General features: G+C 44.8%; 2 protein-coding genes across 2 annotated transcripts in view; both read left to right on the forward strand.

Annotated features, from left to right (window-relative positions):
* Nucleotides 1–26415: 26415 nt before the first annotated feature.
* On the forward strand, nucleotides 26416–117142 carry LOC149442179 (integrator complex subunit 14-like). The gene is made up of 9 exons (XM_089656410.1): nucleotides 26416–26501; nucleotides 35597–35715; nucleotides 35916–36058; nucleotides 40193–40285; nucleotides 40361–40503; nucleotides 43767–43902; nucleotides 98587–98705; nucleotides 108005–108070; nucleotides 115549–117142. Exons 1-9 carry the CDS (start codon nucleotides 26448–26450, stop codon nucleotides 115798–115800), a joined length of 1125 nt encoding a protein of 374 aa, XP_089512536.1. The 5' UTR covers nucleotides 26416–26447; the 3' UTR covers nucleotides 115801–117142.
* Nucleotides 117143–140842: 23700 nt separating this feature from the next.
* LOC149442180 (integrator complex subunit 14-like) overlaps nucleotides 140843–144179 on the forward strand; it is a 114501-nt gene continuing 111164 nt past the window's right edge. The window contains exon 1 of the mRNA XM_089656401.1: nucleotides 140843–140941. Within this exon, the coding sequence (XP_089512527.1) occupies nucleotides 140843–140941 (99 nt within the window). The remainder of the gene's footprint in view (nucleotides 140942–144179) is intronic.

Below are 144179 nucleotides of genomic sequence, written 5' to 3' on the forward strand. Positions count from 1 at the left end.
CTGCAGCTCACCTATGTACCCTGTCTGCAACTCACTTGTCAATTTATCTCTGCAACACCTGACTGCAGCTCACCTTTGCACATCCCCCCTCCACTGCCCTCATAGGGTTAGCTAACTTTGCAAAGCACGGCTGTCAGCAGCTGGCCCCTCTCTATAGTAGCTCCCATTTTGGGTTCTATCTTCCCACACAGTGCACCAAGCGCACTCACTCACCACTCCGCCTCTTCCCCACTGGCTGGTGATCACCCTTGGGGCATCGGTTTCCATGCATTAGGCTGCAGGACGAGTTGTCCCACCCCGTCCCTAAACACACTGCACACTGTGCCCACAGATATCTATTCCTTCCCTGTCCCACAGTGAGTACAGAGGTAGGGAGGTGTCAGGAATGGACTCAGCACTGGTGGTGGGACTCACCTGCCGTGTGGGCTGCAGTACCAGGGCTGACCAGCGGGTGCTCTCAGCAGCCAGAAGCTCACTTCTGCAATCAGCCAAACCTGGGGCTGATTGCAGAAGGTGTATTTAAGGCATGACCAGGCCTGTGATCTGGGCCTTGGTGTATGTTTTCCCATGAGCCCCTGTACCTAGTATCTTGTGTTCCTGCTTCGTTGCTGACCCGGCTTGATCCTGACCTCTGCTGACCGTCTCCTGTTGAACCCCTGGCTTGCCTGACCATCCTTCTGTCTGATCCCCTGTACCACGCTGCCCGTGAGTTACTGAACCCAGCTTGTGACCCTGACCATTCTCTGCCTGCTCCTTTGGTACCTTGCTGCCCGCACGTTGCTGACCTGGCCCGTCTGACCATGCTAACTACTCTGCCATCCATCCATCGTGCACGGATCCAGCCGTCCCTGCTCACACCTTCTGCCTCTTCACATCAGGCTTTCTACCTGCACATACCTCTGGTGGATCCCTCTACCACTAGCAGGTGTACTCAGGGGCTGCGACCTGGTTCCTGTCTGCTCCAAGTCCATCCCCACCATCAGGGGCCCTGGTGAATAAGCAGACTGGGACTTAGACTCAGCGCCCTGGGGAATCCTGTCCTGAGGACCGCTAGAGGTACCACCAAACGGACATTACAGAACCCTACGGCCGGCCTGACCACTCCACCTCTCCAGCCCTGACTACGCCTGTGTTCCTGCACCTACTAAGATTAGTGGAAGGTTGGTTTGTTCTCTGTGCGTTTATATATGTATGTATGTGTATATATATATATATATATGTATATGTATATATATATATATATATATATATATATATATATCTGGGTGGCTAATAATAAACTGTATTATTATACTATACCTGAAGCTGGCGTTTACCTGTGTCAGTCCACACCTTTCTGGTCATTCCTAGATTCCTGACAGGAGGTTCTGTGGGAGCAGATGGTGCTGTCACTTATAAAAGGAACTGTCACTTGCAAACACAAAATCCGCGCTTCTGTGTTGTTTAAGAGACAGTAGATATTGGTGTGCATAGGGCCAGTGTCAGAGGTGGCAGAATGGCGTTCCGCCATGTTCCAGCTGAAAAAAAGCTCTGATCACAACTAGGTCTTATTTTCGGGGTAGGACTTATACTTTCACTATTCCCAAAATTAGTACTAGGTCTTATTTTTGGGGCAGGTCTTATTTTCGGGGAAACAGGGTAGCATACAAAAAATCCCAGGCAGTGTAGTGGACAGGACTTAAAGCGATACTAAATGTTAATTTTTTTTTTCCCCATAAAATAATAAATATGTTATACATACTGTGACGGAAGCGTAAGCAGGACAGAACACACAGAGGATGGAGAACACGCAAAGCTTTATTGAGACAACAAAATGACAGTCATTCAATGGGGAAATGGCAGGAAGGGTGATTTGTGTGCAAACTAGGGACTATTCCCGGCACGAGTGGTCTGGCCAATAGGGGGTGGGGACAGCGAGGAGGGGATAAGATACTTGTAGTCCAGCACCAAGGGCAAAAGAAGAGTCTCTGTGGTGGATGGTAATCCCACAAAGGGCAAGGGTCATCACAGGAACAGTTCGGGTAAAACAGGGACCGTCCCAGAAGCAGTTTAGGTAAAACAGGGGAAAGCATGTGTCCACGGATCCGACAGGGTGTCTGGTCCCCCAGGGATAAGGCTTGTGTGGTGTTCCCCTCTCTTTGGACTGAGGTCTTCGGCAGCAGGTGAACAATCTTTTCCCCTCTCTTTGGACTGGCGTCTTCGGCAGCAGGCGAACAATCTCCCCCCTAGGCTAAGGTCTCCGGCGACAGGCAGGCAATCCACCCCTGCACTGGGGTCTTGGGCAGCAGGCAGGCGATCTATCTCTGGGCTAGGGTCTCGAGCAACAGGCAGACCATCTCCCCCCTAGGCTTGGAGGGTCCCAGGCAGAGCCTGGTCATGAGGGTCCCGCGTCAGCTAGGCTCCCTCCGTGACTGCAAAGCAAACTGGGGTCTCGGGCAACAGGCGGCAACCTACCCCTAGACAGGGGTCTCGGGCAACAGGCGGGCAACCTACCCCTGGGCAGGGGTCTCGGGCAACAGGTGGAAACCTACCCCTGGACAGGGGTCTCAGGCAACAGGCAGGTGATCTCCCCCCTAGGCTTGGGGGGTCCCAGACAGAGCCTGGTCATGAGTTTCCCGCCTCAGCTGGGCTCCCTCCGTGACTGCACAGCGGACTGGGGTCTTGGGCAACAGGCGGCAACCTACCCCTGGGCAGGGGTCTCAGGCAACAGGTGGCAACCTACCCCTGGACAGGGGTCTCGGGCAACAGACGGCAACCTACCCCTGGGCAGGGGCCTCGGGCAACAGGTGGCAACCTACCCCTGGACAGGGGTCTCGGACAAAAGGCGGGCAACCTACCCCTGGGCAGGGGTCATGGGCAACAGGCAAGCAATCTGCCCCTGGTCTGGGGGGTCTCAGTTAGCTGGCAGGCAGTTTCCCTTCAGCTTGGGGTCTCAGGTAGGGGCAGACGATCTTCCCCCTAGGCTTGGGGGGGTCCCAGGCAGAGCCTGGGCCACTAGAGTCGAGCCACAGCTAGACCTCTTAGTGGCTGCACAGCAGAATGGCTCTTCAGGAGAGACCAGCACTGATCTTTTAAACCCCCTGAGCAGGGCCAGAGGTGGAGGGGGGTCATTAGCAAGGACTGCCTTAATTGAGTTTCGGGACATTTTGGATGACAATGGAGAGAACGGACAGGAACAGGAATACAGTAATTGAATTTGTAGCTGTAAACAGGAGGACAGTGGGGCGGATATTATATTTAGGCAAAAGACTGGTTGGACAGGATGGACAAGGAAACACAATAATTGAATTTGCAGCTGTAAACAAGATAACAGTGGGGAGAATACATTAATACAAAAGTAAGGCACTAATTAGGGATGTAGGACATCTGGGCACAAGACAGGATGGACAAGGAAACACAATAATTGGATTTGTAGCTGTAAACGGGATAACAATGAGGAGGATACACTAATTGAATTTGGAACCTTTTGTGGAGGGGGCGCGTTAATTACAGCTAGGGGCCTTTTGCACACAGGAGTTCAATACTAATTGGAGGATGCACTTCCTCTAGATACAAGGGATTAATGAGGGAATTAATAATTGGGGACATTAATGAGAGGGTTAAGCAGGAATTAATAATTGGCCGAGCCCCTATACCGTGACACATACCTGCTGTGTGCAGTGGTTTTGCACAGAGCAGCCTGGATCCTGCTCTTCTGGCGTCCCCCGCAGGCTCTCCAGGCTTCTCTTTTCTGTTTGGTGCCCCCACAGCAAGCAGCTTGCTATGGGGTCACTCGCTGCTCGTGTGTCCATTCACACACAAAGCTGTGGCTTGGCCACACCCCCCCCTCTCCTCATTGGATGACTGACCATGATTGACAGCAGCGGGAGCCAACGAAAAGGCAGAAACTCAAGACAGCAAAGGCTGTTATGCACATTGCTGGACCGTGATGGGGCTCAGGTAACTATTGAGGGGGGTGGGGGCACTGCTGCAAACAGAAGGTGTTTTTACCTTTATGCAAAGAATGCATAAAGGTAAAAAATCTAGAGCCTTTACAACCATTTTAATCACTTCTAGCCAACTTTACACATATATGCAGCCTCAGAAGTGGGTCTTTATCCATGAGGCTGCATATATGCGTACCTATTTTTGTTCTTGCAGCGTGTTTCTCGGGTCTGTTACTAACAATTGGGATCTGGGACTCCCAGTTCCCAGTCACCTGAATGCTGTGATAAACTCTGATTGGCTATCACAGTGATAAGTCACTGTGTTTTTTTCTCCTCTTTCTTTGCAGTGGACAAAAATTGTCAACCAACAAAAGTGTGTAAAAAAAAAAGAAAAAAGAAAAAAAGAAAAGAAAAAACAGAAAAAAATAATCAAATCAGGGTTTGAGCAAGGTCAGTGCCAGGGTAATGTAAAGGTAAAGTAAGGGTCAAAGGTCAGGTCAGTATATTTTGGGTAGAATTAAAAAAAACATTTTTTAGTTAATGTCATTGTTTTTAGGTAGGATAAACAAAAGAAAAATTGTGCACCATTGTTTCTGGGCCCTACTACGGGTACAAACAACAAATCACAAACACATATATGGCATCACTACACTTATCCGGAACAGCAGAATTTTTTTAAGGTTGTTCTTTGGTGGTAAGTCATTGTAATAGCAAGAAATACCCAGCTAAATTTAAAAAAAAACTTTTTTTTACTATTTTGGCCCAGTTTTCCTTTCAATAAAAAAAAAACAAAAAACAGGAAATATTCTTTAACATTTGCAACCAACAGATAGCCAAATGTGTCCGGAAAAAAACAAGTTATAATCCAACTAGGTATCCACGGTAGCTGCAATGATATGTACAGTTTTACTAACACAGGTCAAAGTTGCAAAATTGTGTTCAGGCATTAACATTTGCTTTACCCTCCATCAGAAATGGGTTAAAACATAAGCCATGGCATATGATGTGCAACAATCAATACTAAGTAATGTACAACATGGTGTATAGTGCAGCAATCAGGACTACAGTATGTAACCTACAACATAGCACATACAGTTCAGCAGTTGGGACTACAGTTGCAAGAAAAAGTATGTGAACCCCTTGGGATTACGTGGAGTTTTGCATGAATTGGGCATAAAATGTGCTCTGAACATCATCTAAGTCACAACAATAGAAGAACACAGTCTGCTGAACATAATACTACACAAACATTAGATGTTGCCATGGTTTAATTGCACATAACATGTAAACATTCACAGTGCAGGGAGGAAAAAGTATGTGAACCTTTGGACTTAATAACTGGTTGACCCTCCTTTGGCAGCAATAACCTCAACCAAACGTTTCCTGTAGTTGCAGATCAGACCTGCACAACAATCTGGAGTAATTCTGGACCACTCCTCTTCACAAAACTGTTTCAGTGTAGCAATATTCTTGGGATGTCTGGTGTGAATCGCTCTCTTAAGGTCATGCCACAGCATCTCAATCGGGTTGAGGTCAGGACTCTGACTGGGCCACTCCAGAAGGCGTATTCTGTGCTGTTGCAGCCATTGTTTTGTTGAATTACTTGTATGCTTTGGGTCATTGTCCTGTTGCATCACCCATCCTCTGCGGAGCTTCAGTTGGCAGACAGATGGTTGTACGTTTTCCTGCAAAATGTCTTGATAAACTCTGGAATTCATTTTCCCATCAATGACAACAATCCGTCCAGGCCCTGAGGCAGCAAAGCAGCCCCAAACCATGATGCTCCCTCCGCCATGTTTTACAGTGGGGATGAGGTTTTGATGTTGGTGTGCTGTGCCTTTTTTTCTCCACACATAGTGTTGTGTGTTCTTCCCAAACAGCTCAATCTTGGTTTCATCTGTCCACAGTATATTTTGCCAGTAGTGCTGTGGAACATCCAGGTGCTCTTTTGCAAACTTCAAACGTGCTGCAATATTCTTTTTGGACAGCAATGGCTTCCTCCTTGGTGTCCTCCCATGAACTCCATTCTTGTTTAATGTTTTCCTTATTGTAGATGTGTCAACAAAAATGTTAGCATGTGCCAGAGATTTCTGTAGGTCTTTAGCTGACACTCTGGGATTCTTCTTTACCTCATGCAGCATTCTGCGCTGTGCTCTTGCAGTCATTTTTACAGGACGACCACGCCAAGGGAGAGTAGCAACAGTGCTAAACTTTCTCCATTTGTAGACAGTCTGTCTTACCGTGGACACATGAACATCAAGGCTTTTGGAGATACTTTTGTAACCCTTTCCAGCTTCATGCAAGTCAACAATTCTTGATCGTAGGTCTTCTGAGAGCTCTTTTCTGCGAGGCATGGTTCACATCAGACAGTGCTTCTTGAAACCAGTAAACCCAAAACAGGTGTGTGTTTTTTAAGGGCAGGACAGCTGTCAGCAACACATCCAATATCATCACACTGATTGGAGTCAAGGTTGGCTCACTTCTGGCTCCAATTAGCTCTGGGAGAAGTCATTAAGCTAGGGCCTCACATACTTTTTCCTCCCTGCACTGTGAATGTTTACATGTTATGTGCAATTAAACCATGGCAACATCTAATGTTTGTGTAGTATTATGTTCAGAAGACTGTGTTCTTCTATTGTTGTGACTTAGATGACGTTCAGAGCACATTTTATGCCCAATTCATGCAAAACTCCACGTAATCCCAAGGGGTTCACATACTTTTTCTTGCAACTGTAGGTAATGTAAAACATGGTGTATGAAGTGCAGGAGTCAGGAATTGGTAGCCTAAAACATAGCATATATGGTGCAGCTGCCAGGACTATGTAATAGATACCAAAATGTATAGAATACAGGGGTCAGGATTATGCAACATACAACAAAGAATTTTTTCCCTTATACATCGGTGCTCTTCAGTCAGTGTCTCTAATTACAGTTCATTGGCCTGTGGCCCTTTTATTGGTGGTCATTACCCATGTCGATGGTAGTGTTTTGTACCCCCTTGTTGCTGGTCAGTGGGAGCATAATGGTTTACTTACCTAAGAAAAGCTGCACAGCTCCTATACAACCACCTCCCAAATCTCAGGTCTTCATGTTGTTTCAAGAGTCAGAGGGACATGTTCTGCTAGAGCTCTAGCTAGACCTGGGGCACTGGGCAAAAGACGTCTATGCTTTACAGCCATACAATAAATTGTAGCTCAAGAGCCAATTTCAGCTATTTCAGGTGTTCTAAAAGTGGTTCTAAAGCCTTAAAAGAGAAGTATGGGATTTTATTTTTTCAAATCCTATTTACCTAGGTAGATGCAGCACCGGTCTGATGCTGCTTCTGTCCCCCGCCAGCTCTAAGTGTGAGAACTCAGCTATCACATGACTGCTAATTGCTGAGTTCTCACAGCCACTCTAGTAGAGAGTGGTACAAGTCATCGCTGGAGGAGGAGGGAGCAGCTGGCTCAGGCTCTCAGTGCCAGTGTCATCGCTGGAGGAGGAGGGAGCGGCTGGATCAGGCTCTCAGTGCCAGTGCCAGTGTCATCACTGCTGGAGGAGGAGGGAGCGGCTGGCTCAGGCTCTCAGTGCCAGTGTCATCGCTGGAGGAGGAGGGAGCTGCTGGATCAGGCTCTCAGTGCCAGTGTCATCGCTGGAGGAGGAGGGAGCGGCTGGCTCAGGCTCTCAGTGCCAGTGTCATCGCTGGAGGAGGAGGGAGCTGCTGGATCAGGCTCTCAGTGCCAGTGCCAGTGTCATTGCTGCTGGAGGAGGAGGGAGCAGCTGGCTCAGGCTCTCAGTGCCAGTGCCATCGCTGGAGGGGGAGGGAGTGGCTGGCTCAGGCTCGCAGTGCCAGTGTCATCGCTGGAGGAGGAGGGAGCTGCTGGATCAGGCTCTCAGTGCCAGTGTCATCACTGCTGGAGGAGGAGGGAGCGGCTGGCTCAGACTCTCAGTGCCAGTGCCATCGCTGGAGGGGGAGGGAGTGGCTGGCTCAGGCTCGCAGTGGATCAGGATCTTTCCCCAGCCTGGACTGGCTGAGTGATGTCAGCTAACAGCTGGCTTCAGCCCGCTGTCAGCTGAAAATGGATCACAGGAGTGTAGAACAAACTGCACTCCTGTGGTCCACAGGAGAAGTAGAGCATAAAGAGCTTTGGCTGTACTTCTCCTTTAAGGTTTTTTACCTTAATGCGTTATATATGCAGTAAAGTGAAAAGCCTTCTGTGCTGCAGTTCCAGCCCCCACCCCTTTTTCTAACCTGAGCACGATCCGATCCAGTGATGTGAATCAAATGCTGTGACATGAGACCAGGGGGCAGGGGCCGAGCCACCCAGTCTATGTCAATAGACGCAAACAGGGCGGCTCAGAAGTGAGCATCTTTCTGTGGGGTCACCTGCCGAGGATAAGGAGCCTGGAGCGCCAGTGGGGGACCACAGAAGAGGAGGATCGAGGCTGCTCTGTGCAAAAGCATTGCACGGAGCCAGTAAGTAAAGACACATTTGTTATTTCATTTAAAAAAACGAAGGTTTAATAACACTTTAACCATCACTGTTGTTCAGAGTGAATGCACCATCTTCACACAATGTACAAACTCCAAAAAACAACCTTTTTATAAGACTGGAGATACATTGTGCAGAATTCTAATACAAGGTGTGGGGCGAGGAATCTGTGACAGTACAATCTGCATACTTCCTATTTTACATACAAAAACTCTGAGCATATTTCCCTTCAGACTTCATATGATATAAACTCTGTATTCTGGAAACCAATGATCTGTTTGTACTGTATATCAGTCCTGACACATCAAGATGGTCCCTCTGCCATATCTGCTGTGTCCTTTATCTTTATACAAAAGGTACAGAAAATTTATGATCACTGGATGATTGTTTTAAAATCCTTTTATTTTACCAGTCCTTATCTTTTTGTAACAATATTAGAATCTATATGGTTTAATTACAGCTAATTATAATTCTTCTTTGTCTCCCAAGCCTCTTATGGAGAGATTGTGATGACGCAGACTCCAAAATATATCTCAGTGTCTCCAGGAGAGAAAGTTCAGATAAACTGTAATCAAGTTCTGATGTCACTTACTCAGATGGTGACAGTCTAATATATTGGTTCCAAAAGAAAGCTGATCAACCCCCAAGCCATCTTATCTATCACGCAACCAACTGCCATTCTGGGGTCCCAGACAGGTTAAGTGGCAGTAGATCTGGATCTCACTCTTACAAATCAATGGAGCTCTGGCAGAAGATGAAGCCGAGCATTACTGTATGCAGAGCAAGAGCTTCCCTCTCACACAGTGATACAGAGCCGTATTAAAACCTCCTTTTATATAGTTAGTGTATCTGAGTCTACATAGACAAGACATGATTTTATTATTACCATAAATATGTAATTAGTTTAAAAGAAGAAAAAAAAAGAAGCATCTCCTATTTTTAAATCACACAGCTTCAGAACAAACCAACTAATGTACTATCATATGCTGTATATAATGTGTTACACAATAGCAAACTGCAGAAAAACATTTTTGATAAAACATCAGACAGGGATTTACTAGTTACTTTCTTTCTCTTGACATTTTTTGGAAATAATTATTTTAGGAAATAATTTGTTGTGTTTGTTTTTCAGTGTTCATATTTTATTTCACTGAACTTAGTCACAGAATTGAACTGCACATGAAATTATCATTTTACTTTCCAGCACTGCTGGGATTATGGCTGGGATGGTTCCACCTCATCTAACCTCCTGTACCTTGATGTTGGTTACTCAGTATGATGGTTGACCTCAATGACCAAACAAAAAAGACAGAGAAGGTGGAAGAGGGTGGAACTTACCATCAACTCCAGGAGATGAAGCTTTTACTTGTGTTTTAGGCTGCATTCACAACTAGGCATTCTGAGAATGTGCACAAAAATGTGTCATGTTGATGCACACCATATGTGTGCTTTCTCACTTTGCGCATAGGGCAGCCCCTTAATTCAGTGGGCTGCCCTACATATGACAAATGTGTCAAAATAGCTAATGTAGCTTTTGCACATTGATCTTAGCACTTTTTTAAACTGTTTTCAAAGCACTCAGGTGTGAATGGAGCCTTGGGATATGCACAAAGGAATACAGACCTATGGACGCCTGCATTTAACACCTTTGGTTACCTTAGCTTACATTACTTGATTACTGGTATACTTTAAATCACTCTAGAGAATAAATCCTGCGCTATGGTACGTTTTTGTATTCTAATAAGCAGCAGCCTCTACCCCAATTACAAATATCAAAAAAAGATATAACTTAATGGAAAATGCATATGTTGGTGCGGTGCTACAATACACCTCCTTCCATGGTGATCATATTTATCTACAATGCAAGTATGAATACCAATGTGCAAATTATTCAAAACCAATCTGGTACTACAGTGAACTCCCCTACTAGTATTATCACTGCTACACAATGCAATATATTATCTGTGCAATTATAAAGAAATCTTCTTTCCCATACATGCATAATTCAGTGCTTACGGCATAACAAAAATTCATATAATTATGTGCAACATAAAAAAGTCCGTAAAAGTGCCAAAAAAGTGCCTAGGTGCTTATTGCTGAAATTAAAGTGTAGCTTCCACTCCGTTGTCTGTGTTCCTTTGCTTCCCTTTTGAACACCGCACTCACCATCCATCCATGACCCCTTATGTACTAAGCAGGTCAAAAAGCGCTCAGGGATTTCTCCTCTAGGTCTTTAAATACTCCTTATAGGTGTACAATAGATGCATGCAACAGAACTTTTCAGTATGGCCAGGGCGCTCCTGAAAATCCAAAAGAATGTAGCACTACCCCCTTGGGCATTTGCTGAGTTATGGGTCCCCCTAAAGCTCTGCACAGCCAGGTAACACACTTTGCATTCTGAGACAGTAAACAGTCCTTGAGCTTGGTTTTGAGCTTTTATTAGGAGTTTTAGAACTTGAATGGGGTTGAGGGGTGTATGGGATGCCCAAGGAAACAGTAAACGTGAGGACAAACTCCTTAGCAACTGTGTACAAGTCTGTAGACAAAATGTCTCTCCTTTGAAGAGCTCTCCATCCCTTCTGGTGTACTTCCTTTGACTTCAGCTGAATGCTCCTCTTCACCCAGCTGCCTGAGGGTATTCCCTGGGCAAGGGGAATGGGTCATCCCATGCAGAAAAATGGAGAGGAAAAGAAAGAAACTTGGAGGGGGGATATGTACAAATAAATTCTTGTAGAAAAATATAAAAATATATGCAATGTACATATTTACATGAGAAACATATATACATCCTGACTAAAGCTGCCTAAAGCTAACAGCAGGAAAATAAACAAAAACACCACATAAAATATATATATATATATATATATATACAGTATATATATATATATATATATATATAGGTGCATTTGAAAATGAAACTTCTCCTCCTGGAGCGAAGCTCTTCATCAGCAACAAAAATGTTTCCTTTTCTTAACCTCCCTGGCGGTATGATTATTTTAAATTTTTGGTGCTGAAAGCGGTACCATTATTTTGCATGGAAATATGTAGTTTTTTTATTGTAGGCTGTAATTTTTAGGAATAACTCACTGAAATCTGTCCGAACAAGAGTCTAATAAACATCCCGGGTATGATAAAACTTGAAACACAAAATCATAAATTATTATTTAATAAATAATCATAAAAAATAATAATAATATAATAATAATACATTTAATTCAATAATATATTCAAACCAAAAACACTGAAATTTGAAATAGAGCGCCAAGTTTGCATATCACTGAGCAAAGTCATAAAATCGTTTTCAGTGTCTGATGCCGAATTTCCCCACGAATCATTATCACTCAATTCTGCAAGTGGTTCTAATTTACTATCGCTGTTCTCTAGCCGGTCTAAAACCGCTTTTGACCTAAAGGGACACTTTTTGGACGCCATGGACTTTTCTAAGTTTCCAGGCAGAAAGAACAGTCAAAATGCAGGCAGGGCACAGGACAAAGCACTCGGGACAAAATGTATGTGAAATGGTTTGAAACAGCAATGTTTTACTATGTGAAATTCGTTTTAAAAAAAAAAATGACATTTTTAAAAAATGTCAAATTTGCCGCCAGTTCCAGCACCCGACGTCACAGGGACCGGAACGCGGAAGCCGGATGCCGGCATCGGCCGGAGGAGCTACACTCGGGAATACTGCCAAGGAGGTTAAGCAGGAGAAGACAGCTGTCTGGGGAATACCTGCAGAACAGTGGGAAGAAACAAGCAAAGAACAACATAGCCCTGACTCTGGCTAACTAACTAAAACTTGGAAACTGTAAGGCACTTCAGCAAAGCTTTGAGAATGTCTTTTTTTTTGTTAAAAAAGTCTTTAAGAAAAACTCAAGGAGGAGCTCCTTCTGGTGAAAAGGTGAGGCTAAGTCCTGCGATTCAGCATGCAAGGTCCATGGGGCTGCTCTACAGAATGTGACTGCCACTGAATTTGCAGGACACTAACATCTTGTGTTGGTTTTAACATCCTGCAGCTGACATTACAGCAAGGGTGTTACATACTTTCAATACAGTGGGGAAAAAAAATATTTGATCGAATGCATGATTTTGTACATTTGTCCACTTACAAAGAAATGAAGGGTCTATAATTTTTATCTTTGGTGCATTTTAAATGATAGAGACAGAATATCAACCAAAAAAAACAGAAAAAACACAATATATAAATGTTATAAATTGAGTTGCAGTTCAGTGAGTAAAATAAGTATTTGATCACCTACCCAAACAACAATAATTCTGGCTCCCACAGACTGGCTCATGTGGTACACAGATTAGTCCTGTCAATTTAAGAAGGCGCTCCTAACGATAGCTTGTTATGTGTATAAAAGACACCTGTCCACAGAATCTTTTTCTTCCATTCAAACCTCACCGCCATGGGCAGGACCAAAGAGCTGTCAAAAGACGTCAAAATGTGGATTAGCAAAAAATAGCATAATTCTCTGTTAAGGAGTACTAAAGTCCCCTTGGTGTACCTCCTCAGACCCTGGATGAATCTTCCTCCTCACCCAGCTGCAATGAGGGTATCCCTGGGCAAGATGTCCCAAGCGCTGGCAATCAAGCAGTCCTGGATGAGAATCATTTGTGTATTGCACCTTACCGCTCTCCCCCCTTATCTGGCCTAGAGGGTGTAGAAGCACCCACACTGTCCTGTCCTGTTAGCTTGGTGGGTCAAAGCTGCTTTCAGGCATTTCACTGGGCTCCTCCCAGCATACAAGTTGTCCTCCCTAGGAGATGGTGGAACACTGGAGATCCTTCTGTCCAGCAACCAGCCTGTAGGTAGGCCCCCATCCCTGGGGCCCCTCTCAGGCTCCACACTCCAGCCTTCCTCTCAATCCATCATCCACTCCCCAGGCTCTGCCACATTTAAGGGTTGTCCTTGGTCCCCATGCCCGGCCTCCTGCCAGGGGATTGGCCAAAGTCCCTTAAACATGCAGATCCAGGCCTCCTTTCCACCTCCACCTCTCTTACAGAACATTCTCCTGAGTTTCTGGCTCCAGAAGCCCTGACATGTAGAGCCTCCCAGCCTGTCCTGAGGAGAACCCACTACCTCACTCCCAGGCTGCTACCCAGCCTCTGGCTATCAATACAATAAACTTAGCTATTTAGAGGGTCCTCCACATTATTTGTTCCTTTTGATTGCTTTTTCTTGAGAAGAATCTGTATCCTACATATCACATCTATTTGCTGAGTGACTTAAAGCGGAGTTCCACCCAAAAGTGGAAGCTCCACTTATCTGCCTCCCCCCCCCCATTGTTACATTTTGCACCTTTTGGGGGGGAGTGTCTACCTGGTTTTGACGGATACCTGCTCCCATTTCCGGCTGAGTTCGCAATGGCCCATTCTCAAAGCGCAGTGCGCTTTGCACATGCCAGTTTCCCTTAGTCAAGATGGTGGCACCAGCACCCAACAGCTGATTGAAGAATCGGCTTGGGGTAAGGATACTGCTGGATCCCTGGACAGGTAAGTGCCCTGATATTAAAAATCAGCAGCTACAGTACTTGTAGCTGCTGACTTAATTTCTTAATTTTTTATTTTGGGGGGGGGGGGCGGAACTCCGCTTTAAAGCGGAAATAGCTAAAGAGAACCTGAGCCCACCTGCTATACTGTATACACTGCACAGTCTTTCTACCCACAAAATAGATATTTTTCTGTCACAAGCAGATATTTCACAGACACACGTAAACCTCAGGAGAAAATGATTTTTTTTTTTAGGAGACCATTCTAATGTTTGCTTTGTACACACTAAGTTTCACTGAAACTATTGGAGTCAATACAACAACCAAAAACTGTTCATACAATGAATACTTTGTTCAGTAAATGTATTTAAAGTTCAACATTGCATATAAAGTGCAGGGGTCAAAAATATGCAATATCCAACATAGGGTATAGAGTGCAGGTGTCAGGACTATACAATAAACCAATAGCCTATGCAGTGGACAGGAGACTAAAAAAATACAACATGGCATATGGTGTGCAACAGTCAGTATTAAGTGGCATACAACAAGGAATATAGTGCAGCAATCAGGACTATGCAACAGACAACACAGTGTATAGAATACAGGGATCAAGATTATGCCACATACAAAGTGCAAGAATCAGGACTATGAAATGCAGTAGTTGGATATAAGTGCCCCTTACACTGGTGATCAGTGGTCTGTATCCGTTATTACAATGGTGTTCAGTGCCCCTTAATACATTGGTGTTCTTCAGTAAGTGTCTACAGTATGCATTTAATTGGTTTGTGACCCTATTATTGGTGGTAATTACCCCTGTCGTTGGTAGTTAGTGGTTTGTACCTTGTTTACTGCTGGACAGTGGGAGCTGAATTGTTCACTTAGATGAGGCAAGCTGCACAGGTCCTATGAGTCCACCTCAACAACGCCCGGGTCTTGTGGTGGGTGACAGCCTGGAACTATACAGGCAGCATTGGACTAGAAATGACGGCTTGGCACTGTACAAACTGCACCACAGTTAGTGTTGGACTTTCCAATTAGTGGATATGGCTAGGTCAAGCTGACAGCTAAGCTTATCAAATAGGTGATGCTTCTTTTTTTTTTTAATTAATACAATTTGTAATAATACAATCATGTCTTGTCTGTAGACTCAGATACACCAACTATATAAAAGAGGAAGGAGGTTTTTGTACGGCGTTGTATCACTGTGTGAGCGGGAAGCTCTTGTCCTGCATACAGTAATACTCGGCTTCATCTTCTGCCAGAGCCCCATTGATTGTAAGAGTGAAATAATCATGCGGAGTTCCAGATCTACTGCCACTGAATCTGTCCGGGACTCCAGACTGGCGATTGGTTGCATAATAAATAAGACATTTTGGGGGTTGATCAGCTTTCTTTTGGAACCAATATATTAGACTGTCACCATCTGGGTGAGTAACATCAGAACTTGATTTACAGTTTATCTGAACTTTCTCTCCTGGAGACGCTGAGATATGTTTTGGAGTCTGCGCCATCACAATCTCTCCATAAGAGGCTTGGGAGACAAGAAGAATTTTAATTAGCTGCAATTAAAACATAGAAATATTATGAGATTCTAACATTGTTACAAAAAGATGGGGATTGGTAAAATAAAGAAGGGATTTTAGAACAATCATCCAGAGATCATACATTTTCTGTACCTTTTCCATATACAAAATATTCTATGATTCTAATATTGTTACAAAAAGATAAGGACTGGTAAAATAAAAGGATTTTTAAAGAAATCATTCAGTGATCATACATTTTCTGTACCTTTTGCATAAAGATAAAGGACACAGAGCAGATATGGCAGAGGGACCATCTTGATGTGTCAGGACTGTCACACAAACAGATCATTGGTTTCCAGAATACGGAGTTTATATCATATGAAGTCTAAAGGGAAATAAGCTCAGAGTTCCTGTATGTAAAATAGGAAGTATGCAAATTGTACTGTCACAGATTCCTCGCCCCACACCTTGTATTAGAATTCTGCACAATGTCTCTCCAGTCTTATAAAAAGGGTGTTTTTTGTAGTTTGTACATATCATGAAGATGGTGCATTTATGCAGAACAACAGTGGTGTTTAAAGTGGTTCTAAAGGCTCAAGGTTTTTTACCTTCATGTATTCTATGCATGAAGGTAAAAAACCTTCTCTGTGCAGCAGCCCCGCCTAATACTCACCTAAGCCGCCTCTTGATTCAACAATGTGCACTGTTCCTTACTATCACGGGACTCACTATTCTGATTGGCTGAGACAGAAGCAGGAGCCAGTGGCTCCCACTGCTGCCAATCACAGCCAGTGAGCCAATGAGAAATGAGAGGGGGCAGGGTCGAGCCGTGGCTCTGTGTGTGAATGGACGCACGGAGCAGTGGGTGTCCTCATGGCAAGCTGCTTGCTGCAGGGGCACCTGACAGGAGGGAGGGGCCAGGAGTGTTGGCAGAAGACCCAAGAAGAGGAGGATCTGGGTTGTTCTGTGCAAAACCACTGCACACAGCAGGTAAGTATAGACATGTTTGTTATTTTTTCTTTAAGAAAAAATAAGCCTTTAGAATCACTTTAAGTACACCCTAGTCTCTGGTGAACCAGGTTAAATATGTTCTTGAGCTACAATTTATTGTATGGCTGTAAAACATAAGTGCCATTGGACCCAGGTACCTGAGGCACATACCTTGGATCTCCTACCCAGTGCCCTGGGTCTAGCTAGGCCTCTAGCAGAGCATGTCAAACTATCAGAATGGCATGCCCATATTGGACATTGTCCAAAATGTCTTGGCATGCTGACACCTTAAGAGTTCCCTTCACTGGAACTAGGGGGTCAAGCCCAACCCCTGAAAAACAACCCCACTCCATAATCCTCCCTCCACCAAACTTTACACTTGGCACAGTGCAGTTAGGCAAGTACCGTTCTTTTGGCAACTGCCAAACCCAGACACATGGGATTTCCAGACAGAGAAGCGTGATTGGTCACTCAAGAGAACACGTCTCCACAGCTCTAGAGTCCAGTGGCGGCGTGCTTTACACCACGGCATCCAATGCTTTGCATTGCACTTGGTGATGTAAGGCTTCACTTCATGGCTGTGTTGCTGTTGTTCCCAGTTGCTTTTCACAAAGTGGAAGCAACTGGGAAAAACAGCAACTCAAACTCAAACAATTTAGCAGCAACCATAAAGGCCATGAAGTGGTACTAACTTATAGATGCCTGCATTTCACACCTTTGGTAAGTGTAGCTAATATTACTTGATTACAGGTCAGGGACGGACTTACAACTCATGGGGCCCCCGGGCAATAGGTGATCATGGGGCCTCTGTGTCCTTGCCCACTCTCACAGCACACCCAAAAAAGCCTATAAAAAAGATAACAGGGGCATTTCATGGGGCCCCATACTGACCCCGTGCCCTCGGGCAGTGCCCGAGTGCTCGAATGGTCAGTCCGCCACTGTTACAGGTATATCTTAAGTCATATGTTCGTACCTACTTGTGGTGTGATCGATAAGATTTACTCTTCAACAATTTGAGGATATCACATCAATGAAAGATGGTATCTTCGTACCTTTAAATGGACAATTAATTATTACTAAAATAATTTCAAAACAGAAAAAAAAGAACATAAGGAAACAAATTATTAAAAAAATATACAATTAAGAAGTAAAATAAATGGAATCCTAATTCTTTAACAAATGAAAGCAAAGAAAATCAAAAGGAAGATGAAAATGAAATATAAAATTGTTAAAAATAAATAAATAAATTTAGAACATACAGTAAATAAATAAATGTCTTGCGGTTAAGACTTAATACTTCAACATTTTCTAAGAGCATTAGAAATCACAGATACTTTATGATTCTCAAATGCAGAAAACATTGTTGTCATAAAGGCCCCAAAGCCAAAAACTAATAATTGAAATTAAATTATGCATTTTATACACTTTCCTAAAATGACAACTCCTAAAACATTTTAATAATACATTTTGGTTACTGTAACTAAAAGTGGTATTAAAACTTCATTTTTAGGTCTAAGTAGCAAAACAAACCGTAAATGATGGCCTTAGAATTATTGCTCTCACTCTGTAGTGGTTGGTGATATAATCGCCATTGTTGTAAGTAGATGACTCCAACAAATATGTTTACATTGATACATACATGGGGGCAGGGGGGGGGGGCTCTAAATGTGTATAAGGGGTTCAAGAGCTTGGGGGTAAGGTTTACACTTTAAAATCATGTTAAGCTAAATCCCTCAACTTTGTAACAAATGCCAAACAGCAGCAAAACATTATTCATAGCAGAGCATGTGATATCCTTTAAGGCTGGGCCCACACCTAGCATTTCCTGAATGGGCATTTTTGTGAACTTTTTAATGTATTTTTCATGAGTTCACACTACACGCACATTTTAATGGGTTGTCCTATGCATGACAAATGGGCCAACACAGTTCATGTACTTTTTTGAGCATTAAGCTTCACGTGTTTTATAAAAGCACTTTTGCATGCGTTCACAAAGGGCTCAGGTGTGAATGCAGCCTAAGCGCAATACCACGCTGTATTGTCTACAAGGTTAAAAAAAAGTCAACTTCAAATACACAGAGGCATTTTTTAACCCAGAAACAAAGATAAATTAGAGACACAAAACAGAAATATTACAAAGACATGCTTGCGCATCATCAGACTGTTTGCCAATCCCAGAGGACGCCATTTTTGGAGAAACGCATGTTGGGCAGAGCTTTCTGTGACGTTACCTTGTTCTGGCCGGAGGTCTGACACCGCGGGGATTTTAAATGTTTACACTGCCTTTATGCACCTTATCTATGTAAGTGCAATACTTGAATAGATTTTTTGCTTGTTTATTGAGTCATTTTCTTCTTCTGTTTTGGGCCTTTCCTTGCATGATGTGGAGAGCTGTTTGATGTGATAGATTCATTTAAGTGGACCTGCAGTCGTCCATTCATCTTATATTCATCCTCCTTGATAAAGCTAACTAGGATGTCAGTGTGGATCTGAACGCCATCTGCTCGTTTGATCTCATGATTGGAGATCAAAGTGTCTGGTAAGAGGCTGATTTTTTTCTTTTGTGTCAAGCATTTGTGGACATCTATGCACTTTCCGTTGGAGGATTCCTTTAGCACACAGCACTGTTATTGGATTTCGGGAATTTTAATTATTTAACATATGAATGTGGACTTATATAATTTCAATTAATTTATGCAAATTTTTAATGTAGCAGTATTTATTTGATTTATTATTGTTTATGGTTTTTTAGTGTACAGCGCACTCATTTTTTATATGCTTGTACATTATGTAAGCCATTTTAGTTGGCTGCATTTGAAAAAGAAGATATGAGGCATCTTTGATCTAGAAATAAAATGTACTTTGTATTATTTGTTGGGCTGGCAGTGGTGAATGTTCCTCGTGATTGTAAGCCGACCTGGTTCTTGGGCTACGTCAGGCAGTATGGACAGGGTCACTCGCACTGCACATGAGGGTAACTTTTTTGCGTGGGGTGCCCTCATCAATACCCGGGACCAAGCAATGACTGTAGTCATGTCAAAAGTCTAATATTAAGGCAGTTCCCTGACTTGGAGATGATCCATGACTGTGTGCAGCAAAATGTGTGTGTGCTGCCTTGTATTACACAAGGCATTCTTTAGCATTCAGCAGTGTCTGTCCCCTTTAAGGCCAGGACTTCCTGTTTGTTAACTTGGGAGGAAGTGACCTCATCTCTTCAGACTGAAGAAATTCTACAATGCAAGTACATGTGGGATGCTGTTCCCTCTTCATATATGGGCTTGATTAGACCCCCAAAGTCTGTAAGTACCCCTCCTATGTACTGAGGAATGTTGTGCATATTGCTAGGTAGTTAGATATGTACTCATGTCTGTTTATTCTGTTTGTATTTCAGTTTTACCACATTTATTCACGCGCATTCACATTCATTCATTCTCATTATGTCACATGTTATCAGTAAAAGATCATCGGTTATCAATCATCGACTCTTTACTGTGTGGACATCAAAGGTTATACTGCCTGTAATCCTCTGTAACCCTTTCATAACTGCAGAGAAGGCAGGACAGTAAAAAGACTTACACGGTTACTTCAGAGCACATTGTGTGAAAAATCTACAGCAGGCCCCACAACACAGAGGAGACTCTTAACTGTTGGTGCAGCAGCACGTGTGTGTGAAATCCCCACAGCACAGCCAGTCTAGGCATAGCAAAGTGAAACTAACTCAGATATGAAAGATATCACTAAATTAACCCTTCCTAAAATCTCATGCAAACAGGAAGAAAATATGCACAGTACGCTGGAAACTAGGTCACAATGCAGCACGCCGAGAACTTATAACAAATCGGATCTGTCGTCATCCAAAGCAGAAACCGCCAGATCTAAGCGTTCAAGTTCCAGGCATTCAAACGTCACAGATCTATCGTCAATCAGTGCTGGGGCAGCCAGGAGTAAGCATACAAGTTCCAGACATTCTAGTGTCACAAACTTGTCTTCAGTCAGCGCTATCGCCGCCAGGGCACAAGCCAAGGCCGAGGCCGCATGCGCCATGGCCTCCTATGCCATACAGGAAGCAGAGCTTATGAAAGAGCAAGGCTACCTAGATGAAGAGCAGCAGAAGAGACAAGCCGAAGGGGAAGCTGAAATAAAAAAGAGACAAGCCGAAGGGGAAGCTGAAATGAAAAGGAGAGAAGCAGAAACGCTTAGGAGAAAGGCAGAAGTACAAGCCTCTTTACACATACTCCAGCAACAGAAAATAGCTGCAGCAGCCATAGCTGAAGCCGAAGTTCTCGCGAGAGCTGCAGATATTCAGTTTGTAGAGAGCGATGTACTGGAAACCCCGATAACACCTTTCAGTACATTCCAACGCACCCATGAGTACGTGCAATCACAAGCAACCCTGTACCCTGATAAACAGCCTAGTGACGCACCGAAACCATCAAGGACCCAGTTGGGAACAGATAGCTTTGATGTTACGCATCACTACAAGACTGAACCTGAACCGTCACGTGATAAGTCAACCAATCACGGGCTCAGATACCAAACCGCCAACACGCTAAGAAACCAAGTAGATGGCGATATAACCTCTCCTCGTGCAAGACCAGATCTAGACTACAATAGAGGAGAGCAACCATCTGACCAAAATAGACTTAGTCAAATACCTCAACGAACCCATCAGTCACTATCAGCCAGTAGTCCCGCGTTTGTACCCAGAACAAACGCACCTGACACAGCAAGGGTTACAGACGTGTCGAAATACCTGATGCGCCGTGAGATGGTGAGCACTGGTCTCTTGAAGTTTGACGATTGTCCTGAAAACTACTGGGCCTGGATCATCCTTCCTAAGCAGCACCCAAAACTTAGAGCTGACAGACAGAGAGAAGCTCGACCTACTCGCCAAATACCTAGGACCAGAGTCCTCAGAGCAGGCCAAAAGAATCAGGTCAGTGCATGTCCATGATGCAACAGCAGGACTTGCGATGGTCTGGCAGAGAATGGAAGACTGCTATGGGTCACCTGAAGTAATTGAAGAAGCACTTTTAAAGAAAATTGAAACTTGCCCGAAAATGACAAACAAAGACAATCAGAAGTTGAGAGAGCTCGGAGACCTACTCCTAGAGATAGAAGCAGCAAAGACTAGTGGAACTCTGCCAGGTCTCTTATACTTAGACACAGCACGTGGAGTAGAGCCCATAATCGAGAAGCTCCCTTTCAACCTGCAAGAAAGGTGGGTCTCTCAAGCATCCAGATACAAGAAAGACTATCGAGTTGCATTTCCACCATTTGTCTTCCTTGCTGAATTCGTTGTAGACCAAGCTAAGACACGCAATGACCCAAGCTTCGCCTTCCTGAACAAGAGAGTTGCAAGCTCCCCAAGGACAGAGAAGCAGCCGCCAGTACACTACAAAGAACGCAGAGCAACAGTGTCTGTGCGGAAGACAGAAGTCCCGCCTGAGGCTGCAGCCAATCAGGAAGACAACACAAGCAAAGAAGTTGAGGATCCAGACAAACAGTGCCCAATACACAACAAGCCTCATGCACTAAGAAAATGTCGCAGTTTCAGAAGTAAGACATTAGAGGAGCGCAAGGCTTACCTTAAAGACAATCACATTTGTTTCAGATGCTGCGCCTCAATGCAACATCTTGCAAAAGACTGTAAGAGAGAAATACGGTGCACAGAATGCAACAATGACCGACATCTGTCAGCACTGCACCCAGGACCACCACCATGGAGATCAGAAGTTCCAGCAACTCAAGAAGATCATGGTGGGGAGCAAAAAGAAAGTGCAACAACAGCGATAACTTCAAAGTGTACTGAGATCTGTACAGAACCAGGACTCTCTAGATCATGCTCCAAGATATGCTTAGTCAAAGTGTATCCCAACGGTCTCAGAGAAAAGGCAGTGAAGATGTATACAGTCCTAGACGAACAAAGCAACAGGTCTCTAGCAAAGACAGAGTTCTTCGACCTCTTCGGTGACAAAGGAAGTTCAACTCCATACACCTTGAAGACATGTTCTGGAGTTATAGAGACATCAGGGAGAAGAGCAAACAACTACACCATCGAGTCATTAGATGGAAAGACGCAGCTGACTCTTCCTACCCTCATAGAATGTGACATGATACCAGATGACAGGTCAGAGATTCCCACACCTGAAGCGGCACGTCACTACCCTCATCTCGTGCGAATAGCAGACAAGATCCCAACACTCAACCCAGATGCTGCAATCGTCCTTCTACTAGGAAGAGACACACTGAGAGTGCACAAGGTCAGAGAACAATACAATGGGCCGCACAATGCACCATTTGCTCAACGTCTTGATCTTGGATGGGTTATCGTTGGAAATGTATGTCTGGACGGACTTCACAAACCCGCAAAGGTGAATGTCTACAGAACAAATCTGCTGCAGAACGGTCGCACATCATGTCTTTGCCCATGTAACAACAGCATGCAGATTAAAGAGAAACTATCTAACCCAACACATCCCCAGAACATCCAGAGGTTCCTGGAAGATACAGCCTCAGCTGAAGATTCAGATCAGCTAGGCCACAAAGTGTTTGAGAGAACTCAAGATGATGACAAACTAGCACCATCTGTTGAAGATAACCTCTTCCTTGAGATCATGGACAGAGAAGTCTTCAAAGACAAAGCAGGCAGTTGGGTAGCCCCACTACCATTCCGTACACCACGGCATCGTCTTCCCAACAACAGAGTGCAAGCAGAGAAACGCCTTGCGCTATTGCAGCGCACTCTTGAAAGAAAGCCAGACATGAAAGAACACTTCCAAGAATTCATGCGGAAAATCTTTGACAAAGATCAAGCTGAAAAAGCACCAGCACTGCATGAAACACAAGAACGCTGGTACTTGCCAATATTCGGAGTGTACCATCCTCAAAAACCAGGTCAGATACGTGTAGTATTTGATTCCAGTGCAAAGCATGAAGGTATTTCCCTTAATGATGTACTTCTCAGCGGACCAGACCTGAACAACACACTTCTTGGAGTCCTTATCAGATTCCGAAGAGAACTTGTTGCAGTAACAGCAGATGTACAGCAGATGTTCTACTGTTTCCTTGTCCGTGAAGACCACAGAGACTACCTGAGGTTCCTATGGTATGAAGACAACGACCTCAACAAAGGTATCATAGAGTATAGGATGAAAGTACATGTGTTTGGGAACAGTCCCTCACCAGCTGTCGCTATCTATAACTTGAGACGAGCAGCGCAGCAAGGTGACAGACACAACCCCGAAGCCAAACAATTTGTTATGAAAAACTTTTATGTAGATGATGGACTTGATTCCTTCTCCAGTACTGGAGAAGCCATTGACATTTTGAAAAGCACTAGAGACTTGCTAGCAGACTCTAACATAAGACTGCACAAAGTGGCTTCCAACAACAGCAAAGTAATGGAAGCATTCCCAGCAGAAGACCGTGCAAAAGACCTTAAAGACCTAGATCTAGGTACAGATTCACCACCCCTTCAAAGAAGCTTAGGGCTTAGTTGGGACTTGAAAACTGACAGCTTCACCTTCCGAGTATCCAGGGAAGAGAAGCCTTTCACAAAGCGAGGTGTCTTGTCTACGGTCAACAGTCTTTACGATCCCTTGGGGTTTGTAGCACCCATCACCATGCAAGGCAAAGCTCTTTTGAGAGAGATTACAACTGAGCTAGAACAAAGTGATTGGGACACACCTCTACCTGAAAAGAAAGAAATGCAGTGGAAGTTGTGGAAAGACTCTTTGCTGGAGCTTGAGCGACTTAGCATCCAAAGACCATACGTCTCTGTTTCTTTGTCTGTTACAAAACGAAGAGAGATACACGTGTTTTCAGATGCATCCACCGTGGCTATAGCAGCTGTAGCCTACCTTAGAGTCATAGACACTCAGGGACAAAGCCATGCAGGATTCATCTTGGGAAAGTCTAAACTGGCTCCAAGACCTGCTCACACGGTCCCACGCTTAGAACTTTGTGCTGCTGTCCCAGCTGTGGAGATAGCAGACTTACTCATTGCAGAACTGGACATTGAGATCCATGCAGTGAACTTCTACACAGACAGCAAGATTGTTTTAGGTTATATCCATAACGCTTCAAGAAGATTCTACACATACGTGTCAAACAGAGTAACACGTATCAGAGGGTGTACAAGTCCAGAACAGTGGCATCACATCAGTACAGACAAGAACCCTGCTGATCATGGGAATAGACTGGTACCAGCTGCTGTCCTCAAACAGACTAACTGGTTCACAGGTCCATCCTTCTTGACTGGACCAGAAACTGAAGAGACTGATCAGAAAGGAACTTTTCAGCTTGTAGAACCAGACCAAGACAAAGAGGTAAGACCTCTAGTTGCAGTTTACAAGACTCTAACCACCAGAGAAGGTCTTGGCTCATGTAGGTTCGAGAGGTTTTCCAGCTGGAAGTCACTCATCCGTGCCATAGGGAAACTCATCTGCTTGGCCAGGTCCTTCAGCAAAACAGCCAGTGTTGACCAGGGTAACAATGACTATCTTGAGCGAGCCAATGTCACCATTATCAGATGTGTTCAGCAGGAAGCCTTCAAGGAAGAAATTCAATGTCTTCTCAAGAAAGAAGACCTTTCTAAACACAGCCCACTCAAAAAGTTGAACCCTGTCCTTGATGAAGATGGAGTGATGAGACTTGGAGGTCGTCTACCCGCAGCTGATATGACTATTCTAGAAAAACATCCCTTTGTCATACCCAAGAATCATCACGTTGCCGTTCTTCTGACAAGACACCACCACGAGCAAGTTGCACATCAAGGTCGCCACCTCACTGAAGGAGCAGTCCGTTCAGCTGGATTGTGGATCCTAGGAGGTAAAAGACTAGTCTCCAGTATGATTAACAAATGTGTAACTTGCAAGAAAATCAGAGGAAAGCTTGAAGTCCAGAAGATGTCAGACTTACCTCCAGACAGGCTGGCTTCAGACCCTCCATTCACAAATGTAGGCCTGGACGTTTTTGGTCCTTGGAACATTTCTTCTCGCAAGACCAGAGGAGGCAGTGCAGAGAGCAAACGCTGGGTTGTTCTTTTCTCGTGTATGAGTACCAGAGCAGTTCACATTGAGGTAATTGAGTCTCTATCTACCTCAAGCTTCATCAATGCCTTGAGAAGATTTTTCTCCATTCGAGGACCAGCAAAACAGATTAGTTCTGACTGTGGCACAAACTTTATTGGAGCCTGCAAGGAATTGAAGATCCTTGCAACAGACTCAGAGACAAGTAACTATCTTCAAAACCAAAGATGCACTTGGATCTTCAATCCTCCTCATGCCTCACATATGGGAGGAGCTTGGGAGAGGATGATTGGAGTAGCTCGCCGCATTCTAGATGCAATGCTTCTAAAGATTGGATCTACTCGTCTCACACACGAAGTCCTAACCACGCTGATGGCTGAAGTCATGGCTATCATGAACACCAGACCTTTGGTCCCAGTGTCTACTGACCCAGAGATGCCAACCGTCTTAACACCAGCAACGTTGCTGACCCAGAAGATGGAGATGGTGACAGCTCCCAACGGGGACTTTGATCTTAAAGACTTGTACACCAAGCAATGGAAACAAGTTCAAAGCCTTGCCGATATCTTCTGGAAGAGATGGAGACAGGAGTACCTGATGACCCTTCAACCACGCAACAAATGGCAAGCCGACAAGCCCAACTTACAAGTTGGAGATGTTGTTCTACTAAAAGACTCTCAGGCCCACAGGAACGAGTGGCCAATTGGACTCATTGTGGGGACTGATGCTAGTAGTGATAGCAGAGTCAGGAAAGTAGAGGTCAGAGTAGTAAAACAGGGCACCCCTAAGGTGTACCTTAGACCCATCACGGAAGACGTTTTACTCCTTCCAGGAGTTTAATAGTGGCATATCATTATTATGCCAGGTGGGGAGTGTGCTGCCTTGTATTACACAAGGCATTCTTTAGCATTCAGCAGTGTCTGTCCCCTTTAAGGCCAGGACTTCCTGTTTTCTAACTTGGGAGGAAGTGACCTCATCTCTTCAGACTGAAGAAATTCTACAATGCAAGTACATGTGGGATGCTGTTCCCTCTTCATATATGGGCTTGATTAGACCCCCAAAGTCTGTAAGTACCCCTCCTATGTACTGAGGAATGTTGTGCATATTGCTAGGTAGTTAGATATGTACTCATGTCTGTTTATTCTGTTTGTATTTCAGTTTTACCACATTTATTCACGCGCATTCTCATTATGTCACATGTTATCAGTAAAAGATCATCGGTTATCAATCATCGACTCTTTACTGTGTGGACATCAAAGGTTATACTGCCTGTAATCCTCTGTAACCCTTTCATAACTGCAGAGAAGGCAGGACAGTGTGCCTTAACAGATGTTGCATTAAGAGGGAAGCACTAAGGCCTGCGTTTGCTCCATCAGTCCAGCATACCTCTGTTACCTCCTAGTTATGCCCAATAACAGAATGGGGCCGTATTGAGCACATAGTGTGGACCTCATGTGTGCTCAATGTTAAATTCTTTCTTCACGTACCGTGTGGCATTGTCATGAATAATGCTGGTCTGCTCCCAGTTATACTGTAGCGTCCTACCCCTTAGTATTTAACTTACCCTGGTTCTTTCTGATACTCCAAAACCATCACGCACCCTTTGAATAACTTCAGACCAGGCTTAAAACAGGTAATGTAACTATTACTGATGAAACTTGGCAGTACAGTTCAATGTAAACAATTTGATTTCAATGTGAACAATTCTATTTGCCCAACACTAACTACATTTTTTTTGGCTGCCCAGGGAGTCCATGCAGGCAAAGTCCATTGCTGGTGATCTTCTGGAACCCTAGTGTCTGTAGCAGACTGGAAGGTGCAGCGTTCTCTCCTACAAATCGAGTCTAGGTGAGAAAATTGACATCTTCGGGTGGACTGCAGGTCTCAGCAGTCCCCCTCTGTGACGGGCGTGGCGTCAGACCCTAGCCCTCCTCACCATCTTGGGACAGAAGGATAAGCCAATCTAAAACCGCGCTTCCATTTGCATAACAATGCCACTCTCAGCTGCACCCTGCGCAAAGATTTTCCAGCTCACTGGACCACAATCTATGACCCCTTGTGAGAATAGGCTGCTTATGAGAATACAGGAGGGCATTATTGTGAGATTTTTTTTTTTTTTTTTTTAATGGTTGGCTGAAAAAAAGACAAAGGTCCATCCAGTTCAACCATTAAAAAAAAAAAAAAAAAATCTCACAATAATGCCCTCCTGTATTCTCATAAGCAGCCCATTCTCACACGGTGTCAGCTGCTGCCAGAAGGACTTTTACAAACTCAGTGTACCTGCTTTAAATAGTGAGGATGAATTACTGCACAGTGTCTGCAGCTATAGAGGTCAGTGAGGACTTGTTTTTAAAGTGTTACAAAAGTAGTCTGAACTGGATGGACCTTTGTCTTTTTTTCAGCCAGACTAACTATGTAACAGTTTAAAAACAAGTCCTCACTGACCTCTATAGCTGCAGACACTGTGCAGTAATTCATCCTCACTATTTAAAGCAGGTACACTGAGTTTGTCAAAGTCCTTCTGGCAGCAGCTGACACCGTGTGAGAATGGACTGCTTATGAGAATACAGGAGGGCATTATTGTGAGATTTTTTTTTTTTTTTTATGGTTGAACTGGATGGACTTGTCTTTTTTTCAGCCAGACTAACTATGTAACTATGTTCTCTATGTGTCCTGTTCACTCCACAACAGTGGTATCACGGGCAGATTTTTTTTCTGCACAGGAATCTACATTGTGTATAAAACTCATTGATGCGCGCATGAAAACTGATGAATCTGCGCATATGGTGGCACAGTGGCTTAGTGGTTAGCACGTCTGCCTTGCAGTAAATGGGTCATGGGTTCGATTCCTGACCATGGCGCCTCCTGCATGGAGTTTGCATGTTCTCCCTGTGCTTGCGTGGGTTTCCTCCGGGTGCTCCGGTTTCCTCCCACACTTCAAAGACATGCTGGTAGGTGAATTGGATCCATGTGTATGTATGAATGTGAGTTAGGGACCTTAGATTGTACGCCCCTTGAGGCTTAGGGACTGATGTGAATGATATATATATATATATATAATGTATGTAAAGCGCTGCGTAAATTGACAGCGCTATATAAGTACCTGAAATAAATATGGTGTGAACGAGGCCTAACAATGGCGATTCTGATTCCTCCAAATGCCCCCTTCCTCTCCTATTATTTAGTCCTGGCCTCTCGCGTCATTCTTGCCCCCCTGCGCAGAAATCACATGCTAGAAATAATCATTATATATTACACTCCATAGGTTGCAGAGGTAATCTGCATTTTTGGGCAAACCATGGTGCAGGACAACAGACTGTGGAAGGGCACAAATGATTTTTTTTTTTTAATTTGGAGGTCAATAAGTGGCTCACAGGTGAGTGACAATTGTTTATTACACTTGACCAATCCCTTTCGACTGTTCAGCTTTCAGTAGGAATGCCCTTTGACCTTTGTGGTCCCAGAAAGTAAGAAGACTGAACAATGTACCAAGGAGTAGAACCAGAAGCAGAAAGATTGGGGAATGAAACAAAAATCTTCTCCCACCCGCTATATAAAACAAACAAAAATATGGAAAACATTATGCGGTCTTCCTTCTCCGACTCCCCAGACGCCTGCGCCTTTGCTTGTATAAGTGACGGAAATTGATGGCGAGTCCTGTCAGGAGAGAAAAAGGAGAAAACGCTTTTAGGAGAACGGAATTTCAGGCATACGATGTACAAACTATTAACCCTTTCACTGCCGCAGAGGTAAGGCTCATGTCGGCAGCAGCAGGTAATGCGTGGAAATGTTACAAGCCGACTGTTGGCTCTCGGATGCATGTGATCAGGTGGCGTTTCAACTGCCATATTGCTTCCTTGGATCCCCAGAATGTGCACCACCCCCAATGTCTCCTGTCTCACCTGTCCTACGATCCCGCGGTGTCCTCCCCACAGCCCGTTTCACCAGCCGTCTGGCACCAGTATCTCCAGTGTGGGCACCCGGCTGTGACAAAGTTTTTTTTTTTTTTTTTTTTTTTTTTTTTTTTTTCAAACCTGAAAATTTGAACATTTCAAACAACCTGCCCAGTGGATCCAGCGATGTCCTGCAGAATCCTCTCAGAATTCTGCCCTTTCTCGGTCCCGTGCTACCATCTTCTTATGTGACGTCATTAGGTTCCGCTGCCGAGCCTCACAATGTGCCGCTAGGTCCGCCCCTTCCTCTATCGATGAAAGTGTGTGCCTCCTATGATGTGTGACTGTGTGATGTGCATATCCCCAAGAGCCACAGCAGGCTTAATGCACGTCATTCGCCTAGGAGAGTGAAGTGCAATGGGGGGAGGGGAAAGGGGGTGGGAACGGGTTAGAACTTTAAAAATAAAACAAAGTACATAAGCCTGGCAGTACTAGGGTCCTGGGTTCGAATCCCAACCACAGCACCACCTGCCTGGAGTTTGGCTCCGGTCTAAATTGTCCCTAGTATGTGTATGTATGAATGCGAGTTAGGGACCTTAGATTGTACGCCCCTTGAGGGTTAGGGACCTTAGATTGTACGCCCCTTGAGGGTTAGGGACTGATGTGAATGTACAATATATATGTAAAGTGCTGCGTAAATTGACGGCACTTTATAAGTACCTGAAATAAATAAGCAAAAAAAAAAATTTGCTCTTCATGTAGAGGAGGGGAGGAGGAGTGGAGAGGAAGGAACTATACTCCGAGGGTGAAGATCCGCTTTACACATACACATAAATGCGAATGCAAGCAAACGTCCACGTGAGAGCAGTAATTCATTCACAATTATCTCTGAATCAACAACCTGTGAAGGCTTTTAATTGCATGCCGCCCAGCCACTGTACATATACAGCGGCAATCACAGGCAAAACCACGTTTTTGTAAACAAATAGGGGGCGCGCGCGAGGCGCGCCTCCGCCCTATTTGTCCTGTGGATCACCGCCGCAGATGTCAGTCGCCGGGTCACAGCCACTCCTTAGCGGCTATGTCCCGGCGATCGGCGGCAAACAGTAACAGAGAGCACAGCTGCAGTAGCTGTCTGTCACTTCCCTGACAGCTCGAGGATGAGCTGATCGAGAAAGAACAGTTTCTGTCTCCCGATCAGCCTTGTCCCGCCCAGTACACAGCCCCGCCCCCTAGTAAAACACTCCCCTCACTCCTATAACCCTTCCCTGCAAAATAAAGTTAACCCCTTCCTCCCCAGTGCCATTAGTACAGTGTCAGTGTTTTTTTTTTTGCACTGATCACTGTATTAGTGTTTTTGGGGATATCAGTGACCCCAAGTCAGTAGTCCCCAATGTCAAAATGTCCACCGCAGTCCCGCCATAAGTCGCTGCCATAAGTCCCTGATCGCCGCCATAATTCGCTGATCGCCACCATTATTAGTATAAAAAAAACCCTAAAAATCCCAGTATCTTTCCCGCCATTTGTAAACGCTATAACTTTCACGTAAACCAATTAATTTACACGTATTGGGTTTTTTTTAGCAAAGACATGTCGCAGAATGCATTTTGGCAGAAATTTATGACTAAATTTGATTTTTGCATTTTTTTTTACTGGACATGTTTTATAGCAAAAAGTCCAAAATATTTTTTTTTTTCCTCAACATTGTCAGCCTTTTTTTTATAGCGCAAAAAATAAAAACCGCACAGATGATCAAATACCACCAAAAGAAAGTTCAATTTGTGGGGAAAAAAAGGATGTAAATTTCATTTATGTACCATATTGCATGACCGCGCAATTGTCCGTTAAACTAGCGCAGCGCTGTATAGCAGAAAAATGGTGTAAATTGCAGTATCTATACCATAGTTTGTAGACGCTATAACTTCACACAAAGCAATCAATATACACTTATTGGGATTTTTTTTACCAAAAACATGGAGCAGAATACATTTTGGCCTAAATTTATAACCAACTTTGAGTTTACTATATATTTTTTATAGCTGAAATTAAAAAATATTGTTTTTCTTCAAAATGTTTGGCCTTTTTATGTTTATAGCGTGAAAAATAAAAAGCGCACAGGTGATCAAATACCACCGAAAGAAAGCTCTATTTGTGTGAAAAAAAGGACGTAAATTTCGTTTGGGTGCAGCATTGCATGACCGCGCAATTATCAGTTGAATTAGTGCAGCGCCGAGTAGCAAAAAGAGGCATGGTCATTAAGGGGGGTAAATCCTCAGGAGCTCAAGTGGTTAACATACTGTCACCCTAGCAGTACAGGGTTACCATGGTGACACTGTACTACTTGTGGAGGGTGATGAGGATTTTTTTATTTTTTTTTACACTAATTGCTATTACACCCATAAAGGCTGTAAAAGCAATCATTTCTCCTTCTCTCTGGCTGCATTCTTGCAGCAATTGAGAAATACTGTGTGAGCTGTGATTGGTCACAGCTTGTCACATGGTACAAGGCTGTTGTGAATAGCCCTGTACCATGTGATCTCTGTGATCATTCACAGATTTCACACGTAGTAAGCAATGATGTCAGAAGTGACATCTTGCTTACTACTCTTCATGTGATCACTGATTGGCACCTCACACAGAGGTCCCGTACAGCGATCGGTGTTCGGAGGACACAGCGGGCAACAAATCGCGGTGCCGCACGCTCCCAGGGAGTGCGCACAGGCCAAAATAGTGGGCGCCGTTTATGAACGACAACCCGCCCCTGCCCTGCCACTGTCCGGCCGTTTATATACAGCAGCCAGACGGGAAGTGGTTAAAGCCTAACTCCACGTGTCTCTTTTTAAATATTTCTTTTGCGCCAAGATGGTCTAAAATACAAATATAAAAAAATATTAAAAAAATTTAAAAATACAGCGCCCCAAGCAAGAAAACCTGTCAGTGCAGTAGCTGTATTACCTGTATCCCATTCCATCCCATTCCCAAAACAACGTAGCCTCTGGCTGAGAGCTGCTAAGCCATTCATGGGAAGAATTGTAGTCCATGAATGAATACAAAGCTTCCTCTGATTGTGAGGTCAATTGCCTCAGCCAATCAAAGGAAGCTTTGTATTCATTCATGGAATACAAAGCTTCCCCTGAATGGCTGGGAGTGGAAAGCTAAAAAAGCTCACCCAGCAAGCGCCCCTGTTAGTGCAGTAAATAGTTTGTTTGGGCCAGCTTGGCCGAGGCAAACTATTTAAAGGGACCTTAAGCATGGAGTTAGGCTTTAAATGAAGGCATGTGAGATAATAAAACCGAATCATTACCACTTGTATGTACATATACTGCGGCGGGGTGACCACTAAAGGCACTGTGACGTTACTGGTACATCGCTGCCCGTTTCTGGGAGTTGGGCACATGCCCCCCGTCTACTCCGCTGTGATTTGACGTAGCAGGAGTTCATCAACAGATCCCGACCAATAATTCATGTCTGGGACCTGCTGATCGGCTGTGTCCAATCACCAGGAAAAGAAACAAATCAATATTTATTGAAAAGCAGCACAGTTCACACATTAACACTTGTTAGGCACAAAATTAACCCCTTGATTGACCTTAGATGTTAGATCCTTCCTAGCCAGTGTCAGTACAGTGTCAGTGTATATTATTAGCACTGATCACTGTATTAGCGTCACTGGTGATGTCAGTGGCAATTAGTTAGTTCCCACAAAGTGCCAGTGTCAGATTGCCCGCCGCACTATCACTGTTCCACTGATTGCCGCCATTACTAGTAGAAAAAAAAAAAAATTCCAGTGTATAAATACGATAGTTGTAGACACTATAACTTGCATGCAAACCAATTAATATAAATTATTGGGATTTTTTTTTTTTTACCAAACATTTGTAGTAGAATACATTTTGGCCTACATTTTATGAAGAAATTTTGATTTTTAAAGTGTGTGTATATATATATATATATACACACACATATAGTATTTATTATTATTTTATATAATATATATATTTATTTTATTTTTGTGTGTGTGCGTATGTATGTATGTATATATATATATGTGTGTGTGTGTGTATGTAGGTATATATATATATATATATATATATATATATATATATATATATATATACATACACACACACATATAAAGTATGTGTATCTATATATATTTATTATTATTTAATTTTTTTTATTATTATTTTTACTATTATTTTTTTTTTTTTTTTTAACCGCTTGCCGCCCTGCCACTGTGTATATACGTGTGCAGGGCGGCAGTGGAGTGCAAAACCACGTTTTAAAACGGGTTCCGTGCTCCCGACACTTTCGCTGGCAGGGGGCGCGCGCGCTCCCGCCGACCCGCGGGTGACACGATTTGATCCAGGAGGGATCAATCATTAGATTTCAGCCAGTGATTTCTGGCTGAAATCACATGATCGGTCCCTGTCCTATCCTATCCTGTCCTGTGTTGATATTTACACAGGGCAGGATATGATGTCATTCTTCTCTGCCTGGACACATTCCGTTCCAGACAGAGAAGAAGACATCCAAAAAGTGAGTACAAAGCACTACACTGCAGTTAGAACACTCTAGGACACATTTAACCCCCTGATCGCACTCCCCCCCCCCCCCCCCCCCAGTTAACCCTTCACTGCCCAGTGTCACTGATCAGTGAAGCGATTTTTACTGATCAGTGTCGCTGGCGACTTCCAATAGAGTTAGCGCCCCTCCCAGATAGCGCCAGTTTGCCCGCCAGTACACCAGTAATCCCGTTTAACCCCTTGATCGCCCCCCCAGTTAACCCCTTCACTGCCCTGTCACCAGTGTCACTGATCAGTGAACCAATTTTTACTGATCACTGTATCAGTGTCGCTGGCGACTTCCGATAGTGTTAGCGCCCCTCCCAGATAGCGCCAGTTTGCCCGATAGTGCACCAGAAATCCCATTTAACCCCTTGATCGCCCCCTCCCCCCCCCCCAGTTAACCCCTTCACTGCCTTGTCACCAGTGTCATTGATTACAGTGAACAGATTTTTACTGATCACTGTATTAGTGTCACTGGTGACTTCCGATAGTGTTAGCACCCCTCCTAGATAGCGCCAGTTTGCCCGCTAATGCACGGGATTTTTTTTACCAAAAACATGTAGCAGAATACATTTTGGCTTAAATTTATGACTAACTTTGAGTTTATGATATATTTTTTATAGCTTAAAGTAGAAAATATTTTTTTTCAAAATTTTCGTAATTTTTTATTATAGTGCAAAAAATAAAAAGCGCACAGGTGATCAAATACCACCAAAAGAAAGCTCTATTTGTGTGAAATAAAGGACGTAAATTTCGTTTGAGTGCAGCATTGCATGACCGCGCAATTATCATTTGAATTAGTGCAGCGCTGTATAGCAAAAAAAGGCATAAATTACAGTATCTATCCCATAGTTTGTAGACGCTATAACGTTCACACAAAGCAATCAATATACACTTATTGGGATTTTTTTACCAAAAACATGGAGCAGAATACATTTTGGCTGAAATTTATGACTAACTTTGAGTTTACGTAAATTTCGTTTGGGTACAGCATTGCATGACCGCGCAATTATCATTTGAATTAGTGCAGCGCCAAACAGCAAAAAAAGGCGTGGTCATTAAGGGGGTTAAATCCTCTGGGGCTCAAGTGGTTAATAACAAAAAGTAAAATATATTGTCTGTCTTCAAAATTTTCAGCCTTTTTTTGTCTATATAACAAATAAAAACCAAATGGTGATAACATACAACCAAAAAAATGTGAAATTATATAAATTCCATTTGGGTACAGTGTTGCGTGACAGCGCAATTACCAGTTAAAGTAGCACAGTCCAGAATAGCAAAAAGTGGCCTGGTCATGAAGGGGGTAAAACCCTCTGGAGCTTAAGTGGATAATCTACCGCAATACAAACAGTGGGGTTTTTTTTTTCTGTTTTTGTTTTTTTTTGTTTATTTGTTTTGGGGTTTTTTTTATGTTTTTTTTTTGTTTTAGTAGAATAGGGGAAGGCTGGTCCTCCTGCCATCTTTATATTGCCTTTGTGTCCTTGTTGCAGACTTTCCTTCACTTCCTTATGAGAAAAAAAAAGAGAAACTAGAGCTCTGGTTAGCAGTTAACCCCGGCAGGTGGTTGTAATCCCCCCGTTCTCTCCTAATATAAAGAGAGAATGTTTTTGGGTGAATTTACGCTTTTTATGAATATATGACGATGTGTTCATTGCATTTCCTTTTCTTTGTCCTCTTGTCCCCCCCCCCCACCCCCTCAGCTGCAGAGCTCCGATTCCTTGGATACTCTGGAAAGACTTATTGACCTCAATAATGGGGAGGGTCAGATCTTTACCATCGATGGGCCCCTGTGCTTAAAGAATGTCCAGTCCATGTTCGGGTAAGTGAGCTCGCCTGCCCTGCATGGAGTCTGTCTCTAGTTAATTTACTGCCGGATATTGCCGGGCTTGTTAGAGATTAGTTGTCATGTGAGAGGATTATAGTGTATAGCTGGCTCTGAGTTTTTAGCATGACAGATTTCTCTTCCTAACTGACGTTTTTTTAGTTAATTCCACGTAAAACAACATTTTTCTCCTACAGGAAACTTATTGATGTGGCGTACACTCCGTTCCATGCAGTGCTGAAGTGTGGGAACCTGTCCTCTGATGTCCAGGTCTTCCCCAGGCCGGAATCTGTTGTCATAGATGAAGAGACCGATCCAATTCCTAAATCTTTAAGTACAGGTAGAGGCATGTCATATGGTGTTTACTGTCTGTATTAACCACTTGCCTACCAGGCACTTATACCCCCTTCCTTACCAGGCCAATTTGCAGCTTTCAGCGCTGCCGCACTTTGATTGACAATTGCGCGGTCATGCAACATTGTACCCATATGAAATTTTGATCATTTTTTTCTCACAAATAGAGCTTTCTTTTGGTGGTATTTAATTGCCACTGGGCGCTTTACTTTTTGCGCTATAAATAAAAAAAGTGCAAAAAATTTGAAAAAAAAAATTTTTTTCTTTGTTTCTATTATAAAATTTTTCAAACAGGTATTTTTTCTCCTTCACTGATGTGCGTTGATGAGGCAGCACTGATGGGCACTGATAGGAGGCACTGATGGGCACTGATAGGCAGCACTAAAGGGCACTGATAGGCAGTACTAATGAGGTGGCACGGATAGGCAGCACTGATAGACAGCACTAATGAGGTGTCACGGATAGGCGGCACTAATATGCAGCACTGATAGGCGGCACTGATGGGTACTGATAGACGGCACTGACTGGCATCACTGCTGGGCACTGACTGGCGGCACTGACTGGCACAACCCCTGGGCACTGACTGGTGGCACTGACTGGCAGCACTGCTGGGCTGCACTGGTGGGTGGCACTGGTGGGCAGCACTGGTGGGTGGGCACAGGTGGGTGGCACTTCTGGGCACAGGTAGGTGGCACTTCTGGGCACAGGTGTGTGACACTGCAGAGTGGCACAGGTGGGTGCACTGCTGGACACAGGTGGGTGATCTGCTGGGCACAGGTGGGCGGAGCTAGTGGGCGCACTGCTGGGCACAGGTGGGTGGAACTTGCGGGTGGCACTGCTGGGCACCAATCATCAGGGCACTGATCATCAGTGTCCTGATGATCGGTGCCGATCCCCGCTGTGACAACTGCCGGTTCTCGGCAGTACTTTCCTCACGATCTGACAGCGTGAGGAAAGTGCAGCCGAGAACCGGCACTTGCATTTCCCTGTGATCAGCGTGTCATTGGACACCGCTGATCACGTGGTAAAAGGCCGCTGAGATCGCCGGGTGCGCGCCCCCTGGGGCCCGCAGGAGAGCGCGTTCTGGGGGGACGTCATATGACGTCCACCCAGAACTGGCCGGCCGCAGTGAAGCCGTCATTCGGCTATCTGCGGTCGGCAACTAGTTAAAGCAACAGTGTGTACTTTAAGTGGTTCTAAAGCCTCCCTCCCCCCCCCCCCAAAAAAAAAAGTTAGCAGCTACAAATACTGTAATACTGTAAATAATGTCCTTTTATTATAAGGACACTTACCTGTCCAGGGATCCAGCGATATCCTCACCCCGAGACTATTCTTCATTCAGCTTTGGGTCCAGGCACCGGCTTCTTAACCATTTCAATACCGGGCACTTTTCCCCCTTCCTGCCCAGGCCAGTTTTCAGGTTTCAGCGCTCTCACATTTTGAATGACAATTGCGCGGTCATACAACATTGTACCCAAACTAAAATTTTATCATTTTGTTCACACAACTAGAGCTTTCTTTTGGTGGTATTTAATCACCGCTGGGGGTTTTATTTTTTGCTAAATTAACAAAAAGACACGAAAATTTTGAAAAAAAAACACGTTTTTCTTTGTTTCTGTTATAAAAGTTTGCAAATAAATAATTGTTCTTCATAAATTTAGGCCGAGATGTATTCTGCTCCATGTCTTTGGTGAAAATAACCCAAATTAGGATGTATTTTTTAGTTTTTAGGAAAGTTATAGAGTTCACAAACTATGGTATAGATCTGAATTTTGATCAATCCTGAAGTACTGACGGCCAATCTAATTTCCTGAGGTCCAAGAATGTCAGAACAGTACAGATATCCCCCAAATGACCCCTTTTTGCAGTGTAGACAGTCCCAACGTATTTCATAAGAGGAATGGTGAGTTTTTTGAAGTTGTATTTTTTTTTGTCATAATTTTTTTCAGAAAATTAAAAAATTAAAAAATTTTTCACTTTTTGTTTTTTACATACTATCACCAGTGCAGTACAGCGTCATCATATAACTGGCATGGCGGTGATCAGGGACACTGACTGGTGACAGTATGAAAAAAAAAATATATTTTTAAAAAAACTTTTTTATTATTTTTTTAAGATTTTTTTTCAGATTTCACTATGACCAAAGTAGTGCAATGTTACCATAGTAACATTGTACTACTTTGGGAAAGTGATCAGTATTTTTTTTTTTACACAATTTGCTTATAGCAAAGAATTACTTTGCTATAAGCAAGCATTTACCTGAATGACATCGATTCATTCAGGGTTTTTTTTGTGCTTAGCTGTGATTTGGCCACAGCTAAGCACATGACACAGCTGGGCTGTGATTGGCCCAGCTTGTGCATGTGATCACTGTGACCATTCACAGCTAGACACACTAGTATACAATGGATGGCATGAATGAAGCCATCCATTGTATACAACTGTCATGTGACCTGCTGTGATTGGTCACAGCAGGTCACTTGGTACCGGCAACAGGGCCGGTACTCAGATCTGTCATCGGTCGACACGGCCGGTGACAGATTGCGCGACTCTGCAGGCGTGCAAACTGCGCATGCCCGAAAGGATGCCATATGGCGTCCACCCGGAAAGGTGAGGGTTTTTGCCGGCCGCCATTTGGCCATAGGCCGGGCGGGAAGAGGTTAAAGTGTTACTGAACCCACCACAGTACAATCAGTCTGTATGTGCAGTAAAGCATGCTTCTTATACTCACTGTGGACCCACTGCACTGCATTCCTGTGCAAATCCCATGCGATTTGTGTGCGGTGCGATCGGAGCCGTACGTTTTGTATGGCTCTAATCACATCGCACCAAAAAGGTGCAGGACCCCTTTTTTTTTTTTTTTTTGGTCCGCACTAGAATCGGCTTGCATGGGTATTCACACCTATGTGATCCGATTCTGCACATCGCACCGCGTTTTGTGGACCGCTTTTGGGGTGTTGTTGACTTAACATACACACCTGCAGCGGTTCGCATGAACGGGGTGCGATTCTGATGCAGTGCGGAATTCGCACAGAAAATGCTGCAAATTCCACATTGTATCAGTGTGAACCCCGGGCTAAAGGGCTTTAAGATAAAAGGTTCTAGAGCTGCCTGATCACTTTTATGGGGCTTTGAATGTGTCTTGGCCTGCACTTTGACAGCAAGGCTCGGTTCACAATACTACGGGCTGTTTTCTGTACAACAAAACATGGCCGCAGGGTCAGCTCATGGTCTTTTTGACCATGCGGTGTCCCTGTGGTTCCTGCATCCGCACTCGTGCTGCAGGCCTAAAATGCGTGGTGTCTCGTAAGAGTAGCATGGTTTGGCTGCGGGTGGTTGCGGATGTGGGAAGAGATGCGATTCCTGCGACCAGTCTTAAGGAGTAGTGACTTGCAGATGAGGATTTCTCTGCGCTCTCCTCTACTACGTGCAAACTCCCAGTGATAGACTGAGGGCATTGTGCAATATAGTCTGACTGACTCAGAGTGCTGCTCATATCCCTCCCAGCTTAGCAGAAGTTAAAGAATATAATGAGAAATTCAGGTGCTCCCAAAGTAAGTTAAAGCTGATTCCTTGCCATGTCCCTGTCCACCCCCTTCCCGATCAACATGCAATTATGTTTTTCAGTCAAGTTATTCTGTTTTCACTGGGTCTGACTGCTGTCTTTTGATGGTAGTGGCCAACAGGCTATTGTAAAGGTTGCAGCACTTTGCCTTGAATCTTCTTTTAAAAACATTACATGAAAGAACACATCCCTGGACACCCTTTAGACGTGCATGTTTCTCCTTGAAGACTTGAGGAGTGCAATTTCTTTGAGGAAGACTTTAGCTGTGCCATTTACTGGTTGATATCCTAAGCCAGGATGCCAAGGATGTGCTCTTTTGTTCATATAACACTTGGGAACAAAATGATTGATGGCAGAGAAAGCTAATAGCTGTGAAAGGGGAGGGCGCCGACCATACAAATCAGGAGAGGAATTGAGCAATGATTGAAAGTAGGTTTAAGATAGTTGCTGGGTGAACTCAATTTACAGAAATATTTTTTTTACTCCCAGTATTGCATGAGCCAGAAGGGTGAATTTTCAGCATGTATTTTCAGTTTGTTGGTATTCTTTCTTCAGAACTGGAAATCATTGGCTTTATTGACATTGCGGACATCTCCAGTCCTCCTGTCCTTTCTCGTCACCTGGTCCTACCTATTGCTGTTAATAAAGGTGAGCATTTACTGAGATGTGGCTTAGCTGGGTCAGGTTGGAAGTGTATGTGCTAATTATTTGATGTCTTCATAGAGGGTGATGATATTGGGGCCGGAATCACGGATGACTTAGAAGATGAGAATTCTGCCAGCCAGATAGCAGGAAAAATCCCACATTTCTGTGTTCTTCTACATGGTAGCCTGAAGGTGGAGGGTATGGTGGCCTTAGTACAGTTGGGGTAAGTGTGTGTGTATATGTATGTATGTGTATATGGATATGTGTGTGTATATAAATATATATATACACACAGGTGAAACACGAAAAATTAGAATATCATGCAAAAGTTCATTTATTTCAGTGCAGCAACTTAAAAGGTGAAACTAATATATGAGACTCATTACATGCAGAGCAAGATAGTTCAAGCCGTGATTTGTCATCATTGTGATGATTATGGCTTGCAGCTCATGAAAACCCCAAATCCACAATCTCAGAAAATGAGAATATTCCATGCAATCAATAAAACAAGGATTGTACATAGAACAATATTGGACCTCTGAAAAGTAGAAGCATGCATATGTACTCAGTACTTGGTTTGGGCCCCTTTTGCAGCAATTACTGCCTCAATGCGGCGTGGCATGGAAGCTATCAGCCTGTGGCACTGCTGAGGTGTTATGGAAGACCAGGATGCTTCAATAGCGGCCTTCAGCTCTTCTGCATTGTTCGGTCTCATGTCTCTCATCTTTCTCTTGGCAATGCCCCATAGATTCTCTATGGGGTTCAGGTTAGGCGAGTTTGCTGGCCAATCAAGCACAGTAATCCCACGGTCATTGAACCAGGTTTTGGTGCTTTTGGCAGTGTGGGCAGGTGCCAAGTCCTGCTGGAAAATTAAGTCAGCATCCCCATAAAGCTCGTCTGCGGAAGGAAGCTAGAAGTGCTCCAAAATCTCCTGGTAGACGGCTGCGTTGACCCTGGACTTAATGAAGCACAGTGGACCAACACCAGCAGAAAACATGGCTCCCCAAATCAACACAGACTATGGAAACTTCACACTGGACTTCAAGCATCTTGCAGTGTGTGCCTCTCCATTCTTCCTCCATACTCGGGGTCCTTGTGCCTCTCCATTCTTCCTCCATACTCGGGGTCCTTGGGCCTCTCCATTCTTCCTCCATACTCTGGGTCCTTGGGCCTCTCCATTCTTCCTCCATACTCGGGGTCATTGGTTTCCAAATGAGATGCAAAAGTTGCTCTCATCAGAAAAGAGGATTTTGGACCACTGAGCAACAGACCAGGTCTGTTTTTCTTTAGCCCAGGTAAGACGCTTCTGACGTCGTTTATGTTCAGGAGCGGCTTAACAAGAGGAATACGACATTTGAAGCCCATGTCCAGGATCCGTCTGTGTGTGATGGCTCTTGATGCACTGACTCCAGCCTCAGTCCACTCCTTGTGAAAGTCCCCAACACTTTTGAATGGCCTTTTCATGACAATCCTCTCCAGGCTGCGGTCATCCCTGCTGCTTGTGCACCTTTTTCTTCCACACTTTTCCCTTCCACATAACTTTCTATTAATGTGCTTTGATACAGCACTTTGGGAACATCCAACTTCTTTTGCAATTACCTTTTGAGGCTTTCCCTCCTTATGGAGGGTGTCAATGATGGTTTTCTGCACAACTGTCAGGTCAGCAGTCTTTCCCATGATTGTGATTCCTACTGAACCAGACTGAGAGACCATTTAAAGGCTCAGGAACCCTTTGCAGGTGTTATGGCTTAATTAGCTGATTAGAGTGGGACACTTTGAGCCGAGAATATTGCACCTTTTCACAATATTCTCATTTTCTGAGATTGTGGATTTGGGGTTTTCATGAGCTGTAAGCCATAATCATCACAATTATGACAAATCACGGCTTGAACTATCTTGCTTTGCATGTAATGAGTCTATGTCATATATTAGTTTCACCTTTTAAGTTGCTGCACTGAAATAAATGGACTTTTGCACGATATTCTAATCTTTTGAGTTTCACCTGTATGTATGTATGTATGTATGTGTGTGTGTGTATATATATATATATATACACACACACACAAACACAGGCACAGCACAACAACAGTGGAGGTGAAAAAACAAAAAGGTGCAGTTTATTTACAATATTTACAGGAAAACGCCAAACCAAAAAGAAACATCAAATAAAATCCTGGCCAACTTGACTACTTACTGTACAAACAGCTTCCCTAGCTATCCACTAGGTACAGCCTGATGCTATACCTAGTCGCTGGTAGTTGGAGGCTAGCCACACAGGCTTTTGGCTCCCTGCACACAGATAATATGTTGCTCCCGAGTCAGTTCAGGCACAGATCTGGTTCCAGGTTGGAGCCACTCCCTAAGCAGGCTGGGAAGTTTTATAACAGCCTTAATCAGCCCACTACCTTCAGCTGGGCTCATTACCTCAGTGCCGAAGGCCTCAGCACTTCCCCCCCAGTGGAACAAATCCCCATGGAGTCTGAAACCTTGGACAAATGTATCGTCCATCTAGGACGCAACCAGGTGATTTCAGCTGCCTACTGTCAGTACACACGCACGCGCACACACGCCATAGCATAATGGCCAATGACCGGTAAAGTAAATAACATTGGTTATCTCATTATGACACCAGAAAGTGGGTGGGATGGATTAGGCAGCAAGTGAACATGTTGTCCCTGAAGTTAATGTGTTTTTGAAAAATGGGCAAGCATAAGGATTTGAGCAACTTTGATAAGGGCTAAATTGTAATGACTAGACGATTGGATCAGTGCGACTCCAAAATTGCAGCTCTTGTGTGATGTTCCCAGTCTGCAGGGGTCAGGACCAAACAAAAGTGGCCCAAGGAAGGAAAACCGGTGTCATCGGCGGCCAAGGCTCATTGATGCACGTGGTGGGGCAAAGACTGCCCTGTGTAGTTTGGTCCAATAGAAGTGCTACTAGAGCTCACACTACTGAAAAAGTTAATGTTGGTTCTGATTGAAAGGTGTCAGAACACACAGAGCATCGCAGATTGTTGTGTATGGGGGCTGTGTAGCCGCAGACCGGTCAGGATGCCCATGATGACCCGTGTCCACAGCCAAAAGTGCCTACAATGGGCACATGAACCCCAGAACTGGACCACGGAGCAATAGAAGAAGGTGGCCTGGTCTGATGAGTCGTGTTTTTTGTTTTTTTTGTTATATCATGTGGATGGCAAGGTGTGTGTCACTTTCCTGGGGAAGAGATGGCACCAGGATGCAGTATAGGAAGTAGGCAAGCTGGAGAAAGCAGAGTGATGCTTTGTCTAGTGGAGTCCATGTCTCAACAAGTCAGGGCTGCTTTAGCGGCAAAAGGGGGACCTACCCAATAGTAGGTGGCTGGTCATACTGTTTTATGGCTGGTGTGTGTGTTATACATCTCGAAATAAGTATTCTATAAACTCTTTGATGGTAATAACCTTGTTTTTTTTTTTGTTTTGGTTTTTTTCTTGCCCCGTTACTTCTGTGGGAATGACTGGTGTGGTATGCTGTACTCCCAAGCTGACAGCAAGAAGAAATCCAATCTAATGATGTCTTTGTTTGAGCATGGACCAGAGCCCTTACCTTGGTTGGGGAAAATCTCGCAGCTTGGGCCTATATCTGGTACAGTGGAACTAATAAGATGTTACATTTCAGTTGCCCACGTTTTAAGAATCAGTCTGTGAGGCTATAGAGCCGTTTTCTTAACCACTTCCAGTCCGGACACTTTCAGCCCCTTCCAGTCCGGACACTTCCCCCCCCTTCCAGTCCGGACACTTTCCCCCCCTTCCAGTCCGGACACTTTCAGCCCTTTCCAGTCCGGACACTTTCCCCCCCTTCCAGTCCGGACACTTTCAGCCCCTTCCAGTCCGGACACTTTCAGCCCCTTCCAGTCCGGACACTTTCAGCCCCTTCCAGTCCGGACACTTTCAGCCCCTTCCAGTCCGGACACTTCCCCCCCCTTCCAGTCCGGACACTTTCCCCCCCTTCCAGTCCGGACACTTTCAGCCCTTTCCAGTCCGGACACTTTCCCCCCCTTCCAGTCCGGACACTTTCAGCCCCTTCCAGTCCGGACACTTTCAGCCCCTTCCAGTCCGGACACTTTCAGCCCCTTCCAGTCCGGACACTTTCAGCCCCTTCCAGTCCGGACACTTTCAGCCCCTTCCAGTCCGGACACTTTCAGCCCCTTCCAGTCCGGACACTTTCCCCCCCTTCCAGTCCGGACACTTTCCCGCCCTTCCAGTCCGGACACTGTCCCCCCCTTCCAGTCCGAAAAATTCCTGCCACTGACACCAATGATGGGGCACTATTCCTGCCACTGACACCGATGATGGGGCACTATTCCTGCCACTGACACCGATGATGGGGCACTATTCCTGCCACTGATACCGATGATGGGGCACTATTCCCCCCACTGATACCAATGATGGGGCACTATTCCCCCCACTGATACTGATGATGGGGCACTATTCCTCCCACTGATACCGATGATGGGGCACTATTCCTGCCAATGATACTAATGATGGGGCACCTATTCCCCCCACTGATACTAATGATGGGGCACTATTCCTGCCACTGATACCAATGATGGGGCACCTATTCCCCCACTGATACTTATATGGCGAGTATAGCCCAAACACTACATTTTAGCAGGAAAAGTAGGGGGTCGTCTTATACGCCGGCAAATACGGTACTGATGCTTTTTTCAAGTGTCTCATTCTTGCATTTGCTTTTAATTTGCATTTGCACTGAACTTTCACCTCTGTACATCTTGCATTTGCTGTGCCAGTGTAGAGATCTGCTGCCCTCTAGCATCTGAATTTGTAAATACAGTGGGGAAAATAATGATTTGATCCCCTGCAGATTTTGAAAGTTTGCCCACTGACAAAGAAATGAAAGGTCTGTAATTTTTTTTATCGGAAGTGTATTTTAAATGACAGAGACAGAATATTAACCAAAAATCCAGGAAAAACATGATACAAATGATATAAATTGAGTCGCAGTTCTGTGAGCAAAATAAGTATTTGATCCGCAAACAAAACATACTTGGTGGAGAAACCCTTGATGGCAAGCACAGAAGAGGTAAGATGTTTCTTGTAGTTGGTTCCCAGGTTTGCACACATCTCAGGGGGGATTTTGGTCCACGCTAATCTAATGATCTCTAAATCCTTCAGGTTTCTTGGCTGTCACTTGGCAACTGGAAGTTTCATCTCCGTCCATAAATTTTCCATAGGATTAAGGTCTGGAGACTGGCTAGGCTATTCCAGGACCTTAACTCCTTGGTGCCGGCACCTCCCGATCCTTTAAGGATTTCAGAAGCCGGGAGGCGGGTGGGGTTTTTGGGTCATGTGACTGCCGTGATTTGCTGTCACATGATCGGGAAAGGTTCCGATCACAAGAGGAGATCGGGACCTTTCCGTGAGTATCAGACATGTGTGCTGGGGGCGCACGTACTCAGCACGGTTTTTTTAATTGCACGCAAATGTGCAGCCACATATATAAATCCTGTATAATAATAATAATCACGTATATATATATATATATATACATGATTTTGCCGCTGTATATGTACTGTGGCTGGTCGGCAACTGGTTAAAATTGGATCTAAAAATGTTGTTTTTGTTTGTTTTAATAAAAAAATGTCAAACTGAACTTCTCTGTGCAATGGTTTTGCACAGAGCAGTCTCAAGCCTCTTCTGGAGTCCCCCACCGATGAGGTGCAGAGTCTATGGAACCACCTTGTGTTCTCCAGGGCTCTTTTAGGTGGAGATGGGTTGCGCTACAGACAATGTTTCCCAAGTTGGGCTTCTCTAAATCTCTATGGTGCTAAACAAACACATAGTAATGGATTGAAGATTCAAAAAACATTGGTCCTAGGAAGACTAAAGGAATAAATGTTGATTTTGATGTAAACTGTTGTGCAAGTTTTGCTGTTCCTACTCCTTTCCTCCCTACTCTGCCACTAATGCAAAGCTGTTTTATTTTGGAAGGGGAAGGGGGAGTGGGTACTTGGTTTTGACAAGTACTCACTCTCACTTCTGCTGCCATTGCCTGGGTGATCCCAGAGGAAATTTGTCCCGCTCCTCACCTCCTGCAGTCTCCTGGGACAGTTCAAAGTTCCTAGGAAGCTGCAGGGCCACTCACAGATCACAGTGCAGCTCGTGCATTCGTGGTGGGGAGCCAGCTGTGAAGCCACAAGGAGTCACAGCAGGCTTAAAACAGTCTTTAGTCAGATCCCATGTAAGGTGCTCCGATCCCATGTAAGGTGCCCCGGTCCCATGTAAGGTGCTTCGATCCCATGTAAGGTGGCATCGTGATTGACCTTGGATCTACTTCAGGGGGACATTTTTTTATTTTTGTTTTTAATAAAGGATTTGTCAAACAATGTCTACTGTCATTTTTTACACTGCACTTTTTTTTGTGAATGAGCAGCGGTACCTTGTACCCCATACTCATTTACATAGAGGGGGTCCGGGATCTGGGGGGCCCCTTGTCCCCACAAAAGCTCCCCACCATGCTGAGGACATGTGGCCTGGTATGGTTCGGGGGTAGGGCGCTCACTCGTTCCCCTTCCTTTCCTGACCTGCTGGCTGCATGGTCGAATAAGGGTCTGGTATGGATTTTGGGAGGAATGCCCACACATTTTTTTTTTATTTTGGCGTGAGGGGTTCCCCTCAAAATCCATATCAGACCTGAAGGGCTTGGTATGCATGGGGAGGGGGGAACCCTACGCTGTTTTTTTTAAACAAATTTTAATTGCTGGACAATGCCGCTGACAGCTGAAACATTGACAAAGAAATGCCCGTAGCGGAAAAGAAAAAAGAATTAGCGCAGGGCAGGCATGACTAGGCCTAGAGTGGGAAGGAAGAATAGAAAGGGTTAAGTATAGTGCCAGGGGGTTTGAAAAGTATACCTGGGGAGCTGGTTGGTAGAGGGAGAGCGTGGGTGGGCTCTTCTGCATCTTACGGTGGGGTGTCCTGGTGGGGGGCGTCAGTCGGAGCTGGACGTTGGTGAGAGAGCTTCCCTCCCGCTCTCCCTATTTAGTGAGTATTGTGTTCCTCTCGGGGGGAATGGGGGGTTATTTAGTTTCATGGGCGGTTGTTGGTCTTTGGAGGCGGTTCTTATCTTCGAGGTACAGATAATGGTGTGGGACCCATCGATGGTATGGGATGCCCGGGGACATTCCAGTTAACCAAGGTATAACTGGAAGGTGGTGGTGCTGCACTGCAGATGGTATGGTTGTCTCTGAGCTGGTTGGTTGCGGCTGGAGGCCTTGTGTAATATGGTTGTCTGCAGGTGCATTTCAGATCATTTTTGGGGGGTGCCTTCGAAGACCAACAGCAACTCTGTATGTTTCTGTTATAAGGAATGGTTGGTGTGTTAAAACGTGTTTGTTAATAAAAGGCCGTGTTGGCCATTTTACTCCAAAATTGGTGTCATGTTTTCTTTAAGTATAATTAAAAGGGGGGGATCTGGATGAACCTATCTCTGGTGCACTAGTCATGCCGCTGACAGCTGAAACATTAAATAATGTTTTCTATATTAAAATACTGCATTACTTAATAATATAACTTATGCAGTATTTTAGCAGCTGTGCGGTATCTTACGATTTGCTGTGGTATCTTATCTAGTGAATTGTCCCCTCTGATTCGAAGGTCACAGTTGAATTTTCCTTAGGTTCGAATGTTCAACCGTGAAACGAACAGGGGGGGGTGTTTGGCCCATCACTAGTAAAGTGCTCTGATCCCATGTAATAGGTCATGATCCCATGTAAAATGCCCTAATCCCATGTGCCTTGATCCCATGTGCCCTAATCCCATGTAAGGTGCCATGATCTCATGTACAGTGCCATGATCCCATGTAAGGTGCTCTGATCCTATGTAAGGTGCCCTTATCCAATTTAAGATGCTCTGATCCCATGCAAGATCCCCTGATCCCATGTAAGGTGCTCTGATCCCATGTAAGGTGCCCTGATCCCATGTGCAGTGTTCTGATCCCATGTAAGGTGCCCTGATCCTATGTGCAGTGCTCTGATCCCATGTAAAGTGCCCTTATCTCATGTAAGGTGCTATGATTCCTTGTAAGGTGCCCTCATCCTATGTGAAGTGCTGTGATCCCATGTGCCATGATCCCATGTAAGGCTCTTTGATTCTGTGTGCCATGATCCAATGCACGGTGCTGTGATCCCATGTAAGGTGCTGTGATCCCATGTGCCCTAATCCCATGTAAAGTATTTTGGTCCCATGTAAGGTGACCTGATCCTATGTGCCATGATCCCATGCAAGGTGCTCTGATCCCATGTAAGGTGCCCTGATCCCATGTAAGGTGCTCTGACCTCATGTGCCATGATCCCATGTAAGGTGCTGTGATTTCATGTGCCCTGATCCCATTTAAAGCGTTCTGATCCCATGTGCCCTGATCCCATGTAAGCTGCTGTGATCTCATGTACCCTGATCCCATTTAAAGCGCTGTGATCCCATGTGCCCTGATCCCATGTAAGGTGCTTTGATCCCATGTACCTTGATCCTATGTAAGGTGCTCTGATCCCATGTAAGGTTCTTTGATACCATGTGCCCTGATCCTATGTAAGGTGCTCAGATCCCAGGTGCCCTGATCCTATGTAATGGGGCCCACTGTGTGCACTGTTCCCAAGTGATGTGCCTTGCTGCCTCCCATGTAGTGTGCTCTGTTGCCCCCCCCCCCCCCATACTCTGCTTATCTCAAGTTTTATCCAGAGTTTAGCAATTTTTTTTTTCAGAAAAAAGCAAGCACAAGTCTTACAATAAACATGTATATTTTAATATTGATTCTATTTTTTAATACTATTTAAAAAATAATTGCTGTTATATCAACAGCTTGCTGATCAAACCAATGTTCTGTGAGTTGTACATCTCAACATTACTTTATGGGTTCCCCGAAATCTCCAACTTTTTCCAGGGGTCCCTCCAATGTAAAAAGGATAAGTAACACTGCTCTGGTGGAACCTAAAGCCCCATATAGCCAGGTTGAATATTGGCTGAAATCAGCTGGTACAGTAGTAGATAACAGCTGACATTTGGTCTGTGTGTACAAGTCATTATTTGACAGAAGCCGATGTTACAGATGGCTTCTGTCGAACGAGCATGCTGGAAAGTCAGTAGCTGACTGACATCCGATCAGTGCTTTCAGCCAATGGCTGCGAGCGCTGATCGTGTGTGTTCTGAAAACAATAGCTCAGTGGGGAGATTGCGGTACTATCATCGCATCGATTGTACAAAGAACTTCTCACAAGCTCCTCAGTTTTTTTTTGTTCAGCCCAGATTACAGCGTGTACCAAGGAACCCTGGTTGAGAGAGGCTGCACTAAAGTGTACAGGAGGGTGCACACCTTTTTTTTTTTTCCACAATAGGTATTACAAAGCACATTCTTATTTAAGCTGCACAACTGCTTTAATAGCAGACTTTTCAAAAGTTCCGACCAGGTCAAACCAACCACTTCAGAACATAATATTCAAAAGTTCCGACCAGGTCAAACCAACCGCTTCAGAACATAATATTCAAAAGTTCCGACCAGGTCAAACCAACCGCTTCAGAACATAATATTCAAAAGTTCCGACCAGGTCAAACCAACCGCTTCAGAACATAATATTCAAATGTTCCGACCAGGTCAAACCAACCGCTTCAGAACATAATATTCAAACGTTCCGACCAGGTCAAACCAACCGCTTCAGAACATAATATTCAAAAGTTCCGACCAGGTCAAACCAACCGCTTCAGAACATAATATTCAAAAGTTCCGACCAGGTCAAACCAACCGCTTCAGAACATAATATTCAAAAGTTCCGACCAGGTCAAACCAACCGCTTCAGAACATAATACAAAACATGCCCTGGTAGTTTTAATTTCCATACCTAAGGAGTCTAGAGGTCTAAAAATACCATCAATTTTGCCCTGTCTGGAAATAATGCAAAATACGGAGCGTGTTTACTGCATAGGTACATTGTTAGACAATAAGCCATTTTTCCATGCAAATTATGCGCAGGTGTAGGAATGCCTTTGAAGCTCACGTGTGGGGCCTTTTAGACATTTTTTTTATTGCATCATACCAAAAGACTGTTATTACCAATCTCACAATCTCTGAGGGGAAGCAGCGATGCTCTGATTAGTTGAATCATTGTTTATTGCGAACTTGATTGAAGGAGTTGTTGATTAGAAGATCTCTCCTCCCCGTAGCCTGGCTTTGGATTGGCTACATCTGGATGGAGCGGTGCTTGCTTCTGTGAAATACTCCATGCTGGCAGTGACCCATCCACCTCCACCAAAAGAAAAACAGCAGAAACGGCTCCATTTCTCCTACTCTGCTGCTGACTAAGGCTGAACAACGCAAGTCTTGCCTGAACCACAATATTCAAAGAATATCTCCAGCCTTGATTGTTTTGGCGAACACTCAGGAATTTCCTTCCTCGTCTGAGGGCCTGGAAATTAATACTTGATGTGTTTTTAATTTCTTTTTTCTTAACAAGAAAATTGAGTGTTCTTTTTACCCTGTTTAAAACAAGAAGTATTCCCAATCCTTTGGATCCTTCCAAATGCAATGTAAGACATCCTTTGGAAACCAGCAACTGGCAATACAGATGGTGCTAGAAGACTATTGGCTTTCGCAAAGAGCTGGTCCGCCATCAGGGGGGCATCAGTAGTAGATGGTGTGGGCGGCCCCTGGGATTAGGGAATTAGTAACTGCCTATCCAAATTTCAATCTAAATCCATGTGGTGGTATGACCCATAAACTGCTCTGTTGAGAAAGGAAGACAAAATATATTAGCAAGGGTAAAGGCAGCTACATGGATTAAGAAGAATATATCTAAGTATGAGCAAAACAGTTTTCACATACCTATAAAATTGTGACATCCACACTATCTTAGCCTCTTGCCAATGTAACACATATGTGCAGCGGCAAAGAGGGTGGGCTTTAATGCCCACACACTACACATATGTTTCCTTGGGTGACGGGAGTTTCTGTGCTGAGAGTTCACTCAATGCATGCTTTCAGCACAGTCTTTGACATCTCCCAGGCACTCTAGTAATGATCGGCACTGTGACAGCCATTCACAGCATGTAGAAAGAACGTCCCAGGTGTCTCACATCCAGCAAAACCCAACAATCTGTATGGTAAAAGCAGCCTCAGCCCAGGCTCCATCCAGGCCATGCGCCTCAACGCGTTTCGCCCTGCCCAGTCATGAACATTTCATATGTATTCATTTTTTTAATTGAGGTTTATCACTGTCATAAGAGAGCTCACATTCCCCTTTAATGAGAGCCTAAATGTAAAGATAGGTGCTCTTGAAGGGCTTAGATCTTTAATGTCTCAAGTCCATCTGGATTGGCATAACCCCAAATACCACCAAAACTATCCCAGACTCCTCTGGACTGTCCCAGGATTTTAACAGAATCCTGGTATCCCGTGTGTCTAGGACCGAGAGATGGAGCGCACAGTTCCAGCTCTTTGCAGACGAACTGATCTCCTGCTTGACAGAGTCTACTCAGTCCAGGTAGCAGAAGGAGGAGGACGAAGAGAGCAGATTCGCGGGACAAGGACTGCAGTGCAAGGTAAGTTTTGTCCACTGACACCATTGTTTACTTTCACCCCCTACTGGGTGCTGTTGTTCCTCCCCACCGCCCTCTGGGTACTATTGTAAACCAGCCCACAGGTCACTACTGATTCCCCCCAATACACACTGGTACCGTTACTGACCACTATTTTTTCCACACCCAGTTCTGTGCACTACTGTTCTCGCCCACCTTTCACAGTCATCTAGGGTATTTTTATTCCCCTCGCCCTCCGCTGGGCAACATTGTTCTCTCTACTTTGGCTGGGGACTAGTTTTCCCTCAACCAAATCTTCGCATTGTTGTTCCTCCCATACCCTGCTTATAACCTCCCCCCCTCCCCAGAGCATTATTGTTCCCTCCCACCTCCACTGGGCATTATTGTCCCCCTTGCTAAGGTTTACTATTCCCTCCACCACCTTCTTAGCACCAATATACCTTCTGACCCTCTCTGAGCATCAATATTGCTCCCATTATGTTCCCCGAGCGCCGCATAGAGAGGGGGTGTCACCAATCTCATCTGGTCTTCTCACCCTGCAGCTCCCCTGAAGCCAGATCTTCTCCACATCACAAGCACTAGAGCTGCAGCAAGGATTCATGTAGCAGAGCAGCGCTTGTGATATTGATGAGATTGGATGCTAGGGGACGTTGGAGCCACGTTCTTCTTTCACAGACCTGAAGTGAAGATTAGTTAACACACAGTGGACTATCAGCAATGTCCCTGCGCTCCTCACAACATAAGTCCTGCCCCTTCTAGAACTGTGGGGCATTGTCTATGGGATTGTCCCAGGATTGAAGCATAATCCTGGTGTCCTGCTGATCCAGGTCATGTCCTGAAGTCCAGGGCTGAATCTCTTGTTCCAGCGCTCAGCTCTGATCTATGCACCTACTGCCTGGCAGTGTGATCTCACCAGCAAAGTAAGGGCCCCATGTTACACCCTTCTGACCCCTGTATGTTTCACAGTCCTGACCCTGCACTTTATATGCTGTGTCATATACAGTATGTATAGTACGTGATTACCTAATTCTGACCAAGACATTTATTGTCTCTCTCGTGTCCAGTTGCTAGATAGTTCCCAATTATTTAAACGAACCAGACAAGGTGTTCACATCTATATCCTGTAAGCAGGGAACTACAGTGGGGCAAAAAAGTATTTAGTCAGCCACCAATTGTGCAAGTTCTCCCACTTAAAAAGATGAGAGAGGCCTGTAATTGGCATCATAGGTAGACCTCAACTATGAGAGACAAAATGAGAAAACAAATCCAGACAATCACATTGGCTGATTTGGAAAGAATTTATTTGCAAATTATGGTGGAAAATAAGTATTTGGTCAATATCAAAAGTTCATCTCAATACTTTGTTATATATCCTTTGTTGGCAATGACAGAGGTCAAACGTTTCCTGTAAGTCTTCACAAGGTTGGCACACACTGTTGCTGGTATGTTGGCCCATCCTCCATGCAGATCTCCTCTAGAGCAGTGATGTTTTGGGGCTGTCGCTGGGCAACACAGACTTTCAACTCCCTCCAAAGGTTTTCTATGGGGTTGAGATCTGGAGACTGGCTAGGCCACTCCAGGACCTTGATATGCTTCTTACGAATCCACTCCTTCATTGCCCGGGTGGTATGTTTGGGATCATTGTCATGTTGGAAGGCCCAGCCACGTTTCATCTTCAATGCCCTTGCTGATGGAAGGAGGTTTGCACTCAAAATCTCACGATACATGGCCCCATTCATTCTGTCCTGTACATGGATCAGTCGTCCTGGTCCCTTTGCAGAGAAACAGCCCCAAAGCATGATGTTGCCACCCCCATGCTTCACAGTAGGTATGGTGTTCTTTGGATGCAACTCAGCATTCTCTCTCCTCCAAACACGACGAGTTGTGTTTCTATCAAACAGTTCTATTTTGGTTTCATCTGACCATATGACATTCTCCCAATCCTCTTCTGGATCATCCAAATGCTCTCTAGCAAACTTCAGACGGGCCCGGACATGTACTGGCTTAAGCAGGGGGACACGTCTGGCACTGCAGGATCTGAGTCCCTGGCGGCGTAGTGTGTTACTGATGGTAGCCTTTGTTACGTTGGTCCCAGCTCTCTGCAGGTCATTCACTAGGTCCCCCCATGTGGTCCTGGGATTTTTGCTCACCGTTCTTGTGATCAATTTGATCTCACGGGGTGAGATCTTGCGTGGAGCCTCAGATCGAGGGAGATTATCAGTGGTCTTGTATGTCTTCCATTTTCTAATTATTGCTCCCACAGTTGATTTGTTCACACCAAGCTCCTTGCCTATTGCAGATTCAGTCTTCCCAGCCTGGTGCAGGTCTACAATTTTGTTTCTGGTGTCCTTTGACAGCTCTTTGGTCTTCACTATAGTGGAGTTTGGAGTGTGACTGTTTGAGGTTGTGGACAGGTGTCTTTTATACTGATAACAAGTTCAAACAGGTGCCATTGATACAGGTAATGAGTGCAGGACAGAGGAGCCTCTTAAAGGAGAAGGTACAGGTCTGTGAGAGCCAGAAATCTTGCTTGTTTGTAGGTGACCAAATACTTATTTTCCACCATAATTTGCAAATAAATTCTTTCCAAATCAGCCAATGTGATTGTCTGGATTTTTTTTTCTCATTTGTCTCTCATAGTTGAGGTCTACCTATGATGCCAATTACAGGCCTCTCTCATCTTTGTAAGTGGGAGAACTTGCACAATTGGTGGCTGACTAAATACTTTTTTGCCCCACTGTATATGTAATGATCGAATTTACAATTTTGTTCTTTGTGGCATAGTGACTACAGTATACCTCCCAACTAACCTGGGGACTTTGAAATAAATACAAGGGTCCCGCAGACCCACCCTATGTTCTGGCAGTGCTGAATGCTTTTTCCAACAACCCAGCAATGGTATCAAACCTTCAACTAGCATGGTGCCTATACAGGAAGGTGTGGAAAACTATCCACACATCTTGTTTCTGGTCATGTGATATAAGCTGATACTGATCTGGAGTCTGAATTAAAGTTTAGGGGGGCTGGTCTAAAGAGAAGTTTAAAGGGGGTGCTAATCTGGGGCCTGAAAAGTTTAACCTCCTTACATGGGTGGATGGATGTACCAGTACAGACTTTTGTTTGCACACACACAAAGCTCTTACTCCTGCCATTAGTCAATGGAGAACATTTAGTAAGGGCACAGAGACGATCAGGGTGGCTCTGTGCCATGGGATAGATGTGATTTCCAATCACAGAGATCACCAATGTAAATAGTGTAGTACTGTTTATATTGTTGTTCCCTCCTCTTCCTCTCACTACAGAATGAAGGATTCCAGGAATTAATCAATCCTATGGGAAGGCTGCAATTGAAGGTGGGGGTGGGGTTAAAAGGCCATTAACCACCAGTCTTTTGGGATTGCTTTTTGGGTTTTAAAGCGCCGCTCACCACCAGTAATAAGATGTAGGGATTTTAAAGTGCCAGTGATCACCTATGATTGTGGGATTGTTTTGGTGAAGTTTAAATGCCACTGGTCACTAACGTTCTGGGAGTGTTTTGGAAGGTTTTAATATGCCGCGGACCACCAGTGATGAAGGGTGGGGCCTTTTAAAATGCCACTGACCACCAATGATTGTATGACTGGGTGGGTGGAGATGTGTGTGTATTATTGCTATTAAAACTTTAAACTATTGAACACAATGCAATTTAAACCTTTGCACTTTTCATACTTTAAGCGCTTTTCCACTAATAATGAAATTCTAAAGCTGGCCATAGATGAATTGATGGCTAGCCATCGATCAACTTCAGTACAACCAGCCTGTCTGATTTTATGCATGTGAACACTGCCGGTGGGTATATCAGCCAGCAGTAATCATTGTGTTCTGCCGCAGGGAAGACTCCCTGACTACAGAACACAGTAATGCTGTGGGAGGGAATCAGCGTTGATGGGGGAATCAAGCACTTTTCTTTCCTTCCACCCATGGTGGAAGAAAAGAAAATTGTATCATCTATGGCCTGCCTGACACTTGTATTCAGGGGGTGACTTTTAAAGGGCAAGCTCACCTTAAAGCAGAACTTCACGTATGGATATTTCAGGGGCGGACTGACAACTCATGGGGCCCCCGGGCAATAGGGGATCATGGGGCCCCTGTGTCCTCGCCCACACCCAAAAAAGCCTATGAAAAAGCCAATAAAAGGTACCAGGGGCATCTCATGGGGTCCCCTACTGACCCTGGGCCCTCAGGCAGTGCTCGAATTATCAGTCCGCCCCTGGATATTTTATACATAGTTACATTGGTCCAACTTGAGCCGCTCACCATGGGTGCCATTCAGAGATTGTTTTGCATTTTCTGAGCAAGTTTAAAGTGTTCTCTGATTGGAAGAGGTGGAGAAGCGGCATGGTGATATCATAAAACAGCAGCCTGCTTATATAAAGTCCAAGATATTTGACTACTGAATATACATGATTGGGCTTCTCCTATTTTGGTATTTTTTTTATAAATACGATTTATATTCAACAATCTAGGAGAAAAAGTAGAAGCGAAAAAGGATAAAAGTAGAAAACGAGGGGTGAGGAAGGGGGAGGTGACTGACAGGGCGTGGTCACAAATCTTAACAAACTGATAATAGTTTGCAGAATTGTGATCTGCTGATATTCAGACTTATAATTGGTCTCCAAACTGTGTGTGGCAGTCATGGAAATAAAGTTGACTCAGCCACAATCCCCCTTTAACAGCTTAAAGCTGAACTCTAGGTACAAAAACGTTTATTGAAATATAATTCTTTACAATGACAAAAGATTTAAATCTATTTTGTGTGCATTAAAAGACTTTGCAAACCCAGTTATTACCTGGGTAGAGGTGACATCATCATTGTGCTGTATATAGCATGTGCAGAGGAAAGAGCTGTGGGAGGGACTGAGCAGGCCCCACCCACCACAGGCTACCTGCAGAAAACTATAGGAGGGGGCGGACACAAGATCAGTCACCAAGAAGGGAGAGCAGCAGTGACCGGTCTTTATTATCTTGGATTACTGTACAGATCTGGAAGAAATGCACAAGAACAGGCTTGGTTCAAGGGGGGGTGGGCACTCGCTTATTCCCCCCCTTTGCTGATCTGCCAGGCTGCATGCTTGGAAAAGGGTCTGCTATGGATTTTGGGGAGTACCCCCACGCTATTTTTTTTTCCACTTTTGGCGTGGGGGTTCCCCTCAAAACCCATACCAGAAACAATGGGCTTGGTATGGATGGAGGGGGGGACCCCACGCTGTTTTTTAAATTATCTTTTTAATTGCTGGCAATTCTATCTTTTACATTCAGCTGTCAGTGGGAACCCCGCGGACAGCTGAAACATTAACTCTGCATGGTTTTCACTACTAAAATATTGCATGACTTGATAAAATAACTCACGGGATATTTTAGTAGTGTTTTTTGGTGAATTCAAACTTTTTTTAAAAAATGCTGTGCGGTATCCTACCGCATACTCGGATGTGGTAAGATACCGCTTAGTGAACTGTGCCCAGTGAGCCTCTCACTGGGCCCCCTGCTGACCCCGGACCCTCGGCAATGCCCGAATTGTCAGTCCGCCCCTGATGCGTAACCTAAGGGGTTAATCCTCTGCATTGTGTAAAAACAATGTTTGATCCTGACTTCTCTGATCTTCCCCCTCTTATATCCTGATAAGACATATTGTGTGGAGTCACTCTGAACATGCTCAGTTTGGTGTGTATTGTTAAAGCGGTTTTTTTTTCTTGGGAGAATGCATGTGATCAGCACAGGGTCAATCAGCACTGTCCAGACAGAGGGTCAGTGATCCTGCATCCTCCTAGAGCAAAATGAAAACTCCTCCTACAAACTTTAACATGTGCTCAGCTGGACATTGATAAAAATCACAAGACTGCTATATACTGCTGATTAGAAAAGGTATTTAATAGTTTATAGTTACTAAAATAATTGCATGTCCATGTTGTGTGTACTGTGGGAGACCAGATATAGTGAATGCAGGATCCAAGGAGACCAGATATAGTGAATGCAGGGTCCTGGGTTTAGTAACATTTTAACAAACCACACAGAACCCTTCTTTTAAAAGCCACACCCACTGCGGCTGGTATTTGTTAGCAAAAAAAGTTGGCAACTTTACCCATCACACATAAATATGGCCCAGGTGACCAGGTAGCGGCGGTTTCCTCTACCATCAGTGGGCTGGGGGCTGCCATAATATGACACAACCCAGCAGGCAGCAATGGTCCTATGTCTATGGATCCCAAGGTTTCATGTGATGACACAGGCATGGGAATTGGAAACTTTACTGCTCAATATCCAAATTCACCTTTTTTCGAAGAAAACTTAACATCTCAACATCGCCATCTAGTGCACACTTATATGAGCTCCACACTGGCTTTCCGCTTGGATTGTTAACCTCTTCCATACTGGGCACTTTTACCCCCCGTCCTGCCCAGGCCAATTTTCAGGTTTCAGTGCTCACAATTTGAATGACAATTGTGCGGTCATACAACATTGTACCCAAACTAAAATGTTATAATTTTCTTCACACAACTAGAGCTTTCTTTTGGTGGTATTTAATCACCGCCGGGGTTTTTATTTTTTGCTAAATTAACCAAAAAAGACCAAACATTTTGAAAAAAAAAACACTTTTCTTTGTTTCTGTTATAAAACTTTGCAAATAAATAATTGTTCTTAATAAATTTAGGCCAAAATGTGTTCTACTACATGTCTTTGGTGAAAATAACCCAAATTAGGATGTATTATTTAGTCTGTAGGAAAGTTATAGAGTTCACAAACTGTGGTATAGATCTGAATATTGATCAATCCTGAAGTACTGACAGCCAATCTAATTTCTTGAGGTCCAAGAATGTCAGAACAGTACAGATATCCCCCAAATGACCCCTTTTTGCAAAGCAGACAGTTCAACGTATTTCATAAGAGGCATGGCGAGTTTTTTGAAGTTTTTTTGTCATCATTTTTCGGAAATGAAGAAATAAAAAAAAATGATTTTCACTATTTTTTTTTTTACATACTGTCACCAGTGCAGTACAGCGCATGGTGGTGCTCAGGGACACTGACTGGTGACAGTACGAAAAAAAAAAAATTGATATATATATTTTTTTTTTTATTTTTAACTTTTTTTATTTTGTATTACTTTTTTTCTCTTTTTTTAAGATTTTTTTTTCATATTTCACTATGACCAAAGTAGTATAATGTTACCATAGTAACACTGTACTACTTTGGGGAAGTGATCTATATTTTTTTTTTTTTTACACAAGAATGAATATAAGCAAGCATTTACCTGAATGAAACCGATTCATTCAGGATTTTTTTTTTCTTAACTGTGATTTGGCCACAGCTAATCACATGACACAGCTGGGCTGTGATTGGCCCAGCTTGTGCATGTGATCGCAGTGACCATTCACAGCTAGACATACTAGTATACAATGGATGGCATGAATGAAGCCATCCATTGCACACAACTGTCATGTGACCTGCTGTGATTGGTAACAGCAGGTCACATGGTACTGGCAACACGGCCGAAACACAGATCTGTCATCGGCCGTGTCCGAGGTACATGGCTGGTGACAGATCGCGCCATTGCGTGGCTCTTCGGGCATGCAAACTGCGCATGCCCGAAAGGACACCATATGGCGTCCACCCGGAGGGACGAGGGTTTTTGCCGGCCGCCATTCGGCCATAGGCTGGGCGGGAACCAGTTAAAATGAATGCTTTGGAACTTACAAAAAACATCTGTGCGATGTATTGCGGATATGCACATAGACTAATAAATGTGGCCCCTCTCTCTGTCTAAAAAAATATAAATGTGTTTTGTGTATATATGTACAGGGCTTTTTTTTCCTGCAGGAACACAGGGAAACCGGCACCTCCAGCACTGAATGTATGTAATGGCAAGGGGTACTGGGGTGTCCTGGAAAGTCTATTGATGCTGGCTGCTGAGGGATCTATTGTCACTGGAAAGGATCTGTTTTTGCATGGTAGTCTATTGTTGCTGGAGAGATCTATTGTTGCTGGAAGGGATCTACTGTTGAGGGAGGGGTCTATTGCTGCTTAAACTGGGATGCCCAATACGTTTAGTAATATATAGTGTATATATATATATACTGTATATACTGTACATATTTAAAAGTAAATTCATAGGAAAAAACAACAGACTAACCTACAGCTGTACAGTGAGCACCTTTGCATTTGTGAATGAAAACCTCCTGCGCTCCTAGCTAGACCACTAAATTAATAAACTAATGAAGCCGCCACCATCCAGTCATATACCTAATGATCTATAGACAAATAACTCAGTAAATGATGTAGCGCTATCTATGTAAAACTAAGTGCATAAAAGAATATCATAACCAAAGTATAATTGAATAAAAAACATAAATATAAATAAATGATGTAAATATAAAGCAAAATACACAACGTGACCGAGTCCTCATAAACGCCTAGTGATATACAGTTGTGTTCAAAATAATAGCAGTGTGTTGAAAAAAGTGAATAAAGCTCAAAATCCTTCTAATAGCTTTTATTTCCATCCACACAAATGCATTGGGAACACGACACATTCTATTCCAAATCAAAACATGAAGAAAAATAGATCAAATTTGTGTTGTTCCTCTAAAAAAATGGAAGAAAAGTGAATATTAGACTGTTCAAAAAAATAGCAGTGTTTGTATTCTTCTTTACAAACTCAAACATTCACTATATAAACTGAAAAATGTTGGAAGATTTTGCTTTCCTTTGAATCACTTAATGAATATTTGGTTGTAGTCGCACTGTTTCTGAGAACTGCTGTACATCTGTGTTGCATGGAGTCAACCAACTTCTGGCCCCTGTGAACAGGTATTCCAGCCCAGGATAATTGGACTACATTCCACAGTTCTTCTCTATTTCTTGGTTTTGCCTCAGAAACTGCATTTTTGATGTCACCCCACAAGTTTTCTATTGGATTAAGATCTGGGGATTGGGCTGGCCACTCCATAACGTCAATCTTGTTGGTCTGGAACCAAGATGTTGCACGTTTACTGGTGTGTTTGGGGTCGTTGTCTTGTTGGAACACCCATTTCAAGGGCATTTCCTCTTCAGCATACGGCAGCATGACCTCTTCAAGTATTCTGATGTATTCAAACTGATCCATGATCCCTGGTATGCGATAAATAGGCCCAACACCGTAGTATGAGAAACATCCCCATATCATGATGCTTGCACCACCATGCTTCACTGTCTTCACAGGGTACTGTGGCTTGAATTCAGTGTTTGGGGGTCGTCTGACAAACTGTCTCCGGCCACTAGATCCAAAAAGAACAATCTTACTTTCATCAGTCCACAAAATGTTGCGCCATTTCTCTTTAGGCCAGTCAATGTGCTCTTTGGCAAATTGTAACCTCTTCAGCACATGTCTTTTTTTCAACAGTGGGACTTTGCGGGGGCTTCTTGCAGATAGCTTGGCTTCACATAGGCGTCGTCTAATTGTAACAGTACTCACAGGGAACTTTACACCTTCTTTCATCTTCCTGGAGCTGATTGTTGGCTGAGTCCTTGCCATTTTGGCTATTCTTCTATACATTCGAATGGTAGTTTTTCGCTTTCTTCCACGTCTTTCAGGTTTTGGTTGCCATTTTAAAGCATTTGCGATCCTTTTAGCTGAGCAGCCTATCATTTTCTGCCCTTCTTTATATGTTTTCCCCTCTTCAATCAACTTTTTAATCAAGGTACGCTGTTCTTCTGAACAATGTCTGAAACGACCCATTTTCCTCAGAATTTCAGAGAGAAATGCACTGTAACCAGCATGTACAACATTTGCTGCCTTCCTTCCTTAAATAAGGGCAATAATTACCACCTGTTTTTCAAAGAATGAATGACCTCACTAATAGAACTCCACACTGCTATTATTTGAACATGCCCCTTTCAATTAGTGATTCAATTACACAGAATCAGCAGCATGCATGTCATGACTGTTGGGTCTGTTGGATTTCTATTACTCTACTACACCTGCTAGTAAATTATTTGCCATGTAGAAATATCATTTCTACCAAAAACAGTGATTGATCAAGTTAGTGATGTCTGACTGCTATTATTTTGAACACAACTGTAACAGCCAAATGAAACTTGATCCCCCAGGGATCATACAAGTGAAAAAGATTAAGAAGTGAATAACCATCAACAAGGTGATACAAGTGTCTACAATACTCACACAATAATGTGTGTGTGAATAGATCCTAATGTGGATCTGAAAGTGATAGTGAACATACAAATAGTCCAAATGGGACTAGTGCATAAAATGTGTCAAAATGGGACTGAAAGAAAATAACGCATGTAAGTAAAAATGCTAACAAAAAAATCCCCCCAAAAATAAAAAACATCCCCCATAAAATATCAACACAGAAATAGTGCAAACAGAACACACATGTGACCACAAGCGTGATAGTGTGAATAAATTGTCATGTAAAATATAAATAAACATAAAAATTCCTAATAAACGCATTTGCCCCGTCATCAGGATTTATTGCCAGAGTTATATTGGTGGGGGGGGGGGGGGGGGTCTCTTAATCCCATGCAAGTTTTTACTTTTTTAAGAAGCCAACACCTACAAAGGAATTTTAGGGAATTCTAGGGTCTTCCACAGAAGGTGATTGAAGCAGAGCCAAGTACAGACACTTGTACTGACTATGGAATGGCAGGCTTTTTTTCCTTACAGGGTCACTAATTGGAGCAAAGAGGAAGCTTTGGTATTTCCAAGCCATTTTTTCAAATTTTTAGAGATTTTGAAATGGCTGGCTTTATACCAAAGGGTTGGGATAAGACCACTGCAGGGGCACTGCCCGAGGGCCCAGGATCAGTAGGGAGCCCCATGAAATTCCCCTGGTACCTTTTATAGGTTTTTTTGGGTGTGCTTTGACTATGGGTAAGGACACAGGGACCCATGATCCCCTATTGCCCGGGGGCCCCATGAGTTGTCAGTCCGCCCCTGGACCACTGTGGTGCCTTTTGTAGCAGAAGAATATCTTCTAGAAAGCAATATTATAAGCTGTAATCAGCATTGATTCACAAAAGACAAGTCTGCTTTCTTTTTATGAAAGTAAGCAAAAACCTAGACAAAGGAGTGGAGGTGGAGGCGGTTTGCTACAGTTCCTTGAATGTGTCTCAGCGCCTCTCACAGTTGTATATACTGCTTAGAGTACACTATACCCCTCTTGAACTGTACTGGATGGCTGACCCCTCTGTCCTGGGTGTCGGAGGGACCATGGCGACCTGATTCACATGTTATGGTGCTGTCCCAAGCTTCATAGATACTTAGATACTGGGTCAGTGTCCTAGGTATCATTAACCAGGCCTATCAACTCAAGTTAACATTGGACCCCCTGTCTTGCATTTTGGGTATTTTGGATCTGGTGATCCCTGATGCTTTTTTTAAGAAGGCAGTATCTAGAGCTCTGTTCCAAGCCCGAAAGGTGATTTTGTTGTGCTGGAAGAGCCCTTCACCCCCGTCTATGCAGGGCTGGCTTACCACCATGCACACTACTCTGCGCTGTGAAAAACTCATATACCAACATAGGGGATGCCCAGCTAAATTTGATCAAATATGGGATGGCTGACTGTCGGTCCCTGGCCTAGCTTCACTAGAGCTGGGGATACCTCGTTTGTTAGGATATGGTTGAGCTTCTTAGTGGTGGGGCTCTCTCCCTAGGATGGATCCATTTTGATTTAGTATTTGAGTGGTCACAAAACTGTTCCAGTTATGATTTTGATGCTTTTTATCTTTTGCCCTGTTTACTTATCAGCGGTGGGTGAGGATGTTGTAAAGTCTACCCACATGGAAGAAAAATATATTTGAAAAATATTTTACAAATATTCTTCCCAAATATATTGCCATATATTTGAAATGCTACAATTTTGGCCATATTCAATACATATAAAAAAATAATAATATATATATATATATATATATACTGCATGTTGAAATGCATTTTTATACTGTATGTCTTTAAAAATACAAATCTATTTCAAATAAAAAATAAATAAATATATATATCTATATATATATATATATAGATATATATATAGATATATTGAAATATATTTTGAAATATATTGAATATGGCCAAAAGTGTAGCATTTCAAATATATGGCACTATATTTGGGAAGAATATTTTTATAAATATATTTCAAATATATTTTTCTTCCATATGGGTACTTTTTTCCACTTTATAATGTGATTGTATGATTTCTAAGAATCTGTACCCTAATCCTGGTTAACATCTTCACTATATGCTGTTACTATGACACAGGTATTTTGGAATATGTTTCTGTGTTCTGTTAAATAAACCTTTTTTTCTGATTTAAAAAAAGATTGGAAGTGGAACTAGTATACTTGGACTTTGCTAAAGTGTTTGACATGTGGCTGATGCATATGTTAAGGTCTAAAAGCTTCGTAAATTCAGTAAATGGAAAGAAAACTGGATTACAGACCGTATTCAGAGAGTAGTGATTAATGAACCACACTCTGAATGATTTGTGGTTATCAGAGGTGTACCCCAGGGTTCAGTGTTGGGACCCTTACTTTTTAACCAATTTATAATGATTAACCCTAGGTTCACACCTCTGCAGGTTGCACTTGATGTGTTTTTGCATTGCGTTTTCTGTTTTTGCACTTCCAGGGGGATCCCACAGGTATGGTATATGTATAGTTACATTGGAAAGCTCTATACTTGCGGGGCTGAAAACATGCAGCATCATAGTTTCTAGGAGTACAACTAGAAGGGTCAAAAATTGAGAAGAATGTGGGAGCTCAGGTAGATCATAGACTAAAGAATGGATATAAAAACACAGGCACCTGGACTGCAAGGATTACAATTAGTCTAGTGGGGTAGAGGAAGACGCTTCAATACTTACCATATCCATCGCTCTCCTCTTCTTCCTGATGCTTCAGGCTATGGAAGGTCCCTCTGCATCATAGCAAACAATGAAGGAATATTAGTCCTGCATTGTATGTGAGGAGTAAAGTATAGGAGTGCAGGGAGGAGTGCCTTAGAACGTGGGCTGGGGGGGGGAGTTGTCACAAAAATGGAAAGAAGCCACTAGCCGCACGGGTGTCAAACTGGTGGCCTTCCAGCTGTTGCCAAACTACAAGTCCCATGAGGCATTGCAAGATTGACAGTTACAAGCATGACTCCCAAAGGTACAGGCATGATGGGACTTGTAGTTTCACAACAGCTGGAGGGCCGCCAGTTTGACACCCCTGTGTTAGAGCAAGGAATAAACACCTTATTCCTCATTTTCTAGACATGCATAAAACCCTTGCAGGGGGCACTACCCAGAGTTGAGATTTAATAGCACCACACTATGCCAGTCTGCATCTTCTAGAGCAAGCAAGATAATGTATTGTATTAAAGTTGTAGTAAAGCTGGCTAAAAAAAAAATCTTCTCCCTGCAAGGTAATGTTCTAATGTGCTAGTATGCATCACATTGTTGTACATGATGAATGCCTTATCTTTAACCCTCTAGCGGCGAACTGTCACTGCTGACAGGGCTTCTACCTTCACCTGGTCTTCCTTCCAGATTTGAGGGCTCTAGGTGCTTGATTGGCAGAGCTGCAATGAGGTCACTCCCACACATGCTGTTCCTTCAGAGCATATGCGCAAGTGATGTCAGCAGCTGCAGGGATACTGAATATCTTCTAAACCAGTGGTCTCCAAACTGCGGCCCAGGGGCCAGATGTGGCCCTTTGCTTGCTTTTATCTGGCCCTCGAGGCATTGTTCCTCACACTGCAAGCAACAGTGTGGCATAGTTTCTCCCACTGACTTTGACAATGGGGCACTATTCCTTCTATTGACAGCAATGATGGGGCACGATTCCTTCTATTGACAGCAATGATGGGGCACTATTCTTCCTATTGAAACCAACAATGGGGCACTATTCCTCCCATTGATACCAATGATGGGGCACTATTCCTCCCATTTACAACAATGATGGGGCACTATTTCTCCCATTGATACCAATGATGGGGCACTATTCTTCCCATTGATACCAATGATTGGGCACTATACCTCCCATTTACAACAATGATGGGGCTTTATTTCTCCCATTGATACCAATGATGGGGCACTATTTCTCCCATTGATACCAATGATGGGGCACTATTTCTCCCATTGATACCAATGATGGGGCACTATTCCTCCTATTGAAACCAACAATGGGACACTTTTCCTTTCATTGGTACCAATGTTGGGGCACTATTCCTCCCATTAATACCAATGATGGGGTACTATTCCTCCCATTGATGCCAATGATGGGGCACTATTGTTCCCATTGACAACAATAATGGGGCACTATTTCTCCCATCAATACCAATGATGGGGCACTATTCCTTCCATTGACAACAATGATGGCGCACTACTTCCCCCATTGATACCAATGATGGGCCCTATTTCTCCCATTGACACCAATGATGGGGCACTTTTCCTCCCATTGATACCAATGATGGGGCACTATTCCTCCCGTTGATACTAATAATTGGGCACTATTCCTCCCATTGACACCAATGATGGGGCACTATTCCTCCCATTGACACTAATGATGGGGCACTATTCCTCCCATTGACACCAATGATGGGGCACTATTCCTCCCAGTGACACCAATGATGCAGCACAATTTCTCCTATTGAAACCAAAGATGGTGCACTATTCCTCCCCCTAATACCAATGATGGGGCCATGTTTACTCCCAACTACTGCATCTTCTTCTCCCACTGGCCACAGTCTGGCCCCCCTAAATTTTAAAGGACTGTAAACCGGCCCTTTGTTTAGAAAGTTTGGAGACCCCTGTTCTAAACAATGCACATTTATTAGATATTCCTTGTACCTACAGGTAAGCTTTATTATAAATGAACCTCAAAATGTGTATAATTAATCCCATGCCACCAATCTGTGTGTTATCTATTTCTTCTAATTATGGGTGGCTGCTCACAACAAAAAGTGTTCCCACCAAAAAATTTGTATAATAAAGCGGAAGTGGCATGAGAGTGCTAGCTCCGTGACTTACAGATATGCAAATTGTTTTTAACAGCTTGTAAGTACATTTTTTATTTAACCTCCCTGGCGGTATGATTATTTCAGATTTTTGGTGCTGAAAGCGGTACCATTTTTTTGCATGGAAATATGTATTTTTTTAATTGTAGGCCTGTAATTTTTAGGAAAAACTCACTGAAATCTGTCCGAACAAGAGTCTAGTAAACATCCCGGGTATGATAAAATTTGAAACACAAAATCATAAATTATAATTTAATAAATAATCATAAAAATAATATAAAAATAATAAAAAATTTAATTCAATAATATAATCAAACCAAAAACACTGAAATTTGAAATATAGCACCAAGTTCGCACATTGCTGAGCTCAGTCGCAGAATCGTTTTCAGTGTCTGATGACGAATTTCCCCACGAATCATTATCACTCAATACTGCAAGTGGTTCTGATTTACTATCGCTGTTTTCTAGCTGGTCTAAACCGCTTTTGACCTAAAGGGACACTTTTTGGACGCCATGGACGTTTCTCAGTTTCCAGGCAGAAAGAACAGACAAAATGCAGGCAGGGCGCCGGACAAAGCACTCAGGACAAAATGTATGTGAAATTGGTTGAGACAGCAATGTTTTACTATGTAAAATGTAAAAAAAAATGACATTTTTTAAAATTTTCAAATTTCCCGCCGCCTGCGGCGGCGGCGCCCGTACGTCCCGACGTCACAGGGACAGGACACAGAAGTCGGATGCCGGCATCAGCCGGAGGAGATGGCCGGGGACGCTGCAGGGGACACATCGTGGGAGCGCAGGGTAAGGTAAGTGAAGAACACATGCCGGAGCAGTGCCGCATGGTATTCCCGAGTGTAGCTCGGGGTTACCGCTTTTGGTACTGAAATGTTACCCCGAGCTACACTCGGGAATACCGCTAAGGAGGTTAATAAATGTGATTCCTTTAAATACTACACTAAGGGAGTCCCCTCTCTTGTGTGAGTTTTCACCGCAGACCAGAAACCGCTCATTTGAAAGGCCAGTTACATACAAATAGCAGAATCCATTTGAATCATTGAAAGTGAGATGATTGGATGGGAGAGAGTCCATATATGAGAGAGAGAATACCTTCAGGATTCCAAATATAAGGAAATAAGCACTTTGACCTGTAAGAGGGCAGATCGCATAGTGGAGGTGAGCACGGATTTTGAACGGTGGAAGATTATGCACTTATGCATGAGTTTGGAAAACTACATGGACTTTATTTTATAATTATTGCATGCATTTATGGACGTTTTTATCAATTATATACAGGGGCGGACTGACAACTCATGGGGCCCCTGGGCAATAGGGGATCATGGGGCCCCTGTGTCCTTGCCCAAACTCAAAAAAGCCTATGAAAAAGGTACCAGGGGCATCTCATGGGGCCCCCTACTGACCCCGGGGCCCTCAGGCAGTGTCCGAGTTTCCCAATGGTCAGTCCGCCCCTGATTATATATGCATTTTAGAAATAGCACTTTATTTCAATATTAATGATTAGTGATTTATGAGATTTATATTTTGGCACATGTGGGGATATGATTCTATGTAATCTATGCACTTGCACTTTGATATTATTAGCACTTTTATGCACTTTCTAGGTAATATGGTTATTTGTGAGGATTTTTGCACTTAGGGAGGCTCAGCAATATATATATTGGTGTATTAGGCTTTATTATAAGCTGCCCTGTAGGTACAAGTGTCCAATGGGAATTTATTCCCACTTTAAAAGAGGATTATACTCCAGAGAGAAAGAGAGGCATAGGGGTTGATTTACTAAAGGCAAATAGACTGTGCACTCTGCAAGTGCAGGTACACTTATTTTCCCCAAAGCTTAGTAAATGAGATGAAGCTCTAATGATTTCCAGCATCCAATCCTGTGCAAGCAAAAATGCTTTTTTTTTTAACATTTTTCTTGCACCTCATTGAGTATTCTTTACATCAGCCTTTCTCAAACAGGGTGCCTTGGGATTTCTTCAGAGGTGCCTTGGCAAAATGTGCAAAACTTTTATATAAGCCAGAGAGTGGAACAAAGCCACAGGTTTTCATTGTGCACCATTACAACCTTCTAGCCGCCGGGTTCCTGATAACCAATGACATCATCAGTTGATAAGGAGAATGTCAGCTGCCTGCACAACATCCTAGTTTGCCCCTCCTCTTCCCCTCTCCATTAGTGCTGGGGTCACATCAGCTCAGTGATGGAGAAAAACTGAGGGAGAGGAGAAACACTGGAATACTGGTCAGTACCAGTGTGCAAAAGTATATTTGCTTTGGAAGAATAAATCACCTCTAATGTTGGATTCCCTACGTGTGTGGATGTTGCTGCATTATATAACACTATTAGAATAGTTTTTCACATTTTAGAATGGGGTGCACTTTTAAAAATAGGGACAGTCAATTTTTTAGAATGGTGTTCCTCAGGACTGTCCATAATTTTAAAGGGTGCCTTGACTGAAAAAAAGAATGAGAAACACTGCTTTACATAAAGTGAATCTTCACCACATTATTATCATTATTATTTTTATCATCAATATTATCATACAGGAGTTATATAGCACCAACAGTTTGTTCAGCACTTTACTATATTAACTAAGGAAAATGAGTGCAACTGAATATGCAAAGTGCACAGTTTATTTGCCTTTAGTAAATCAACCCCATCATTTTTCCCCTTTGCAAAGACTTAGTAGGACATCATCTGCAACATGCAGTTCAGTTTTGGAAACCAGTTCACAAAAAGGACAAAAAGGTTGGAGCGAATGCAGCATAGATCTACTCTTCTCAATATTCATTGAGAAATTGCTGCAGAAGATTTCTATTGTTCGTGTGGCTACATTCACTTGTGGGTCCTCTATGGAGCTCCGCTGTAGTCATTGCAACATGCGCACCTCCCTCAGGGTGTACAGATGGATGAGAAGCTGTTCTGTATGTGGACACGTGCTTTAAAAACATGTCTACCTGTATTTTATACATTAGCCACTAGATGTCAGTAAAGTTCTGTTTTACATCCTTCATCCTTTTCATCCTTGAAAAAGAAGTACAATGCAAAAAAAAAAGAAGTACAATGCAGAGGTGATAGGGGTTCCTTGAGCAATGAGAATTTTCTGCCTCTCAGAGCCATTTAAAGCAGTGTGCCTGAGCTGACAAGAAGGAGAACTGTTAGTAAACAAAACAGTTCTCCTACCTGTCTGAGATCGTCGGAAATCACTGGGCGCCAGCAAGTAATCACCGCCCGTGACCTGGTGATTGACATGCTGGGGGGTTTACTGGCTGTAGAAAAAAAACATCAAAAGCCAAAAACAGCCGCTGTAAAAACGTCCCGTGTGCATGAGGACTACTGGTGCATTTTCATGGGACTAGAATTCTGACACCTAATTTGGGAAGGATGAGGCGTAGCCTCATTTGGTTCATTTGGCCTATTTTCAGGATTTATAAATAGCATGGTCAATGCCAGATCCTTATACAGAGAACATTTACAGCAGGGATTCTCAGCCCTTTAACCTCGGAGGAACCGTTTTAGCTATTTAATGTGAAACGTGTGCTTGCTTTTTTCTGAATGGAATATTGGGTCCAACTTGAGATAAGCAGTGTACAAGGGGCAGCAGGGTGAGGTACAGGGGGTCAGGAGGACATAATATACAGGCAGGAGGGTGCACTACATGGGGGGCATCAGGGTGCATTACATGGGAGCAGGGCACATTACATGAGTGCAGGGCACATTACATGGGGCAGGGCACATTACATTAGAGCAGGGCACAGTACATGGGTGCAGGGCACATTACATTAGAGCAGGGCACAGTACATGGGTGCAGGGCACATTACATGGGTGCAGGACACATTACAATAGAGCAGGGCACAGTACATGGGAGCAGGGCACATTACATGGGTGCAGGGCACATTACATTAGAGCAGGGCACAGTACATGGGTGCAGGGCACATTACATTAGAGCAGGGCACAGTACATGGGTGCAGGGCACAGTACATGGGTGCAGGGCACATTACATGGGAGCAGGGCACATTACATGGGTGCAAGACACATTACATTAGAGCAGGGCACAGTACATGGGAGCAGGGCACATTACATGGGAGCAGGGCACATTACATGGGTGCAGGGCACATTACATTAGAGCAGGGCACAGTACATGGGTGCAGGGCACATTACATTAGAGCAGGGCACATTACATGGGAGCAGGGCACATTACATTAGAGCAGGGCACATTACATGGGTGCAGGGAACATTACATGGGAGCAGGGCACATTACATGGGTGCAGGACACATTACATTAGAGCAGGGCACATTACATGGGTGCAGGGAACATTACATGGGAGCAGGGCACATTACATGGGTGCAGGGCACATTACATTAGAGCAGAGCACAGTACATGGGTGCAGGGCACATTACATTAGAGCAGGGCACATTACATGGGAGCAGGGCACATTACATTAGAGCAGGGCACATTACATGGGTGCAGGGAACATTACATGGGAGCAGGGCACATTACATGGGTGCAGGACACATTACATTAGAGCAGGGCACATTACATGGGAGCAGGGCACATTACATTAGAGCAGGGCACATTACATGGGTGCAGGGCACATTACATTAGAGCAGGGCACAGTACATAGGTGCAGGGCACATTACATGGGAGCAGGGACATTACATGGGTGCAGAACACATTAAATGAGAGCAGGGCAACTTACATGAAAGTAGGGAAAGTAGGGATCCTGTCTGCACCCATTTTAAGTAAATTCCCCTCGAGGTAGCCCAAAGGAGGACTGTCTACAAGCTCTCTTTAGCCCATTGCACAGTAAGTCCATGAACTTTACAAGCTATATAACCACGGTAACCTACGGAAAAATCTATATCTGCTCATATAGATTTTAGTTGCAGACATTTGCAAATGTATGTGGAAGCCGCACTGCCTCACCAAGGCTCCTCTGTAAAGTGCGGTCCAACTCATTATTATTTATTTCAGGTACTTATATAGCGCCATCAATTTACGCAGCGCTTTACACATATATATATATTGAACATTCACATCGGTCCCTTACCCTCAAGGGGTGTACAATCTAAGGACCCTAACTCACATTCATACATGCACATATTAGGGCCAATTTAGACAGGATCCAGTTAACCTATCAGCATGTCTTTGGAGTGCGGTAGGAAACCGGAGCACCCGGAGGAAACCCACGCAGGCACAGGGAGAACATGCAAACTCCATGCAGGAGACGCCAATGGTCGGGAATCGAACCCATGACCCATTTTTACTGCAAGGCAGATGTGCTAACCATACAAGAGTCTTCCTGTTGGAACATTCACAACAGAAATAAAAATGGAACCAAATGGAGCGATATAATCACGTTTCCGCCAACAATCCTGTCCTGCATCTTCTCCATCTTCATTGCCTGGCATGAGATGACATCACTTCTGCGCATGCACAGGAGCTATTCATTCTGACACACAGAGACTGGCCCGGAGCTGTAGGGTGAGCTGTGCATGTGCAGATCAGGTTACAGAGCTGGAGATGACATCGAGCAGGTATGTAGGGGTATTTAACTGCTTGCCATCCAGCCACCATGGAAAAACGGCCACAAGGTGGCACCGCTGGGCAAAATCACGTTTAAAACGTGATATTGCAAAACAAGTAGGGGCCGCACGAGAGGCACGCAACCGCCCTACCTGTTCTGCAATACAAAAGCCAGCGGTTTGTCGCTTGTCTGGCAAATTTAACCACCCACCTCTCTCACAACAGTGTTGTGAAAAGAACGGTGGGTTGACCACGCCCATGGGAAAACTACACTTTAGGCGAACAGGTCCTGCTGTCTATCCTCCGTAAAGGGGTACACCTTCTTCCCCATTTTACAGTCGAGCGTGCACACACAGACGGGACAGCAGTAAAGAGCTTTGTAGTATTTTGAGGAGGAGTTTACTTAAAAAGGGAGAAGACAGAATCTGGAGCCACTGAGTATAGCAACCACTCAGCTCCTTGTGTCCATTTCAAACCTTCACTCAACAAGCTGAAGTGAGAAGTTGATTGCTTACGATGCACAACAACTCCGGATCCTGTCTGCACCCATTTTAGGTAAATTCCCCTCGAGGTAGCCCAAAGGAGGACTGTCTACAAGCTCTCTTTAGCCCATTGCACAGTAAGTCCATGAACTTTACAAGCTATATAACCACGGTAACCTACGGAAAAATCTATATCTGCTCATATAGATTTTAGTTGCAGACATTTGCAAATGTATGTGGAAGCCGCACTGCCTCACCAAGGCTCCTCTGTAAAGTGCGGTCCAACTCATTATTATTTATTTCAGGTAATTATATAGCGCCGTCAACTTACGCAGCGCTTTACACATATATATATTGAACATTCACATCGGTCCCTTACCCTCAAGGGGTGTACAATCTAAGGACCCTAACTCACATTCATACATGCACATATTAGGGCCAATTTAGACAGGATCCAGTTAACCTATCAGCATGTCTTTGGAGTGCGGGAGGAAACCGGAGTACCCGGAGGAAACCCACGCAGGCACAGGGAGAACATGCAAACTCCATGCAGGAGACGCCATGGTCGGGAATCGAACCCATGACCCATTTTTACTGCAAGGCAGATGTGCTAACCATACAAGAGTCTTCCTGTTGGAACATTCACAACAGAAATAAAAATGGAACCAAATAGAGCGATATAATCACGTTTCCGCCAACAATCCTGTCCTGCATCTTCTCCATCTTCATTGGCTGGCACGAGATGACATCACTTCTGCGCATGCACAGGAGCTATTCATTCTGACACGCAGAGACTGGCCCGGAGCTGTAGGCTGAGCTGTGCATGTGCAGATCAGGTTACAGAGCTGGAGATGACATCGAGCAGGTAGGTAGGGGTATTTAACTGCTTGCCATCCAGCCACCGTGGAAAAACGGCCACAAGGTGGCACTGCTGGGCAAAATCACGTTTAAAACGTGATATTGCAAAACAAGTAGGGGGCGCGCGAGAGGCACGCAACCGCCCTACCTGTTCTGCAATACAACAGCCAGCGGTTTGTCGCTTGTCTGGCAAATTTAACCACCCACCTCTCTCACAACAGTGTTGTGTAAAGAACGGTGGGTTGACCATGCCCATGGGAAAACCACACTTTAGGCGAACAGGTCCTGCTGTCTATCCTCCGTAAAGGGGTACACCTTCTTCCCCGTTTTACAGTCAAGCGTGCACACACAGACGGGACAGCAGTAAAGAGCTTTGTAGTATTTTGAGGGGGAGTTTACTTAACCACTTGAGCCCCAAAGGATTTACCCCCCTTAATGACCAGGCATTTTTTTGCTGTTTGGCGCTGCACTAATTCAAATGATAATTGCGCGGTCATGCAATGCTGTACCCAAACAAAATTTACGTCCTTTTCTTCACACAAATAGAGCTTTCTTTTTGTGGTATTTGATCACCTGTGCGCTTTTTATTTTCGGCGCTATAAACAAAAAAAACACGAAAATTTTTAAAAAAACCAATATTTTCTACTTTCAGCTATAAAAAATATATCGTAAACTGAAAGTTAGTCATAAATTTAAGCCAAAATGTATTCTGCTACATGTTTTTGGTAAAAAAATCCCAATAAGTGTATATTGATTGCTTTGTGTGAACGTTATAGCGTCTACAAACTATGGTATAGATACTGTAATTTATGCCTTTTTTTGCTATACAGCGCTGCACTAATTCAAATGATAATTGCGCGATCATGCAATGCTGTACCCAAACAAAATTTACGTCCTTTTTTTTCACACAAATAGAGCTTTCTTTTGGTGGTATTTGATCACCTGTGCGCTTTTTATTTTCTGCGCTATAAACAAAATAAACACGAAAATTTTGAAAAAAAACAATATTTTCTACTTTCAGCTATAAAAAATATATTGTAAACTCAAAGTTAGTCATAAATTTAAGCCAAAATGTATTCTGCTACATGTTTTTGGTAAAAAAAATCCCAATAAGTGTATATTGATTGCTTTGTGTGAACGTTATAGCGTCTACAAACTATGGTATAGATACTGTAATTTATGCCTTTTTTTGCTATATAGCGCTGCACTAATTCAAATGATAATTGCGCGGTCATGCAATGCTGTACCCAAACAAAATTTACGTCCTTTTTTTCACACAAATAGAGCTTTCTTTTGGTGGTATTTGATCACCTGTGCGCTTTTTATTTTTGGCGCTATAAACAAAAAAACACGAAAATCTTGAAAAAAAAAAATTTTTTTCTACTTTCAGCTATAAAAAATATATTGTAAACTCAAAGTTAGTCATAAATTTAAGCCAAAATGTATTCTGCTACATGTTTTTGGTAAAAAAAAATCCCAATAAGTGTATATTGATTGCTTTGTGTGAAAGTTATAGCGTCTACAAACTATGGTATAGATAATTTGAAATTTACACAGCTTTTACTTTCTGACCGCCCATCACATCTCTTGAGATGCTAAAATACCAGGATAGAACAAACACCCCCAAATGACCCCTTTTTGGAAAGCAGACACCCTAAGCTATCTGCTGAGAGACATATTGGCCCTGATTCACTAAGATGTGAGTGTAATAGCAGAGACTGACCATTCAGGCAGACTCCGGTCAATCAATCAGTCGTCTGACCAGCGTCTAGCAAGCTCATTGACGAGCGTCTATTGACTACTTTGCTATCACTGGCACATTTTTAGGTGCAATACCGGATATGTTCGCTAGATGGCGCACAAGCGCGGGCTTTATTTACATTGGCGTTTTCATGATGGCAAAAGAATTCTTAGAATGTTATAAATACACCTGTACACCTGTATTAGAATTTTCTATTTTCTTCTATTTATTTTCTTGCTGTGTCTCCAAAATGATCAGGAAACTAATGCATTTACTAATGAATGTCAAACATTCTGTACTCAAATGTTAAACATTTACACACTTATATCTCAAATAATTTATATACTTCTAATTTCCCAATATAATTATATATCTTCATTCTCTTTAATCACGTAACTATTCTATGGTAAAGACAAGTGCAGCGCTATAAATGCATGTGATCAATAATGAACGCATGTAAAAACCAAAAAGTGCAAAGAATTGCAACAATGATGTAATATTGTAAATGGTGCTAAAATAAGTTCATAGAATCATTCCTGAATAATGGAATGTCCTTGGTGTGAGAGTACCAACTCAGAGAGTGCCTATGAATGGCACGTGTGGTCTCTCCGTGACGGACAGTAGTGCATGAACTCGTGAAAGGTAAACCACCCTTGGGACTGGTCTACACTCACCAGAACAAAAGTATTAATGTGTATGGGTTATACACATCACACATCTGGGGGTGCAGCGGTATGCTGGCAGTTATGGGTTAGTCATCCAGCTCCATCCATCCATCCATCCATCAGGGTGGGTGCCCAAATGGTCCTGGGGAGGAATTAGCTCAGCCACAGGAGCCAGAAAGGTGCTCAATAGTGTAGTACACTGTCACAGGGGTGGATGACCTTTCACGAGTTCATGCACTACTGTTCGTGGTCATATTTATCTTGTGTAATACCATTTTAGTAGTCTATATCATTTGACCAGCGCTCGCTCTATCATTTTCAAACAATGGAACTATTCTACATTATAACTCAAACTGTGTCTCCCACAGTGGTTTAGTGGTTAGAGCTCAGAACTTACAGCACTTGGGTCATGGGTTCTAATCCCGGTCATGGCTACATCCTAAAAAATGGAGATCAATTTTCTGGGTTGTGTCAGTGCCAGGAATATTGATCAAACAATTATGATTTGCCTAATGACTAGAAAGTGGATGAATATACTCTTCTGCCAATTAGGAAATGTGCAAGTTTCATGCCGTGTATATTTCATTGTAACATTTTTCTCTTTTAAATCTGTCTCCTTATACAACTTGACCCCCTCCCCCACCCCGCCATCACCTGTCCCATATGCAAATCTATGGATCACCGCCCCACTCTTTAACGATCTATTTACTGATCAAGTGAATGTGTCTCATTTTCTATCAGCTACAGCTCAGATCTCACATTATTATACAATTGCTGATTGTATCTCACCACTAGTCTGATTGAATTCACAATTCCTGGTCAGTCCTGTTCCCTGACCTCTAATAAACTTTAGGGCCAGTTCACACTACATGTGTTTCAGTTGCTTTTTCGGCATCACAAACGCACAGAAAGAAGGTTATATGGTTGTCAATGTCATAGTTCACATCAGCACTTGCATTTTCAGTGCATTGCAGGTGCTGTAAACAAAGTTGACCACGCTGCATTGTTTCTGCACAGAACTGTACTGGAACACATTGAAACGTCCTTGAATGTACTAAAACGCACATGTCCCTAACTACATTGAATACAAAGAAAATAGAAAAAAATAAGTGGAAGGGATATAAAAATGCAATGTAAACATGTCCAAAACGCATTCAAAATGTACTGGAACACACTAAACATGCATGCCAAAAGGGCATGAAAAAACCCCATCAGGAACACATCTAGACTGTTTCTATAGTGTGAACCAGCCCTTAGGACTTGTTCACACCATTGGTGGTGCAGAAACGCATGCAAGAACACACATTTTCCAGCACAGCAAAGAAATGCAATGCCCTATGTAGATGTGCGCAGGTACCATGATGAAAACGTTGTTGCACCTACACACGTCTATTAAAAACAGCCCCATTCACAGCCACAAATACGCATGGCACCACACTACTGTGCGGTTAGGTGCGACACACTTGGAAAATAACATAAAAATAAGCCAACATGGCTAAAACATATCTTGAAAATATGGGGACTCTGATATCCGGCGACAGTCCGTTCACGAACGAGAAGCAATTCTGCACCCCTAAAACCAACATAGAGGAAAGGGATGGTCAAATTGCTGTGCTGCTTCCAAACCACCTCTGGCATGCCAGGGTCATTATGCAGGTCCTCGATGCCAGTTCTTGCCTGCGGCCACAAAATATCCACTGGCCACGAGTGAAGGTGAGTGGAGGACGTGAAGGTGGATTTCTACCAGCTTCAACCGCAAGCAGTACCACTCCTGAAAAATGAGAGCAAATAATCATTGACACGTCATCATGACAGTCAATTCTCAGTGCAGGCTATCTAGAGTGTCTTTCCTTTTTAACCATTTCAAGAGTTCAAGGAAACATTCTTGGAGCATCTACTGTGTTTGGAAAGGCCAAAGGTCCCCCCCTCCCCCAGGCACACTAATGCTTATGCAGGCCATAGACGGGGAGAAAAACGGCCGATTTTTCTTTTAAAAAATGAAAAATTGGTTGTTCAAGCGGCCGACGTTGCCAGCAATGGTAAAAAAAAAATCGGCCGATTTTCATCCCGTCTACAGCCGGCAAAAAGTGTCTCTGGAGAGAGCTCCGCTATTTCTTTGACAGTTCCTTGACATTTACAGCGGTTGCAACAATGTATCTATTTGTATCCATTTAGGATACAGATGTTTTTATTCGGAAACAAATAGATACAATGTTGCAACCGCTGTAAATGTCAAGGAACTGTCAAAGAAATAGCGGAGCTCTCTGCAGGGACACTTTTTGCCATACTGGAATTCCTCTCATTTTTCATCCTCTTCTTCTTCTTCTTCATCATCATCCTCTTCTTCTTTTTCATCATCATCCTCTTCTTCTTCATCCTCTTCTTCTTCATCATCTTCATCCTCTTCTTCTTCATCCTCTTCTTCTTCATCATCTTGATCATCATCATCCTCTTCTTCTTCTTCTTCTTCTTCTTCATCATCCTCTTATTCTTCTTCATCATCATCCTCCTCTTCATCATCATCTTCTTCTTCTTCTTCTTCATCATCATCCTCTTCTTCTTCATCATCACCCTCTTCATCATCATCATCATCCTCTTCTTCTTCATCATCCTCTTCTTCTTCTTCTTCTTCTTCATCATCATAATCATCCTCTTCTTCTTCATCATCATCATCATCCTCTTCTTCTTCATCATCATCATCATCCTCTTCTTCTTCATCATCTTCTTCATCATCATCCTCTTCATCATCATCCTCTTCTTCATCTTCTTCTTCTTCATCATCATCATCCTCTTCTTCTTCATCATCATCATCATCCTCTTCTTCTTCATCATCATCATCATCCTCTTCTTCTTCTTCTTCTTCTTCTTCTTCATCATCATCATCCTCTTCTTCTTCTTCATCATCATCCTCTTCTTCTTCTTCATCCTCTTCTTCTTCTTCATCATCATCATCCTCTTCTTCTTCTTCATCATCATCCTCTTCTTCATCCTCTTCTTTTTCTTCTTTTTGTCTTCCTCTTGCAGGTCACTGCTCATGTGCAGATTTTTTATCAGTAAAAAATCGGCCAATTTGCCCATCATTGCCGCGAAAATCGGCCGATCGGCAAATTCGGCCGTTTTTTTTTTCCAACTTTACAGAAAAAAAAAATCTGCCAAAATACCGAAAAACGGCCGAACAAATAGCCCACTAACGATCCGAAAATCGGCCGATTTTATTTTCGGACGAAAAATCGGCCAATTTTCGACCCATCTATGGCCTGCATAAGATATGGTGTGGCCCTAGGGTCAATGTGTGTTTAGAATACTTCCAAAATGCACATACAAAAACACTCCATCCAAATGCATGTTGCATTTCTATAGCATGTTAAACAGAAAAAAAATGCACTTACATAATGTTAACATACGCAAGTAAAAGTAGACAAAATCCACATCCTTTTATTCTGGCTTCACATACATGCATTGTGGTCTAACACCGCACTCCTGGGCAAATCACATGCAATTTGTGTGCGTTGCAATTAGAGACAAACATTTTGCACACCTCAAATTGCACCGCATCCGGGCCAAAAATGTGCAGGACCCTTTTTCAGGGTATGCACATGTATTGTACTGTCCAAGGCATTGCACACTAACGCATTGCACACTAAAAATGTCAAATGCGTTAGTGTGTACAGTGCATGAGTGTAAAATGCTTTAGTGTGTACAGTGCATGAGTGTAAAACGCATTGCACACTGTAATACACTGTAATACCGTGTACACCCACACATTGTAGACTGTAATGCACTGTACACTGTCATGCAGGATGGAGCTACGCATTGCACACTGTGATACGCTGTCCACTGTCATGCAGAATCCAGCAACGCATTGCACACTGTAATACCATGTACACCAACACATTGTAGAATGTAATGCATTATACGCAGTATACATGTCCAGATATTCAAAGATTAGCCATGAAGGCCTAGCTGGTTACCTATTGGGCGACCGCAGATAGCCGAATAACGCTACACTGCATCCAGGCAGCTCTGGGAGGGTGTCATATGACATCCTGGCAGAACGCGCTCTCCGTGATTGCTGTGTCCTAAGGACACAGCTGATCACGTGATGTGGTAAAGGCCAATCACAGCGGCTTTTTACCATGTGATCAGCCATGTCCAATGACACGCTGATCACCGGGAAATGCATTTGCCGGGTCTTGGCTGCACTTTCATCACGCTATCAGAATGTGTGGAAAGTACTGCCGAGAACCAGCAGTTATCAAAGCAGGGGTCGGCCCCGATGATCAGTGCCCACCAGTGCCACCCAACAGTTACGCCCACCTGTGGCCAGCAGTGCCACCCACCAGTGCTGCCTCATCAACGCACATCAGTGTTGCTAAATTACCAGTTTACCAAATGTTATAATATAAACAGACTTTTATTCATTATGAGCTATTTTGTGGTTTATCGAGCAAAAAGTAAAACACACAGCAGCAAGTCAATACCACCCAAAGAAAGCTCTATTTGTCTGAAAAAACTGATATAAATTTAAGATGGGTACAATGTGGCATGACCGCACAATTGTCATTCAAAGGGTAACAGTGCAGAAAGATGAAAATTGGCCAGGACAGGAAGGGGGTAGGAGTACCCAGTAGGCAAGTGGTTAATATCATTGACCCATCAATACCCAGGAGCTAATGTACAGATAAGTAGCATGTGCACCAAGTGAGATTCTGCTAGGCCCCACCCACAAAATTGCAATTACCTGTCCCTCACATGTTATAAACATGTTTGCAATGGCCACTTACTTTACATATAAGGATCATCTCCTCAGTTGAGAGCTGTGCTCTCGCCATGTCCAAATGCCAATACGGTTATCAAAATTTTCAACCAACACAAAACCTCCAACCACTTCTCATCCACTTACACTCCCCACAACCACTTCCGGGTGCGCGCGCCCGTGATGACGGACTTCCAAGATAGCCGTTCATGCTCCATGCGGACACCTGTTTGGTGCTTATTTGTTTGCAATCGCGCATTTTTATGTGCGGCTATGATAGCTTTCGCAAATGTGTGTTTCTTATTGATTTGTTTTTTTTAACCTTGGCTAATATTTGTTGCCAAAGGCCAAAAATCAACAAAGTGTGGACTATTTTATTACTGTAAATCGAATTGTAGAAAACCTGTAGCTGGCTGCACAGTGAATGTGACATTCATTAGTACATAACAATATTGTGGTGCAAGTGGGTTTTTTTTTTTTGGTTTTGAAAAAGCCAGTTTGCACCCACTTGCATATTCACGCTCTTACAAGCTACATTTGAGCAGATTATATAAGTATACAAAGTAACTATTAAGGTTGTTCATATATTGAACATAAAATAAACACAAAAACATCGGTCAAATATTTATTGATCAAATATATCGTCATTTATTTGGTCAGCAGGAACAAGTAGGTACAGTCAATATCTTGGTGAGTCACAAAAATAGGATTGATGTGGCAAAAATAAAACACTCCTGCTCATAAGAGCTTACAATCTAAAGATACTTCTAGTGAACTGTGTGTGCTCAGGTTATAGCAGGAAACAAAGGGGAAGATGAATCAAGTAACATTTTCATGCACATAGGATTTACTTACACAATCACGTAGTATAAAGATCCATTCAAAAAAAAAAGTCTTCAGATCAAAATATCAAGAAAACAAAGCATGTGAAAAAAAACCCCTCCCACCTCTACAAATCCCCTCCCACCTCTACAAATCCCCTACACATACATTTGTCAGCAGGTTTGTCAGAAAAATGCATTGGAGTCTAAATAAGCAAACAAAATTAAAACAAGAGCAGATTTTAAACAAAACGATTGACATGTGTGAGGCTTTCAATGCAAAGAGAAAAAACACAATCATTGTGCAATAACACACAAACACTTTACAAGGCCAAAAACATGCAAACATTTCCAGCCCACTTCCAAACACAGCCTGAGTGGTGTCTGGGGCAATTCAGCACAAAATCTCTTCTTCCCCCCAAACCACTACAAGCAAGGACTTAGTCACAAACCACCCGGCCTAGTAACAGGCCAAATCACTCCCTACTGCACATCTTTATATAAACTAGGTTGTATTTGGAGCGCCAAACAAGGCCCCACACCCAATGAAGCCACACCCACCACTGACCTTAATTTGGTCAGTGAAAGTGTTTTCACCTGATGAATCCGCTTCCTACCTGCATTAACCCTTGGTATACAGGCCCCACAAATCAGAAAGATATATACAGTGAAATGTACGTGTGCAGCATACAACAGAACATTGAGCAGGGATGTGAAAGGGAACCCCAATTGGAACCGTTATTGCTACTATGGTCACAATTCCCTCCAGATTCTCGCATGAGTTAAGACAGTCACATGACCACATCTTGTATGCAATACTGAAAATGACAAATCGATTTGACTAGTATGGTGAATTTCCCATCAATTGGTAAAACACTCCAGAAATCAAACATCACCAAACATTACACTCTGGGCAAAGCTGATTTACAAATCATGCGACTTACAGTAAAGTTGACCATTTCAATGCAATTTTCAAGACATCTGACACAGATCTCTATGCAAATTGCCACTAAAGTAGTACATGTACTACTATAGAAATCAGTGTTTGAAACGCACCGATGTGGTCACTCTAATAGCAGACAATAGGGTGCGACTTTGCAGACGATTTACAACTTGCATGTTGTGCAAATCACATGCCAAGTCCCACTCAATGTGCACGCTATTGGAGCGTTCATATTGTTGTGGTTCAAACTTGGTTGGAGCCGCAAGTAATAATAGAGTAATGAATACACTACTTTTCATGCAATTTGCTGAGAGATCGGTGTCGATTGTCTTGCAAATTGCACTTGAAATCACCATGTACCCTAACTTTGAAATCATGCAACTTCTATGCAAGTCACATGATGTGACTGTGGTGTCAATAACACCACTTAGAAATCTGCTTTAATGTGACCGGGTAGCCCCCAGTAACATTGTTTGCGATTGCCATGCAATTGGCATTACAGGCGACTTGCAAATCGTAGACCAAGTCGCACCCTATTGGCCACTGTAGGCTCTGTTCACATCCAATTGGATTGTGAACTCGTGCAACTTCACTGTAAGTTGGGCAATTGCCGCATCGGATTAGATGTGACAGTGGTGTTAGCCCCCAGTAACATTGGGTGCAATTTGCCATGCAAAGGGCAAGTTGCTGGCCATGCCAATCACATGACAAGTCACATCCAGGGTGTGCAATTTCAGGTGCGATTTGTGAATTGACATGGTACCTGATATTGGATATAATGAATGTGAATGTGAGTGTATTAACGTACGCCATTTGTTGCAGTGAGAGTTCAAAGGTATTTGAAGATTTTGGCCATTTATTAGCAATTTAACATCTAGACTCAAATAGAAATCGCAATGCTACACACAATTGAAAACACAACTAGTTAGTATTTCTCTAGAAAACACAGTAAAATTGGCAACTTAAACAGTAATTTTCAATTGCATATAGTGTGAACGAAGCAGGAAAATGAACAAAGGAAATAAATCTTTGAAGGCGTGCGGTCTGCTTTGCATTTGGTGGAAAAATCCATACCAGTATTTGTGACAAGTTTGATGTGTGGATTCACCAACCAAGTCTTTTCTCTCTCGCTCACTCTTCTTTGTCTCACTGGCTCGCTCTTCTCTCTCGCTCACTCTTCTGTATGTCTCTCTTTATCACTCTTCAGTATGTTTTTCTCGCTCACTCTTCTTCATCTCACTGGCTCGCTCTTCTCTCTCTCTGTCAGCTCTTTGCTTGCCAAATCCTTCACAAAAGTGGGTGGAGTGTAAACCATCATTATCAAATCTATTAGTGATTCAGGCCCTTATCTTATCCCATTGTATGACATTCACATAAGGTGCAGCTTTGAAGGTGTTTCAACAGACAAGGCCTCATTCTAATTCACATTTTAGGGATCATTTAGACAGAAAGCAAAGATGTTGCCAGAATATGTATGTGAAGACAGCCACACACGGAGATCATGCTACTACCTCGCCGGGGTTGGGATTCAAACCGACAACCCTAGAGTTGTGAGGCAGTAGTGCTAACCACTAACCCACAGAGCTACGTTGCTAATCCAGCCTGTATTTCTGTGCTGTGAATCAATCCTAGGTCCCTGGGCATGGTCAGTATAACTAGCCAGATATCTCCAATGTGACACAAATGTTGTGCTATGTTGCCAATTCACATGTATGATGGTTCTATGTATCCCAATACAAAGGATTGCAATACTAATACAGGCGTACCTCGGTTTACCAATGCCTCAGGGAACGTCATATTTGGGGTACAAATGCCAAACCATTTCAGTTAATTGGTCTGTTTACAAATGTTTGAATAATTTGGTATGGGCATGTGGCCTGGTATGGTTCAGGAGGGGGGGAGGCGCTTGCTTGTCCCCCCCCCCTTTCCTGACCTGCTGGGCTGCATGCTCAGATAAGTATCTGTTATGGATTTTGGGGGGTACCCCATGCTGTTTTTTATTTAATTTCAGCGTGGAGTTACCCCTTAACATCCATACGAGACCCGAAGGGCTTAGTATGGATGGGAGGGGGGACCCCACGCCGGGTTTTTTACAAATTGTTTATAATTCCCTGCAATACTTTTACATCAACTGTCAGTGGGGAACTCCGCCGACAGCTGAAACATGAGCGCTGCATTGGTTTTCGCTACTAAAATGCTGCATGAGTTGATAACATAACTCATGCGGGATTGTAGGAGCGACAGCCATGTGTTAATGTTTCAACTGTCAGCGGGGTTCCCCACTGACAGCTGAATGTAAAAAAAAAAAAAAAAAGCGTGGGGTCCCCCCTCCCATCCATACCAAGCCCTTCGGATCTGGTATGGATATTAAGGGGGAACTCCACGCTGAAATAAAAAAAAAACAGCTTGGGGATCCCCCCAAAATCCATACCAGACCCTTATCCGAGCATGCAGCCCGGCAGGTCAGGAAAGGGGGGGGGCGAGCGAGCGCCCCCCCCCCCTGAACTATACCAGGCCACCTGCCCTCAACATGGGGGGGTGCTTTGGGGAAGGGGGGCTCCCCCCCAAAGCACCTTGTCCCAATGTTAATGGGGACAAGGGCCTCTTCCGTTATTGGGATAATTGGTCAGCCATTTTTTGGGATTTTAGCATATTTTGTTTACCAGTAAAGTTGAAAATTTTTTGTTCCAAATTTACTGATAAAAAAAATGTGCCAAAATCCCGAAAAACAGCTGACCAATTAACCCACTAACGGCCCGAAAATCGTTCGATTTTCTTTTTGGCAGAAAAATCGGCCGATTTTAGACCCATCTATGGCCTGCTTTACATGGGTCTAAAATCGTCCGCAAAAAAAATCGGCTGATTTTCAGCCCGTTAGTGGGTTAATTGGTCAGCCATTTTTGGGGATTTTGCAACTTTTTTTAATTGGTAAATTTGGATAAAAATTGGCCGATTTTGCAGATCGGCCGATTTTAGCTGCAATGATCGGCAAATTGGCTGATCTTTTAACAGATAAATAATCTGCACATGAGCCATGACCTGCAAGAAAAAGAATAAAAAAAAAAGAATAAGAAAAAGAAAAATGCAGGCCTTAGATGGGGCGAAAACTGACCGTTTTAAAAAAAAAAAATCGGTTGTTCAATGGGCCGACGTTACCACCAATGGCAAAAAAATTGTTCGATTTTCGCCCCATCTACGGCCTGCAAATATAATAGCGAAGTAATTACTTCTGTCCCTGCAGAGAGCTGCGCTATTATATTTGACATTAAAAAGTATAAAGGTTGCAACATTGTATCTATTTGTATCCGAATAAAAACATCTATATCCGGAATGGATACAAATGGATACAATGTTGCAGTCTCTATACTTTTTAATGTCAAATATAATAGCGGAGCTCTCTGCAGGGACAGAAGGAATGTTTCAGCTGTCATCGGGGATTCCCACTGACAGCTGAATTTTAAATTATTTCCGTGAATTAAATAAATAATAAAAAAAACAGCGTGGGTCCCCCCTCTCATCCATACCAAGCCCTTCAGGTCTGGTATGGGTATTAAGGGGGAACTCCACGCTGAAATTTAAAAAAAAAACAGCGTGGGTCCCCCTCAATATCCATGCCAGACCCTTATCCGAGCATGCAGCCCGGCAGGTCAGGAAAGGGGGGGGACGAGCGAGCGCCCCCACCCCTCCTGAACCATACCAGGCCACATGCCCTCAACATGGGGGGGTGCTTTGAGGCAGGGGGGGCTCCCCCCCCCAAAGCACCTTGTCCCCATGTTGATGAGGACAAGGGCCTCTTCCCCACAACCCTGGCCGGTGGTTGTGGGGGTCTGCGGGCGGGGGGCTTATCAGAATCTGGAAGCCCCCTTTAACAAGGGGGCCCCCAGATCCCGGCCCCCCCCCCCTACGTGAACGAGTCTGCGGTACATGGTCCCGCAGACTCCTTCACAAAAAAACTAAGTGTGGTGTAAAAAAAACACAGTACAGGGTCTTTGACAAGTCCTTTATTAAAACAATGTCCCCCGAAGTAGATCCAACGTCAATCACGGCGGCGGCGGCGGCGGCAGGGACCCGAAAAAAGAAAAAAAAAAAAAGGTTCCGCTCCCGTCGGAGGCTTCCAGCCATGTGAAGAAGAGGCTAGCTGACAGTTCTTATATAGGTATGGGGCGGGGCCAGCCGGGCACATCATCCCCGCCCCTTACCTATTTGAGAAATGTCACCCTGTCTCTCCGCTGAGGCTAACTAGCTGAATGCAGGAGACAGTCTGACATTTCTTATATAGCTATGGGGCGGGGCCAGCCGGGAACAGCAAGCATGTGACATGGGGCGGGTCACTCGGATGATGTCCCCGGCTGGCCCCGCCCCATAGCTATATAAGAAATGTCAGACTGTCTCCTGCATTCAGCTAGTTAGCCTCAGCGGAGAGACAGGGTGACATTTCTCAAATAGGTAAGGGGCGGGGATGATGTGCCCGGCTGGCCCCGCCCCATACCTATATAAGAACTGTCAGCTAGCCTCTTCTTCACATGGCTGGAAGCCTCCGACGGGAGCGGAACCTTTTTTTTTTTTTCTTTTTTCGGGTCCCTGCCGCCGCCGCCGTGATTGACGTTGGATCTACTTCGGGGGACATTGTTTTAATAAAGGACTTGTCAAAGACCCTGTACTGTGTTTTTTTACACCACACTTTTTTTTTTTGTGAAGGAGTCTGCGGGAGCATCTACAGCAGACTCGTTCACGTAGGGGGGGGGCCGGGATCTGGGGGCCCCCTTGTTAAAGGGGGCTTCCAGATTCTGATAAGCCCCCCGCCCGCAGACCCCCACAACCACCGGCCAGGGTTGTGGGGAAGAGGCCCTTGTCCTCATCAACATGGGGACAAGGTGCTTTGGGGGGGGGAGCCCCCCTGCCTCAAAGCACCCCCCCATGTTGAGGGCATGTGGCCTGGTATGGTTCAGGAGGGGGGGGGCGCTCGCTCGTCCCCCCCCTTTCCTGACCTGCCGGGCTGCATGCTCGGATAAGGGTCTGGTATGGATATTGAGGGGGACCCACGCTGTTTTTTTTTTTAAATTTCAGCGTGGAGTTCCCCCTTAATATCCATACCAGACCTGAAGGGCTTGGTATGGATGAGAGGGGGGACCCACGCTGTTTTTTTTTTTTTTTTTTTATTGTGGACCTTTATTTTTACATTCAGCTGTCAAAATATATATTATCTAGACCTTTGAAATAAGTAAAATCATTACAGAAATAATTATAAAGGATAAGAAACAAAAATAGAATCACTAGAACTAAGGAAATCTAGTTAGATTACATGAAGATATGCCGAGTGCTGTTTATTAAACACAATAGTCGCGAGCGAGTGCCGGCTCTCAGAGGAATCCACAATCAGATTCACTATTAGTCAGTGGCTAAAAAGCAAACGCCCATGGCAGAAGTCTAAAATGTGTTCTGCACATGCTCAGTTGTATCTGCCAAAGACACTGCACGGGCTTCTAGATTTTTACTGTGTCGATTTCCTTGAAAAAAACGATTTTTAACACATTTTTAATTTTTTTGGAAATAGCAGATATTGTTTAAAGTGAAGTCCTGATATTTGGCAAAGCAAATTTCTAAGTGAACATGTCTCTACAGTGATTTTTCATGGTTTTAGACTTGCTTCTTAGCAAGTCTGTTTTGTGAGTCTGATTTCGGGCGTGTGTCTCTTTGTGAATTAGATTGGGCATCTGCTTATGGGCTCTGCTCAATAGTGAATTAGGTTGCAGGGTAAAAAATGACGGACGCCCATGAAAATTGGGCTTAAGCCCATAAATATGCGCCCACGCCCAATAGTGAATCAGGGCCATTGTGTCCATGGAAGATTTATTTTTTTTCTACAAGTTTCTGGAAAATGACAAAAACTTTTTTTTTGTTTTTTTTTTACACAAAATTGTCATTTAAATGATTTATTTCTTGCACAAGCCATGGGTATATGTAGAATTATACCCCAAAATACATTCTGCTACTTCTACCGAGTATGAGGATACCACACGTGTGACACTTTTTGGGAGCCTAGCCACATACAGGAGCCTGAAATCCAATGAGCACTTTGAAAGCCTGAAGGTGCGTAACTTCTTCATTTCACTTCCCCACTACCTATCACAGTTTCGGAGGCCCTGTAATGCCAGGATAGCAACAAACCTCCCCAAATGACCCTTTTTTGGAAAGTAGACACTCCAAGGAATTTAAAAAGAGGCATGGTAAGTATTTTGCAGATCTCATTTTTTCTCACAAGGTTTTGAAATATAAAAAAGAAAAGAAAAAATATATTTTTATTTTCTTTCTTCATTTTCCAAAAACTTGTGGTAAAAAAATAAATTCTTCTATTGATTCAACATGCCTCTCAGCAAATAGTTTGGGGTGTCTACTTTCCAAAAAGGGGTCATTTTGAGGGGTGGGGGCATTTAATGCCCAGCATTAGAGGTTTATGCCACACATCACTCATTCTTCTAACCACCTGAAGACCAAGCCTTTTCTGACACTTTTTGTTCACATTAAAAAAATTTGTATTTTTGCTAGGAAATTAAAGTGAACCCCCAAACATTATATATTTTCTTAGAGCAGACACCCTAGTAAATAAAATGGTGGGTGGTGCAATTTTTTATCTCACATATTACTTACACAGCGATTTTTCAAACGCAATTTTTTTGAAAAATATACACTTTTTTTAATTTTAATGCACAAAAACACAATATATTGGCCAATTATTTGGTATGATATAAAAGATGATGTTATGCTGAGTAAATAGATACCAAACATGACATGCTTTAAAATTACACATGCCCTGTGCAATGGCGACAAACTGCGTACATTTTTAATATCTATAGGCAACGCTTTAAAAGCCTTTACAAGCTACCATTTTAGATTTACAGAGGAGGTCTAAAGCTATAATTACTGCCCTTGATCTGACGTTCGTGGCGATACCTCACATGCATGGTGCAATCGCTGTTTCCATACTGGTAAAGGGTCAACGCTCACGACCGCAGGTGTGCGCGTGCGCGGATGAGCGAGGGTCCTTTTTTTTTTTTTTTTTTCTGATTTATTTAATTATTTTTACACTGCCCCTTTATTTTTTGTTTTTTTTTAATCACTTTTAATGCTATCTCAGGGAGGGGGAGGGGGGGCCATTTTCTCCCGCTTCTTGTAAAGGCAATTCTGCAGCTAATTAACCACTAGGAATGCTTTTACATGAAAGCCCATTGCCGGCTGAAAAAAATGATACCAGGATGATGCCTGCAGCTGCAGGCATCACCCTGGTATAACCATTCAAAGTCCAGTGATGTACCAGTACGTCACTGGTCCTTGTTGGGTGTATATGCTATGTTCTTTTTTTCTTTATGCAGCCTGTGGGCTGAATGAAAAAAAGGAGAAGAAATCTCTGCCAGAAAAAGTGTGTGGTATGCCCACCATTAGAAACCTCCCTCAATCCACCCACTTCTAATGGTGGGCACATATGAAATGTGCCAACAAATATAAAATATATATGCCGAAGCATGGGGGCCATCCACCCACTGGCCACCCCAGGCCCCCATGCTTTGGCATATATTCTCTTTTTTTTAACTGCGGATGAAAAATCTCATCCGACAGCACTGCACACACCTACTTATGTCTATTCTGAAAGCAAGACCCTGTTGCTGTCAGAATAAACAGGTCAGTGCTGCAGTTTGACGTTCCTGCAAAGAAATCAACAATGGTTAACAATAAAACATAAACTCAATAAAACAACTTTATAAGGAAAAGTGTGTGGTGGTATGCCCACCATTAGAAACCTCCCTCAATCCACCCACTTCTAATGGTGGGCACACATGAAATGTGCCAACAAATATAAAATATATATGCCGAAGCATAGGGGCCATCCACCCACTGGCCACCCTAGGCCCCCATGCTTTGGCATATATTCTCTTTTTTTTAACTGCGGATGAAAAATCTCATCCAACAGCACTGCACACACCTACTTATGTCTATTCTGAAAGCAAGACCCTGTTGCTGTCAGAATAAAAAGGTCAGTGCTGCAGTTTGACGTTCCTGCAAAGAAATCAACAATGGTTAACAATAAAACAAACTCAATAAAACAACTTTATAAGGAAAAGTGTGTGGTGGTATGCCCACCATTAGAAACCTCCCTCAATCCACCCACTTCTAATGGTGGGCACACATGAAATGTGCCAACAAATATAAAATATATATGCCGAAGCATAGGGGCCATCCACCCACTGGCCACCCCAGGCCCCCATGCTTTGGCATATATTCTGTTTTTTATAACTGCGGATGAAAAATCTCATCCAACAGCGCTGCCCACGCTGACTTATGTCTATTCTGAGAGCAAGTTCCTGTTGCTGTCAGAATAAACAGGTCAGCGCTGCAGCTGAAAGCATTCCTGCAAACAGAAATGGTTAACAATAAAACAACAATAAACCAGTGAAAGTCGAACAATCACAAAAATGACAACAAAAAAAACTATAACTATTTTTGGTTTTTACATTTTTTTGGGGGGTATTTGTACTTTTATTTATTTTTTTTTTACTTTTTTTTTCCAAACTTCAAACATTTAAACAGCTGGTAGGGTCTCTCCAAATGCGATAGCCAGTTTCCTGACTACCTAACATCTTTTGAGACCCTGTGTAAATGTGCCCTGATCTGTGCCGTGCTGTACCCTATACTAATAGTTCACTAGTGTATGGTAGAGGCGGAAGCAGGGCTTGATGCAGAGGCCAGGTTGGCCAGGACAGGAGGGACAACAATAGCGGCTGTCACGCCTAATTCCACGTTTGCTGCAGACACGACATCTTTTTTGGGGTCTTCTTTGGGTTGGGGTACCAGGAATGGTATCGGGAAAATGTCTCTCATGCAGACGGCTAACTGCATCTGGGAGAGGGATTTGGGGCGCAGCACCTTCTGGATACAAAAGGGCCCTGATGTTCTCTAACTGGAAATTTAGGTATGATCCACTATGTCCAGTTGCTTTATAGAGAACAAAAGCGTTATATACAGCCAATTGAAATAAATAAACTGACACTTTTATGTACCAGCGTTTGGATTTTCGGGAAACTAAATACGGCTGCATCATCTGGTCATTGAAGTCCACCCCTCCCATGTTAAGGTTATAATCGTGGACACAGAGGGGCTTCTCAACAACACCAGCTGCCGTGGTAATTTGGACAGTCGTATCTGCGTGAATGGAAGACAGGAGGTAAACATCCCGTTTGTCCTTCCACTTCACTGTGAGCAATTCTTCATTTCTCAAGCAGGCTTTTTCCCCCTTTTTAAGCCGTTGGGGGAAGCCTCGGCGATTAGATCGCACAGTGCCACATGTGCAAATTCCCAAATTGAACAAATGTCTAAATAGTGGCACGCTTGAATAAAAATTGTCCACGTATAAGTGGTACCCCCTATGGAAATAGGATGACGCCAAGTCCCAAACTATCTTGCCACTGCTCCCCATGTAGTCTGGGCATCCGGGGGGCTCCAAGTAACTATCTTTTCCCTCGTAAATCCGAAACTTACATGTATAGCCTGTTGCCCTCTCACAGGTCTTATACATCTTGATCCCATATCTGGCACGCTTGCTGGGGAGATATTGTTTGATTAGAAGGCGGCCAGAATATTGAATGAGGGACTCATCGATGCAGATGTTTTTCTGGGGAGTATACACATCTGCAAATTTTTGCTTAAAGTGATTTACGAGGGGCCGAATTTTGTGGAGCCGGTCAAATTCAGGGTCACCCCGAGGACGACTGAGTGAGTTGTCGTAGAAGTGCATAAAACGCCTTATCGTCTCATATCTATGCCTGGCCATGGCAGCAGAGAACACGGACATGTGAACAAGAGGGTCGGTGGACCAATACAACCGCAGTTGATTTTTATCATTAATGCCCATGTTGAGGGTTAGGCCCAAAAAAACTTTAAATTCGGAAACCGTAATGGGTTTCCATGCGAATGGTCTGGCAAGGTTTGAATTTGGGTTGGCGGCGATAAATTGTCGTGCATATAAATTGCTTTGATCCACAATCAATGCATAAAGATCTTCTGTGAAAAACAGCTCAAAAAATTAAGGGGAGTATTTAAATTTTCTGTTTCCACCTGAATTCCGGGTTGGGCAGTGAATGGGGGAAGTACGGGTGCTGCAAAATTTGTGGGCTGCCAATCGGGATTTGCAAGCACATCCGGAAGGACACTAGTGGCTCTACGGGCCTGTCTGCAAATTCTTGGTGGCCGCGGGACACTACTTGTGCTCGCCACCGCACCAGCTTGTACTGCACTTATGGGACTCGCCACGTCACCAAGTGATACTGCAGTGCTGGTATGCCTATGACCAGGACGTACTAGGCCGCTGGTGCTCGCCAGTTCACCAAAAGATACTGCGCCACTAGTACTGGCACTCTGCTGCATATGAGAGTCATCATGCATTTGTAGCACCTCAGCAACCTGTGAATGGGATCGGGTACGCCTGACCTTAGCAGGGACCACTTCCTCATCGTCTGAGCTAGCTGTCAGGGTGCCGCTGCTGTCTATAGGTTCGTATTCTGAGCCTGGTTCTGCCAGTGAGTCTTCCCCTTCACTCTCACTTGACATGCTCAGAATCCTATAGGCCTCTACACTAGTGTACCTTTGCTTAGACATTTTGGCCACTAAATTTACAGGTACCTGGTGCGACTCACGGGAAAAAGAGCGCCTGGCTGTCAGGGACTGCTTGAACCGCTACAAAAAATTTACCGACAAGTGCTAACAGATATCAGGCCTGATTCTGTGAACACTGCGGTTTTGTGTGTAATATGTATCAAGTGACAGTTATCTACTGACACTGCACTTGCTGGGGGAGAAGGGGGGGGCGTAGGGGCTAAACGCAGGTGCTGGCAGGTGTTGGGGCTGATCCCGCTAACACTGCGTTTTTGGGGATACTAAAGTAATGTGAATGCTGGTATAGCGCTGATCGGATCAAAGATATTGATCCAATCAGACACTATACTAGCAATGAAGGTTTAGCGTGCAAGTAAGCGTGTTCCTGGCAATCAAGGGGTCAAATGTGATTATTTGTGTACTAGCGGGCAAACTGGTGCTATCTGGGAGGGAAGCTAAAACTATCGGAAGTCACCAGCGACACTGATACAGTGATCTGTAAAAATTGGTTCACTGATCAGTGACACTGGTGACAGGGCAGTGAAGGGGTCAACTCAGGGGGGGGGCGATCAAGGGGTTAGACGGGACTACTGGTGTATTAGCGGGCAATCTGGCGCTATCTGGGAGGGGCGCTAACACTAACGGAAGTCGCCAGCGACACTGATACAGTGATCAGTAAAAATTGGTTCACTGATTAGTGACACTGGTGACAGGGCAGTGAAGGGGTCAACTCAGGGAGGGGGGGGCGATCAAGAGGTTAGACGGGACTACTGGTGTATTAGCGGGCAATCTGGCGCTATCTGGGAGGGGCGCTAACACTAACGGAAGTCGCCAGCGACACTGATACAGTGATCAGTAAAAATTGGTTCACTGATCAGTGACACTGGTGACAGGGCAGTGAAGAGCTCAACTCAGGGGGGGGGGGGGGGGAAGCCATCAAGGGGTTAGACGGGACTACTGGTGTATTAGTGGGCAATCTGGCGCTATCTGGGAGGGGCGCTAACACTATCGGAAGTCGCCAGCGACACTGATACAGTGATCAGTAAAAATCGCTTCACTGATCAGTGACACTGGTGACAGGGCAGTTAAGGGGTTAACTGGGGGGGGGAATTAAGGAGTTAAATGGCTTTATTGGTGTACTGGCGGGCAAACTGGCGCTATCTGGGAGGGGCACTAGCACTATTGGAAGTCGCCAGCGACACTGATAAAGTAATCAATAAAAATCGCTTCACTGATCAGTGACACTGGTGACAGGGCAGTGAAGGGTTAACTGGGGGGGGCAATCAGGGGGTTAAATGTGTCCTAGACTGTGTTCTGTCAGTGTGCTGTTTTACTCACGTTTAAATGTCTCTTCTTCTCTGTCTGGAACGGAATGTGTCCAGGCAGAGAAGAATGACATCATATCCTGCCCTGTATAAATATCAACACAGGACAGGATAGGACAGGGACCGATCATCCGATTTCAGCCAGAAATCACTGGCTGAAATCTAATGATTGATCCCTCCTGGATCGAATCGGATCACCCGCGGGTCGGCGGGAGCGCGCGCGCCCCCTGCCGGCGAAAGTGTCGGGAGCGAGGAACCCGTTTTAAAACGTGGTTTTGCGCTCCACTGCCGCCCTGCACACGTATATATACAGTGGCAGGGCGGCAAGCGATTAAAAAGGGAGAAGACAGAATCTGGAGCCACTGAGTATAGCAACCACTCAGCTCCTTGTGTCCATTTCAAACCTTCACTCAACAAGCTGAAGTGAGAAGTTGATTGCTTACGATGCACAACAACTTCGGATCCTGTCTGCACCCATTTTAAGTAAATTCCCCTCGAGGTAGCCCAAAGGAGGACTGTCTACAAGCTCTCTTTAGCCCATTGCACAGTAAGTCCATGAACTTTACAAGCTATATAACCACGGTAACCTACGGAAAAATCTATATCTGCTCATATAGATTTTAGTTGCAGACATTTGCAAATGTATGTGGAAGCCGCACTGCCTCACCAAGGCTCCTCTGTAAAGTGCGGTCCAACTCATTATTATTTATTTCAGGTACTTATATAGCGCCGTCAATTTACACAGCGCTTTACACATATATATATTGAACATTCACATCGGTCCCTTACCCTCAAGGGGTGTACAATCTAAGGACCATAACTCACATTCATACATGCACATATTAGGGCCAATTTAGACAGGATCCAGTTAACCTATCAGCATGTCTTTGGAGTGCGAGAGGAAACCGGAGCACCCAGAGGAAACCCACACAGGCACAGGGAGAACATGCAAACTCCATGCAGGAGACGCCATGGTCGGGAATCGAACCCATGACCCATTTTTACTGCAAGGCAGATGTGCTAACCATACAAGAGTCTTCCTGTTGGAACATTCACAACAGAAATAAAAACGGAACCAAATGGAGCGATATAATCACGTTTCCGCCAACAATCCTGTCCTGCATCTTCTCCATCTTCATTGGCTGGCACGAGATGACATCACTTCTGCGCATGCACAGGAGCTATTCATTCTGACACACAGAGACTGGCCCGGAGCTGTAGGCTGAGCTGTGCATGTGCAGATCAGGTTACAGAGCTGGAGATGACATGGAGCAGGTAGGTAGGGGTATTTAACTGCTTGCCATCCAGCCACCGTGGAAAAACGGCCACAAGGTGGCACCGCTGGGCAAAATCACGTTTAAAACGTGATATTGCAAAACAAGTAGGGGGCGCGCGAGAGGCATGCAACCGCCCTACCCGTTCTGCAATAAAACAGCCAGCGGTTTGTCGCTTGTCTGGCAAATTTAACCACCCACCTCTCTCACAAGAGTGTTGTGAAAAGAACGGTGGGTTGACCACGCCCATGGGAAAACCACACTTTAGGCGAACAGGTCCTGCTGTCTATCCTCCGTAAAGGGGTACACCTTCTTCCCCGTTTTACAGTCGAGCGTGCACACACAGACGGGACAGCAGTAAAGAGCTTTGTAGTATTTTGAGGGGGAGTTTACTTAAAAAGGGAGAAGACAGAATCTGGAGCCACAGAGTATAGCAACCACTCAGCTCCTTGTGTCCATTTCAAACCTTCACTCAACAAGCTGAAGTGAGAAGTTGATTGCTTACGATGCACAACAACTCCGGATCCTGTCTGCACCCATTTTAAGTAAATTCCCCTCGAGGTAGCCCAAAGGAGGACTGTCTACAAGCTCTCTTTAGCCCATTGCACAGTAAGTCCATGAACTTTACAAGCTATATAACCACGGTAACCTATGGAAAAATCTATATCTGCTCATATAGATTTTAGTTGCAGACATTTGCAAATGTATGTGGAAGCCGCACTGCCTCACCAAGGCTCCTCTGTAAAGTGCGGTCCAACTCATTATTATTTATTATAGGTACTTATATAGCGCCGTCAATTTACGCAGCGCTTTACACATATATATATTGAACATTCACATCGGTCCCTTACCCTCAAGGGGTGTACAATCTAAGGACCCTAACTCACATTCATACATGCACATATTAGGGCCAATTTAGACAGGATCCAGTTAACCTATCAGCATGTCTTTGGAGTGCGGGAGGAAACCGGAGCACCCGGAGGAAACCCACACAGGCACAGGGAGAACATGTAAACTCCATGCAGGAGACGCCATGGTCGGGAATCGAACCCATGACCCATTTTTACTGCAAGGCAGATGTGCTAACCATACAAGAGTCTTCCTGTTGGAACATTCACAACAGAAATAAAAACGGAACCAAATGGAGCGATATAATCACGTTTCCGCCAACAATCCTGTCCTGCATCTTCTCCATCTTCATTGGCTGGCACGAGATGACATCACTTCTGCGCATGCACAGGAGCTATTCATTCTGTCACACAGAGACTGGCCCGGAGCTGTAGGCTGAGCTGTGCATGTGCAGATCAGGTTACAGAGCTGGAGATGACATGGAGCAGGTAGGTAGGGGTATTTAACTGCTTGCCATCCAGCCACCGTGGAAAAACGGCCACAAGGTGGCACCGCTGGGCAAAATCACGTTTAAAACGTGATATTGCAAAACAAGTAGGGGGCGCGCGAGAGGCACGCAACCGCCCTACCCGTTCTGCAATAAAACAGCCAGCGGTTTGTCGCTTGTCTGGCAAATTTAACCACCCACCTCTCTCACAAGAGTGTTGTGAAAAGAACGGTGGGTTGACCACGCCCATGGGAAAACCACACTTTAGGCGAACAGGTCCTGCTGTCTATCCTCCGTAAAGGGGTACACCTTCTTCCCCGTTTTACAGTCGAGCGTGCACACACAGACGGGACAGCAGTAAAGAGCTTTGTAGTATTTTGAGGGGGAGTTTACTTAAAAAGGGAGAAGACAGAATCTGGAGTAACTGAGTATAGCAACCACTCAGCTCCTTGTGTCCATTTCAAACCTTCACTCAACAAGCTGAAGTGAGAAGTTGATTGCTTACGATGCACAACAACTTCGGATCCTGTCTGCACCCATTTTAAGTAAATTCCCCTTGAGGTAGCCCAAAGGAGGACTGTCTACAAGCTCTCTTTAGCCCATTGCACAGTAAGTCCATGAACTTTACAAGCTATATAACCACGGTAACCTACGGAAAAATCTATATCTGCTCATATAGATTTTAGTTGCAGACATTTGCAAATGTATGTGGAAGCCGCACTGCCTCACCAAGGCTCCTCTGTAAAGTGCGGTCCAACTCATTATTATTTATTTCAGGTACTTATATAGCGCCGTCAATTTACGCAGCGCTTTACACATATATATATTGAACATTCACATCGGTCCCTTACCCTCAATGGGTGTACAATCTAAGAATATAACATTTTTGCTGTGAAGAAGAGGCATGTGATCTCCGCTGAGTCCAATTCAGTTTTGAGAACTGCAAAAGTAAACCAATCATCTGTGATAATATCTTGTAGGCAGAGAAACTGCCCAATAATCTTACAAAAACCTCTGGAAGAGCCTGACATTGTGAATGGATTCATGGAATTTATTTACCAAAAAAATTAAACATATACAGCCTTATTCTACATAATTAAAAAACTAATCTTTATTTCATGATGGAATAACCTTTGGATGGTAATATATTTTCCTCAAAAAGCATTTTATTTAAAAAAATCCAATTTATATAAAAACAAATCCGATTTAAATCAAAAAAATCCGATTTAAATAAAAAAATCTGATTTTTTTTATTTTTTTTAAAAAATCATTGATTTTTATGCACACTGCTGAGAACACATTTCTTTTTTAGATGCCAAGGAGAATCCATATGGCGAAGAAGACAACAAGAGCCCATTTCCCCTGCAACCCAAGTCAAAGAGAAGCTATGCACAGAATGTAACCGTATGGATTAAACCTAGTGGACTGCAGGTAACTGCCTTGATGGTATGTTCTTAGTTCAGTACTGCGTCCTGTAGTAATGTAGGGTCCAGCAGAAGGAACCACAGTGCATGGTGATGGACCAGGTACTCAAGACACCAGAAAGTATGTCATGTTTCTAGTTCAGTACTGCATACTGTAGTAATGTAGGGTCCAGCGGAAGGAATCGCTGTGCATGGCGGAGAACCAGGTACCCAAGACTCTGGAAAGTATGTTATGTTCTTGGTTCAGTACTGCATATAGTAGTAATGTAGGGTCCAGCAGAAGGAATCCCTGTGCATGGTGGAGAACCAGGTATCCAAGACACTGGAAAGTATGTCATGTTCTTGGTTCAGTACTGCATCCTGCAGTAATGTAGGGTCCAGCAGAAGGAATCGCCGTGCGTGGCGGAGAACCAGGTATCCAAGACTCCGGAAAGTATGTCATGTTCCTAGTTCAGTACTACATCCTGCAGTAATGTAGGGTCCAGCAGAAGGAATCGCTGTGCGTGGCGGAAAACCAGGTATCCAAGACACTGGAAAGCATGTCATGTTCTTGGTTCAGTACTACATCCTGCAGTAATGTTGGGGTCCAGCAGAAGGAATCGCTGTGCGTGTTGTAGAACCAGGTATCCAAGACACCGGAAAGTATGTCATGTTCTTGGTTCAGTACTACATCCTGCAGTAATGTTGGGGTCCAGCAGAAGGAATCGCTGTGCGTGTTGTAGAACCAGGTATCCAAGACACCGGACAGTATGTCATGTTCTTGGTTCAGTACTGCGTCCTGCAGTAATGTAGGGTCCAGCAGAAGGAATTGCCGTGCATGGTGGAGAAACAGCTACCCAAGACACTGGAAAGTATGTCATGTTCTTGGTTCAGTACTACATCCTGCAGTAATGTAGGGTCCAGCAGAAGGAATCGCCATGCGTGGCGAAGAACCAGGTATCCAAGACACCGGAAAGTATGTCATGTTCTTGGTTCAGTACTGCATACAGTAGTAATGTAAGGTCCAGCAGAAGGAATCACCATGCGTGGTGGAGGACCAGGTATCTAAGACTCCGGAAAGTATGTCATGTTCTTGGTTCAGTACTACATCCTGTAGTAATGTAGGGTCCAGCAGACGGAATCCCTGTGTATGGTGGAGAACCAGGTATCTAAGACACTGGAAAGTATGTCATGTTCTCAGGTCAGTACTGCATACAGTAGTAATGTAGGGTCCAGAAGAAGGAATCGCTGTGCATGGCGGAGAACCAGGTATCCAAGACTCCGGAAAGTATGTCATGTTTCTAGTTCAGTATTGCATACAGTAGAAAATGTAGGGTCCAGCAGACGGAATCACCGTTCATGGCCAGGAACCAGGTTTCCAAGACAGCTGTAAGTGTGCTGGTGGTGGTGACTGCTCAACTCCTTCATGATAGTGAAGATTTACAACACCACCCACATAAGTATGTATTCATCTTCTTTCTTTACAGGGTGGATTTATTGTTGGTTTGAAGAGTTGGCAACAAAGTTGCTTTAAAGCCACAGCCGCCATACTTATTGAGGAAAGCACAAAAACAATAGAGGCTGCGACTGCTGACCTCTTTCTGAAAATGCTTGTTGTCTGGCTGTCAGCTAACCGCTTGAGTTTAGTACGTTCTAAGACTCCGAACTTGAAAAGTACACAGAGCAGAGGATCCATACTACACACTACTGCCCCCAACACCGTTCCACCCTCCCTCCTTGGCCACTGCGCCCATCACACTGACAGATGCTTGGCTGGACCGTTTTATACTGAAGATGGGCTGAGCCTGATGGGGGAACTGAGAAATTGGTTCCCCTATCAGATCTGCTCCAATTTTGACTGACAACATACGGCAGTGTGCAGATCTATATGTGTTGTTCAGTCCAATAGTGTCTTTAGACTCTGCTCCATGCTGCGCACTCCTCTGATTTTGTCGCTGGAGCCCTTTCTGTGTGAGATCCGAGCAGATTGTAATATCTCTGGTTTTCATAAACCATCTGGGGAACATAAAATGGCCGCGTTTGCGGACGATCTTATCTTTTTTTCTTAACGACCCTCTTATTGCCCAATATTTTGCAGGCGCTTGGGGACTATGGTAGCCTCTGCTACTTCAAAATCAGCCTCATGAAATCCTCGGCACCGAACATTTCCACCAAGTCCACGGTCCTTAGTCACCTTCGCCCTTCCTTCTCTTTCCATTGGGCCACGGACTCGATCAGGTACCTGGGCACTAATATTATGCCAGATTCTGCTCTTAAGGAAGACCTTCTCCGATGGCAATCCCTTACGCTGACATGGTTTGGTCGATGTAGTGCGCTTAAGATGACAGTGCTGCCCCGTATACTGTACTTATTACAAGCCCTCCCCATCAAGCTTCCCACGTCCTTTCGGAAGGTCAATGCCCTATTCCGCACTTATATCTGGTCACATGGGGGGGGGTCACATTTGGCTTTCCATGTTCTGACCCTGCCTAAGACATGTGGACGTGGGGATTGCTGGATATTTGCTCCAATTATAGAGCCGCTCACCTCACTCGCCTGGCTGATTGGCACTGCCATGGTGTTGCCAAGCACTGGATTGCCATGGAATTGGAGGACTCTGGGGGCACGGCCCTGAGTTGGCCGTGGATGCGATGTCCTTTACCTCCCGACCTAGTAGCATGCCTAACTCTTGGTGCCACTCTTGTAGTTACTCTAGAAGCATTCCGCAACATGTCCAACTCTCCGGCGCCTTATTCTCTGGTTACCATTCTGGGAAAGCCTGACTTCCCTCCAGGACAAGAAGACCCTCAATTTGCTTGTCTCACAACTACTGGCTACTCTCACTTAGTGGACTTTCTCAATCCCACTAGGGTCCTTCTTGCCAATGATTTTACTCGACTGGTGGATCCCCCATTGAGTTTCTGGAGAGGTATTCAGCTCCGCTCCTAACTGCGTTCTGTTTTGCGTGCTCCTGGTATTTCTTGAAAGTTGACTGCCTTTTGAAGCTCTATGTCACAAGGGAGAACCAATTCACCATAGCCTCTCCATCATCTTCTTTTCTCTTATTCACCCGGAACCCAACTTTGTTCCTCCTTTCCTATCTAAATGGGAGTGTGACCTGGACATCTCCTTTACCACGTCACTATGGGAAAAGATCTTGCACTTTGCCCATAAGTCTTCTTTAGCCACCAAAGTACAGGAGACCAAGTATAAGCTCCTCACGCATTGGTACCGGGTGCCATCTAAACTTCACCGTATTTCGTCGTAGCTTCCTGATGTGTGTTAGCGATTTGGAGCCAATGGTGGCACTCTCCTCCATGTCTTCTGGCAGTGCCCAAGGCTTCAGCCCTTTTGGTGAGGGGTGACTGACATTATCAAACAACTTACCGCTATGGACCTGCATGATGACCCGGCGGGCTGCCAGTTGCATCTTTCGGGGAGACCCATCAAAAAAATATAATGCTTCTATCGCTGCTTAACATGGTCAAGGCATGTATTCCTCTATGGTGAAAAGGCAACCACCCTTCTACCCTTTCATTGTAGTTTTGCAAGGTGAACGAGCTTAGGGACATGGAGGATCTCACAGCCACCCTGTATAATGAGGAGATATTTTGGGACACCTGGCACCTTTGGCAATATTTTCAATTTGCAGATGAATACCTGACCGAATCTACTCGCCCTCACTGAATGTCTTGCCTCTGAATTTATTCTCTCTTGAGAAGAGGAGATTAAGTGGGGATATGATCTCCATGTATAATACATAAGGGGGGATATGATCTCCATGTATAATACATAAGGGGGGATATGATCTCCATGTATAATACATAAGGGGGGGGATATGATCACCATGTATAATACATAAGGGGGGATATGATCTCCATGTATAATACATAAGGGGGGGGATATGATCACCATGTATAATACATAAGGGGGGATATGATCACCATGTATAATACATAAGGGGGGATATGATCTCCATGTATAATACATAAGGGGGGATATGATCACCATGTATAATACATAAGGGGGATATGATCTCCATGTGTAATACATAAGGGGGGATATGATCTCCATGTATAATACATAAGGGGGGATATGATCTCCATGTATAATACATAAGGGGGGATATGATCTCCATGTATAATACATAAGGGGGGATATGATCTCCATGTATAATACATAAGGGGGGATATGATCTCCATGTATAATACATAAGGGGGGATATGATCTCCATGTATAATACATAAGGGGGATATGATCACCATGTGTAATACATAAGGGGGGATATGATCTCCATGCGTAATACATAAGGGGGGGGATATGATCAACATGTATATTACATAGGGGGGGATATGATCTCCATGCACAATACATAAGGGGGATATGATCTCCATGCATAATACATAAGGGGGGATATGATCTCCATGCGTAATACATAAGGGGGGGATATGATTTCCATGTGTAATACATAAGGGGGGATATGATCAACATGTATAATACATAAGGGGGGATATGATCTCCATGTATAATACATAAGGGGGATATGATCTCCATGTATAATACATAAGGGGGATATGATCTCCATGTATAATACATAAGGGGGATATGATCTCCACGTATAATACATAAGGGGGATATGATCTCCACGTATAATACATAAGGGGGGATATGATCTCCACGTGTAATACATAAGGGGGGGATATGATCACCATGTGTAATACATAAGGGGGATATGATCTCCATGTATAATACATAAGGGGGGATATGATCTCCATGTATAATACATAAGGGGGGATATGATCTCCATGTATAATACATAAGGGGGATATGATCTCCATGTATAATACATAAGGGGGGGGATATGATCACCATGTATAATACATAAGGGGGGATATGATCACCATGTATAATACATAAGGGGGGATATGATCTCCATGTATAATACATAAGGGGGGATATGATCACCATGTATAATACATAAGGGGGATATGATCTCCATGTGTAATACATAAGGGGGGATATGATCTCCATGTATAATACATAAGGGGGGATATGATCTCCATGTATAATACATAAGGGGGGATATGATCTCCATGTATAATACATAAGGGGGGATATGATCTCCATGTATAATACATAAGGGGGGATATGATCTCCATGTATAATACATAAGGGGGGATATGATCTCCATGTATAATACATAAGGGGGATATGATCACCATGTGTAATACATAAGGGGGGATATGATCTCCATGCGTAATACATAAGGGGGGGGATATGATCAACATGTATATTACATAGGGGGGGATATGATCTCCATGCACAATACATAAGGGGGATATGATCTCCATGCATAATACATAAGGGGGGATATGATCTCCATGCGTAATACATAAGGGGGGGATATGATTTCCATGTGTAATACATAAGGGGGGATATGATCAACATGTATAATACATAAGGGGGGATATGATCTCCATGTATAATACATAAGGGGGATATGATCTCCATGTATAATACATAAGGGGGATATGATCTCCATGTATAATACATAAGGGGGATATGATCTCCACGTATAATACATAAGGGGGATATGATCTCCACGTATAATACATAAGGGGGGATATGATCTCCACGTGTAATACATAAGGGGGGGATATGATCACCATGTGTAATACATAAGGGGGATATGATCTCCATGTATAATACATAAGGGGGGATATGATCTCCATGTATAATACATAAGGGGGGATATGATCTCCATGTATAATACATAAGGGGGGATATGATCTCCATGTATAATACATAAGGGGGGATATGATCTCCATGTATAATACATAAGGGGGGATATGATCTCCATGTATAATACATAAGGGGGATATGATCACCATGTGTAATACATAAGGGGGGATATGATCTCCATGCGTAATACATAAGGGGGGGATATGATCAACATGTATATTACATAGGGGGGGATATGATCTCCATGCACAATACATAAGGGGGATATGATCTCCATGCATAATACATAAGGGGGGATATGATCTCCATGTGTAATACATAAGGGGGGGATATGATTTCCATGTGTAATACATAAGGGGGGATATGATCAACATGTATAATACATAAGGGGGGATATGATCTCCATGTATAATACATAAGGGGGATATGATCTCCATGTATAATACATAAGGGGGATATGATCTCCACGTATAATACATAAGGGGGATATGATCTCCACGTATAATACATAAGGGGGATATGATCTCCACGTATAATACATAAGGGGGGATATGATCTCCACGTGTAATACATAAGGGGGGGATATGATCACCATGTGTAATACATAAGGGGGATATGATCTCCATGTATAATACATAAGGGGGGATATGATCTCCATGTATAATACATAAGGGGGGATATGATCTCCATGTATAATACATAAGGGGGGATATGATCTCCATGTATAATACATAAGGGGGATATGATCTCCATGTATAATACATAAGGGGGGATATGATCTCCATGTATAATACATAAGGGGGATATGATCTCCATGTATAATACATAAGGGGGGATTTGATCAACATGTGTAATACATAAGGGGGGATATGATCTCCATGTGTAATACATAAGGGGGGATATGATCTCCATGTATAAATACATCAGTGGTTCATATAGTGAACTCGGTGTAGAGTCATTCCCCCTGAGGTCATCACAGAGGACAAGGGGGCGCTCTTTACGTCTGGAGGAAAAGAAATGTAATCTCCAAACACGGAAAGGTTTCTTCACAGTAAGAGCTGTGAGAATGTGGAATAGACTCCCTCAAGAGTTGGTTGTTGCCAGCTCAGTGGATTGCTGTAGGAAAGTCCTGGATTCTTTCCTGGATACACAGAATATAACTGGATATAACATTTATAGGTAAAGTTGATCCAGGGAACATCCGATTGCCTCTCGGGGGATCAGGATGGAATTTGTTCCCTGCAGGAGCAAATTGGATTGTGCTTTTCTGGGTTTTTTGCCTTCCTCTGGATCAACTGTGGGTATAGGATTATAACCTATTTTTTTTTTTTTCTATGGTTGAACTGGATGGACTTTTGTCTTTTTTCAGCCAGACTAACTATTTAACCTGGCTTGACCTCTCACTCCAGGAGGGGATGCAATCCCCAAGGCTCTTGTTCTGTTTCTCCTGTATCCCATCTCTCCTCTCCCTCTATTTTCTCCTTTTCATTTAACTCTCTCTGCGCCTTTCTAACTTTGTTTTTCTTTTTCCTTTCTGTCCCAGCCCCTACAGTATCCTACTGTGGGGTCCCCCCCCCTCACTTTTCCCCCCCATTCTATTATGTCTTTACGATACTGGTAGAGTTTTTTCTCTGTCGGTTTGATATTATCTCTACGTTCTTTCACATCTTTGTAACTATACATTCGATCCGCTCTCTTTGTGCTTTGGCATAATCCTCCTTTTCTTAGGATGTCATTTAAACGATCACCCGATGATTTGTTCTGGTCCTGTTTTGTTGTCATACAGTATATGTGCTGTTTCATTCGCTCTTGATACTTTTTTCTCACATGCAAACTTGATGAACCCCTAAAGATTCTATGTGACTATTTCAGGCTTGGTCTAGATGTTTATATTGGTTTTTTTTCTGTATTCTGGTGAATCTTTCTCCTGGTTCTTTTTATTGTATGTTAATTTCACCAATAAATAATTACAAAAAAAAAAAAGTATCACTTTAATTGCTGCCAGTTTCCTAACCAGAAAACTTGTTAATTCTTTAAGAATTTGTCACTGATAGATTCTTGAAGTGGCGTATGGTAGCATAACGCGTACCGTAGTTCTTAACCATTTCCATACCGGGCAATTTTACACCTTCCTGCCCAGGCCATTTTTCAGGTTTCAGCGCTCTCACACTCTGAATGACAATTGCGCGGTCATACAACATTGTACCCAAACTAAAATTTTATCATTTTCTTCACACAACTAGAGCTTTCTTTTGGTGGTATTTAATCACCGCCGGGGTTTTTATTTTTTGCTAAATTAACAAAAAAAGACCAAAAATTAAAAAAAAAACACGTTTTTCTTTGTTTCTGTTATAAAAGTTTGCAAATAAATAATTGTTCTTCATAAATTTAGGCCGAGATGTATTCTGCTACATGTCTTTGGTGAAAATAACCCAAATTAGGATGTATTATTTAGTCTGTAGGAAAGTTATAGAGTTCACAAACTATGGGATAGATCTGAATATTGATCAATCCTAAAGTACCGACGGCCAATCTAATTTCTTGAGGTCCAGGAATTTCAGAACAGTACAGATATCCCCCAAATGACCCCTTTTTGCAGAGTAGACAGTCCAACGTACTTCATAAGAAACGTGGCGAGTTTTTTGAAGTTGTATTTTTTTTAGTCATAATTTTTCGGAAAATTAAAAAATGCAAAAAATTATTTTCACAATTTTTTTTTTTTTTACATACTGTCACCAGTGCAGTACAGCGTCTTCTTATAACTGGCATGGCGGTGATCAGAGACACTGACTGGTGACAGTATGAAAAAAAAATAATATATATATTTTTTTATTTATTTATTTTTTATTACATTTTGTTTCTTTTTTTAAGATTTTTTTTTCATATTTCACTATGTCCAAAGTAGTACAATGTTACCATAGTAACATTGTACTACTTTGGGGAAGTGATCAGTATTTTTTTATTTTTTACACAATTTGCTTATAGCAAAGAATTACTTTGCTATAAGCAAGCATTTACCTGAATGACATCGATTCATTCAGGGTTTTCTTTTTTTTTTTTTGTGCTTAGCTCTGATTTGGCCACAGCTAATCACATGACATGTGCATGTGATTAGCTGTGACCATTCACCGCTAGACAGTAGTATACAATGGATGGCATGAATAAAACCATCCATTGTATACAACTGTCATGTGACCTGCTGTGATTGGTCACAGCAGGTCACATGGTACCGGCAACGGGGGCCGATACTCAGATCTGTCATTGGCCGTGTCCGAGGTACACGGCCAGTGACAGATCGCGCCGCTGCGCGGCTCTGCAAGCGCGAAATGTACGCATGTGCGGGAGGACGGAACGCTGATGACATTTGCCGGCCGCCATTCGGCCATAGGGCGGGCGGCAAATGGTTAAAGGAACTACCACCAGAAAAATGGCATTAAAGCCGTTTTGAATTGACGCCCTCATATTGTACCGTAGTTGTCAGCATTAAAAATTAGCAGTTCTTGCAGTTGTTAAAATCAGTAGTGTATGGAACCCTCTTGCTTGTTTGCCACATTTTACTTTTTTTTTCTTTTTCTTTTTTGTTAGACTGATGTGCAGAAGATTCTGCGGAATGCCAGGAAACTTCCGGAGAAAACGCAGACGTTCTACAAAGTAAGATACAGTTCCCAATATCTTTTAGTTCTTTATTTATTAAAGCGGAGTTCCACCCAAAAGGGGAAGTCCTGCTTTAAAGATTGGTCCCCCGCTCCCCATTAAGGATTGGTACCTTTGAGGAGCTGGTACCCGAATTTGACAGGTACCCGCTCCCACTGCGATCGCCTAGGAGATCGGAAACGGAAATTGTCCTCCCTCCCCGAAGTCTTGTGGGACACGTGACAGGTCCCAGAAGACGACGGGGCCATTCAGGAAGCGCAGCTCTACTCGCGCATGCGCAGTGGGCACCCGGCTGTGAAGCCGCAAGCTGTCACAGCCGGGTGCCCACACTGAAGATGCCGGCGCCGGGGAGAGAAGACGGCCGGTGAAACCAGCTGTGGTGAGGCCGTCGCCATCTTGAAGTGGTGTGCCCACACTGAAGATGCCGGCGCCTGGAATACACGACGGACGGTGAAAAAGGCTGCGGCGGGGGGCAACGCGGGATCGTGGGACAGGTAAGTGGCTGTTTTTTTAAATGTCAGCAGCTATAGTTTTTGTAGCTGCTGACTTTTATTTTTTTACAGATTGAGTGGAACTCTGCTTTAAGATGAAACAATTCTTTGATTAGTAGATTGGTGTGCAAACAAACCTAAAAGAGGAAGTGGAAGCAAAAGAATAATAGAGGTATTATCCCCGGCTCTTCCATCCTGACTTGTGCTCCATCTCCGTAGCCTCTCTGAATCTGTTTTGAGGTTGAGAAGCCAAGCCTGGACATTTTACAGCACCTTCGTTTATTTATAAGGGATCTTTATCTTTTGAGTAACAATTTTTCTTAATTTTTAGTATTTTCCAAAGATGTGTTTAATAAATTAAGCAATAACTTTTGATCATGTCTTAGCTGGCCTGCTCTTCTTCTTCTTTCTTTTTTTTTTTTTTTTTTTTTTTTATGATGTATTGCAGGAAGATGTTCACTGATGCTGTGCCTAGTCAGCTTTCTGTTCATTTTGTACCGGTAGTATACCGAACTATAGCTGATATTTTGCTGTTGAGCCAGCTTTTTAGGTATGTTACACTATATGCAAAAAGTTCAGTATGTGGACATCACTCCAAATGTGATTCTCGTAGTTTCCCGTGAAGGGTACTAATAATGCTACAGTATTCAGACATTTTAGGCCAGGGTTTCTCAACCAGGGTTCCTCCAGAGGTTGCCAGGGGTTCCTTGAGCAATGAGCAATTTTTGCCTCTCAGGTAAGTTCCCGCTGACACCATTGATATTTTTAGCAATCTGTAAGGGGGTAATTCTTCCCAATGACCACAAGTGTGAGGAGCATTGTTCCCAATGACCACAAGTGTGAGGAGCATTGTTCCCAATGACCACAAGTGTGAGGAGCTTTGTTCCCAATGACCACAAGTGTGAGGAGCATTCTTCCCACTGACCACAAGTGTGAGGAGCATTCTTCCCACTGTCCACAAGTGTGTGGAGCATTCTTCCCAATGACCACAAGTGTGAGGAGCATTCTTCCCACTGACCACAAGTGTGAGGAGCATTCTTCCCACTGTCCACAAGTGTGAGGAGCATTCTTCCCACTGTCCACAAGTGTGAGGAGCATTCTTCCCACTGTCCACAAGTGTGAGGAGCATTCTTCCCACTGTCCACAAGTGTGAGGAGCATTCTTCCCAATGACCACAAGTGTGAAGAGCATTCTTCCCAATGACCACAAGTGTGAAGAGCATTCTTCCCAATGACCACAAGTGTGAGGAGCATTCTTCCCAATGACCACAAGTGTGAGGAGCATTCTTCCCACTGACCACAAGTGTGAGGAGCATTCTTCCCACTGACCACAAGTGTGAGGAGCATTCTTCCCACTGACCACAAGTGTGAGGAGCATTCTTCCCACTGTCCACAAGTGTGAGGAGCATTCTTCCCACTGTCCACAAGTGTGAGGAGCATTCTTCCCACTGTCCACAAGTGTGAGGAGCATTCTTCCCACTGTCCACAAGTGTGAGGAGCATTCTTCCCACTGTCCACAAGTGTGAGGAGCATTCTTCCCACTGTCCACAAGTGTGAGGAGCATTCTTCCCAATGACCACAAGTGTGAAGAGCATTCTTCCCAATGACCACAAGTGTGAAGAGCATTCTTCCCAATGACCACAAGTGTGAGGAGCATTCTTCCCAATGACCACAAGTGTGAGGAGCATTCTTCCCAATGACCACAAGTGTGAGGAGCATTCTTCCCAATGACCACAAGTGTGAGGAGCATTCTTCCCACTGACCACAAGTGTGAGGAGCATTCTTCCCACTGACCACAAGTGTGAGGAGCATTCTTCCCAATGACCACAAGTGTGAGGAGCATTCTTCCCAATGACCACAAGTGTGAGGAGCATTCTTCCCACTGACCACAAGTGTGAGGAGCATTCTTCCCACTGACCACAAGTGTGAGGAGCTTTCTTCCCACTGACCACAAGTGTGAGGAGCATTCTTCCCACTGTCCACAAGTGTGAGGAGCATTCTTCCCACTGTCCACAAGTGTGAGGAGCATTCTTCCCACTGTCCACAAGTGTGAGGAGCATTCTTCCCACTGTCCACAAGTGTGAGGAGCATTCTTCCCACTGTCCACAAGTGTGAGGAGCATTCTTCCCACTGTCCACAAGTGTGAGGAGCATTCTTCCCACTGTCCACAAGTGTGAGGAGCATTCTTCCCAATGACCACAAGTGTCAGGAGCATTCTTCCTAATGACCACAAGTGTCAGGAGCATTCTTCCCAATGACCACAAGTAAGAGGAGCATTCTTCCCAATGACCACAAGTGTAAGGAGCATTCTTTCCAATGACCACAAGTGTGAGGAGCATTGTTCCCAATGACCACAAGTGTGAGGAGCTTTGTTCCCAATGACCACAAGTGTGAGGAGCATTCTTCCCACTGACCACAAGTGTGAGGAGCATTCTTCCCACTGTCCACAAGTGTGTGGAGCATTCTTCCCAATGACCACAAGTGTGAGGAGCATTCTTCCCACTGACCACAAGTGTGAGGAGCATTCTTCCCACTGTCCACAAGTGTGAGGAGCATTCTTCCCACTGTCCACAAGTGTGAGGAGCATTCTTCCCACTGTCCACAAGTGTGAGGAGCATTCTTCCCACTGTCCACAAGTGTGAGGAGCATTCTTCCCACTGTCCACAAGTGTGAGGAGCATTCTTCCCAATGACCACAAGTGTGAGGAGCATTCTTCCCACTGTCCACAAGTGTGAGGAGCATTCTTCCCACTGTCCACAAGTGTGAGGAGCATTCTTCCCACTGTCCACAAGTGTGAGGAGCATTCTTCCCAATGACCACAAGTGTGAGGAGCATTCTTCCCAATGACCACAAGTGTGAAGAGCATTCTTCCCAATGACCACAAGTGTGAGGAGCATTCTTCCCAATGACCACAAGTGTGAGGAGCATTCTTCCCAATGACCACAAGTGTGAGGAGCATTCTTCCCACTGACCACAAGTGTGAGGAGCATTCTTCCCAATGACCACAAGTGTGAGGAGCATTCTTCCCACTGACCACAAGTGTGAGGAGCATTCTTCCCACTGTCCACAAGTGTGAGGAGCATTCTTCCCACTGTCCACAAGTGTGAGGAGCATTCTTCCCACTGTCCACAAGTGTGAGGAGCATTCTTCCCACTGTCCACAAGTGTGAGGAGCATTCTTCCCACTGTCCACAAGTGTGAGGAGCATTCTTCCCAATGACCACAAGTGTGAATAGCATTCTTCCCAATGACCACAAGTGTGAGGAGCATTCTTCCCAATGACCACAAGTGTGAGGAGCATTCTTCCCAATGACCACAAGTGTGAGGAGCATTCTTCCCAATGACCACAAGTGTGAGGAGCATTCTTCCCACTGACCACAAGTGTGAGGAGCATTCTTCCCACTGACCACAAGTGTGAGGAGCATTCTTCCCAATGACCACAAGTGTGAGGAGCATTCTTCCCAATGACCACAAGTGTGAGGAGCATTCTTCCCAATGACCACAAGTGTGAGGAGCATTCTTCCCACTGACCACAAGTGTGAGGAGCATTCTTCCCACTGACCACAAGTGTGAGGAGCATTCTTCCCACTGTCCACAAGTGTGAGGAGCATTCTTCCCACTGTCCACAAGTGTGAGGAGCATTCTTCCCACTGTCCACAAGTGTGAGGAGCATTCTTCCCACTGTCCACAAGTGTGAGGAGCATTCTTCCCACTGTCCACAAGTGTGAGGAGCATTCTTCCCACTGTCCACAAGTGTGAGGAGCATTCTTCCCAATGACCACAAGTGTCAGGAGCATTCTTCCCAATGACCACAAGTGTAAGGAGCATTCTTCCCAATGACCACAAGTGTGAGGAGCATTCTTCCCAATGACCACAAGTGTGAGGAGCATTCTTCCCAATGACCACAAGTGTGAGGAGAATTCTTACCTCTGACTATCACACTAATGCATCATGAATAGTAAATAAAGCCATTTTTAGCAGGGGTTCCCTGAGACTGGAAAGTTAAATCAAGGCTTCCTCTGTGTTAAAAAGGTTCACAGAGGCTGTTTTAGACAATTGTGTGCTACTAACCTTGTGGCAACAGTTTTAGGATGGTCTTTTTTTCTGTTCAGCAAAACTGTGCACAAAGCCAGGTTTATAGACACAATGGAGGTGGGGGGATTTACTAACAATAGAGCATGCAAAATCTGGTATGGCTCTGCATAGAAACTAATGGGCTTCCAGGTTTTAGTCCTCATGCACACCTGATGTTTTTACAGCTGCTGTTTTTGGCTTTTGATGTTTTTTGTTTTTCTTTCTACAGCCAGTAAACCCCCCAGCATGTTATCCCATGTGTCCATACACACATAGACTGGAATCAGCATTTTTTGGCAGGGGTGTTTTTTGGCTGGAAAAAAACCCCAGAACTAGTGGGTTTCTAGAGGAGTATTTTAGCTGTAAAAACGCTCTAATGCTAAAAACGCTGAAAAACTCAGGTTTTTCCTGAGCAGCGTTTTCAAAACGCCCTCCCCCCAGTGTGTATGGAGCCTTATTGTCAAAGCTTAGTTGAACAAGCTGAAGTTGGAAGCTGATTGGTTACCATGTACGTCTGCACCAGATTCTGAGTGCTCCAGTTTAGTAAATCGATCCCATGGCTTGATGTGGAGGAACTGCACAGGCACCTTTCTGGTAGAATGCAAATGCAAGCCAAGTCTTCTAATCCAGTATCAATATCTGATGTCACAGGTTCTCTTTCAGGCTAAATGACTAAAACAAATCTGGCGCAATGTCCTCCCAGGATGGTGGCGGCTGTTATAGCAGTGTAGCAGATGAGGGGGGTGGAGCTCTTGGATTTAGCGCCATATAATTGCCAGTGATTTTTAAATGGGACATCCAACAAGCTTATTTAGCTGTGATTGTCTGGACACGACAAACGTTTGGCCATGTATTGCATACTGTATTAGCAGGTTACCCTTGGAACATGTATGTTTTAAAATTCACACATTTTTAAACCCTTCTGCCCAGCCCTGCTATTGCTTTAGTTGGGCTATATCATCCGGGGGGTTGTGATGGTCTGCCCAGTCACACAGGGTCGTGGATAAAGGGGTACCACCTGTCCTCCTGTATGGGCCCCAGGCTAGCAGGGGGGCCCAGGCAGCTGGGTGAATCTGATGTGGGCAGGGAGGGTGATTGGCACAGTGGGGGCAATTACTGGAACAGATTCCATGTATGGCTCTCTGCAGTAGCTGAAATCTGTCTTTTTCTCCTCTCCCTCCCGATGGCATTCAGCTGCTGCAGAGAGAGCTATACAGGGGATTGGTTCCAGTAATTGACCCGCCACACCCATAAACCTCAGTTAGCACTATATGTTTCTCCCTGCTACCCAGGCCCCATTGTATTCCTCTCCTTCCCACCGGTTGCTGCCAGCACACAACAGGATCCTTTTCGTAATGAAAAAATGCAGTAATGTAACGAGTCATCTGCTGGGGCACCTGCTGAAAAAAAAAAATTGCTAGCAATTAAAAAATAAGAAAAAAACGGTATGGAGTAGCGTTCTCCAAACCCCCCCCCCCAAAAAAAAAATCCATAGCAAGCCCTTTGGGTCTGGTATGGATTTTGAGGGGAACCTCCACGGCAAGCAAAATAAAAAAAAATAGTGTGGGGATTTCTGAGCGTGCAGGTCAGGAAGGGGGGGGGGGGTGGGTGTTGGGGCTGGGGGCAAGCAAGAAGTCACCCCCCCTTCCCAACATGGGGGGGCAGCTCTGCTCCCCCATTGATGCCACAAGGGGGCGTGGTCACCGGTTGACTTTGCCCCTTAGTTATTTAAGAGCTGTCAGGCAGCGGAGCTGTGGGGGAGTCTTTGTCGGGAGCGGAGCCCTTTTTTTTTTTTTCTTTGGTTTGTTTGTTAGGAAGTTCCAGTAATTGACCCCCCCACCCCCGCCACACCCATAAGCCTCAGCCTGCACTATATGTTTCCCCCTGCTACCCAGGCCCCGTTGTAAAAATGCAGTAATGTAACGAGTCATCCGCTGGGCACCTGCTGAAGAAAAAAAATTGCTAGCAATTAAAAAATAAGAAAAAAACGGTATGGAGTAGCGTTCTCCAAACCCACCCCCCCCCCCCAAAAAAAAAAATCCATAGCAAGCCCTTTGGGTCTGGTATGGATTTTGAGGGGAACCTCCACGGCGAGCGAAAAAAAATGGTGTGGGGATTTCTGAGCATGCAGGTCAGAAAGGGGTGGGTGGGTGTTGGGGCTGAGGGCGAACAAGCAGTCACCCCCTCCTTCTCAACATGGGGGGGCAGCTCTGCTCCAGTCATTGATACCACTAGGGGGGCGTGGTCACCGGTTGACCTTGCCCCTTAGTTATTTAAGAACTGTCAGGCAGCAGAGCTGTCTTTGTCGGGAGCGGAGCCCTTTTTTTTTTTTTTTTTTTTTGTTTGTTGGGAAGGCGGTGGCAGCGGGCATTGTGATTGACGAGGGCTCTAAACCAGGGGATGTTTTTTATATTTTTGTTTTTTTTAATAAAGGACTTGTCAAAAGGGCATGTGGGCTGGTATGGTTTTGGCAGGGAGGGCGTGACAACCTGCTGGCAGCTGATGACTCGTTACATTACCGCATGTTTTCACTAACTCATGCTGTATTTTGGTACACTTTTTTTAGTGAATGCCAACAATTTTTTTTGAAACATACTTGGATGAGGTAAGATACCGCTTTGCGAATTGTCCCCACAGACCTAAAACGTATTCTGCAAGAAGAGAGTTTTCAGCACCGCATCACTTGCATCGCGTTCTTGCTGGAAGAATCTGCAAACATGCTGGCATGAATACATAGAAGAAGCTGGTTTTGTTCCCATAAGAATACATTCAATGTAGAAGATGGGCATACAGGGTGGTGATAGCCTCTTCTGCTGCCTGCTCCTGTACTTCCAATATAGGATGCTACTTTTAATGGCGCTTTGTGTCTTTCTTATCTCACGCGACATTCTTGCTTGTGATTTTTCTCTCAGGAGTTGAATCGTCTTCGAAAGGCAGCACTTGCCTTCGGGTTCCTGGACCTCTTGAAGGGAGTGTCTGATATGCTGGAGAGGGAATGTACTCTGCTTCCTGACAACGCTCATCCTGATGCCGCCTTCCAGCTCTCACATGCAGCAGCTCAACTCAAACTGGCCAGCACTGGAACCTCTGACCACGCTTCCTATGACAATAACATTGCGCCTCTGCAGACGGACTTCTCTGGCCGTGGCTCTGAAAGAATATGAAGACCGGATCTATATCCTTGTGGGGCCTCAGCGGAGGACTTCTCCTCCACCTTGGAAAGCCGGTTGGCTTTCTAGCAAGTAAACCACTGCAGACTTCCAGAACCTGCCACAAAATAATTCACTGGTAATGGGCCAGGACTGAGAACCCGTTGGCTCAGGTATAGCTGCCCGAAATGTGGAAGCACAGTAATCTCTATTGATATGTGTACTGTATATAGTAACATCAGGAACCACACAGGTCTGCGGATCCTAGGATTACAAGGCTTGCCTGTTTCCACTTTCCTGTGGCAATATGTGGCCCTAATTTCCATGTTTTGTGACTGATGGGAAAATTTTTTGCAAGAATTGCACTATACCAGTAGCAAGGATGTACAGGTATCTAAACGACTTGTATACAAAGGGTTTCCTAAATGTGTTAAAATCTCTCTTGGACCAGTAAGTGATCATTACTTTTTGCTATAGAAGGCTCATCGCTGAATGTCTGCTAGTGTCAAACATCCTCTTAAGTCCGGAATAAATGTTCTGGCAGGTCTTGATGGGACACCATTATGGCAAAGGCTGAATTTTTACCATCCATCATTCTGAAAACAGATTAAACCTTCTAAGGGCAACCTTAAGCTGGTGCTATGTGGGGGTGGGGATATCGGCACATTTTGAAGTTCTTGGATTTTTCCAAGAATCTCCAAGAATCTGATCACTCATCTCTGACCTATGACCTTACCCCCTTGTGGAAGGCTGAGCTGTAATTTGCAAAGTAATAAGCCTTTTGCTCACAGGGGGGATTATTTTTCAAAACGCTCTTCAGTTTTAGTGAGGTTTGTGGACCAGTGGACTTTGTAGGCACATATACATCAATCCTAAATGAAATAAATATGAAGGAGGAGCCTGCACGCTGTGACGTGACGCCGCCGGATCACGGAGGTCCGGCGGCCATCTTTATACACAAGCTGGTTAGTCATCAAGCAGCTTTAACCCCTTTGCGCCGGTGCCTCCCGACCCTTTAAGGGTTTCAGCAGCCGGGGGGCAGGGTTTAGGGTCATGTGACCGCCGTGACACCCCGTCACATGATCAAGAAAGGTCCCGATCGAAAGAGGAGATCGGGACCTTTCCGTGAGTACCGGACATGTGTGCTGGGAGCGTGCAGGGCGCGCGCTCTCAGCACATATGTCTTTTTTTAATAGAACGCAAATGTGCGGCCGCTCGGTGTCTAGGCCCAGACGCTGGGAGGCCGCACATTTACGTTCGGCCGGCGTGAAGAGGTTAAGCTGCATGTATCTCCTGTTAATTTTGGAATGCTGTCTGGAATTTTAACCCTTTAATAAAATCTGGTATTTAATTACTACACTATGGGCAATATCCCTTTTTACTCTGTACCGAGCATTTAATTCCCCAGAAACCCTGTTGACCACCCCAGCATCCAGAGGAGGGCAATCCACCACGCTCCAGCTTATCCTATAGGGGACCTATAGGAAAATTTCACCACAAAAACCACGATATTTCGTGAAACATTCGGCAAAACGTTCCACAAAGTAATAGCACACCAATCGGGAACAATCCGCACGTTTTGATATATTACTTGTCTTTGTAGTGTAAAAACTGTGGGAGGAGTTAGCGTGGCAAATTTAGCTATAATAGGAATAAAAATAAGAACTAGAAAAGCTAAAATTTCTGGGGAAATTGTGTGAAGTGTTCTTTCCTCCACCAGTAGTCTACAACTGGAGTGGGCGGACATTTTTAGTGGCAGCAGGGATAGCTGAACATTTTGATATAAGATTTGTGCAGGTGGGCTCAGGGGCCGACTGACAACTCATGGGGCCCCCGGGCAATAGGGGATCATGGGGCCCCTGTGTCCTTGCCCAAACTCAAAAAAGCCTATGAAAAAGGTACCAGGGGCATCTCATTGGGCCCCCTACTGACCCCCCAGGCAATAGGGGATCATGGGGCCCCTGTGTCCTTGCCCAAACTCAAAAAAGTTTATGAAAAAGGTACCAGGGGCATCTCATGGGGCCCCCTACTGACCTCGGGCCCTCGGGCAGTGCCTGAGTTTCCAAATGGTCAGTCCGCCCCTGGGTGGGCTTGAAAATGAGGGAGTGATGGCAGTTTAGAAATCATGTCCTGGTTTGTCAGCTCCCACTCTAGTTTTGAACATTCTGCCATTCATTCCTATGGGACCAATTTCACCACAAAAACGCTGATATTTCGTGAACCATTCGGCGAAACGTTCCACAGAGTAATAGCACACCAATCGGGAACAATCCACACGTTTCGGTATGTTACTGTCTATGTAGTGTAAAATCTGTGGGAGGAGTTAGGGTGGTAAATTTGGCTATAATAATATGAATATATATGTGAGATAACAGGAAGTGGTCGCCATGCAAGAACACTTAACTAGAAAAGGTACAATTTCTGGGGAAATTGTGTGACGTGTTCTTGCATCCAACCCTAACCAAGTGATTGATGAAATGTAAGCAGTGCACATGGCAAGCCTGATAGACTGAGAAATGCATTTCAACTTGTATTTTGCAGCTCACAGTCTAGCCTGGGTCACTCAGCTGCCTGGTGAGTCATCTTTGGTTGCTATGGCAACTCACTGAGTCAGTCACAGGAAGCTGAGAGGGGCTTTTATAAACACACTGCTCCAACTTGCCAAATTCACTGGCGATTGCCACTTTCAAACACTTGTAGTTTTAAAAGTATAAATGCTACTGCAAAGAGCTATATTGTGAGAATCACAAGAACCAGACCTACATTTTGATGCATAGTATGTCTCTGAAATATTAAAAATGAAGGCACAGTCGCAGTTTAGAAATGACCCTTCAAATTTCAGGTGGCTGCGAGTGAAGTTTCAATGAAAGTCAATGGGCAGTGTGAGTTGCAAACAAAAGGTGATATTGTGAAAACTATCAGGACTATGGCTTAGCCATGGACATTTTTAGTGGCAGCGGGGATTGCCGAACGTTTTGATATAAGATACGTGTAGGTGGGCTTGAAAATGAGGGAGTGATGGCAGTTTACAAATCATGTCCTGATTTTTCAGCTCCCACTCTAGTTTTGAACATTCCGCCATTCATTCCTATGGGACCAATTTCACCACAAAAAACGCGATATTTCGTGAACCATTCAAGTGATAGCGCACCAATCGGGAACAATCCGCACGTTTCCGTATATTACTATGTAGTGTAAAAACTGTGGGAGGAGTTAGCGGGGTAAATTTGTCTATAATAAGAATATATATGTAAGGGGTCTTGCAAAAACACTTAAAAATGAGAGGTACAGGGAACAACCATTACGCTCAACTTCCAAGCCTCAGTGTCACTGAACTCCGGTGACATCCTCACCCTGTCATTGAACTTCATTAGATCAGATCCTCATTGTCAGTATCACTGAACTCCCCAGAGAGATCCTCATGGTAGTAAGCACTCATGGGGGAGTCTCACTCCTGTCAGTGATCACTGAACTTCCCTCAGATAGATCCTCACATCAGTATCAATGAACTTCCCTCAGAGGAATCTACACCTCGGTGGTGTCACTGAGTTGGCCCTAGAGAGAGCCTTCACTTGGTGTCCATTGAGCTTTCCCAACCTCTCCATCTGCTCAGTAAGCTTCGAGTCTTTTTATACCGCACCGAACTACCAAAATATCAACCTATGGAGAGTCAAATTTGAATTTAACATTAAAATCTTTCTTTTGGCTTGTATGTTCGCATCCAAATCTTTCTGGCTCTGTAAACCATCTAAAAACACAAATAATTCAGATTTGATCAACCCTGAGGTGGCAAAACCCATTTCCCAGAATCCTTTGCAAAGATATGCAAATGAGCAGGTTCAGCCAGTAACTTTCAAATCATACCTCTGCTGATAACTGTCACCAGTGTGCCTATGAGAGCTCTCAACTGACTTTTCATGCCATAGCTGGACACAGGAGCCGGACCAGGGCAACCGCCTGTAAAATGACAGCTTTCTTAACTACAAAGGTGAGGGGGGGGGGGGGGGGATTCTGCTTTAACCGTTTCAATACCGGGCAATTTTACACCTTCCTGCCCAGGCCATTTTTCAGGTTTCAGCGCTCTCACACTTTGAATGACAATTGCGCGGTCATACAGCATTGTACCCAAACTAAAATTTTATCATTTTCTTCACACAACTAGAGCTTTCTTTTGGTGGTATTTAATCACCGCTGGGGTTTTTATTTTTTGCTAAATTAACAAAAAAAGACCAAAAATTTTGAAAAAAAAACACATTTTCTTTGTTTCTGTTATAAAAGTTTACAAATAAATAATTGTTCTTCATAAATTTAGGCCGAGATGTATTCTGCTCCATGTCTTTGGTGAAAATAACCCAAATTAGGATGTATTATTTAGTTTTTAGGAAAGTTATAGAGTTCACAAACTATGGTATAGATCTGAATATTGATCAATCCTGAAGTACTGACAGCCAATCTAATTTCTTGAGGTCTAAGAATGTCAGAACAGTACAGATATCCCCCAAATGTCAGAACAGTACAGATATCCCCCCAAATGTCAGAACAGTACAGATATCCCCCCAAATGTCAGGACAGTACAGATATCCCCAAATGACCCCTTTTTGCAGAGTAGACAGTCCGACGTACTTCATAAGAGGAATGGCGAGTTTTTTGAAGATGTATTTTTTTGTCATAATTTTTCGGAAAATGAAAAAATGAAAAAAATTATTTTCACTATTTTTTTTTTACATACTGTCACCAGTGCAGTACAGCAACATCATATAACTGGCATGGCGGTGAACAGGGACACTGACTGGTGACAGTATGAAAAAAAAATATATATTTTTTTTTATTTTTTTATTATATTTAATTTTTTATTACATTTTTTTTTATTTTTTTAAAGATTCTTTTTCATATTTCACTATGACCAAAATAGTACAATGTTACCATAGTAACATTGTACTACTTTGGGGAAGTGATCAGTATTTTTTTTTTTTTTTTTTTTTTTACACAATTTGCTTATAGCAAAGAATTACTTTGCTATAAGCAAGCATTTACCTGAATGAAATCGATTCATTCAGCTTTTTTTTTTTTTGTGCTTAGCTGTGATTTGGTCACAGCTAATCACATGACATGTGCATGTGATTAGCTGTGACCATTCACAGCTAGGCACTAGTATACAATGGATGGCATGAATGAAGCCATCCATTGTATACAACTGTCATGTGACCTGCTGTGATTGGTCACAGCAGGTCACATGGTACCAGCAATGGGAGCCGTAACTCGGATCTGTCATCGGCCGTGTCCGAGGTGCACGGCCGATGACAGATCGCACTGCTGCGCCACTCTGCACTAGCGCAAATGGCGCATGTGCGGGAGCACGCCAAATGGCGGGCACCCAGAATGCAGATACACATCTGAAGCCGCCAAATGGCCATTGGCCGGGCGGCTAATGGTTAACCACTTGCCTACCAGGCACTTATACCCCCTTCCTTACCAGGCCAATTTTCAGCTTTCAGCGCTGCCGCACTTTGACAATTGCGCGGTCATGCAACATTGTACCCATATGAAATTTTGATCATTTTTTTCTCACAAATAGAGCTTTCTTTTGGTGGTATTTAATTGCCACTGGGCGCTTTACTTTTTGCGCTATAAATAAAAAAAGTGCAAAAAATTTTTATAAAATTTTTCAAACAGGTATTTTTTCTCTTTCACTGATGTGCGTTGATGAGGCGGCACTGATAGGTGACACTGATGATGGGTACTGATAGACGGCACTGACTGGCATCACTGCTGGGCACTGACTGGCGGAACTGACTGGCACAACCCCTGGGCACTGACTGGTGGCACTGCTGGGCGGCACTGGTGGGTGGCACTGGTGGGCAGCACTGGTGGGTGGGCACAGGTGGGTGGGCACAGGTGGGTGGCACTGGTGGGCACAGGTGGGTGGGCACAGGTGGGTGGCACTTCTGGGCACAGGTAGGTGGCACTTCTGGGCACAGGTGTGTGACACTGCAGAGTGGCACAGGTGGGTGCACTGCTGGGCACAGGTGGGTGCACTGCTGGGCACAGGTGGGTGATCTGCTGGGCACAGGTGGGCGGAGCTAGTGGGCGCACTGCTGGGCACAGGTGGGCGGAACTTGCGGGTGGCACTGCTGGGCACCGATCATCAGGGCACTGATCATCAGTGTCCTGATGATCGGTGCCGATCCCCGCTCTGACAACTGCCGGTTCTCGGCAGTACTTTCCTCACGATCTGACAGCGTGAGGAAAGTGCAGCCGAGAACCGGCACTTGCATTTCCCTGTGATCAGCGTGTCATTGGACACCGCTGATCACGTGGTAAAAGGCCGCTGGGATCGGCCTTTTACCACATCACGTGATCAGCTGTGTCCGTAGGACACAGCGATCACGGAGATCGCCGGGTGCGCGCCCCCTGGGGCGCGCAGGAGAGCGCGTTCTGGGGGGACGTCATTTTTCCTTCATGGAATCCTCCCAGCACTTTGTTATGTGGCAATTTAAGTGTCTGCTGTCATCTCAGGAAGTAGCTGGTGCCGCCTCTCCATATATACAAGTATAGAATCGAAATTCAAGAAACCTCAAGGTGGTAATGTTGTGTTATTAACCCCTCGCCTACAGGACACCTATACCCCCTTCCTGCCTACCGGGCACTTCTACCCCCTTCCTGCCTACCGGGCACTTCTACCCCCTTCCTGCCTACAGGGCACTTCTACCCCCTTCCTGCCTACCGGGCACTTCTACCCCCTTCCTGCCTACCGGGCACTTCTACCCCCTTCCTGCCTACAGGGCACTTCTACCCCCTTCCTGCCTACAGGACACTTCTACCCCCTTCCTGCCTACCGGGCACTTCTACCCCCTTCCTACCTACTGGGCACTTCTACCCCCTTCCTGCCTACAGGACACTTCTACCCCCTTCCTGCCTACTGGGCACTTCTACCCCCTTCCTGCCTACCGGGCACTTCTACCCCCTTCCTGCCTACAGGGCACTTCTACCCCCTTCCTGCCTACAGGACACTTCTACCCCCTTCCTGCCTACAGGACACTTCTACCCCCTTCCTGCCTACAGGACACTTCTACCCCCTTCCTGCCTACCGGGCACTTCTACCCCCTTCCTGCCTACAGGGCACTTCTACCCCCTTCCTGCCTACAGGACACTTCTACACCCATCCTGCCTGCAGCGCACTTCTACCCCCTTCCTGCCTACAGGGCACTTCTACCCCCTTCCTGCCTACAGGACACTTCTACCCCCTTCCTGCCTACCGGGCACTTCTACCCCCTTCCTGCCCAGGCCAATTTCCAGCTTTCAGCGCTGTTGCACTTTGAATGACAATTGCGCAGTCATGCAACACTGTACCCATATGAAATTTTTATCATTTTGTTTTGTGACAAATAGAGCTTTATTTTGGTGGTATTTAATCACCGCTGGGTTTTTTATTTTTTCTTAAACAAACCAAAAACCACTGAAAATTTTGTTATAAAATTTTGTAAATAAGTTATTTTTCTCCTTCAATGATGTGTACTAATGAGGCTGCAGTGATGGGCACTGATAGGCTGCACTAATTGACACTAATAGGTGGCACTGATGAGGAGGCACTGGTAGGTGGCACTGATGGGTATTGACAGGCATCACTGATGGGCGCTGAAAGGCAGCACTGATACATGGCACTGATAGGCGGCACTGACTGGCGCTGTTAGGCGGCACTGACTGGCACTGTTAGGCGGCACTGACAGGCACTGATGCACACTAATAGGCAGCACTGACTGGCACTGATAGGTGGCACTGACGGGTGACACTGAAAGGCAGCTCAGATGGGCACTGATATGGAGCACTGATGTGGCACTGATGGGCACTGGCGGACACTGACAGGTGGCACTGCTGGGGCTACATTGATCATCAGGGCACACTGATGATCAGTGTACATGTCGTCCCCCCCCCCCCCCCCGCGGAAAGCCAATTTCTGGCTCTCCTCTCCTCTGTCAGCGTGACAGCTCGAGAGGAGAGAAATGCCGATAACCGACATTTCCCTGTTTACATGTGATCAGCTGTGATTGGACACAGCTGATCACATGACTGAGCCGACATCTTCGGCTCTTTCCGTGATCGGTGATCCGCTGTGTCTGAAGGACACAGCGCACCGCCGATCGCCACGCTGCGCGCTCCCTGAGCCGCGCATGCGCAGTGAGAATGGGAGGACGTCATCCCAGAAGGAGAGAACCACCTTGCGCCCGTCATACTACTATATGGCGGGCGGGAGGTGGCTAATATGGGTTTGGATTTTTCCAAATTCGAACCGTTATGCTGGTCATTCACAGTTTGAATTTTGGGAAATTCCTGATTAATGGGTTGAACTTTGGGATAAGCAGACATTTAGATTTATTAAAACTGGAGCACTTACAATCTGGTGCAGCTGAGCATGGCGGCCAATCAGCTTCTGACTTCAGCTTGTTCAGTTAAGCTTTGACAATAAGGCCCCATGTACACGGGGGAATCTGGAAAACACTTCTGAACGATGGAAACTGACTGCTGGAAAACGTAGGTTAAAAAATGTCTGTTAGCTGCGTTTGCATACCGCGTTTATGTGCGTTTGCGTTTAGAAGCGTTTTTTTAACCACTTGCCCTCCTGAGGATTTACCCCTCTTAATGACCACGCCTCTTTTTGCTACTCGGCGCTGCACTAATTCAACTGATAATTGCGCGGTCATGCAATGCTGCACCCAAACAAAATTTACGTCCTTTTTTTCACACAAATAGAGCTTTCTTTCGATGTAATTTGATCACCTGTGCGCTTTTTATTTTTCACGCTATAAACAAAAAAAGCCAAAAATTTTGAAGAAAAACAATATTTTTGATTTTCAGCTATAAAAAATATATAGTAAACTCAAAGTTGGTTATAAATTTAGGCCAAAATGTATTCTGCTCCATGTTTTTGGTAAAAAAAAATCCCAATAAGTGTATATTGATTGTGTGGAAGTTATAGCGTCCCCTAGAAGTTAAACCCCTCCACTAGCCGAACCACCGTACCCACTGAAGACATGCCACAGCACCCATGGTCGCCAGCTTACTGCACCCACAGACTGCTGCCAACCAGCTGCCGCCCTCCACCCTCACTCTACCCCTACAGAAGGACTCAAATGACTCTCCCATGGTAACACAGATTCCCCACACACCTTGCCCTGACCTGTATCCCTTCACCTCCCCTGACCCAACTGTCACCGCACCCACCCCAACATGCCTCCTGCACTCCTCCTCCTCATTTTCCTCTCCACCATCCCAAAAATCGCCTCCCTCTACCCGCCTACCCCCCCAAAACAGCTCTACATTGCCCCTTCACTACTCCCCTCTCCCCACTACGGCACTCACCACCTCCTCCTGCTACTCCACTCCCCCGTCGACCCACGTGCCACCACTATCAGACCCACACGCTCCTACACTTCCCATTCCCATGCCACCTTCCTCACCCTTCTCCTTCTCCTATCTGCTGGGGACATCTCCCCGAACCCTGGCCCCTCGCCACCTCACCCCTCCTCTAGGGACCCCCCTGCTCCCGCCAGCTGCCGTAACCCCCTCAACCTCATATCTGTGCCCCTTCTCCCCGCATCCATCCCCCCTCTCTCGGTTGCACTCCTGAACGCCCGCTCGGTCTGCAACAAACTTACTGCCATCCATGACCTCTTTATCTCCCGCTCCCTTAACCTCCTAGCCATCACCGAAACCTGGGTACAGGCCACTGACTCCACCTCCCCTGCGGCACTCTCCTATGGAGGTCTCGTCTGGTCCCATTCACCAAGACTGAGCGGTCACAAAGGTGGTGGGGTCGGCCTGCTCCTATCACCGCTGAGCACCTTCCAGGTCCTCCCTAATCCTCCCTCCCTAACTTTCTCCTCCTTCGAGGCTCACTGCATCCGGCTCTTCTCACCCACCCCCCTAAGGATCGCAGTGATCTACAGGCCTCCCGGATCCATACCCCGCTTCCTGGATGACTTCGCTGCCTGGCTTCCCTTCTTCCTCTCCTCTGAGCTACCAACCATCATCCTCGGGGACTTCAATATCCCCATCAATGACAACAGCCCGGCTACTTCCCAATTCCTCCACCTAACCTCCTCCTTCGCGCTCACACAGCACACTCAATCCTCCACCCACATCATTGGGAACACCCTGGACCTCGTCTTCTCCCACCTCTGTACCCTCAACCAGTTCTCTAACACCCCCTTCCCTCTCTCCGACCACCACCTCCTCACGTTCTCCATCTCCCCTTCCCCTAACTCCCCCCCCCAGAGCGCCAAACCATCACCAGCCGCAACCTTCGCAACCTGAACCCGGCCCCCCTCCACTCAGCTGCCGACCGCCTACACGACAGAATCCTTCCACTGTCTTGTCCTGACCTAGCCACTAACACGTACAACGACTCACTATCAGCTACCCTAGACTCTCTGGCACCCCTAACCACACGCTACATCAAACCCAGACCGCTCCAACCATGGCAGAACGACCACACTAAATGCCTCAAACGTCGCAGTCGTGCGCTGGAGAGACTATGGCGCAAAACCAGGTCCCCCCGTTCATTCTCCCTCTACAAATCTGCCTTCCTCACTTACACCTCCTCCCTCCACGCCGCCAAGCAGGCTTACTTCGTAAACCTGATTAACACCCTCTCCTCCTGCCCTCGCCGACTCTTCTCCACCTTCAACTCCCTGCTCTCTCCCCCCCCTCCTCCACTCAGTACCTCACTCACCGCCCACGAGATTGCCACTCATTTCCACAATAAAATTGATGCTATCCGTCAGGACATAGTCAACTCGCAATCTACCTCCCCACCTAGCCTCCCCCCCCCTATCTCCCCCTCATCTCTTCCCTCCTCTGACCTCGCAACCGCACTGCCCCCCTCCACACCCAAGACCCCGCTTACCGTAACCCCACCAGCTCTGCACTCCTTCAGCCCCGCTACCACTGAGGAAGTCACCAGGGTCTTCTCTGAAGCCCGCCTCACTACCTGCCCCCTAGACCCTATCCCCTCTCGACTCCTCCAGTCACCCCCCTCTTCCCTCATCTGCTCCCTCACCCACATCTTCAATCTCTCCCTCTCTACCGGCGTATTCCCCTCCCCCCTAAAGCATGCGCACATCACCCCCATACTCAAAAAGCCCTCCCTGGACCCCTCTGACCCAAACAACCTCAGACCCATCTCCCTGCTGCCACTCACTTCCAAACTCCTGGAGCGCTTAGTCTACAACCGCCTAAGCGCCCACCTAACTGACAACAACCTCCTTGATCCACTACAGTCCGGCTTCCGTCCCCTACACTCCACCGAAACCGCCCTCCTCAAAATCACCAACGACCTACTTACCGCCAAAGCCAAAGGCGACTACTCTGTCCTCCTCCTCCTGGACCTCTCCGCGGCCTTCGACACAGTTGACCACCCCCTCCTCCTTAATAAACTATTCTCCCTTGGCGTCAGAGACACCGCTCTCTCCTGGTTCTCCTCTTACCTATCCCGACGCTCCTTCAGCGTTTCCTACAATGGTGCCACCTCCCCTTCCCTCCCCCTCTCTGTTGGGGTCCCCCAGGGCTCTGTCCTTGGACCCCTTCTCTTCTCCATCTACACCTCCTCCCGTGGCAAATTCATACACTCCCACGGCTTCAACTACCATCTCTATGCTGATGACACTCAAATTTACCTCTCCACCCCTCACCTCACCTCCACTTTCTCCGCCCGCATCACTCACCTCCTAAACGACATCTCTGACTGGATGTCGCTCCATTTCCTCAAACTCAACCTCTCCAAAACCGAGCTTCTCGTCTTCCCTCCTGCCCGCGCCCCCCCCCCCATCCTATCCATCACTACTAACATCACCACCATCAATCCCGCCCCGCAAGCCAAAGTCCTTGGGGTCATTCTGGACTCTAACCTCTCCTTCCAACCTCATGTCAAATCACTGACAAACACATGCAGGCTCCACCTCCGCAATATCGCCAAAATACGCACCTTCCTTACCCCAGACACCGCTAAACTACTTGTGCACTCCCTGATTATCTCACGCCTTGACTACTGCAACTCCCTCCTCACCGGCCTACCCCAGTGTAAACTCTCCCCGCTTCAGACCATCCTGAACTCAGCTGCCAGACTCATCCACCTCACCAGCCGCTCCACCTCTGCCACCCCCCTCTGCCTCTCCCTCCACTGGCTCCCTATCGCCCAACGCATCAAATTCAAACTACTCACTCTGACCTACAAAGCCATTCACAACACTGCCCCTAACTACCTCACCGACCTGATTCCCAAGTACCACCCTACCCGTACCCTTCGCTCTTCACAGGACCTCCTTCTATCTTGCTCCCTGGTCTCCTCCTCACACGCACGTCTGCAAGACTTCTCCAGGTCCTCCCCCATCCTCTGGAACTCACTACCCCAATCCATCAGACTGTCACCTTCCCTCCTCACCTTCAGGCGCTCCCTGAAAACCCACCTCTTCAGGGAAGCCTACCCCACCCTCACCTAACTGCTGCTCTCCTTCATTCCTCCTACCACTCCATCCCCCACAGCCACTTCCTCCTGTACCACTACCCCCTCCCTCCCAGATTGTAAGCTCGAAAGAGTAGGGCCCTCTTACCCCTCGTGTGCTGTTCGTAGCTGCTGTAATGTTTCATGTATTGTCCCCCCCTCTATTGTACAGCGCTGAGCAAACCCTTTGGCGCTATATAAACTCAATGTAATGTAATGTAATGTAACATACGTTTACAAGCATTTGGCATTTGAAATGCTGATAAAATCTACTCCTGAACGCAAGTTTGGTGCATTAAAAAAAACAACTGTAAACTCAACTGCCTGTAAACAACGATGTGTACATGGACACATAGGAAAACATTAGGGAGAATTCAGGGGCTGCTGAAAAAAATGCAGAAAAGTTCCTAAACGTGAGTTTATCAGCTGCAGGGTACATGAGCCCTAAAACCTGGAAGCTGATTGGTTGCTATGCAGAGCTGCACCAGATTTTGCACTCTCCAGTTTTAGTAAATAGCCCCATTGTCCACAGGAGCCATGCAATTTGGTGTGCAAAGGCATTGGGTGCACTCAAAGTAGATTTACATCTTGTATGGGTAGGAATATATTTAAATGGGTTTTTGGTACTTGGAGTTCAGCTTTAGTCCTCACGCACACGGGACGTTTTTACAGCGGCTGTTTTTGGCATTTGACATTTTTTTCTACAGCCAGTAAACCCCCCAGCATGTTATCCTATGTGTCCATCCCCGGCATGTTATCCCATGTGTCCGTCCTCGGCATGTTATCCCATGTGTCCGTCCCCGGCATGTTCTCCTATGTGTCCATCCCCGGCATGTTATCCTATGTGTCCATCCCCGGCATGTTATCCTATGTGTCCATCCCCGGCATGTTATCCTATGTGTCCATCCCCGGCATGTTATCCTATGTGTCCATACACACATAGACTGTAATCAACGTTTTGTTTTGGCTGGAAAAAAAACCCAGGACTAGCGGGCTTCTAGAGAAGATTTTTAGCTTTAAAAATGCTCTAAATGCTGAAAAATGTGGCAAAACGCTGTAAACTGCCGCAAACTTGTGTTTTTTGGACTTTTTTGACCAAAAAAAAAATTTATTTTTTTTTTAAAAATGCAAATGTGGCAAAACTCCGCTAAATGCTAATGCAAAAATGCTTAAAAAAGCTGAAAAACACACATTTTTAACGTGACTTTACACCGTTAACGTTACCAGCCTTCTGAAAACGTCCAGTGTGCGCGAGGACTTAAATTTGTATTTACTGGGCAAAATTCTGACAGATGTGGAATGAAGCCACAGAAACCATATTAAATTTGGAGGACAATACTAAACTAGAAAAGCTAAAATTTCTGGGGAAATTGTGTGAAGTGTTCTTGCCTCCACCAGTAGTCTGCAATTGGAGTGGGTGGAGTAACTGGGTGGAGTGGGCGGAGTAACTGTTGTGTGGTTGGAGTGGCTGGAGTAACTGTTGTGTGGTTGGAGTGGCTGGAGTAACTTTTGTGTGGTTGGAGTGGCTGGAGTAACTGTTGTGTGGTTGGAGTGGCTGGAGTAACTGTTGTGTGGTTGGAGTGGCTGGAATAACTGTTGTGTGGTTGGAGTGGGCGGAGTAACTGTTGTGTGGTTGGAGTGGGCGGAGTAACTGTTGTGTGGTTGGAGTGGGCGGAGTAACTGTTGTGTGGTTGGAGTGGCTGGAGTAACTGTTGTGTGGTTGGAGTGGCTGGAGTAACTGTTGTGTGGTTGGAGTGGCTGGAATAACTGTTGTGTGGTTGGAGTGGCTGGAATAACTGTTGTGTGGTTGGAGTGGCTGGAGTAACTGTTGTGTGGTTGGAGTGGCTGGAGTAACTGTTGTGTGGTTGGAGTGGGCGGAGTAACTGTTGTGTGGTTGGAGTGGCTGGAATAACTGTTGTGTGGTTGGAGTGGGCGGAGTAACTGTTGTGTGGTTGGAGTGGCTGGAGTAACTGTTGTGTGGTTGGAGTGGGCGGAGTAACTGTTGTGTGGTTGGAGTGGGCGGAGTAACTGTTGTGTGGTTGGAGTGGCTGGAGTAACTGTTGTGTGGTTGGAGTGGCTGGAGTAACTGTTGTGTGGTTGGAGTGGGCGGAGTAACTGTTGTGTGGTTGGAGTGGCTGGAGTAACTGTTGTGTGGTTGGAGTGGCTGGAGTAACTGTTGTGTGGTTGGAGTGGGCGGAGTAACTGTTGTGTGGTTGGAGTGGGCGGAGTAACTGTTGTGTGGTTGGAGTGGGCGGAGTAACTTTATGGAGTGGGCAGAGTAACTGTGTGGAGTATTTGGAGTGAGTAAAGATAGTGAACATTACACTAACCAATTGATTGATCAAATTTAAAAAGTGCACATGGCAAGCTTGATAGAGTGAGAAATGTATTTCAACTTTTATTTTTCAGCTCACACTCCCGCTTTTGTCACTCTGCTGCCTGATCACACACCTGGGTTCCTATGGCAACTCACTCTACAGCAAGGGCAGAGAAGAGCGGTTAAAAACAAACTGCTCCAACTTGCTCACTTCACTGGCGGTTGCCATCTTCAAACGGTTGTAGTTTAAAAAGTATAACTCCTACACCAAAGATATTGTGAGAATCACAAGACCCAGACCTACATTTTGATGTATAGCATGTCTCTGAAATATTACAAATGACGGCACAGTCGCAGTTTAGAAATTGCCCTTCAAATTTGAGGTGGCTAGAGTGGAGTTTCAATGAATGTCAATGGTCGGCGTGAGCTGCAAACAAATGGTCATATTGTGAAAACTATCAGGACTATGGCTTAGCCATGGACATTTTTAGTGGCAGCAGGGATAGCTGAACGTTTTGATATACGATTTGTGTAGGTGGGCTTGAAAATGAGGGAGTGATGGCAGTTTAGAAATCATGTCCTGATCTTTCAGCTCCCACTCTAGTTTTGAACATTCTGCCATTCATTCCTATGGGAAAAGTTCACCACAAAAATGGCGATATTTCGTGAACCAAAGTAATAGCACACCAATCGGGAACAATCCGCACGTTTCAGTATATTACTGTCTATGTAGTGTAAAACTGTGGGAGGAGTTAGGGGGGTCAATTTAGCTATAATAACAATATATATGTGAGATAACAATAAGTGTTCTTGCAAGAATGAAGATCATTGTAACAGGAAACTTTTCAACTGTCATGAATCGGTTACATACATGACTGCTGTGCTCACTAGTGATCGGTGATTGGCTACAGCTAATCATATGGTACAAAGCGCTGTGATTGGCCCTGGCACCATGTGACAGCTGTGGGCCATTCACAGTCTAGGAACCACAGATGTTATGAATGAATGCATTCAGAACAGCTCTGTTGACACTGATTTTGTGATTGCATATCGATCACATGATCAGCAGGCGGCGAGTGCCAGGATCCGCGATTTGCTGTGTCCAGTGGATACAGCGGGGGTGTGTGTGTGTTTCGGGGGGGGGGGGGATGTGCTGTGCACCCCTATACCAGAATAGACCAAATTAGTTTGGCTTCTATATGTACTACAGCTGGTTGGCAAGTGCTTGTAGGAGTCAAAGATAATGATGGACCCTAGAAGAGGAGGCTCGGGGCTGCTCTGTGTGCAACCATTACACAGAACTGGTAAGTAAAAAAAAAATGGTTTAAAATCACTTTAAAACCATTAAAGTGTTACTATACCCACAACAGTACAATCAGTCTGTAGATGCAGTAAAGCATGCTTGTTATACTCACTGTGGAACCTAAGGGGTTAATCCTCAGCATTGTGTAAAAAGGCTGTTTGATCCTGTCTTCTCTGATCCTACACTGTCCCTAATCCATCTTCTGATAGCACATGCTCAGTTTGGTGTGTATTGCTTGAGGTTTTTTTTTTGGGGAGATTGCATGTGGTCAGCACAGGGCCAATCAGCACTGTCCAGACAAGAGGGTCATGAGTTATGCAGCCTCATAGGACAATTGGGAGAATGAAAACTCCTACAAGCTTTAACCAGTGCTCTGCTGGACACTGATAGAAGTCACAAGACTGCTATATACTGCTGGTGAGAAGAGGTATTTAGCAGTTTATATTTACTAAAATAATTGCATTTCCATGTTGTGTGTACTGTGGGAGACCAGAGATAGTGAATACAGGGTCCGGGGAGAGCGGATATAGTGAATGCGGGGTTCGGGGAGAGCGGATACAGTGATTGCGGGTTTCGGGGAGAGCGGATACAGTGAATGCGGGGTTCGGGGAGAGCGGATACAGTGAATGCGGGGTCCGGGGAGAGCGGATACAGTGAATGCGGGGTTCGGGGAGACCGGATATAGTGAATGCAGGGTCCGGGGAGAGCAGATATAGTGAATGCGGGGCCCTGGGAGAGTGGATATAGTGAATGCAGGGTCCGGGGAGAGCGGATATAGTGAATGCAGTGTCCAGGGAGAGCGGATACAGTGAATGCGGGGTCTGGGGAGAGCGGATACATTGAATGCGGGGTTCGGGGAGAGCGGATACAGTGAATGCGGGGTTCGGGGAGAGCGGATACAGTGAATGCGGGGTCCGGGGAGAGCGGATACAGTGAATGCGGGGTCCGGGGAGAGCGGATATAGTGAATGCGGGGTCGGGTGAGCGGATACAGTGAATGCGGGGTCCGGGGAGAGCGGATATAGTGAATGCGGGGTCCGGGGAGAGCGGATATAGTGATTGCGGGGTCCGGGGAGAGCGGATATAGTGAATGCAGGGTCCGGGGAAAGCGGATACAGTGAATGCAGTATCCGGGGAGAGCGGATACAGTGAATGCGGGGTCTGGGGAGAGCGGATACAGTGAATGCGGGGTTCGGGGAGAGCGGATACAGTGAATGCGGGGTTTGGGGAGAGCGGATACAGTGAATGCGGGGTCCGGGGAGAGCGGATACAGTGAATGCGGGGTCCGGGGAGAGCGGATATAGTGAATGCGGGGTCCGGTGAACGGATACAGTGAATGCGGGGTCCGGGGAGAGCGGATATAGTGAATGCGGGGTCCGGGGAGAGCGGATATAGTGATTGCGGGGTCCGGGGAGAGCGGATATAGTGAATGCGTGGTCCGGGGAGAGCGGATATAGTGAATGCGGGGTCCGAGGAGAGTGGATATAGTGATTGCGGGGTCCGGGGAGAGCGGATATAGTGAATGCGTGGTCCGGGGAGAGCGGATATAGTGAATGCGGGGTTCGGTGAGCGGATACAGTGAATGCGGGGTCCGGGGAGAGCGGATACAGTGAATGCGGAGTCCGGGGAGAGCGGATATAGTGAATGCGGGGTCCGGGGAGAGCGGATACAGTGAATGCGGGGTCCGGGGAGAGCGGATATAGTGAATGCGGGGTCCGGGGTTTAGTAACCCTTTACCGCTTCTCAAACGTCTAGGCAAATGATACTATGGACAGCCCACAGTGCCGTTCACGTTAGCTAAACAAAGCGTTAGCATTGCTTCAAACGTGAAGCCTGATGTTGAGTCTGGAGGAGTTCGAAGTCTTTCAATGCCTCCCATTCAAGCCTATGGTAACGCTCCACAAACACGCTGACAGGCCTTTGCGGTGCATTAACGTTACGTTGTATTATAGGCATTTGTGGTGCGGTTTTAACGTGCCTCAAACGCACCAATAACGCACATAGGGTGTTTAGGGTATCATTTTTAATGAGTGTTACATGTGAGTCAAATACACCTATTACCGCTATATGTGCATTTGTTAAGCGGCAGCATTTTGAGTCAAGTGTGAACAGACCCTTAGGGCTCATTCTGACTTGTGCATTATAGTAATGAGCCCATTCTATGGTCAACACCATTTATTGGAAGGCTTTGGTCACACAGAAGGCTGGACTCCGCTAGCAATCGGCATATTATTGCGGCCGGGATTCACAGAAGTTTGGGTTCAGCCACCGGCAGCCAGTACAAGTCAATGACAGGCTGACAGATGCTGCGGCTGTAAGTGTGTCACTGCACATCGAGTACAGAGGGGTGGCGGTGGACGTGGTATACTTGGACAGAGGGGTGGCGGTGGACGCGGTATACTTGGACAGGGGGGTGGCGGTAAACGTGGTATACTTGGACAGAGGGGTGGCGGTGGACCTGGTATACTTGGACAGAGGGGTGGCGGTGCACGTGGTATACTGGGACAGAGGGGTGGCGGTGCACGTGGTATACTGGGACAGAGGGGTGGCGGTGCACGTGGTATACTGGGACAGAGGGGTGGCGGTGCACGTGGTATACTGGGACAGAGGGGTAGTGGTGCACGTGGTATACTTGGACAGAGGGGTGGCGGTGGACGCGGTATACGTGGACAGAGGGGTGGCGGTGCACGTGGTATACTTGGGCAGAGGGGTGGCGGTGCACGTGGTATACTTGGACAGAGGGGTGGCGGTGGACCTGGTATACTGGGACAGAGGGGTGGCGGTGGACGTGGTATACTGGGACAGAGGGGTGGCGGTGCACGTGGTATACTTGGACAGAGAGGTGGCGGTGGACGCGGTATACTTGGACAGAGGGGTGGCGGTGGACGCGGTATACTTGAACAGAGGGGTGGCAGTGGAGTACTTGGAAAGAGGGGTGGTGGTGGACGTGGTATACTTGGACAGAGGGGTGGCGGTGGACGTGGTATACTTGGACAGAGGGGTGGCATTGGATGTGGTATACTTGGACAGAGGGGTGGCGGTGGACGTGGTATACTTGGACAGAGGGGTGGCATTGGACGTGGTATACTTGGACAGAGGGGTGGTGGTGGACGTGGTATACTTGGACAGAGGGGTGGTGGTCGACGTGGTATACTTGGATTTTGCAAAAGCGTTTGGCACAGTTCCCCACACACAGCTAATGTGTAAGGTAAAGTCTACAGGCTGGAAAAATCTGTATGTAAATGAATAGAAAACTGACTAAAAGTTCGTATTCAGAGAGTAGTGGGTAATGATTCATACTCTGAATGGTCTAGGGTTGTCAGTGGGGTACCCCAAGGTTCAGTGTTGGGACTCTTACTTTTTAATATATTTATAAACAATATCGGGTCTGAGATTATAAATCCCATTTCAGTCTTTGCAGATGACACCAAACTGTGCCGTGGAATAACGTCCTTACAGGATGTCTCCAATTTACAAGCCGACTTCAATGCTCTGTGTAATTGGGGGACTATGGGGCCAATGAGGTTTAATGTTGATAAATGTAAGGTTCTGCACTGGGGAGCTAAGAATAGGCATGCCTCATACATATTGGGGGGGGGTACAACTGGGGGAATCAATGGAGAAGGATCTGGGGGGGGGGGTCAATGGTGGAGAAGGATCTGGAAGTTCTGGTAGATCACAAGCTTAATAATGGCATGCAATGCCAAGCTGCGGGATCTAAAGCGAGCAAAATACTCTCTTGTATTAGGAGAGGTATAGACTCCAGAGAGAGAGATATCATTCCCCCCCCCCCCCCCCCCCGGTACAAATGATTAGTAAGACCTCATCTGGAATATAAAGTTCAGTTTTGAGCACCAATTCAGTTCACAAAAAGAACATTGGGGAACTGGAGAAAGTACAGAGAAGGGCAACCAAACTGATAAGAGGCATGGAGGAGCTCAGCTATGAGGAAAGAATATAACTGGATATAACATTTATAGGTCAGGTTGATCCAGGGAATATCCGATTGCCTCTCGGGGAATCAAAAAATTATTTTTTTCCCTGCAGGAGCAAGCTTTGCTGTTTTTTTTTGTCTGCCTCTGGATCAGCTGTGGGTATAGGATTATAACTTTTTTTTTTCTTTCTCTGGTTGAACTGGATGGACTTTTGTCTTTTTTTCAGCCAGACTAACTATGTAGTTACAGGTGATTTTTTATCTATTTTTTTTTTTTAATTTACTACAGGCACCTATATAGCGCTGTCAATTAACGCAGTGCTACACACACATCAGCATCCTCTTACATCAGGGTCCTCATCAGAGACTTACCTTACATCAGGGTCCTCATCAGAGACTTACCTTACATCAGGGTCCCCATGAGAGACCCGCCCTTACATCAGGGTTCCCATCAGCATCCCCTTACATCAGAGTCCCCCCTTAGGGTCGCTGGTTCAAATCCTGACCATGGCACCACCTGCCTGGAGTTTGCATGTTCTCCCTGTGCCTGCGTGGGTTTCCTCCGGGTACTCCAGTTTCCTCCCACACGCCAAAGACATGCTGGTAGGTGAATTGGCTCCTGTCTAAATTGGCCCCAGTATGTGTATGTATGAATGTGAGTTAGGGACCTTAGATTGTACACCCCTTGAGGGTTAGGGACTGATGTGAATGTACAATATATATGTAAAGCGCGGCGTAAATTGACGGCGATATATAAGTACCTGAAATAAATAAAATGATTTTCTTTTAGTTAGGGGGAAAGTGACAGCTAATTCTCTGAGCTATAGTGACAAAAAAAAAAAAAAAAAGCGGTAAATACATTTAAAAATCAGCACCATAATAAATTTAAAAAAAAGGCCTGGGCTCCTCCCTCCCATCTATACCAAGCCCCTCGGGTCTGGTATGGATTTTGGGGGGGACCGCCACACCATTTTTTTTTAGGCATGAGAGTTCCCCTCAAAATCCACACGAGACCCGAAGGGCTTGGTATAGATGGGAGGAGGGACCTCACGCCGTTTTTTTTAATTATTATAATTGCCGGCAATTCATTTACATTTAGCTGTCAGTGGGGAACTCCGCTGACATCTGAAACATTAACACATGGTTGTCACTAGTAAAATACCGCATTACTTAATAAAATAACTCATGCGGTATTTTAGTAGCTTTTTTTTCTGACCTCTGGAACGGATTAATTGGTTTTCAATGCATTCCTATGGGAAACGGCATTTCGGTTTACGAATTGTTTGCTATAAGAAAAGTCCTGCAGAACAAATTAAATGAGTAAACCGAGGTGTTACTGAACTAGGGCCAATTCACCTCCCAGCTTGTCTTTGGAATGGTGATGAGGGACAGACAAGTGTCCCTTGGAGAAGCAGCTGGCCCCAGCTGAACGCAAACGCGGGTGAATGCCAACCTCTTGAGGCGCTTGTTATTGCCATTTCGGTGATCCACAAAAGGGGTGCCGGCCATCCAAAAGGCGATCTAGAGAACACTCCAACCATGCGCTAAGAAGACGCCACACACGTCCGGCTCATCAAATGGCCGGATGTAAGAACAGCCTCTACCGAGGTCACAGCCTCTGATACGTCTGGCACGTCCCTCCACCCGGGAGTGGACCGGATGGGGAACTCGTCTCTCAGTTCCCCATCAGGCTCCCTAATAACAAGGACCATGTAATTTCCCAAATATGGTGGGGCTTGCCCGTATTTTGGTAATGACGTCCCCTGCATCCGCGGCCCTTTTGTTTACATTTAGCTTGCGGCCGGGAATTTCCCAGATGACATCTAAATGAGGCCGGGGATACATTTCTGTGTGAGGTTACATACATGACGGCCTCCCAGCACAGCCAGTGCCCGCTTTGAGTACTGGCATACCTCTGCATGTTCAGAGTTGATCTTCAAGTGGTTCTAAAGGCTCAACCCCCACCAAATACTTACCTGAGCCCCTTTTCAATCCAGCGATGTGCATGAGAGCCTCGGCTCTCCAGGGACTCTCCCTCCTCGTTGGCGGAGACAGCAGCAGGAGCCATTGACTTTCATTGCTGTCAATCACAGCCAGTGAGCCAAGGAAGGGGGGTGGGTATGGCCGAGACATGGCTGTGTGTGTGTGAATGGACACAGAAAGCAGCGGCCTAGGAGTGAGCCTACTCAGGCTCAAGCAGTTTGCTGTGGGGGGCACTTGGCCGAGGGAGGGGGACCCAAGAAGAGGAGGATGGGGATAGGTATGACAGGTTTGTTTGGGTTTTTTTTTCTTCTTTAAATTGCCTATAATATCACTTTAATCATAGACTACCTCTTCGACGAAGCCCAGAGGGTGGGGCTAAAAGCACTGGCATGGGGTAGCTTAGGATGGTCTAAGACAGGGGTGGGCAGCTGTTGGTGAACTACAAGTCCCATCATGCCTCTGCGAGTCATGCTTGTAACTATCAGTTTTGCAATGCCTCATGGGACTTGTAATTCTACAACAGCTGGAGGGCCACAGTTGCCCACCCCTGGTCTAAGACAACCAACTGACGCATTTCACCCAAAACTCAGAGTATGCGGCTGAGGCCGAACATGTGCAGCGTTTTCTTACCACCTGAGAATCCCAGCTGCACAAATACACCGATTCTTGGCAGTGTACCGCTCTCTGTGACCGTGTGAATGAGGCCTAAATGGCAGCTTAACGCACAGAACAGTAGAGGGGGAAAAAGCACAACTAATTTCAGCACACAAAAACGTATGTAAGAAATGTTGTGGCGCACGGATGAAGAGTAATAAATGGACTGTCACAATGCAATGCACATTAACCTCTTCACGTCGGCAGCACACAAATGTGCGGCCTCCCGGCGTCTGGGCCTAGACGCCGAGCGGCCGCACATTTGCGTTCAGGTAAGAAAAAACATATGTGCCGAGAGCGCGCACCCTGCGCGTTCCCAGCACACATGTCCGGTACTCACGGAAAGGTCCCAATCTCCTCTTTCGATCGGGACCTTTCACGATCATGTCGCACGTCGTCACGGAGGTCACATGATCCCTAAAACCCATCCCGCCTCCCGGCCCTTTAAGAGTTTCAGAAGCCGGGACGGGTTTTAGAGATCACGTGACCACCGTGATGACGTGTCACATGATCGGGAAAGGTCCCAATCGAAAGAGGAGAAGGGGTTAAAGTGCATCAGTTAAGACACCGCAAAGGATCACAAAAGTGCAAATCCAGCCTAAGGTCAGGTTCACACCTATGCAGTTTGCTTTTGCTCTGTTTCTGTAGTGCGGTTTTCATTTTTTTTTTTTTTTAATTTCAAGTTTCTGGGCAGATTCAAAAACGCAAAAAGCATCAAAAACGCACTAAATGCCCTTCTGCAGCTTTTCCATTAGCGTTTATCGGAACAAAAATGCAACTTTTTCCATTAAAAAAAAAGTCCCTGACCCTTTGCAAAAAAACACACTGGGTGAAAACGCAGAGATGTGAACGTGTCCCATAGAAAAATCATGTTCAATGGACTGCTGTGCGTTTCTGCAAAATGCTGCGGAAACCGCTTAGGTGTGAACCTGGGGTAAAGGGGGCAAAAGTGTCTCTGCCGGGCTCACACCATGGTGCAGAGACGTCCGTTTTTCTGCACACGTTCTGATAGGGCATAATGAAATCAATTGTTCTACTAACATTTATAGGTGACGTTGATCCAGGGAATATCCGATTGTCTCTCGGGGGATCAGGTTTATTACACTTGACCAATCCCTTTCTAACTATGTAACAGTTTAAAAACAAGTCCTCACTGACCTCTATAGCTGCAGACACTGTGCAGTAATTCATCCTCACTATTTAAAGCAGGTACACTGAGTTTGTCAAAGTCCTTCTGGCAGCAGCTGACACCGTGTGAGAATGGGCTGCTTATGAGAATACAGGAGGGCATTATTGTGAGATTTTTTTTTTTTTTTTAATGGTTGAACTGGATGGACTTGTCTTTTTTTCAGCCAGACTAACTATGTAGCTATGTTCTCTATGTGTCCTGTTCACTCCACAACAGTGGTATCACGGGCAGATTTTTTTTCTGCACAGGAATCTACATTGTGTATAAAACTCATTGATGCGCGCATGAAAACTGATGAATCTGCGCATATGGTGGCACAGTGGCTTAGTGGTTAGCACATCTGCCTTGCAGTAAATGGGTCATGGGTTCGATTCCTGACCATGGCGCCTCCTGCATGGAGTTTGCATGTTCTCCCTGTGCTTGCGTGGGTTTCCTCCGGGTGCTCCGGTTTCCTCCCACACTCCAAAGACATGCTGGTAGGTGAATTGGATCCATGTGTATGTATGAATGTGAGTTAGGGACCTTAGATTGTACGCCCCTTGAGGCTTAGGGACTGATGTGAATGATATATATATATATATATATATATATATATAATGTATGTAAAGCGCTGCGTAAATTGACAGCGCTATATAAGTACCTGAAATAAATATGGTGTGAACGAGGCCTAACAATGGCGATTCTGATTCCTCCAAATGCCCCCTTCCTCTCCTATTATTTAGTCCTGGCCTCTCGCGTCATTCTTGCCCCCCTGCGCAGAAATCACATGCTAGAAATAATCATTATATATTACACTCCATAGGTTGCAGAGGTAATCTGCATTTTTGGGCAAACCATGGTGCAGGACAACAGACTGTGGAAGGGCACAAATGATTTTTTTTTTAATTTGGAGGTCAATAAGTGGCTCACAGGTGAGTGACAATTGTTTATTACACTTGACCAATCCCTTTCGACTGTTCAGCTTTCAGTAGGAATGCCCTTTGACCTTTGTGGTCCCAGAAAGTAAGAAGACTGAACAATGTACCAAGGAGTAGAACCAGAAGCAGAAAGATTGGGGAATGAAACAAAAATCTTCTCCCACCCGCTATATAAAACAAACAAAAATATGGAAAACATTATGCGGTCTTCCTTCTCCGACTCCCCAGACGCCTGCGCCTTTGCTTGTATAAGTGACGGAAATTGATGGCGAGTCCTGTCAGGAGAGAAAAAGGAGAAAACGCTTTTAGAACGGAATTTCAGGCATACGATGTACAAACTATTAACCCTTTCACTGCCGCAGAGGTAAGGCTCATGTCGGCAGCAGCGGGTAATGCGTGGAAATGTTACAAGCCGACTGTTGGCTCTCGGATGCATGTGATCAGGTGGCTATTCAGCTGCCATATTGCTTCCTTGGATCCCCAGAATGTGCACCACCCCCAATGTCTCCTGTCTCACCTGTCCTATGATCCCATGGTGTCCTCCCCACAGCCCGTTTCACCAGCCGTCTGGCACCAGTATCTCCAGTGTGGGCACCCGGCTGTGACAAAGTTTTTTTTTTTTTTTTTCAAACCTGAAAATTTGAACATTTCAAACAACCTGCCCAGTGGATCCAGCGATGTCCTGCAGAATCCTCTCAGAATTCTGCCCTTTCTCGGTCCCGTGCTACCATCTTCTTATGTGACGTCATTAGGTTCCGCTGCCGAGCCTCACAATGTGCCGCTAGGTCCGCCCCTTCCTCTATCGATGAAAGTGTGTGCCTCCTATGATGTGTGACTGTGTGATGTGCATATCCCCAAGAGCCACAGCAGGCTTAATGCATGTCATTCGCCTAGGAGAGTGAAGTGCAATGGGGGGAGGGGAAAGGGGGTGGGAACGGGTTAGAACTTTAAAAATAAAACAAAGTACATAAGCCTGGCAGTACTAGGGTCCTGGGTTCGAATCCCAACCACAGCACCACCTGCCTGGAGTTTGCATGTTCTCCCTGTGCCTGCGTGGGTTTCCTCTGGGTACTCCGGTTTCCTCCCACACTCCAAAGACATGCTGGTAGGTTAATTGGCTCCGGTCTAAATTGTCCCTAGTATGTGTATGTATGAATGCGAGTTAGGGACCTTAGATTGTACGCCCCTTGAGGGTTAGGGACCTTAGATTGTACACCCCTTGAGGGTTAGGGACTGATGTGAATGTACAATATATATGTAAAGTGCTGCGTAAATTGACGGCACTTTATAAGTACCTGAAATAAATAAGCAAAAAAAAAAATTTGCTCTTCATGTAGAGGAGGGGAGGAGGAGTGGAGAGGAAGGAACTATACTCCGAGGGTGAAGATCCGCTTTACACATACACATAAATGCGAATGCAAGCAAACGTCCACGTGAGAGCAGTAATTCATTCACAATTATCTCTGAATCAACAACCTGTGAAGGCTTTTAATTGCATGCCGCCCGGCCACTGTACATATACAGCGGCAGGGCGGCACTCACAGGCAAAACCACGTTTTTGTAAACAAATAGGGGGCGCGCGCGACCGCCCTATTTGTCCTGTGGATCACCGCCGCAGATGTCAGTCGCCGGGTCACAGCCACTCCTTAGCGGCTATGTCCCGGCGATCGGCGGCAAACAGTAACAGAGAGCACAGCTGCAGTAGCTGTCTGTCACTTCCCTGACAGCTCGAGGATGAGCTGATCGAGAAAGAACAGTTTCTGTCTCCCGATCAGCCTTGTCCCGCCCAGTACACAGCCCCGCCCCCTAGTAAAACACTCCCCTCACTCCTATAACCCTTCCCTGCAAAATAAAGTTAACCCCTTCCTCCCCAGTGCCATTAGTACAGTGTCAGTGTTTTTTTTTTTTTTGCACTGATCACTGTATTAGTGTTTTTGGGGATATCAGTGACCCCAAGTCAGTAGTCCCCAATGTCAAAATGTCCACCACAGTCCCGCCATAAGTCGCTGGTCGCTGCCATAAGTCCCTGATCGCCGCCATAATTCGCTGATCGCCGCCATTATTAGTATAAAAAACCCCCTAAAAATCACAGTATCTTTCCCGCCATTTGTAAACGCTATAACTTTCACGTAAACCAATTAATTTACACGTATTGGGGTTTTTTTAGCAAAGACATGTCGCAGAATGCATTTTGGCAGAAATTTATGACTAAATTTGATTTTTGCATTTTTTTTTTACTGGACATGTTTTATAGCAAAAAGTCCAAAATATTTTTTTTTTTCCTCAAAATTGTCAGCCTTTTTTTTTATAGCGCAAAAAATAAAAACCGCACAGACGATCAAATACCACCAAAAGAAAGTTCAATTTGTGGGGAAAAAAAGGATGTAAATTTCATTTATGTACCATATTGCATGACCGCGCAATTGTCCGTTAAACTAGCGCAGCGCTGTATAGCAGAAAAATGGTGTAAATTGCAGTATCTATACCATAGTTTGTAGACGATATAACTTCACACAAAGCAATCAATATACACTTATTGGGATTTTTTTTACCAAAAACATGGAGCAGAATACATTTTGGCCTAAATTTATAACCATCTTTGAGTTTACTATATATTTTTTATAGCTGAAATTAAAAAATATTGTTTTTCTTCAAAATGTTTGGCCTTTTTATGTTTATAGCGTGAAAAATAAAAAGCGCACAGGTGATCAAATACCACCGAAAGAAAGCTCTATTTGTGTGAAAAAAAGGACGTAAATTTCGTTTGGGTGCAGCATTGCATGACCGCGCAATTATCAGTTGAATTAGTGCAGCGCCGAGTAGCAAAAAGAGGCGTGGTCATTAAGGGGGGTAAATCCTCAGGAGCTCAAGTGGTTAACATACTGTCACCCTAGCAGTACAGGGTTACCATGGTGACACTGTACTACTTGTGGAGGGTGATGAGGATTTTTTTATTTTTTTTTACACTAATTGCTATTACACCCATAAAGGCTGTAAAAGCAATCATTTCTCCTTCTCTCTGGCTGCATTCTTGCAGCAATTGAGAAATACTGTGTGAGCTGTGATTGGTCACAGCTTGTCACATGGTACAAGGCTGTTGTGAATAGCCCTGTACCATGTGATCTCTGTGATCATTCACAGATTTCACACGTAGTAAGCAATGATGTCAGAAGTGACATCTTGCTTACTACTCTTCATGTGATCACTGATTGGCACCTCACACAGAGGTCCCGTACAGCGATCGGTGTTCGGAGGACACAGCGGGCAACAAATCGCGGTGCCGCACGCTCCCAGGGAGTGCGCACAGGCCAAAATAGTGGGCGCCGTTTATGAACGACAACCCGCCCCTGCCCTGCCACTGTCCGGCCGTTTATATACAGCAGCCGGACGGGAAGTGGTTAAAGCCTAACTCCACGTGTCTCTTTTTAAATATTTCTTTTGCGCCAAGATGGTCTAAAATACAAATATAAAAAAATATTAAAAAAATTTAAAAATACAGCGCCCCAAGCAAGAAAACCTGTCAGTGCAGTAGCTGTATTACCTGTATCCCATTCCATCCCATTCCCAAAACAACGTAGCCTCTGGCTGAGAGCTGCTAAGCC

The sequence above is a fragment of the Staurois parvus genome, unplaced genomic scaffold (genome assembly GCF_062004578.1).
Source record: "Staurois parvus isolate SC_StPar_1 unplaced genomic scaffold, SC_StPar_1.0 ptg000903l, whole genome shotgun sequence".
In the NCBI taxonomy this organism is placed as follows: domain Eukaryota; kingdom Metazoa; phylum Chordata; class Amphibia; order Anura; family Ranidae; genus Staurois; species Staurois parvus.

Bases quoted from the DNA above. Each gene is read 5' to 3' on its own strand.
- LOC149442179 (XM_089656410.1), top strand. From the start codon at position 26,448: ATGTGGGATGCTGTTCCCTCTTCATATATGGGCTTGATTAGACCCCCA. The intron at 26,502-35,596 runs GTAAGTACCCCT...CCACCCCCTCAG, and splicing joins TGATTAGACCCCCAAAGTCT to CTGCAGAGCTCCGATTCCTT. The intron at 108,071-115,548 runs GTAAGATACAGT...TTTTTCTCTCAG, and splicing joins AAACGCAGACGTTCTACAAA to GAGTTGAATCGTCTTCGAAA.